Consider the following 144,179-nt stretch of genomic DNA (forward strand, 5'->3'; position numbering starts at 1 on the left):
TAGGTGAATATGGATTGGGGGTAAGAAACGAAAGAGGAAGCCGCCTGGTAGAATTTTGCATAGCTAACAGTTGAATCATGAAAGACGGTTGTGGAAGAAGCCTGGAGCTACTAGATGGTATCAGATAGCTTACATAATGGTAAGACAGAGATTTAGGGACCAGGTTTTAAATTGTAAGACATTTCCAGGGGCAGATGTGGACTCTGACCACAATCTATTGGATATGAACTGTAAGTTAAAACTGAAGAACCTGCAAAAAGATGGGAATTTAAGGAGATGGGACCTGGATGAACCGACAGAATCAGAAGTTCTAGAATGTTTCAGGGAGAGCATTAGGGAACGATTGACAAAAATGGGGGACAGAAATACAGTAGAAGAACAATGGGTAGCTTTGAGAGATGAAATAGTGAGGACAGCAGAAGATCAAGTAGGTAAAAAGACGAGGGCTAGTAGAAATCCTTGTGTAACAGAAGAAATATTGAATTTAATTGATGAAAGGAGAAAATATAAAAATGCATTTAATGAATCAGGCAAAAAGGAATAAAAATGTCTCAAAAATTAGATCGACAGGAAGTGAAAAAGACTAAGCAGAGATGACTAGAGGACAAATTTAAGAATGTAGAGGTAGATATCACTATGGGTAAGATAGATACTGCCTACAGGAAAAGAAAACCACTTGTATCAATATCAAGAGCTGAGATGGAAACCCAGTTCTAAGCAAAGAAGGGAAAGCAGAAGGTGGAAGGAGTATATAGAAGGTCCATACAAGGACGATGTACTTCATGACAATATTATGGAAATGGAAGAGGATGTAATGGGAGATATGATCCTGCTTGAATAGCTAGACAGAGCACTGAAAGACCTAAGTCGAAACAAGGTTCCGGGAGTAGACAACATTCCATTAGCATTGCTAATAGCCTTGAGAGATCCTAAACTTTACCATCTGGTGAGCAAGATGTATGAGACAGGCGAAATACCTTCAGACTTCAAGAAGAATGTAATAATTCCGATCCGAAGAAAATCAGGTGTTGACTGGTGTGAAAATTACCTAATCATCAGTATAATAAGGCACTGTTGAAAAATCCTAACACGAATTCATTACAGACGAATGGAAAAACTGGTAAAAGCCGACCTTGGGGAAGATCAGTTTCGATTCCGCAGAAATGTTGGAAAAAGTGAGGCAATGCTGATCCTACGACTTATCTTAGAAGATACATTAAGGAAAGGAAAATTTAAGTTTCTAGCATTTGTAGACTTAGAGAAAGCTTTTGACAATGCTGACTTGAATACTCGCTTTCAAATTCTGAAGGTGGCAGGCCTAAAATACAGGGAGCGAAAGGCTATTTACAATTTGTACAGAAACCAGATGGGAGGTATAAGAGTTGAGGGCATGAAAGGGAAGCAGTGGTTGGGAAGGGATTGAGACGTGGTTGTTGCCTATCCCCAATGTTATTTAGTCTGTATATTGAGCAAGCAGTAAAGGAAACAAAAGACCAATTTGGAGTAGGAATTAAAATCCATGGAGAAGAAATAAAAAATTTGAGGTTCGCCGATGACATCGTAATTCTGTCAGAGACTGCAAAGGACATGGAAGAGCAGTTGAAAGGATCGGATAGTGTCTTGAAAGGAGGATATAAGATTAACATCGAAAAAGCAAAACGAGGAGAATGGAATGTACTCGAATTAAATCGGGTGATGCTGAGCGAATTAGATTAGGAAATGAGACACTTACAGCAGTAGATGTGTTTTGTTATTTGGCAAGCAATATAACTGATGATGGTCGAAGTAGGGAGGATATAAAATGTAGACTGGCAACGGCAAGGAAAGCGTTTCTGAAGAAGAGAAATTTGGTAACATGGAGTATAGATTTAAGTGTCAGAAACTGGTTTTTGAAAGCATTTGTATGGAGTGTAACCATGTATGAAAGTGAAACATGGACGATAAATAGTTTAGACAAGAAGAGAATAGAAGCTTTCGAATTGTGGTGTTACAGAAGAATGCTGAAGATTAGATGGGTAGATCACGTAACTAATGAGGAGGTATTGAATAGAATTGGTGTGAGGATAAATTTGTGGCACAACTTGACAAGAAGAAGGAATCGGTTGGGGGGACATATTCTGAGGCATCAAGGGATCACCAATTTAGTACTTGAGTGCAGCGTGGAGGGTAAAAATCGTAGAGGGAGACCAAGAGATGAATACACTAAGCAGATTTAGAAGTATGTAGGTTGCAGTAGGTACTGGGACGTGAAGAAGTTTGTACAGGACAGAGTAGCATGGAGAGCTGCATCAAACCAGTCTCAGGACTAAAGACCACAACAAAACAAGTAAAGTTTACCTTGACCCCTTTCATAAGTTGGCGGTCAATAGTTGCCGATAGGGGTATCCCTAACGTACGTACCCAGCTTGCTCACTCGCTCGTAAATTACAATTGCGAGAACATGTCGAAAACTTCATTTTTCATTAGGAAGAGAATTTCTGAACAATTAGCGGTGCATAAGCCGTAAAGGGCGTACGCATTCTCATTGCGCCACTTGCCTGATCTCAATGTGTGTCACTTTTTGTTGCACACGGGAGGGGGGGAGGGAGGGCGTGAAAGACTCTGGACTCTGTGCGTCTCCCCTTCTAAGCAGAAAGCAAGTTCTTGTAATATGGGTCCACAAAGTGTCTGCTGACATGCAGACGTAGTTCATAATTGTATGAGTATATGGTGACGAATTGAGAAGAAATGAAACACACGTCACAGCAAAGGGAGTCCAAACAGTGGCATCAGTACCTAGTGTACCCCCACTGTGGCGGCCACGCAGGTCATGCACGTCTTAAGCATGTTGCACCTTTCGTTGCAATTCGGCAGTGTTTCCCCACTTCGTCATGTCTCATACACGTTCAGCTGGCGAGAGATGGTGTTGTTTCTACACAGGAAAGTGGCTGTACACCACGAAGAGCACGTTGCTTCCCATATGTGGACGTGCATAATACTACTGAAAAAGCATACGACCCGCCTGTCGAAGAAATGGCAGTAGCGTGGGATAACAGTCTGTGCAATGTAGAGAGCAGTGTTTTCTTTATCCTGTACAAACACCAAATTTCACAGCGAGTTGCGGCAGATATCCTCCCCCTCCCGTCCCAAACACACACGCATACACACCATGAAGCATGGTGATGTGCCCTTTGTGCCGTGGTCGAATGCACTCTAGAATAGGCAGCTCACCAGCTCTATTCTATACACGCGTACGTCCATCATTCGCGTACAGACAGAATCTGTTCTCAACACTTGAGATAAGAGAGCGCCAAGCTATTCTCCATTCGGCTTTATCACGACACCACCTAATAGTGTTGCTGGTCAAAGGCACACGTAATCTTAATCCTGCTGCACGCAGATGGTTTCCAGCGGGCCCTAAGGACACAGCAGGTCGAACTGTGCCCGGATTTCGTCCCTGGATGACGTGTGTCGGCCATCGCTGCTGGTACGGTATGTCATTCTTGACGTGTAACTGCACTGCGTGGGCGTCCAGAACTAGTTCACAGGTGTGGGAATGTTCCACACACTGTCGAAAGCGGTGACACACCAACGGTACATTGTGCCCAACATGTGCAGCAATACATCGACATACCCATCCAGCTATCCATAGGCCCGTTGTTCGATCCCGTTCAAACAGCTGGATCTGTTACGCAGGAGTATGTACTCGTTGGTAGGGCATGGTTGTAGCCTAGAATGAATATCGCTATCACTGTTCATCTCTAAACTCGTCCCAGATACTGCCTGCAGAGAAAAGACAGCATACACAGACTGTCTTACTGATCGTCATCTCATTGCCGATGACCATGACAAATCAATCCTCGTTAAGCACATATTATACCTTGGTTCCGCTGAAGGTGTCGCATTTTCTTCCGGTGAGGTATTTTCCAGATACGTTATATTATTTGTTTGTAGATGCTTGGCAGTGGTGGAAAGCCGACATGGCAACAGCAGAATGGAAACGCCTACAGCCATAAGCGGAAAATGACGTTATTTAAGCTTTGGGTGAATTGTGATGGCGCCTAGCAATGGCAGTGACTGCAGTAACTACAGACAGGTTTGCAAAAGTATTATATGATTTAGTCTATCGTCAGGAAGTTCTACGTGCTTCTGAGGGACAGCGCATTCAGCATTAGTGAAACTAAAATTGAGACGCTCATCCGAAGAGCAACAGAAAAGTTTACCTCAACGTCGGATGAGCAAACGTGTAAAATATATGCCCTTGTAAAATGGGATGGTTCTTTTGAAAGTACGAGGGACATTCAGTTAGTAATGCAATACATTTTTTCTCGATCCATTTCAGATGAAAAAATGCAGCACTGATTGTGGACATCATGGAATGTTCCCGTTTCAAGCCCTTATAGTTTCATGAAGTTCCGATAGGTGGTGGCGCAGGGTACCAAACCACCGCTCGACGTCGGAATCTATGTCAGTACCCTCCCCATCATCGAAGTACTGCTTCCCACGGACTGCACCCTTCATTGGGCCAAACAGGTGGTCCTTTGTTGCTCTCTGTAGTGTTCTGTTAGGCAGCGAGGAACTCACGGGCATACATCTTTGAGTATGCTAACTGGTAGACGAGTGTGTAAGAACCACCAACAAGGACGTCCAGTTGTGTAGCGAGGTTTGATCCACGATCTCCTGAATGAGAGTAGCCGGCCATTGTGACCGAGCGGTTCTAGGCGCTTCAGTCCGGAACCGCGATGTGGCTACGGTCGAAGGTTCGAATACTGCCTGGGGCATGGACGTGTGTGAATGTCCTTAGATTAGTTAGGTTTATGTTGTTCTAAGTCTAGGGGACTGACGACCTCAGATGTTAAGTCCTTTAGTGCTTAGAGCCATTTGAACTGAATGAGAGTGTTCGCACGCTCTAACATAGTAGGAGTCACAGTTGTGCGGCCGGCTGGCGTGTGTGAGATCGGACGAGTTTGTGCGACCTCGTTGCGATGATGCGTTGATGCACTCTGCAGGCACCTATGAATCTCAGCAATGCTCTGGTTTTCTCATATACATATCTATTGAGTGAGCTTTCGGATGTGCAGAACGAGAAATCTGTCCGCAACATCTCCTGCTACTCAAGTATAGCGCTGCCTATTTTGTCTGTTATTGCTTCGCTAGAACCTTCAGAAGTATCCTCAAACTTTGTATACGTGTTTTATAGACATATTAAAAATTTTATACCTGGAACTGAAATAGTTTTAAAGCTGTGAAGAGCTAGGGTATTGTCCCTTTTCGCCACAGTATTATAGCTCACTTCCACTTAACTTACGTTTTTTCGGGTGCGGGAAAAGAAGTGACAGCCAACAATATCTTTTTAGGTTTTCTATTGCACTTACTCAAGTTGTCGAATCTGCTTTTCAATTAAGTAATTCACAGTGACACTGTGTTGGGCGCCGATGCCTCACAGGAGGGACTGGGGGGAGGAGGGACCCATTTGCAGTGATGATGAAATTGTGACTGTAAGTAAGCAATTTACATCACGTGTTTTATTTATTTTCTTTCGGGAAACAAGAGTACAAAAATTATATAATGTAGGAAACTGTCTCATGTATAAGTACTTAGATACACACAAGGGTTTGAGGACCTGAATAAACTGGAGGAAATTAATCACACTGTCTTATACCAATTTTATCTGCAGATTAACATAGCACGAATACATAATCACTGATTGGCAGCTTAAACGCGCTAGCAAATTTATCTAGCATTTCTCTCGTAAATACATGGAGAAAAAAGCTTAGCAATTTGCTCTACAATTCAAGACATTATAAGACCGAGTCCCGATGTTTTTAAACATATAAAGCGCCTCACATCAATATGATAATCACTATTAGAGGTTTGTTGTACTTACCTATGAAAAGTAACTGGTCTTCCTTTCACGTACTTCTTACAACATTACTGCACCATGGCTGTTATTACTACTAAAACGTGTAGAACGTATGTAAAAACATGTGAATACATGTAACATTAAAGTTTCGCTGTTACCACAAATTGTAGACAAGCAGCGACGTCCCATTGCCACGTGACTAGCCCGGTTTGATGTTGAGAACATGCGCAGTAGGCTATGCTCACTCCATAGATATTTATACTCTATGGGTTTTCCGCAAGAAGAAACTCAAAGATAGCACTCTGCTTGGGACGCACCTCCGTTACTTATTTTTACAAGGTCTTTGTCCGTTACAGACGCCATTTTGAAGGCTACGTATAACGCCACCACCTGTCGGAACTTCATGAAATTATAGGACCTGAAGAGGGAGTAATCCACGATGTCAAGCAACAAATTTCGCAGTTTTTCAACTTAAAGTTGCCTACGAAAAAAGTGTGTTGCATTCCTTATTGAATGACCCTCGTGCTATGTATGTGACATATGCAAAGTTTATATAAACTTATAAAACAAATATATAAATTTATTGTAGTTTTTTGTTTCCTTAGCAATGGAAACTGTTCTACGGTGTCATTGTATTTAGTGTCCTCAGAGAAACGTGTTTGAAAGTCTCAAGTGTCAAGAAGTTTTTTTATGATAACAATAGCAGAGATACACTCTCGGCAGCTCCAGAATTGTATTCGTATAGACGCGGCTTGAAATACTACAATATTTTATTTGAATTATCGGTTTGAATCGGCAGTAAATCACTGTGCAGTAACTAATGTTACAAGAAAGATCAATGCAGAGGTGCAGCTGATGTACCTGGCTACGTATTATGTAACATTACAACTAATATTTTAAATGCTAAAATACTGTTTCATATTGCGTAAGATCGTGTGCATGGTGATAATATTTGGTAAATTCCTTATTGTATAAATTTCAGTGTTGTAGTAGCTGGTTACTCTTACAATAAATAAAACGCAAATGTGCACTAACTACACGTAGTTTAAGTAAAATACAAAACGAATACACTCGAGAATAAATTCAAGTTGCATTAGAAAGGGAGTACCAAAACTCAAACACCTGACTCATGAAACGATTTTTAAAAGTGTAATTAACATAAGCAACATGAGGGAGAAAACGTAAGCGCTAATTTTTTAGAGTCGTTATAGATTTTCTGAAGATAGTTTCATTCGGATCTTTCAGCGATCGAGCATTGAAACGTGCCTGTGCTACTTCGTATCGAGAACATCACTCGTTTCTCGCGTTGGCCTAGTTTTTATTATTATTATTTTTCTTTTTTGCGCAAGTCACACTACAAAATCCGTTCTTACCATCCAGTTTGCCATAAAATACGAGGACGTGAAAATTGTGCGTTCCAGGAGAGATGCCGGAGTGGTAAAACAGCCATATAGTTTTGATTTTCCGCAGTTTCTCCAAACCAGTGAAGGCATATACCTGTCGATTTGCTAACCCGACTTCAGCATTGACAGGGGTAAGGTTGATACTGCCTACAGGAAAATTAAAGAGACCTTTGGAGATAAGAGAACACTTGTATGAACATCAAGAGCTCTGATGGAAACCCAGTTCTAAGCAAAGAAGGGAAAGCAGAAAGGTGGAAGGAGTATATAGAGGGTCTATACAAGGGCGATGTACTTGAGGACAATAGTATGGAAATGGAAGAGGATGTAGATGAAGATGAAATGGGAGATACGATACTGCGTGAAGAGTTTGACAGAGCACTGGAAGACCTGAGTCGAAACAAGGCCCCCGGAGTAGACAACATTCCATTGGAACTACTGACGGCCTTGGGAGAGCCTGTTCTGACAAAACTCTACCATCTGGTGAGCAAGATGTACGAGACAGGCGAAATACCCTCAGACTTCAAGAAGAATATAATAACTCCAATCCCAAAGAAAGCAGGTGTTGACAGATGTGAAAATTACCGAACTATCAGTTTAATAAGTCACAGCTGCAAAATACTAACGCGAATTCTTTACAGACGAATGGAAAAACTAGTAGAAGCCGACCTCGGGGAAGATCAGATTGGATTACGCAGAAATGTTGGAACACGTGAGGCAATACTGTCCCTACGACTTACCTTAGAAGCTAGATTAAGGAAGGGCAAACCTATGTTTCTAGCATTTGTAGACTTAGAGAAAGCTTTTGACAATGTTGATTGGAATACTCTCTTTCAAATTCTGAAGGTAGCAGGGGTAAAATACAGGGAGCGAAAGGCTATTTACAATTTGTACAGAAACCAGATGGCAGTTATAAGTGTCGAGGGACATCAGAGGGAAGCAGTGGTTGGGAAGGGAGTGAGACAGGGTTGTAGTCTCTCCCCGATGTTATTCAATCTGTATATTGAGCAAGCGGTAAAAGAAACAAAAGAAAAATTCGGAGTAGGTATTAAAATCCATGGAGAAGAAATAAAAATGTTGAGGTTCGCCGATGACATCGTAATTCTGTCAGACACAGCAAAGGACTTGGAAGAGCAGAGGAACGGAATGGATAGTGTCTTGAAAGGAGGATATAAGATGAACATCAACAAAAGCAAAACGAGGATAATGGAATTTAGTCGAATTAAATCGGGTGATGCTGAGCGAATTAGATTAGGAAATGAGACACTTAAAGTAGTCAAGGAGTTTTGCTATTTGGGGAGCAAAAAAACTGATGATGGTCGAAGTAGAGAGGATATAAAATATAGACTGGCAATGGCAAGGAAAGCGTTTCTGAAGAAGAGAAATTTGTTAACATCGAGTATAGATTTAAGTGTCAGGAAATCATTTCTGAAAGTATTTGTATGGAGTGTAGCCATGTATGGAAGTGAAACATGGGCAATAAATAGTTTGGACAAGAAGAGAATAGAAGCTTTCGAAATGTGGTGCTACAGAAGAATGCTGAAGATTAGGTGGGTAGATCACATAACTAATGAGGAAGTATTGAATAGGATTGGGGAGAAGAGAAGTTTGTGGCACAACTTTACCAAAAGAAGGGATCGGTTGGTAGGACATGTTCTGAGGCATCAAGGGATCACCAGTTTAGTATTGGAGGGCAGTGTGGAGGGTAAAAATCGTAGAGGGAGACCAAGACATGACTACACCAAGCAGATTCAGAAGGATGTAGGTTGTAGTAGGTACTGGGAGATGAAGAAGCTTGCACAAGATAGAGTAGCATGGGGAGCTGCATGAAACCAGTCTCAGGACTGAAGACCACAACAACAACAACAAATCTTTACCTCCCTTCCTAAACTACAGATGTGCACAATACATTCTAATGTGTACCAGTAAATGTTATGACATCATCAACGCACGAGTATATGTCACAAAAATACTTAAATGTCTGAAATGGTTTACATCGTTGAGTTCCTCCTAAATGCTATTGTCGTTCTTACGATCTATTTGTTCAGTAATTTATACGTTGTCCGCCAACAGTAGCACTGTAACTTTAATGAACTGTCCGATAAGCATAGGCAAAATGTACACTGCCCAATGCAAATGCGAGTTTGTAAAATCCATTTCAACAGAAGAGGGGTTCTGCTTTAGATGAAACACTCTAAGTAAAAGGGTTTCTTGCTGCAAATAGATGGTGTAGCGTCTGATGATGTAGTTTACTACAGTTTCTTTTTGTCGACTGACATTGTTATTTAGTGTAGTAAGTGGACATGTTGCTTATTGCTGTTTATTGTGTCGGAGAAGATGCGACATGAAGACATTATTCATAGAGAGTGGGTAATGATAATGACGCTCTTATCGACGGACACTGGAGCTTGTCTGTTGAGCAAGGTCGAGTGGAGAGCTTCGTCGTTCTTCTTCAGTTCTTTGCCACACTGTGAATCAAGGTATCCCCACGGGCGGTGATGTTAACTGCGTAAAATACCGTGATCCAGGAAACATGGATGCGATCATTAGACTGAAAGAGAATAAACACGTATCAAACCAGACTTTTTCCTCGACATTTCTATTATATATCGCCAATTGCCTTGTATTTTATCTTAATGTGTATGATAACAGGAGAAGAAAATCGACAGTGGGTACCAACAATTGACAAATGCGTGAAATTTGGTAAGCACAAGTACAACGAAATAAATTTGATGCGCTAGTAACAAAGAAAGAGAATGAATCTTTCTGTGTACTATAGTCTGGGTTGTTGCGAAACATACTCGCAGATTTAAACAGTCTTGCTACCATATCCTTCCTAGCAGCTGTATTATTTCTGTAACATATGCAGGAGAGTCTCGTTAAATTTCGATAGGGGGAGACTGGTCTCGCCAGACTGATAGTGCGACGTACGCCTTGAGTTGCATCTGGATAGTCCGAAGACTGGTTTGATGCATTTCTTCACGCTAGTCTGTCCTGTGCAGGCTTCTGATCCTCTGCATAACTGCTCCAACCCACGTTCATCTGAACTTGCTTTCTACATTCAAGCCTTAGTCTACCTCTACAATTTTTATCCCCCAAATGTCCTATTATGACATAATGACTATTACTTGATGCCTCTGATGTGTACTACGCATTGTTTACGAGTTGTGGACAATCTTTCGCTTCCTGTATTTTATCCCTGCTACAGTCCGAATTTCAGTGTATACGAGTCAACATTGTCAAAGCTTTCCCACGTCAAAAAGTTGTAACTTTACTTTTCTTCATTCTACCTTCTACGATACGTCATAAGGTCAGCATTGCCTCTTTCATTCGTACATTTCTCGGGAATGCAAACTGATCATCATGGGCAGCTTCTGCTGGTCATTCCATTCTTCTGTAAATAGACCGTGTCAGTCTTTTGCAACCATGACTTATTAAAGTGATAGTTGGATAATATTTATGCCTGATGGCTCCTGCATTCTTTGGAATTGCCATTATTACATTTTTCTTGAATTTTGTCGGTATTTCATCTACCTCATATATCTTGTCTAGCAGTGGAACTCTGTATGCATCAGACTATGGCAGAAACCTCAGAACTTATAGTGCACATTGAATAAAAACACTAAATACACAAAGATAGTTTTGATATCGAATAAAAGGGTCAGCGTTGGTAAAAAAAAAAAAAAAAATTGAAAAAAATAAATGTCAAATTTTGGTGAAATCAGTTTTCTAAATTTAAGAAATTAGACGGATTACAGAAACATTTGACGCCTCTTCAAACGATGCTCGAAATCATACGTCGAATGTTCTTTGGTACTCTTTAACATTAACATTCTAAGGTTCTAAGTTGAACATTGGACGCTAAATTCTCAATCGGAGCCTCACTTGTTGTACATGATCTCGAACATCAGTCAAAAAAGCGTCAAATGTTTCTATAATCTATTTTATTTCTTTCTTTTAGACAAACGATTGCACAAAACATTTGACTATTTTTAAATCTCTTTTTAATTTTCAATTTTTTGCCAGAAAGTGTGATCTTTATAACAGCTCATTTGCTTTCGTAGTGTCTGTTGCTCAGGAAATATCCCGAATTTAATATTTAATTCGAAGGAGGCCAGTTAAATATCACATTGATTTTTTATGGGCAAAACTGTTATGCCTTGAAGGTATGAAATTTTTAACACTTCAGCTATTCGTGAAGTATTTCAATTTTCCCTCAAATCACTAATTAAGCTTTTCTTAGTTGCCCTGATATCTTCCAAGGAATTAAATCCTTACTTACAAACTACACTTCATGTCGGTGTATTTCATAGTCCATTTGTCCATTTCTCACTCATGAAAACTCGGAAAAGTATTAATAATGTAATTATCCCTCAAATTTCACTTTAAGTGTTTTTAATTGTCCAGGTTACTCTCCGTCAACTATATATATTTTTTGCAAAACTGTACCTCATGCTGGTCAATTTAATACTTCATTTGTCCTTCCCAGTCTTCGTTTGGTAACGAAAATTTGGACAAAAATGTTACCTCAACTCACAAATTAAATTTTTCTTAATTATTTTGGTTACTTTAAAGCAAATAAATATTTTTCTGCAAACATATATATCACGCTGGTTAATTTTGTAACCCGTTACACTTTTTAAAAAATGGTTCAAATGGCTCACTATGCAACTTAACTTCTGAGGGCATCAGTCGCCTAGAACTTAGAACCAATTAAACCTAACTAACCTAAGGACATCACACACATCCATGCCCGAGGCAGAATTCGAACCTGCGACCGTAGCGGTTGCTCGGTTCCAGACTGTAGCGCCTAGAATCGCACGGCCACTCCGGCCGGCCCGTTACACTTAAACATTCGACCAAAAAAGAGTATTGATTAAATAAATAATTTTATTACAGACGTAGGTGTTACAGCTTCACATTACCAGTCTCACCATGCTTCATGTTGAACAGATGTGGATTATTACAGTTCAGCAGATTAGGGAAGACAGGACACTACATCACCGAAGCCGTTCGTAATATGGTAAGTGTCTAAGTACTTATAGGGTTCAGAATTAGAAAAGGCAATGCACAGTATCACGCTTGCTGTGTACTGAATACGTTTTTACGGTGGCCGTTAGTACATTTCGCACATGGACTGTACGGTCTCCGCAGAATTTAATCAGGAAGGGATTTATTTGTGATCAACTTCCAAATGTACGAAGTTTAGGGGCTGAATCAGTACCGAAAAAACAGAAAGATCTGGATTAGTCATCAATCACTATCTATACCAGTAAAAATTGTAACACAAAGTAAAATTTAATCCTTTATAGGAAGTAACACCCCATTGTAAAATCTAAAGTTACCTGTTCGCATTTTACGAAGAACGAATCACCAAGTACGTAATTTGTGAACTGTGGCGCTGGGTAGTTATTTCCTGGTATAAGGTTTACAGAGAGGCATAAGTGTGACTACTGGTGAGTTATTTCCTGCAGGGTTACGTAACTCCGGGAGTGAGATGGGCGTGTGGAACTCTGTATCTGAATCAGCTGGCGTCTCCAGGGCAGTTAACGCCTCATTTGTTTCGGGTCCAGTACAGCTCCGTTTTATGTTCTCAATAAAACCGTTTTCTCGCCATTAATGTGTCACTGCTTTATCTATGGGCTGCTGCTGTTCTCGAATATGTTCCTTTCCGTGTGTGAATGTATATGCAGTTTGGTTTAAAAGGCTATTCACTTCTTTCTGTTTTAACTATCAATTTTTCATAAGTGCGGCCTTTTGATTGTTTCAGTATTTCATCCTTGAACGTGGTACACTCTGGATTTTGACACCGTCTCTTCTACTGCCCCCAACATTTTCCTATCTATCAAGGAGAACGCTTTTCAAAAATAGCCAATAAGTTTTAATTATCCTGATATTCTACTGCTTGGTGACCATTAGATTTCCTCATTTCCACAATAGTGGATGCGTTGAAACGATTATCTGCATGGACATAGTGATAGGGATCTCTAGCAAGCTGTGTGTGCCACTTTATTAGGGAGAACCTGCTTCAAGCAAGTAGCTCCCGACACATTAAACAGTAATAAACACCACGTGCTCATTAGCCTTGTGAATTCAGTTTGGCATACGTCACTTGAGTAAGGGAATTTTATCAAAATATATACATTGTGTGTAAAACATTATTGGTTTTTCTGACGCTTTAAGAACTGGGAGTTTTATACAAAAACGTCGCAAGAAACTTCGTGCTCGTGTCCATGCACAGTCATTTGTTCAAAATGGTTATCATGTGTGCCTAGCTTGCACAAGATCCTCTAGACAGACAGCAAAACCAGCAGCTCAAGAAAGGACTATCTCCTATTGTAGGCTGTGATGATACTTCTGTGTTGAACTATTTGTTTGTATAGAGAACGCTGAAACTTACAAGCACATTTTAAGACGTCGCCTACTAATCATCACCAAAGAACTCACTCAAGACGAAACTAAATTTGTTACAAACTGTCTATGATGAAGGTTCAAAGTTTAAATGCGTTACAGTGTATATTTATGAATGAGTTTCTTTTTGACATTGAGATATGACTACGTAAATTATTTATTTGAATGTAAGGCAGAAAAAGACGGGCAGCTGTATTCGAGTGCCGCGGAAGCTGTCCAGCAGGCACGAAATATGAGTGCACGTCTCAACTCCGGAAAGTAACATCCCCAATACTCCGGCACAGGCAGATTCGTGTTTGACAGGTGATTCAGCGATCCACGTTTCAGCGACAACCGTGCAGGACGATCGCACAGCTTCGAACAGTGCGTTCGAATACTGGGCTATGCGTTTCACTTTTCACCATCGCAGCGACAGATTAGTATCTTACTGAATGTCTTAATAGAGAGACATGACAGGGACTCTCGTAATTAACCCAACATCTGGTGGAGATGTATCACTGATTTTTCCGTTGACTACTGGGCTTTGCTTTCATGGAAGCGAATGACTGTACCAAAAGAACTGCCCTCGCATGTTCATAAGTTTTACGGCCCGAGTCAGTTTCCAAAAAATTCGCCCGAATTGTATAGCACATAAAAACTGTTGTAAAATGAATCAAAGTTTAGGCCACTGCAAAAATAAATTATAATCAATAAAGAACTTCAGTTTTCTTCTTTCAACTCGCGACATCCAGTAATACGAAATTTATTAATGGATTATGGGAAGATAAGTGACATTTAATTAGCAATATTACATAACCTGCTGATCACTTGCAATAGTGGCCGAAACGATCGGAGCTTTCGAAGTACGATCCAGAGGAATCAGAAGAATTTTCTTCTCTGTCATGCCACAGGAGGATGAGTTTGTTTGCGAGTAGATAGCCCTGCATAATCGTCCTCGGCGACAAAGGAAATCCCTCCCGTGGCCTGAAAATCGTCTTGAGGTTGTAACGACACAAAATTCTTACAGGAAGTGTGCATGGCATCATGAGTATTGTCTCAAACAGATGATTACTGCACCCTCATGTTGGTGGTGGGCATGTATCTTACTGACCTGTTAGTATACGAGCATATGATTGTCCTCTAATGACACTGCTTCCTCTTGTGCTCGTCGATGACGGACAGATGATGTATATATGCAAAGGGAAATTTTGTGCTTTATTGACTGATAGAGGAAATAGGAGCACGGAGTTTCTCAAGTCCTTAGTGTTTTTTTCCATCATCTAAAAGGTAAAAAATATCAAGTCTGTGGTGCAAAAAAGGGAAGCCACTATGGGCTGCTCACATGATTCGAGTTCCAATAGCATCAGAATCTGATGCTACCATAGCTCGACACATGTGAGCAGCCCATAGTGACTTGCCATTTATGTATTCAGTTTTACAAATTTGGTGACTAAAGCTTTATCGCTTGATTTTTACTTTCATACGTGACAGATCAATCTGAGAGTTTTATTTCTGATGAAGGCACTCATAACAATGTCGAGACATGGTTCAAAAGACTCCTTTTGTTTCTACTAAGGAATGCTACTGCTGTTAATTTTACTTTTTTAAACGGTCGCTGAGCACTCTGCCCTGTTCAAAACTCTAATTTTGTGATTTCCATGTCGTGGGAACGTGAGGAGAAGTGATATGTAGCGTGACGCTCACCGAATTTCACCACTAAACCTCTTCGTGACGCACAACCCTTGTGCAGTAGCGCCTGCCATGTATGTTGTGGTTGTTCCCTTTCATAAAAGAGGAGGATTTTATTTAAACGTTATTTGATATCCCCAATACGAAGAGGTACAATGAGCTAAAATGGAAGTCAGTTGTTATAATTTGGCTCTCATGAACCACCGCAATAAGGGACCTAAATAAGAATCCTCTGAGAAAGTTGTGTTACGATTAGGAAAGTCATATCTGGAGTCCTACTGACTGCAGTAAAAGCGTTCCGCGGCCACGGGCGCCTCTCAGAAAACAATTTAACACAAAACCGTAATCCAGAAAATAAATGATAGTAGCTCAGAGTACTATTCAGAAACTGCAAATTAAGAAACGTGATACAGGAAGAAACAAAGTACAGTTTCACTTCATTTTGTAAAAGAATCGGCTGACTATTGATTTAAAACTTCCACATTCATGCAATAAAGTTGCAGGCACTGTATCTCGTAGAACTAAACCTCCTACAGCTTTAAAAATGATAACTGCAATAGTTCTGGACCGCGAAAATATCTAAGACCTCAGTGCTTCACAGACTAAGTCTTGTTCATGTGCATTTTGCATCTATTCCTAATTTTTTACAAAATCCTTTTACTCGGCGCACCAAAAGTCAAAAAAATATATCTGTGAGTACCACCGAAATCGCCATTTAGAAGTCCTGCGTGATGGTACGCTTGTAGATGATGTACCGCATGATCAGTACTGAGTCGTTAACGTAGTGCTCGCTCAGACGGCGGAATCTATGACCATCGCAGGAACGCTGGCTGGCTATAGAAAGGGTCACAAGTTCTCTCGAGGCGATGGAGGGCCACGCCGTGCCACGTCTCACCAAGCACACGGATATCCAGCCTCTTTTGTGCTATTGGCAGAATAACTGCAGCTCGTAGGACTGTAATAAGTTAACAAAAACATTAAAAGGGGAAGCAAAGGTCAAATCTATCATTAGAAAGCGCCTAACAGTCCAGACTACTTGTACGTTACTCTGACCAACAGTGAACATGTAATTCGGACGAAATAAACGTTTGTTAACTATATCGATCACGCTGATAACGAAAAAGACAAGGAAAATCTCGAATTGGTTCTCGTTTCCAAGTTAAAGTGAGTGCATTTAATTATAATTATATTTTACACTGAAGAGCCTAATGTGGTGTAGGGCCCCCACGAGCATGCAGAAGTGCCGCAACACGGCATGGATTCGACTAATGTCTGAAGTAGTGCTGGAGGTAACTGACACCATGAATCCTGCAGGGTTGTCCACAAATCTGTAAGAGTACTAGGGGTTGCAATGCATACCAGACATGCTCAATAACGTTCATGTCTGGGGAGTTTTATGGTCAACGGAAGTGTCTAAGTTCAGAAGAGTGTTCCTGAACCCACTCTGTAGCAATTCAGAACGTAGTGATTCCTGCTGGAATTTCCCAAGTCCATCGGAATGCACAATGGACATGAATGGATATACCTGATCAGACCGGTTGGTTACTTGCGTGTCACCTGTCAGGGTTGTATCTAGAGGTATCAGGGCTCCCATATCACTCCATCTCCACACGCCCCACACCAGTGCAGAGTCTCCACCATCTTGAATATTCTCTTGCTGACATCCAGTGTTCATGGATTCTTGAGCTCGTCTCCACATCCGTACACGTCCATCCGCTCTATAAAATTTCAAACGAGACTCGTCCGACCAAGCAGTATGTTTCCAGTCTTCAAAAGTCCAACGTCGGTGTTGATGGGCCCAGGCGAGGCGTAAAGCTTTGTGTCGCGCAGTCATCAAGGGTACACGAATGGCCTTCGGCTCCGAAAGCCCATACCGATGATGTTTCGTTGAATGGTTCGCGCGCTGACTCTTGTTGATGGCCCAGCACTGAAATCTGCAGCAATTTGCGGAAGGGTTGCATTTCTGTCACGTTGAACCATTCTCTTTAGTCGTCGTTGGTCTCATTCTTGCGGGATCTTTTTCCGGCCACAGCGATGTCGGAGATTAGATGCTGTACCGTATTCCCGTTATTCACGGTACACTCGTGAAACGGTCGTGTCGGAAAATCCCCACTTCATCACTACCTCGGAGATGCTACGTCCCATCACCCATGCGCCGAATATAGCGCCACGTCCTGTCTCAGTTAAATCTTGATAACTTGCCATTGTAGCAGCAGTAACCGATCTAACAACAGCGCCAGACACTTGTCTTATATAGGCGTTGCCGACCGCAGCACCTTATGCCGTCTGTTTACATATATCTGCATGCCTATACGAATTTCTTTGGTGCTTCATCGTATTATCGTTCATTGCCAATCCCTTCCGATATAGGCTTTGAAATCCCGCTGAAAGTAGAGTGATGGAGTTCAGGCAACAATAGCTGTGTGTATATTATCGCTATTTTTAGCACGGAATCGTAGTAAAAGGGGAAGTGAAAGGGGAAGCAGAGGGGGAAACGGGGAGCGGATCATTTTCCATTAAGCTTAGTTTTAGTCTGTTACAAGCTGTGTTCTGTTCATGAGCTGGAGGATCGTGTTACTGAGGTGTAGTTGGTGTGTGTGGTCATTGTAATTCCTGTGGTTCAATATGTCTAGCAAGTGCATAAACAGTGCCGACAATTTTGCTGCATTTGCGGACAGGCTGCACTGAAAGCGCAAAGGAGCCCAATAACACCATATATTAGGAAAACGTACAGACTATGGCTGTGAAATTGGGGACCAGGAAAAACCAAGGCTGCTCGTGTTTGTTGCATACCTTGTGTCTCGAGTCTTCTTTCGCGGCTGAATCGTAGATCTTCCATAGGCTTTGCTATACCCATGATCTGGCGAGACGATTAAATAATGTGAATGAGTGCTATTTTTGTATGATAGCTCAATGGCATTTCCAAGAAGAAAGAGTCTTCCTTGACAGACGGACTGCCCGTTCCTGTCCCACCTTACCGTGATAGTGACGAAGGCGGTAGTGAAACTAGAGCTCCACCATCACCTTCAAGACGCAGCTCCTCGAAGAATCCTGTTCTATGTGGAACGATGAGTGTACAGAGAGTAACAAAATAACACTGTGTGAAATTAATGACGTAGTGAGATATCTGGAATTGCTGAAAGGCAAAGCTGAACTGATGGTATCAAGACCACAACAACGGAATTGTCTTGACATGACGGTAAATGTGATTGCGTTTCGTAACCGCCATATTCCATTCCTTCCACTTTTCGAGAGTGAAAACAAAATTTTGTATCTCTTAGTGATGTACAAGGACTAACAGCAGCTTTCAACATTGACTATAAAGTGATCAGAGGAGGTTGTTCATCGACTCCTCCAAAGTAAGTCTCAAGTTTGTGCTGCTGCATATTGGTAACGTGTTACCACTGATTCCGACTGGGTATGCACCTTACACGAAACAAGCATACGGCAACCCAAGACCGTTGTTTTTGCGACTGAACTACAAGTTTAAATGGCAGATTTTTGGGAATGCGCATGTCACATGAATAATACTTGGGTAATTGGTGGCTATACCAAATTCTGTAGCTTTCTGTGCCTGTAGGATATTCGCGATGAAGCCCTCGATTATAAAAAGGAAGATTCGTCTAAACATCAGTCACTTGAACCAGGAATTCACAACCTTCTGCAAGAAGCACTTGCCGAATCCAAGAACATAATTCTCCTAGCCCTTCTTACAAAATTGGACTAAACGAAAAACACGAGAAGCATTTCTGACGTCTTAGTGAGGTGAAAATAAAAGAGAGGATTTCCGTGTGTTCCCAGATACGCAAACAGTACAAAAATGAGCATTTCAACACGATCCTGACTAGTGACGAAAAGTTAGCTTGGGATGCCTTTGTTAAAGCGTTATCAAACTTTCTATGAAATAGAAGGGCAGAAAACAATAAGGATCTTGGCGTAAATCTTCTGCTCTGATACGGTAGACTGGGGTGCAACATGTCCTTAAAGTTACGTTTCTAGATTCCCATTTGGACTTTTCTCGAAGCAACTGTGATGCTGTAATAGGTGAGCACAGAGAACGCTTCCACCAGCAATTTTCGGACTTGGAAATGAGATGCCAGGGAAAGTGGAGTGCATCAGTGTTAGCCGATTACTGCTGGATACTAATCAGGGAATCACCAGTAGGAAACTACAAACGCCAGGAAAAGCGGTTGCTCCTTCAGTGAATTTCCTGGAAGAAAACGCAAAGGTAAATACATGCAATACTGTAGTGAAGGCATGGTCGCACTTTCTCTCTCTACTGACTATTCCTTGAGTCCTATGTAAGTATTCTATCACTTATACAGAACTAACTTTTCTTAAACGCTTTAATTTATCCGCATAGACATGGGTAAGTAAGTCAGATACCGGCAGTTAATTTTGAATAAGGCTTTCATCAAGACCTCTATGACAACTTTCTGTCTTTCATTGTGTGTTCTATCAAGAGGCAACTTCTCTTTTCCCACCTACACATCTGATTCTTTATTACGTATCATGTAATGTTGTTGCTTTAATCTGATCTGAACGCGGTGCTGATATTCAAGACCATAAAAATGTGTTAAAAACTGTGAGCTGTCTGGGGAAGTTAACCTTGCATTGCTGAGCAACTGTTTCACCAGGTATCCAGTCTAGCTTACCAAATTCCCAACCAGACTAACATTAATTAGCTGGCCGGAGTGGACGAGCGATTCTAAGTGCTACAGTCTGGAACCGCGCGACCGCTACGACCGCAGGTTCGAATCCTGCCTCGGGCATGGGTGTGTGTGATGTCCTTAGGTTAGTTAGGTTTAAGTAGTTCTCAGTTCTAGGGGACTGATGACCTCAGATGTTAAGTCCCATAGTGCTCAGAGCCATTAACATTAATTATAATCTTTCAATAGTCATACGACAACCGGTGATAAGAGAATTTAAATAAAAAGAAATAAATCAGTTTATATTTGGAAATTTATTTTAACATTGATCATTGCTCCGTTAAAATTTCAACATATTAAACTTGATTCATAACTAAACTGGTGCCATATTTAGGATCGTGAAAATGTGAGTTTGTAATCTTACAGAACACATCAAATATGGAGCCGAGATTAGGAGACTGCATTCATAAAATAACACACGAAGAACGTTGAAACATATGCAAGAGGAAATTAACCACCACCAACCGATTCAATTTTCATCCAAAGAAGTTACGTTCGTAGCACAATCCTGTCCGTCATGTAATTACCACACACTGGTATACTAAATTCATACTAACTCTCTGTGAAATCTTCCCGAAAAGAATAGCTGAGGGCTACTTTGATGATTACACTACATGCTTCACGTGGTCAACTTGGTTTACACAAAGAGTGTAACTCCACAATAATTTTGATAATTAAAGTAAATTAGATCGAAAAGCAATTTACAAAAGAAAAACCTCGAACTGGTTACTAACGTCTTACTATTAACCTGATGGGTCAAACAATTGTATAAGCACGTGGTACTGGTCTCACAAAGTACACCCTACGTGGGTTGAACATAAAGAAAAGTTGCTATATTGAAAAATATTGTCAAGACGAGACGTTATAATCTCACGCACATTCGCATTTAAGACTGATGATCTTAGTTAGAGTTACTGATCGACACGTGGTTCCACTTTACTCACAAAGTAGTGACAAAGCAACTACTGGAAGATATTCTGAACTTCACACTCGAATTATACTGCGTTGCAATTTAGGATGACATTAGATATTTTAGTTCTAAACCTGAAATAAAGGTGATTAAGTTTTCAGTTAGGCTGAACTTAAGAAATCCATTGTCCTACGGACTTAGCAGACACGCGCTTAGCCGGAGATCTTACCACTTCAGACGCTCGCCGCGGACAGACTGCTGTGGGTCGCTACCGTTGGTGCTTCCAGATACAAAACGGAAGTGACCAGAGAGGCAGCTTTCTATACCAACATGACAAGGGACGGACAGGACCATACTAAGAATAGAAACCTCTTTGCTTTTAGAAAGCGTAGCTATCTGTTCCGACGTTGGTCCTACTGTTCTCTAGCAGACAGGGCTGTCTGCTACCCTCAAGCATGCAACTAGAAATACATTTGCTCATTCATCCTCTCACACAGAAGGGAAGGAGGATGACAGTATCTTATCATATACAGTATATAAAAGAAAGCGAATGTAGGTTCTGTATGAGACTGTGTGACATGAATTACATATAAACTGTGTTTTAAAGTGTAGTAGTGTGACAGATCGTTCTTGTTTATGTGTAAAAGTAACACGTTCCAATGATCAGTCTCCTCCCAGAGAGTCGGAAACGCCACAGTAAATTTAGAAGAGGAACTTATGCCGTAAATGACAACAGATTTAAGAAATTAACATGAAAGGAATCCAACAGAGATCTTTCAATCATGTTTCAAAAGCTCTTCTCTGTACTGCTCATCGTTCTTGTTTAACTACTGTACAATGCAAGACAACAGACAAATATTTAAAAAAAAAAGATTTCCAAACACTTCAATTTATGTTAGATGTGCCTCTTTTCCAAAAACGCTTTTCTCCCTGTTGCAAGTCTAAATTTCATATTCCCCATTCTTTGACCATCGTCAGTTATTTTTTCATACAAATTGTAAAAATCATCAGCTACTTTCAGTGTCTCATCTAATCTAACCGCATCAGTGTCACCTGATTTAATACGACTAAATTTCAATATAGAGGGTGGAGAAAAATTGGGTCACGAAATTTTAACCCTGGATAGCTGATGCCAATAGGAACGAAAATCACTAATGTTGTGTAGGTCGACAAGGTACCATTTTTAAACAACGGAAACTTGGCACCACTGTCTCCCATTGGCTGTGGGATTGCCCTGTTGCCGTTCGTCGGTTGAAGGGGCAGCGCTTTGGTTGTCGGTTCACACATACAAACGTCCTTCTCCCCGTCACTGCCCAGTGTCATACGCAGACGTGTCGAATAGGTCTTTGTCTTCACCTCACGTCAGAGGTCTTCACCACACGTAAGCTTCGCTTCGGAGCACACACATGTCACCTGTGATTTAGTCATACAGTAAGCATAGCGGCAGAGTATCCGTTTGAAGAACAACGAGATATGGTTTTTGTTCAAGGATTAGCCGACGGTAATGCGCATGAAGCTCGACGGTTGTATGAGGAACGGTACCCAGCAAGACGCTACCCACAACCGCAAACATTTAAAGCAGTTCACCGGCGACTTGAAGAAACAGCCTCGTTAGCGGGATATCATGGGGATACTGGAAGACCTCGGACACGACGAGATGCTGCATATGAAGAGAGGGTTCCTGAGCGCTTCGAGGAAGTACCTACGACAAGTACACGAGCCACTGGACACGACATGGGAGGCACTCATCGCTTAGTCTGGGAGGTTTCGAGGGATGACGGCCAGCATCCATTTAGTTTCCACCCTGTCCAAGACCTAAATCCTGTGACTGACTATGAACACAGGCTAGGGATTTGCCGATGGTTTCTGCGACATGTTGCACGAGACCCCGACTTCCCCCCCCCCTCCCCCCATTGTGTTGCTCATCTTCCATCGGGACGGCCTTTACAACATTCGCAATATTGATTACTGGGCAAGGGGAAATCTTCGCGTCACGTACGTCCACGGACACCAGGAACGACTTTCGCTCAACATTTGGGCAGGCATTGTGGGTGACCGTCTGATTGGGCCAATCCGTCTACATCCTCGACTTACCAGGACTAATTACCCTCACTTTTTGCAAGAAACTCTACCCTGGCGTGCTGAAAGATGTTCCCTTGGACATACGGCAACGCATGTGATTGCAGCATGATGGGGCGCCCGCACTTAACAGTCATGCTGTGCACGGATATTTAAATGAACTCTTCGACGGCCGAGTAATTGGCAGATGTACTCGTAGGACGTGGCCCCGTGATCACCAGATCTCACGCCACCGGAGTTTTGCGTTTTTCCTGTGGGGATTCTTCAAGATTCTAGTCCACCCACTGGGACGCGAAGCACCTACAAACGAAGGGAAATTAATGTGTCGCATTCAACAGGCCGTCAATCACATTAGGGCAATGCCAGGAACCTTTGAAAGAGTTCGTTAAAACAACATTAGATGTTACTAAGCTTGTGTCACGTCAGAAGGTCGCCAGTTTGAGCACCTGCTGTAGGTAAACAATATGGTAGCTACAAAAAAGGCCCTTTTCAGGGCTGACACAGTTTGCAAAAGACTTTCTGTACGCGAACTAACAGCTGTTGACGGTTTTTATCGCGGTAAGTCTTATCATGAAACTACAATGGATGTATCCGGGCCCCGGTGTATTCACCCCCAGGCCTTGAGAGTGGAAGGCTGGCACGGTACCAGCGAGCGTGCGGGCCGCCTTGGATACATCGCGGTCTCCGGCAGGCAAACCATTCGCGTTATTGCGTTATCCAGAGCATCCGGCAACAGGGAAATCCTGCGGACAATCGGAGCGCGTGACACCAAGTTTCTGTACTTTAAAAATTGTGCATTGTCGACCTACACAACATAAGTTATTTTCTTTCCTTACGGCATCAGCTACCCAGGCTTAAAATTTCGTGACGCAATTTTTCTCCACCCTGTATACTCCTGTTTTACTGTGGTTAATCTTCAGCTTGTAGCATCATTTCAAGGCACTGTCATTACCATTCTACTTATTTTGGAAGTCCTTTACCATCTCTGACAGAATTGAAGTGTCATCAGAAATCTTCTTATTTACTTCTCCATGAGCTACCATTCCCTTTCTAAATTTATCGTTGGTTTACTTTACTGCTTGATCAGTGTGTGGATTGAATAAAATAGGGGATAGTCTACAATGCTGTCTCACCCCTACCTACACAATTACTGCTTCTCTTTCACGTACTCCTGCTCTTATAATTGATGTCTGGATTCTGAATGAGTTTGCAGATAACCATTCGTATCCAGTATTTAACCCCTATTCAGAAATTTGAAAGATAAACTCCAATCAAAATTGTCGGAAGCTTTCTACAAACGTAGACATGCTATAAATAATGCATGCCTCTTTTCAGTATATCTTCTAACATAGTTTGTAGTATCAATGTGGGCCATTTGTGTTCCTGCTGTTCTGTAGAATTCAAAATGCTCTTCCCTTAGGTTGGTTTCAATCAGTCTCCAATTCTTCTGTAAATGATTTGTGTCGGTGTTTTGTAACCATGACAACTGTAACTGGCAGTCTGTCAGCATGTGCATTATTTTTAACTGGAGTTATTACACCCTCCTTAAAATATGAAAGTATTTCAGTTGCCTCATACTGGGTGACAATTATTGAACTATACGAAGAAAACGTAAATTAATTACAAAATACGCCGTGCATACACTTTATTCAGCATGTAAACGTCACTACAGATATTCTGATTTAGGATATAACATGTTCGACAGGACTGCCATCATTGGCGATGATGTGGTGCAGACGGATAGCGAAATCCTGCATGACCCGATGAAGTGTCAGAACATAGATGCTGTCGATGACCATCTGAATGGCTGTATTCATCTCAGCAGTGGTTTTGACGTTATTGCTAAACACCTTGTCTTTAATGTAGCCCCACAAAAAGAAGTCACATCCTTTCAGATCCGGAGAATACGGCGGCCAATTGAAGCCAATGCCAGTGGCCTCTGGGCATCTCAGAGCTAGAATGCGCCCCCCAAAGTGCTCCTCCAGGACATCAGTTTCCTGCTTCAATGGGGTCGAGCTCTGTCTTGCATGAGCAACATCTTACCGAAATCAGGGTCACTTTGGACAATGGGGATGTAATCATCTTCCAAAACCTTCACGTACCGTTCGGTAGTCAGCGTGTCATCAAGGAATATCGCACAGATTATTTCGTGACTGGACATTGTACATCACACAGGCAACCGGTGGGGGGGCAAGCGACGTCTCGATCTCAGTCCCTCAAATGCGCCAATCTTGCTTATTGACGAACCCATCCAAAAGAAAGTGGGCTTTGGCGCTAGACCAGACCACTCATACACATACTAATTCTCAACCTGCCCCGCGGCCAGTCGTGCAGGTTGAACGGCTTAACACAGACCTTCCAGAAGTTACGACGACTTTATTTCATATAGGTCGATTATTGTCACCCTGTATATTCTGCCTACAAAGTGGTATAGTTTCGAAATTCCTGGTCCTCCAAAGGATCTTAACTGTTCCGCAATGATGTCCGATATTCCACGTACCTTGTTCCGACTTACGTCTACAAGTGCGAAGTCCAATTCTCTTTGAAGTATCACATCTCCATCTAATCTTGATCCGCTTACTCCTCCCGTTCCGTAATATTGTCTTCAGATTTGTTTCTTTTGTACAGCTTTCCTATATAACCCTGCCTTTTACCGTTCCCTTCTTTGCTTAGTACGGGCTCGCCATCTGAGACCTTATATTTATACAGCTGCTTCTCTTTCTCCAAAGAATTCTTTCTTTTCCTACAGGTGGCATCAATTTTTCCATATTCGCAATACATGCTTCTACAGCTTTTCATTTCTCCTTTATCAATTCCTGATTAAACATTTTGCAGTTATGGTCAGTCTCGTTTTTATACGTCTGCATTCTTTTCATTCGTCTGCATTTCCTTAAATCTGATTCACTTGCTCCATTTATATCTCACATGTTTTACAATAATTTCCACGTTCCGTAGTCTCATTGGATAGTTGTTCGTATTCTGCTACTGTTTTTCGTTTTGTACACTACTGGCCATTAAAATTCCTACACCACGAAGATGACGTGCTACAGACACGAAATTTAACCGACAGGAAGAAGATGCTGTGATTTGCAAATGACTGACGTTTCAGAGCATTCACACAAGGTTGGCGCCGGTGGCGAAACCTACAACGTGCTGACATGAGGAAAGTTTCAAACCGATTTCTCATACACAAACAGCAGTTGACCGGCGTTGCCTGGTGAAACGTCGTGGTGATACCTCGTGTAAGGAAGTAGAAATGCGTACCATCACGTTTCCGAATTTTATAAAGGTCGGATTGAAGTCTATCGCGACTGCGATTTATCGTATCGCGACATTGCTACTCGCGTTGGTCGAGATCCAATGACTGTTAGCAGAATACGGACTCGTTGGGTTCAGGACGGTAATACGGAACACCGTGCTGGATCACTAGCAGTCGAGATGACAGGCATCTTATCCGTAGGGCAGTATTGGATCGTGCAGCCACGTATCGAACCCTGAGTCAACAGATGGGGACGTTTGCAAGACAACAACCATCTGCACGAACAGTTCGACGACGTTTGCAGCAGCATGGACTATCAGCTCGGAGTCCCTGTCTACGGTTACCCTTGACGCTACATCACAGACAGGAGCCCCTGCGATAGTGTACTCAACGACGAACCTGGGTGCACGAATGGCAAAACGTCATTTTTTCCGATAAATCCAGGTTCTGTTAACAACATCATGATGGTCACATCCGTGTTTGGCCTGTATTCGTCATCGCCATACTGGCGTATCACCCGGCGTGATGGTATGGGATGCCATTGGTTACACATCTCGGTCACCTCTTGTTCGCATTGATGACAGTTTGAACAGTGGACGTTACATTTCAGATATGTTACGACCCGTGGCCCTACCGTTCATTCGATCACAGCGACACCCTACATTTCAGCAGGATAATGCACGACCGCATGTTGCAGGTCCTGTACGTGCCTTTCTGGATACAGAAAATTTGCGACTGCTGCCCTGGCCACACATTATACAGCTCTCACCAATTGAAAAGGTCTGGTCAACGGTGGCCGAGCAACTGGCTCGTTACAATACGCAGGCACTACTCTTGATGAACTGTGGTATCGTGTTGAAGGTACATGGTCAGCTGTACCTGCACACGCCATCCAAGCTCTGTTTGACTCAATGCCCAGGCGGATGGATGCCGTTATTACGGCCAGAGGTGGTTGCTCAGGGTACTGATTTCTCAGGATCTATGTGCCCAAATTGCGTGAAAATGTAATCACATGACAGTTCTAGTATTATATATTTGTCCAATGAATACCCGTTTATCATCTGCATTTCTTCTTGGTGTAGCAATTTTAATGGCCAGTAGGGTATTATATCAATTTTGCTTTTTTCAGGTTGCGTAATGCACCCTCTGATCTTCTCAACACACCTGTTCTTTCAACTTATCTCATCTTCGTAATTGCGTATGTATTTTGCAAGATTTTTAGTTTTAATTTGTAGTTAATGACTAATGAATTATGGTGGGAGTATCTGCCCCTTAATATGCTTTGGTCTCACCATCATATAATCTATGTGAAACCATCCGGTGGCTCCAGGTCTCTACCCCATATATTCTCCTTCATGATTCGTAAAGCAAGTGTTAGTAATGATTAAGCTGCGCTCTGTGCGAAATTCTACCAGGCGGTTTTCTTTTCATTCCTTTTCCTCAGGCAATGTCGTCTTACCAGGTCTCCCAACACAATTTCTTTACATCTTATAACTTTACTCATGCCGTCTGCATGCCCCAAGGGGCCCATCAGCACCATCTGGCCGCCGTGTCATCCTCAGGCTAGGATGCGGATTAGAGGGTCGTGTGGTCAGCACACCGCTCTTCCAGCCGGTTGGGTGGTTTTCGTTGACCGGAGCCGCTACGATTCGGTCGAGTAGCTCCTCAATTGGCATCACGAGGCTAAGTGAACCCCGAAAAATGGCAACGGCGTGTGGCGGCTCGGATGGTCCCCCATCCAAGTGCCGGCCACGCCCGACAACACTTAACTTCGGTGATCTGACGATAACCGATGTATCCACTGCGGCAAGGCCGTTGCCCTATATGCTGTAACAAAATGAATAATTTATTTTATCTCCTCATAATTTTTTCAGTGTCATTCATCATCAATCGAGTTAGTGAGTAATGGATTTGTATCAGTCTTGATTACTATAATGCATTCACTATGCCACTCATAGTAGTTCTCTTACATTAATATTTTCTTGTCCATTATTTCTCCTAGTCCAGTTCCATGTTGTTCTGATACCCCTGAACTCACCTGACCGGAAGTCTAGTTCTTCCTACCATTGAATTTCATTTGATCCCAGTATAAAGGGTGTCCCAGGAGGTGGCGCTGGTGGTGGTGGTTAGTGTTTAACGTCCCGTTGACAACGAGGTCATTAGAGACGGAGCGCAAGCTCGGGTTAGGGAAGGATTGGGAAGGAAATCGGCCGTGCCCTTTCAAAGGAACCATCCCGGCGGTGTCCCAGGAGGAATGGTCAGTATTCAGTGATATGATATGACCAAACCATTCAAAGCAAGAAAGTCCGATAACAGTGCGCTCTAAAGCCCGTTCCTTAAGAGCACTTCTTTGTTCTGGCGTAACCACAAGCGTTGGAACGAAGATGCTGTACGCAAGACCAGAGAAGGCGGTGAGGAAACGTCGGCCAATGTTGCGCGGAATTAGACCGCACCGCGCCTGGAAGAAGTGAATACAAGAGCCGCTCCTGCTAGCCTCGTCTGCTCAGATCGCTCCAGTCTGCAACGGACATTAGTGCTAGGCTATCAGATTGTTCTGATCCGTATCAACTGCTTACTAGGACTTTGTGCATAGCAAGAACTTTGCTGTTTTCATGTCGCCTCTCGCTAGCGACATTTGCTGTAATCAAAATTAAGTATTGTCATTTTGTTTGAATTGTCGTGTAGCATCCGAGAACGAACCATTCTTTAGACACCCTGTAAGCGACGAGTGGACAAGACCCCACATTCTTCATCTTCGATACTGTGAAACGCATCACTTCTACTACAGTCTCTTTGCTTTCCATAATATGAGAGGTGATACCATGGAGCGAAACAAAACAAAAAAAAAGTCCAGTAAACACGGACTCTATAATGCATCCCCTAAGAGTTATGAGCAGTTGTTCATCTTCGGTACTGTGAAACTCATCTGTTCTAATGAACAAGTGATCACAGGTTAAGATGTGCATTTTAGAGACCGTGGTTCAAATGGCTCTGAGCACTATGGGACTTAACAGCTGAGGTCATCAGTCCCCTAGAACTTAGAACTACTTAAACCTAACTAACCTAAGGACATCACACACATCCATGCCCGAGGCAGGCTTAGAACCTGCGACCGTAGCTGTCGCGCGGTTCCAGACTGAAGGGCCTAGAACCGCTCGGCCACCCCGGCCGGTGTTAGAGACCTCAAATTATCGCTTCTTTCACGTCCCTGAACACTGACAATTTTTACTGGGACTATATATATACAAGGTGAGGCAGCCAAGTCACAACACTCGTTGCATCTTTCCAACCGTGACAGATACAAAGATGCCGTTTGGATAGTGAATTGCAGGGACAGGGGCTACTTCAATACATCACATTTCATGTTTGTGCTATTTTTTATTACACAGATATGAGGCCATCTTTGGTTTTTTTTAAATGGAACCCTATGTTATATTTTAATATAAAGTATTGGTCTTAAGAAGACGGTTTCAAATAAGTGTCTATCACAATATTTAGGCGAATGCTTTTTGAGATGTGAAATATGTTCTCGTATCGTGTTCTTCCTTCGAAGTGGCGTTGTCCAATGCAATCTTTCCTGTTGTGTAGAGTACATGGTAAACACACCCATTTACCGTGACGATGTCGCGCAAATATTATTCAGTTATTTGACAAATGTGATACCAAAATAGTAGACAACATACAGTATTAAAGTACTATAAGATGTTAATACATTTTAAGTAACAGAAATACAAATGTAAATGAGGAGGCCCTTATTGGTCACAATTATTTCGTACATATTTGTTTTTTATTTGAAAAATTTACTATTGACCACAATACGAAGCTAATACACACAAAGATGAAAAATACATACTGTACTTGATTCAAAACTTTACTGAGGCATGTGCTCAAAAAGCTTCCCCTCTGCTGCAATGCACATTTTTAGTCGCCGTTCGAATGATTTGTGAACGGCTGCGAGGGTGTCACGTGAGATATCAGCGCACGCTTCGATGATACGTTGCTTCATATCGTCTGGCGTGGTTGGTGTTTGAGCGTATACTTCATGTTTGATTGCTCCCCACAGAAAAAAATCAAGAGGGTTCAAATCAGGAGCCCGGGCTGGCCACTTCACTTCAGTACGTCGTCCTATCCAATAATCCGGAACTTTTCATTTAACAGCTCTGTAGCCACTCGGGACGAGTGAGCAGGATAGCCGTCATGTTGGAACCACATGCACTGACGCGTAGTTAGTGGTAGATGTAACAGCTTAATTTCCCTTCACTTTCAGTCGTTTGCGTTACCAACATAAGAACAACATGTTGGCGAGTGTTAAAGGCCGATTCAGCCATCATTCATATTTTTGCGCTGAAACTACGGAAAACGCTGCTTCCTCTCTTCAGGAACCATATGTTTATCTGGCATCTCCACAGATACCCCTTCATTGTGGTTGTAAATACGTTGCTGACAACTGTAATATTGAGGAACACAAGTCGCCCCACCGTGGCAAGTTCCACGGCTAGTAGGAGGTACTTTCAGGTGGACGTTGTCTGAACAACGAAATACGCATAATACTTATCTATCATATGCAAGGTGTAACTGTTGGGTTACAGCCTAGGTTCATAGCGTTTTTCCATTAGTTTCACAACAGATGCTCATAACAGAGCCTTTAGTCATTAGTAATATATCCTCCCTCACTAATTACAACGATCTACCAACGCTGGGGTAACTTTTCGATTCCGCGACTGTAGGTATCACGTGGTTTTGAGACGAAGAACTCGCCGAGCTATGTTCGGAGCGTACTTTCATCCGGGAAGGGCGTTTCTTGAAGGTTGTTAGATAGAGAGCGGAGAAATGTGAAAATTTGAGGGAGAAAGATCAGGTAAATAAGGTGGTTGCAGGATGACTCCCCAATCTAACTCCTGTAGAGTTATTTGTGACTCTAACGGGGTGCCGGCTGGCGTTATCGTGGAGTAGCAATATTGCCGGCCGCGGTGGTCTCGCGGTTCTAGGCGCGCAGTACGGAAACGTGCCACTGCTGCGGTCGCAGGTTCGAATCCTGCCTCGGGCATGGATGTGTGTGATGTCCTTAGGTTAGTTAGGTTTAAGTAGTTCTAAGTTCTAGGGGAATGATGACCACAGCAATTGAGTCCCATAGCGCTCAGAGCCATTTGAACCATTTGAACGAATATTCCTGGTCGTTGTGCTTGGATTGTGTCTTCGAGGCATCTGTGTAATTGACGATAAACGTCAGCAGTGATTGTTACACATACTGTCGCTGTTCCACCAGATACATAACATTATGTTTTGTGGATGTGAACAGATCTTTGTGCGGAGAGTTGCTGCTTCGTTTGGGTTCGACCATCTTCTCATTTCATGAACTGTTCATTAACGATTTTATGGATAGAAAGAAGAGATACTCATAGGGCCTCCCGATGATTTTTATGATTTTGCCTTAGAGCATGCGGTACCCATACACCCCACTTTCAAACCATCCCAATTGCAAGCAAAAGTCACGCAGTGGTGGAATGATTACAATTCATCACCTTTGCCATTTCTCGAATAGACTGATCATTGAAGATTAATACATTTAAACGATCTTGATCGAAGCACGAAGGTCTTCCTGAATGTGGAGATTCGCTAATGTCAAAACGATCATCTTACCATGCTCTGTCCAATGGCTTCAACCCCATACACGGCGCAAATATTTCTGGCCGTCTCCGCTGCCGTTACCCTTCTACTGAACCCAGACAGAAGAAAATTTCGGAAATGTTCCTATTTCTCCACTCGGCACTCCATTTTCTAGCGTGCGCAGCACCACCCACTGTTTACAATGACAAAATGACAATATTTAAACTCGAATAGCAACAGTGAACTACAAACAGAAAATGACAAAAAGTAAAGCCATAGTAACTGAAATACCAATATCGAAACGAAAACGCTACGAACTTATGTATCAACCTAACACAAACCGTTCTGATGAAAAGACCACTTACCCGGAACGAAAATACGTGCCTGCTCCTGGTGTGTCAGTTGGTAGTGATGCAGAAAGTAACATGCGCAGGGAAGTGATGCCTGTGGCTGAGGATCGGCGAGGAGGCGGAGTCTGGAGAGGCTGGAGCCGCTAGCTGCTGTGGGGACGGCAGCGCACTTGCGTAAGCGCTGCGTTACGTAAGGCGCCGCTCTGCGCACAGACAGCGGCTGCGGCCTCTGGAACTCACCAGCTCAGCACGTACACGGCGGGGCTTTGGGAATTACGCGTGGGATGAAGGCTGCTGGGTGGAGAAGAACTGCCGAGGTACCCCGCTCAGACGTAGAGCGTAGCTAAGGAGCTAGTGACGTCTTGTGCAACGCAACAAAGCATCCAAAGCGTTCAAATGGAATGGTTCTAAGCACTATGCGACTTAACATCTGAGGTCATCAGTCTCCTAGATTTAGAACTACTTAAACCTAACTAACCTAAGGACATCACACACATCCATGTCCGAGGCAGGATTCGAACCTGCGACCATAGCAGCAGCGCGGTTCCGGACTGAAGCGCCTAGAACCGCTCGGCCACGTCGCAAAGCGTTCATCTCAATTTCTGTAATCTGAGATAACGTACATAGTTATTATTAAATACATAGTGGAAGGAACAATATTATTTTCATTTCAAAACATACGGGCAACGTAAGAGTGGCCAAGTAAGTGGTCCCGACAGTCGGGGTACCAGTTACTTTGCAATAAGGCTGGGCATCTCGGACATATTCTGAGGCGTGGCCACCTTTGTGCTCATACGGTAAAGACTACCAAATCCACCGGTTAGTTCCTCAATCGTTTGGGGTAATACCCAATGGGACTCAGGGCAAGTAAGGTTAGCAACCTGCTTCCCTGGTACTTTAAATATGATGCTGGCACCAATCAGAGCAAAATGCCTCCGACCTTTGGAGGTGACGGAGTCCCACCTCTAACTGACAAACCAGGGACTCCTAAGATACGACTTGGCAAACAAATGGTAATGAGATGAGGAGCTATTAATATCAATGGGGGCTACTCTGGGAAGAAGGTAGAGCTGGCAGAGGCTGCGAGTAAGATGGCGCTGGACGTTTAATCTGTTAGTGACATTCGGGTAAGGGGTGAGAAAGAAGAGGAAGTGGGAGAATACAAGGTCTACCTGTCAGGAGTCAAAGCAGGAATAGCACAATGGGGTGTAGGACTTTACATCAGGAATGAAATGGAACCCAGCGTAGTTGCAATAAAGTATGTAAACGAACGACTGATGTGGATACATTTGACAGTGCCTAGCAAGAAAATTAGGATTGTGTCAGTATATTCGCATTGTGAAGGGACAGATCAAGATAAGATGGGTAGTTTTTATGAGACACTCAGTGATGTAGTTGTTAGAGTAAAGGAAAAGGACAGTGTTCTGCTCATGGGTGATTTTAACGCTAGGATTGGAAATCGAACAGAAGGGTATGAACAAGTTATGGGTAAATTTGGAGAGGATATGGAGGCCATCAGGAACGGGAAACAACTCTTGGATTTCTGTGCCAGTATGGGCTTAGTAATCACAAACTCCTTTTTTTTAAAACATAAGAACATTCACCGGTATACTTGGGAAGGCAGGGGAACCAGATCTGTCATTGACTATACAATAACAGATCAAGAATTCAGGAAGGCTGTGAGGGACTCACATGTATTCAGGGGATTCTTTGATGACACTGATCATTATTTAATCTGCAGTGAAATTGGGATTCTGAGGTTGAGGCCGAAAGTGCAGGTGGTCAGGTCCATATGTAGGAGGATAAGAGTGGAGAAACTTCCGAATAAGGAAATCAGGCACAAGTACATAACAGCGATCTCAGAAAGGTACCAGTTAGTTGAATGTAGTCAATTACAGTCATTGGAAAAGGAATGGACAACGTACAGGGACACAGTACTAGAAGTGGCTAAAGAATGTCTTGGGACAGTAGTGTGTAAAAGTAGGATGAAGCAAACAACTTGCTGGAATGACACAGTCAAGGCAGCCTGTAAAAGGAAAAAGAAGGCGTATCAAAAATGGCTACATACTAGAACTCAGGTAGACAGAGAAAGTTATGTTGAAGAAAGAAACAATGCCAAACAGATAACTGCAGCATCCAAGAAGAAATCTTGGGAAGACTTTGGAAACAGGTTGGAGACTATGGGTCAAGCTGCTGGAAAACCATTCTGGAGTGTAATTAGCAGTCTTCGAAAGGGAAGTAAGAAGGAAATAACAAGTATTTTGGACAGGTCAGGAAAACTGCTAGTGAATCCTGTGGATGCCTTGGGCAGATGGAGGGAATATTTTGAAGAGTTGCTCAATGTAGGTGAATATACGATCAGTAATGTTTCAGATTTCGAGGTAGAATGGGATAGGAATGATAATGGAAATAGCATCACATTTCAGGAAGTGGAGAAAATGGTTAAGAGATTGCATTGCAATAAAGCAGCTGGGGTGGATGAAATTAAGACGCAACTCATCAAATACAGTGAAATGTCAGGTCTTAAATGGCTACACAGGATAATTGAAATGGCCTGGGAGTCGGGACAGGTTCCATCAGACTGGACAAAAGCAGTAATCAGACCAATCTTTAAACATGGAAACAGAAAAGATTGTAATAACTACAGAGGTATCTCTTTAATCAGCGTTGTGGGTAAAATCTTCTCAAGTATTGTTGAAAGGAAAGTGCGAGTATTAGTTGAGGAGCAATTGGATGAAAATCAGTGTAGGTTTAGGCCTCTTAGAGGTTGTCAGGACCAGATCTTTAGCTTAAGGTAAATAAAGGAGAAGTTTTATGGATGGAACAGGGAATTGTATCTGTGCTTTATAGACCTAGAAAAGCCATATGACCAGGTTCCTAGGAGGAAGTTATTGTCTGTTCTACGAGATTATGGAATAGGAGGCAAACTTTTACAAGCAATTAAAGGTCTTTACATGGATAGTCAGGCGGCAGTTAGAGTTGACGGTAAATTGAGTTCATGGTTCAGAGTAGTTTCAGGGGTAAGACAAGTCTGCAACCTGTCTCCACTGTTGTTCATATTATTTATGGATCATATGTTGAAAACAATAGACTGGCTGGGTGATATCAAGATATGTGAACACAAAATAAGCAGTCTTGCATATGCGGATGACTTAGTTGTGATGGCAGATTCGATTGAAAGTTTGCAAACTAATATTTCAGAGCTAGATCAGAAATGTAAGGACTATGGTTTGAAGATTAGCATCTCCTAAACGAAAGTAATGTCAGTGGGAAAGAAATATAAACGGATCGAGTGCCAAATAGGAGGAACAAAGTTAGAACAGGTGGACGGTTTCAAGTACTTAGGATGCATATTCTCTGAGGATGGCAACATAGTGAAAGAACTGGAAGCGACGTGTAGCAAAGCTAATGCAATGAGCGCTCAGCTACGATCTACTCTCTTCTGCAAGAAGGAAGTCAGTACCAAGACTAAGTTACCTGTGCACTGTTCAATCTTTCGACCAACTTTGTTGTATGGGAGCGAAAGCTGCGTGGATTCAGGTTACCTTATCAACAGGGTTGAGGTTACGGATATGAAAGTAGCTAGGATGATTGCAGGTACTAGTAGATGGGAACAATGGCAGGAGGGTGTCCACAATGAGGAAATCAAAGAAAAACTGGGAATGAACTCTATAGATGTAGCAGTCAGGTTGAACAGGCTTAGATGGTGGGGTCTTGTTACACACATGGGAGAAGCAAGGTTACCCAAGAGACTCATGGGTTCAGCAGTAGAGGGTAGGAGGAGTCGGGGCAGACCAAGGAGAAGGTACCTGGATTCGGTTAAGAATGATTTTGAAGTAATAAGTTTAACATCAGAAGAGGCACCAATGTTAGCACTGAATAGGGGATCGTGGAGGAATTTTATAAGTGGGCTATGCTCCAGACTGAACGCTGAAAGGCATAATCAGTTTTAAATGACGATGATGATGATGATGAACATACACGTTCAACGCTCTTTCGCGTATTGTAACGTTAATTATGTGCTTTTTTGTGTCCAGCCGAGTTGCTGATTCCGTTTACGTGTATAATACTTCGGCGAACGACGCAGAAGTCTTCTTCAGCTGCTGCGACCTGGTCGCATTTTGATAGGCGTACATGCTTCCTGAACTTCTACCAGAAGGTGAATTAAGAGGTGTTTGAGAAAAGTAATGAGATTGTTATTTTATCTCCCAAAGCTTTTATTAATTTTTTTTCAGATAACAATATCGTTACCTTCAAGGTACTTCCCTTTGGTAGCTGCACACCGACAGAGCCGTTGTTCCAAGTCTAGGTAGCATCACCGTAAGGCTTCAACTCGCAGGGCGTTTAACATGTCTGAGATGTTCTTTTGAATGTTCTCCAGAGTCCCAAAATAACGGCCTTTTAAGACTTTTTCTATTTATGGAAAAGAAAAATGTCACAGGGATTCAGATCAGGTGAATATAGGGGGTCTCGCGGTAGCGTTCTCGCTTCCCGAGCACGGGGTCCCCGGTTCGATTCCCGGCAGGGTCACGGATTTTCCCTGTCTCGACATGACTGGGTGTTGTGTCGTCTTCATCATCATCTTCTTTCATCCCCATTACGGTCGGAGGAAGGCAATGACAAACCACCTCCAATAGGACCTTGCCTAGTACGGCGGTGCGGTCTCCCGCATCGTTCCACTACGCTCTGTCATGGAGTATGGGACTTCTTCATCATCATGAAACAGCAGGAATGTCTTTGAGGCCAGAAATTCGGTGACGGAAGTGGCCGTGTGAAATGGACATTGTTATGATGCCGCATCAGCTTGTCTTAAATGTCTGGTCTCACTCGATTCATCCTATCCTGAGCCTTTGAAGGCCCTTTTTGTAAACACTTGGTTAACAGTTTGTTCTGGAGGGCCAAATCGTCTACGCGCGGTACCCCTACTGTCAATAAAGGAAATCCGCATTATTTTTAACTTTCATTTGCTCATTCGAGCTTTTTTCAATGAGGAAATTTCTCAGTGTGCTACTTCTCACTTTGCCTCTTCCTCTCAAGAGCGTATTCAAATATCCAAGACTCATCACCTGTGATCACCCGACTGAACCATTGTGGTAATTGACAGTCCTCTCAAAAATATCAACACACACGGTTCTTTGATTGTCATGCTGCTCGCTTATGCGGTTTTCCGGCAACATTTTTGCGTAAACCTTTCACCTGTACAAAACTACGGTAAATTTGATGTATGGTCATAGTATTTAACAGGTCACCCATCACCCTTAATGTCAAACATCGGTCTGAGTTCACAAGAGAGTGCACACGTTCGACGTTTTCATCGGTTTTTAAGTTGGAGGTCTCCCTGAGTGAGGTTCATCTTCAACATGTCTCAGCCTCCGAAAAGATCTATGCCAGAAAAATCTCTTGATAAGGACTTTGCCCACAGGCCTGTTCCAACTTTTCAAAGGTCAAACTCATTGACTCCACAAGTTTAACACAAAACGTGATGGCATAATGTTACTCTAAATTCCACCATTCCATTTCTGTAACATACAACAGTACTAATTGGGTACATTGAGTACACTTGGCACTTTTTTAATACATAACCTTTTTCCTAATTAGTTAAAATAATTATAAGATATTATACAAACTTTTCATAACGTAATAAAATCGAAGATTATATTATATTTATAAATATTTTTGGGAACCCAGGGTATAATATTAAATAAAATAATTAATTTAATTAACTCATAAAAATTATGCATTAAAAACGTTGCCACATACATAAAAATCGAAGCCAGTTTTGAGAGCAGCGGAATTAATTAAAAAATTAGAGTTTTTCATTAATAATTAAAATCTATATAGAATGGAACAAAATTTTAGTTGAAAATAGTGTTTTGTCTGCACTATAATTAATTTTAAAAAATAATTTTGATGTATCAAATTCAGTTGGGAATGGTCATTCCCCATGAGATTACCATGAAAAAGTTAGAGAAATTAAAGAAAGAATTCTAGATCACGTATCTACAAAATACTCCAGGAATTCAGATAAGTAAGTAAATCATATCACTATGCTTTCAGCTACCCGGTTTTGGCTATGTTTTAAAACAAATGAACTCTATGTCAGTTAAAGTTTTTTTGCATAAATGATAGCTGAAAATAAAATATTCTATAACGGAACCAATTGAAAATAAAAAATACACCAAATGAAAGATTTGTATTATGGTTACTTACAGAAAATTGAAACAAAAATAATCTTATTACACATGTTGCAGATATTAGTTACCTACATAAAAGGAGGAAAATATCAGAAAAATTTACACTAATTACAGAACTATTTAGTGATAATAATTTCATGTTTGAAATAACAGATTTTTAGAGTGTGATATAGAAATTGAAAACAATAAATTTCCTGTTAAAAATTGGTAGGCAGTAGTTTAAATAGTTTTAATGGTATTAAACAAATTATTAATAAAGATATAAAAATAATTAAGCAAAAATATAAAATCCCTATTGCTATTCCTTATAAAATAGATTCAGCTGAAGCTATTGTAGATCTGTTATTAAAAGAATTACTTGATATTTCAAAAGAACTTCTGAAAGAACATTATTATTTGTTGAGTTTAGATATAACACAAGATTTTTCAGGTATTTTTAATAAAGAAGAAATGTGCAAATATTTAAAAAATAATTTTAGTTTTCTTATGGTGGGAGAGTATAAAGAAGAATGTAGTGTGATAGAAACACTGTTAAGCTTGGATAAATTCTGACTCTATAGTAAAAATATATTAAAAATATAATTGTCAATTAACAAATGCAAGAATAAATAAACACATTAATAAACATTAAATAGATTGTGAAATTTAAAATTTTCCCAGCGAGTTAAATGTTTGAAGAAATTGTGGGACTGCAGAAGGTTGCAGTAAGCTTCATTATATGATTTACAGCTTATAGTGAGTAATATTGATGCCCACACACATGATTTAGCTAAACATCTTGCTTTCTTGCTAAGACCATTGGTTGGCAAATTTTCACATCATATACGGAACTCTGTCAATTTTATCAACAGACTAGGGGCTCTCCATCTAAGTAGTTCGGATCTCCTGGTAGGTTTTGATGTAGTATCTCTTGCTGATTCCTTGGAGCTAACTGTTAAACAGTTTCAGTGGGACATCACTGCTTTGCTTCGACACTCTCTTTCCTCAACCCATTTAAGCTTAACCAAGAATGTTTTGACCAGACTGATGGCTTCGCCATGGGCGGCCCCTTCTCTCTACTAAGGGCTAACTTTTTTATGAGGGAGTTTGAGGAAATATCACTTGAATCAGCGGTTTCTAAACCAAATGTTTTTTTTTTAATACACACAGATGATATTTTCGTAGTGTGGCCCTACAGAAAAGATAAGTTAATGGGGTTTGTACATCATCTTAACTCCATTCATGAGGACATTCAATGTACTATGGAATTAGAGAAAGATGGTTGTCTCCCATTCCTGGATATTTTGGTTAGACGGAAGAGTGATGGCTCTTTGGGACATTCCCTTTACCGTAAGTCCACTCACATTGATTTGTACATGCACTTCTCAAGCTGCCATCACCCATCCCAAACCATGAGTATTCTTAAAAACCTTGTATACAGGGCCCATACAGTGTCGGATCCAGATAGTTTACCTAAAGAGCAGGCACATTTAAGGCAGTGTTCAGAGACAATGGGTACTCGGTGCAGCAGATTAACAGGGCATTCTCAGCTAAAACCAGGAACTGGGAAGTGGATAAAGAGGAGAATGAGCCACCAATGTTCCTAGCTTTTCTTCTCTTCGTTGGAAGTATTTCTTTCCACATAGCAAGAATCCTTAATAATTTTCAGGTGAAATCGATTTACCGTCCACCATCTAAGATTTCGGACCTGCTGGGATCAGTGAAGGATAATTTGCTATTGCGGAAGGCGGGAATTTACAAAATACCTTGCTGGTGTGGATGGCCTATATAGGACAAATAAGATGCACAGTGGAAGAAAGTTGCACAGAACGTAAACGCAACGTTAGGCGCGTCTTGGGGCCCCTTAGGGACATGGCTGCCAAGAAGGGAGAGAAAACCAATGTGCACTCCATGTGCATACCGGTGAGGTCATTCCAGATGTGGAACGTGCCCTCCCGGTTGCCATGAAGGACACAGGGTGCAACCAGCTGCAGTTGGTTGCTCACGTCGTTCCCAATGATGTGTGTCACTCTGCATCACAAGAGATTCTCTCTGGTTTCGAGCGGCTAACAGAAATGGTAAAAGCTGCCAGTCTTGCTTGCAAGATGAAAGCAGAGCTGACCATTTGCAGCATAGTCGATAGGACCGATAGCGGACCTCTGGTACAGAGCCGAGTGGAGGGTCTGAATCATATGCTCAGACGGTTCTGCGACCGGGCAAGCTGCAGATTCTTCGACTTGCGCCAAAGGGTGGTTGGGTTTCGGGTTCTGTTCAATAGATCAGGTATCCACTCTACGCTGGTGGTGGCTACACGGGCAGCAGGGGCTGTGTTGCGTGGACTGGGCCTTTTTCTGGGTTAAAGAGTCTCGGGAAAACACAAGAAGGGCTTCAGCCACAAAGGGTGTAGACGGAACACAGGAAGAACGCAGATACAGGAACCATCGGAATAACAGTTGTAAATTGTCGTAACTGTGTTGGGAAAGTACCATGGCTCCAAGCGCTAATAGAAAGCGCTGATACTCAAATCGTTATAGGCACTGAAGCTGGCTAAAGTCAGAGATAAGCTCAAGTTTTTGCCAAGAACCTAGTGGTGTTTCGAAAGGATAGGCTAAACACGGTTGGCGGTGGCGTGTTTGTTGCTGTTAGAAGTAGTTTATCTTATCGCGAAATTGAAGTAGATAATTCCTCTGAGTTAGTTAGGGCAGAGGTCATTGTTGGCAACCGGAATAAAATAATAATTGGATCCTTTTACCGACCTCCCAATTCAAATGATACAGATGCTGAAAAGAGGCAAAGTGAGAACACGATTCCGACTCACACGATTATAGTTGGTGGTGACTTTAAATTACCCCCGATATGTTGGCGAAACTACATGTTTAATTCCGGAGGTATAATAAAACATCATCCGAAACTGTGTTAACTGCATTCTCTGAAAATTATTTCGAGCAGTTAGTTCATGAGCCCACGCGAATAGTGAACGGTTGTGAAAATACACTTGACCTCTTAGCAACAAATAATCCTGAGTTAATAACGAGCATCAAAACGGATACAGATATTAGTGAACACAGGGATGTTGTAGCGAGATTGAATATTGTAACACCCCAAATCCTCCAAAAATAAACGAAAAATATACCTATTCAAGAAAACAGATAAAAATTCAAGCCTTCCTGAGAGACGATATCTACTCCTTTCAAATTAATGATACAAGTGTAGAGCATATGTGGCTTGAAATAAGAGAAATAGTATCAGGAGCAACTGAGATATTTATACCAAATAAATTAACAAACGACGGAGCTGATCCTCCTTGGTACACAGATCGGGTCGGAACCTTGTTGCAGAAACAACGAAACAAACCTGCCAAGTTTAAACAGACGCAAAATCCCCAAGATTGGCGATCTATTACAGAAGCTCGAAATATAGCGCGGAATTCAATGGGAGATGCTTATAACAGTTTCCACAAGGAAACTTTGTCTCAAAACCTGGCAGAAAATCCATAGAGATTCTGGTCGTATGTGAAGTGTGTTAGCGGCAAGAAACAATCAGCGCGCTCTCTGCACGGTAGCAATGGAGATACTATCGAAGACAGTGCTGCCAAAGCAGAGTTACTAAACACAGCCTTCCGAAATGCCTTCACAAAGTAAGACGAAGTAAATATTCCAGAATTAGAATCAAGAACAGATGACAACATGAGTAACGTAGAAGTAAATATCCTCAGAGTAATGAAGCAACGTAAATCGCTTAATAAAAGTAAGTCTTCTGGTCCAGACTGTATACCAATTAGGTTCCTTTCAGGTACGCTGATGCATTAGATCCATACTTTACAATCATATACAAACGTTCCCTCGACGGAAGTTCCGTGCCCAAAGACTGGAAAGGTGTACAGGTCACACCAATATTCAAGAAAGGTAGTAGAAGTAATCCACTTAATTACAGGTCCATATTGTTAACATCGATATGCAGCAGGATTCTGGAACATAAGAGTATATTCTGTTCGGACGTTATGAATTACCTTGAAGAAAACAGTCTATTGACACACTGTCAACATGGGCTCGGAAAACATCGTTCTTGTGACACACAAGTAGCTTGAAGTGTTGAATGCTATTGGCAAGGAATTTCAGATCGATTCTGTGTTTCTGGATTTCCAAAGGCTTTTGATACTGTACCACACAAGCGACTTGTAGTGAAATTACGTGCTTTGGAATATAGACTCAGTTATGTGACTGGATTTGTGACTTCTTGTCAGAGAGGTCACAGTTCTTAGAAATTGAGGGAAAGACATCGAGTAAAACAGAAGTCATTTCTGGCTTTCCCCAAGGTAGTGTTATAGGCCGTTTGCTGTTCCTTACCTTTATAAACGATTTGGGAGGCTTAGGTTTTTTGCAGATGACGCTGTCGTTTGTCGACTTGTAAAGTCATCAGAAGGTCAAAACAAACTGCAAAACGGTTTAGAAGAAATATCCGAATGGTGCGAATATTGGTACTTAACCCTAAATAACAAAAAGTGCGACGTCATCCACATGAGTGCTAAAAGGAATCCGTTAAACTTCGGTTACACGATAAATCAGTCTAATCTAAAGGCCGTAAACTCAACTAAATACCAAGGAACTGTAATTGCGAAAAACTTAAATGGAAGGAACACATGGAAAATGTTGTGGGAAACGCTAGCCAAAGACTGTGTTTAATTGGCAAGACACTTAGAAAATGTAGCAGATCTACTAAGGAGACTACCTGCACTACGCTTGTCCGTCCTCTTTTAGAATACTGCTGCGCGGTGTGGGATCCTTACCAGATAGGACTGACGGAGTACATCGAAAAAGTTCAAAGAAGGGCAGCACGTTTTGTATTATCACGAAATATGATGGGGAGTGTCACTGAAATTATACAGGATTTTTGCTTGACATCATTAAAAGAAAGGCGTTTACCGCTGCGACGGAATCTTCTCACGAAATCCCAATCACCAACTTTCTCCTCCGAATGCGAAAATATTTTGTTAACGCCGACGTACAAAGGGAGAAACGATCACCACGACAAAATAATGGAAATCAGAGCTCGTACGGAAAGATATAGCTGTTCGTTCTTTCCACGCGCTATACGAGATTGGAATAACAGAGAAATGTGAAGGTGCTTCGATGAACCCTCTGCCAGACACTTAAATGTGATGTGCAGAGTATCCATGTAGATGTAGCTGTAGATGTAGATAAACGTTGCACACGCCTTCTGCAACCCTGCAAGTCTGCACTTGAGGAACATTGTATCTCCAACGGATATTTAATGGAGTATGACAAAACATTAATTTTGGACACAGCAACATCTTTTTCAGACTCCGTTATAAAAGAATTCGTTGAAATACGTATCGAGGAAAATCAAATGAACCGCGACAGCGGTTACAAGCTGGACAATGCGTGGAATCCCGTCATCTCCGAGATTTGTTCCAGATGAAGACGCCAGAATAGTCAGATAACTGCGGCGGGCGGCAACGTCGAAGACAGCTGATCCTTGCAGTTCCACCGGCGAGGGCGCAGCCGCCAGGCGGTGTGGTCCCTCTGTCACCATGAGTCTCATGCATGCGCCGCAGCACTTTCAGCGGGCTATATAAGGCGGACCAGAGAATTTCTCCCTAAGTCTTCGATGGGTCGCCTGAAGACGACTTGCAGGTATCCAGTTGAAACATCTTGGAATGAAGTTCACGATGACTGGCGCAACATGAACAGATTTTTAAAACTGTCCAGATAAAAGATTAAATGAGATATTTCTTCTAAATTAGTTAAAGAAAAAGGAATAACTATATGTGAAGCAACAGTTTATAATCATCCAGTTTTCCAAAAAGAACAGGAATTTGATCCATTAACTGGTTGTTTAGAATCAATAAAAATTGAGAAATATTAATTTCATTGTGTTCTATTATTTAAAAATGGCAGAAATTAACAGATACTCTACCAAATAGTTGGTGTCTTATTTAAAACATTCTCCTGCAATATGTTTACTGGGGGGGGGGGGGATGTGAAAAATAACTGCAATACAAATAACAATTAAAACGAATAATAAAGAAGAAAGAGAAAAGTTAGTTAAATTCGTTTTATCTGCTTTTAGTTTGAACTGCTTGCCTACTAACTGTATAGAAATTTGTGAAGATACAAAGAACATAATTTCTCCAAAACAAACATGTTTTGTAAAATGTGGGACAACATATTTTTCTAAATCTAATAGTTTATTTCCTACAATGCCAAAAGATATAAATATCAGAGGATTAGAAATAACAAAAATATTATTTTTTATTAAAGTCTAGAATAAGAGCATACCTGTACATTAGCAGCAAATTTTAACCATGTCCCATTAAAGAAATAAAAACAATTGATCTTGCATATTTAGTATCTACTAAAGAAAGAGGACAAGAATTGGAAAATTTAAGCACACAAGAAAGGAAACTAGATTATTAGGATAGTAATATAGCTTTTAAAGATGAACACAACAATATTTTAGATAGCAAAGAAAAGAGAAATGGAAGGAATAAAAATCATTTAAAATAAGATGAATAGATTATGCAACAAGTGAAGTTTAAAAAATGTATGCTGTGTTGTAACTGATAAAATAAGTTTACGAATGTTGCCATTTTGGGTGAACAAAATGGAAAAATGTTGAGTATATCGTTAACAGTCCCAATAGAAATAGACTCACAGAACATAAGAAAAACAAAAATATTTTTAAAAATGAAGTATTTGTTTGTCACCGATATAGTAGTCTTTGAGTGGAATTAAATTTTTTTATTATCCTGAAGAAAAACCATTTTTACAAATAAAAATTTTAGTGGACACTCATTTCCCAGAACACTTTATTTAACATTACTATCTATTTTCGAAAACAAAGACAATTTATTCTATAAAGAAGAAGATAAAGAAATAATTGAAAGTATAGGAATTGGAACAAAAATTGGGAAATATAAAAATAATAGCCTGTAAATGATGGGAAGTTATACAACAAGGATTGGATATCATTTTTTCCAATAATTAGACTGAAAATTAATGTGTAAATATATAGGTACATTTTTAAATTCGAGATTATACAAGACTGTTATTATTCTAATTAGTTGTTAGTAAAACATTTTCAAATCAAAAAAATTAATCTCATATACAAGGTTAAAGTTAAATTCAACAAAATTTAAACAGTACTCAATAAATATATAGAAATGCTTATATGTATCTATTTCAATTGTTTCGATGTTTTCTGGAATAACTATATTATTCTCCTTAAATCTGGCATTAATTTTCGATGTTCTTCATTAACTCCAATTAAACTTGCTGTATATTTACAAACATAATAATCTCCAAAAATATAACAATACTATTAGTTTAATTAGTTTTGGATGATGTCCTAGATCACTTAGAATGTTTAATACTGAAAGACTATAGACACAACCATAAGCCTTCTTGAAGTCTACAAATCTACTGCCAGAGATTTGCTCCATTTTCTGTAGTATGCCAGAATTAATTTTAAACTAGTGATATGCTCTGCAGAGCTTCACCATGGCCCGAAAACCCCCTGTTGATCTCCTAATTCGTGTTCTAATTTTTTATTGATTCTTTCCTTGTTGAGTCTAGGAGAGAGAGTCCTCAGTAGTTGTCTGGATTCCCCTTTCCCCCTTCTCGTATAGTGGGGGTATGATGATCACGGGCCAGTGTTCTAAATATTGTTCAGTTATGCAAGTTTTTGTTACGGTCATATGTTAGGAGGTTTTGACTGTGTCAGTTGAGTATTTCCACACTTTGACAGTAACGTGACCTTCTCCACAGCCTTGAATTTTTTTATCATTTGAGTGCTTTCTGACTTGTTGGGAATCTGGGGAGGCAAAGTAAGGCAAAATAATTTTCTGTTAACTGAAATGTTATCTCCATTGGGAAGTCTGTTGTTCATTATTAATGGAATGGTTAAATGCCATTGAGGAAAATAAATGTTGTAAAGATTTTTTTCTTTCTGTTTATGGTGAATTCACCACCTTGGCACTCTCACCTCATGCTGTATTCTATACATTTGGTAACCGAGTGTGGTTTTGCTAGTGTGTAACATTCTTGTGCAGAAACTGGTTGGAAAACAGCTTTCTTTCTGCAAAGTGTACTGCATGTAATTTCAGGTGTAATTAACTGTAACACGATATTGGCCATGGACATTAGAACTGTACTGGCTATATAATAACTGAAGCAAAACCAACCCTAGTGTCAACTAAGTATATGTGGATCACCTGTAGAAGGTAGTATCATGGTGTGAATCGAGAGCTTGTGAGGTGCATTGGACTGCCAGCTCTGTATCTTAAAAAATGGTTCAAATGGCTCTGAGCACTATGGGACTTAACATCTGAAGTCATCAGTCCCCTAGAACTCTCAAGATCCAATATCCAATAACTAGTTTTATCATTAAATTAAATTAAAATTAGTTTATACTAATTCTTGTGGTAATAAATGGAGGCAGATAAAAATTCTAAAATTTAGATTTACATGAACAAAAACATTAGCAGGATACAAGAAAAAAGTTGAGTAGTTTACTGGATGAAGAATACCAAATAGAATGTTTGAGTGTAATTTTACTTAAAATGGCTGTGGAACAATTATTGTTTATAAGAATGCAAAAATTGCATTTATAGAATTAAAACATTTAAATAACCATAATAAAGAGAAATATATAAAAAAGATTCTTAAGATAATTAATAAATGTCACTTGGAAGAAAATTATTCAAATTCTAGCAATGAAAACGAAATAGATAGTGATAAATATTATAAAGAAGAATTTGGTGGTTAAATTTCTAAAAGATTGATTGAAATTCGCTTATTAAAATTTTACAAAATTTAAGAGAGACCAATTTGGCTAGTGTAACATATAATTAAAAATATACTATTTTCATCAATGAATCTGGTCTATATTCTTTAGTTTAGGACAGGTATCCTCTATTAAAACCAGCCAACTACAGATTTGATCAACGGGTATCTCAGAGACAAATGATGGCTAATGAGTCATATGATGGTCAAATGTATTTTTATCTTTTCAATGTTTGAACCCATGTTTCTTAACCTTGGGTTCCTGAGAAATATAATATAATCCTTGATATTTTTATCTTATAAATGTTTATGTAATATAATATAATAAAGTTAATTTGTAAAGATTTTATGCATTAAAAATATCGTAAGTGTGCTCAGTGTACCACTTTTTACTGCTCACAACAAAAATGCAACTTCACTGATGGTGCTCTGAAAATTCACATGATAACTGTACTTTGCTGGAACATCTGGGAGGGAAGAACACACTGGTCTACATAAGTAGAACAATTCACCTTCATCATATGCTTGCAGTGTTGTCAGACAAAATTACTTTTCTCACACACTTCACATTGTTGGAGTCGATTTGTCATTTATAGCTGTCTTCGGCTCCCTGGACTCGCTGGCCGTTTGATGCTCATTTGTTTTCCAGAGCCCACATGTTTTTTTCATGAAACGTTATTCTCTTAGCACTTTCCACCTTTGGTGGGTAAAATTATCAGCAAGATCTAAAAAATGTGAGTGCTGGACACAGAGTACTTTTAAATCGAAATCACCATTCCAGGTTGCAGATTTATGTTTTTGCCCTTCATTCGTCCATTCTATCAAACAAAAGTATGTACAATGTGTTATTATTATTGAATAAAAGATTCAGTTTAATAACAGTCCAATAAAAATAAAAATTCAATGATTCAGTCTGATGAAGCAATGGTTAGTCAAGGAATTATTATAATTTATTATTATATTTACTCATCTACCTGCCCAACATTTCTTCATTCTTTCAGATATTTTTCTGTCTCTTCCTTTGATCTCTTCCTTTGAGATTACCCCTCCTGCAGTCCTTTTATTGATCTTTGTTCATAGTCTGGTTTTTGTGTTTTGCAGTATTTTGATTTTTCTATTTTCTTAGGTCATCTACTATAATTTGGTGTTCTCTTATATCTTCCATAATTTCTGTAATCCACTTAATTTTGCTCTTACGATTCCACATTTTTTCCATTATTCTTTTACTGATTCTGTTTCTACTGTTCTGGTCAGATGTGTGAAGAATGAGATAAATTTATTATTGATTTTATTCATTGGTGGTTCTATTTTCTTGCATACTACTTCATTTGAAGCTATTCTCCAGCGCCCATTTACTAGATATTGTTTATTTATGCATATTCTGATCATTCTTCATCCTATCTTGAGTATAAGGTCAATTTCTGCTGTGTTAGTTGTTCTGAGGCTGATTTCAGCTGCAAATGTTATTTCTATTGTTTGATTATTTTTATATTATTTATAATATTTTAATTTTGCAGCTATCAATAGGTTTTCTTTATTTTATATGTTTTTAGTAACATACTTTGTTTTGTTCAGTTTTTAAATTTTATTTGGCCATGTTGGGTTCTTATTTCGGTTTTATGTAATAATTTCTTCTAAATATTTACTTTTAATAATAGTTTTTATTTCCAGTTTTCTGCTGTAATTCTGTTTGCAAGTGGTGCATGATTTAGTACAATCTGTTGTTGTTTTTAACTATATTCTAAGACTGATCTTCTGTGCTAATTGCTGTAGCAATGTAACTTGTTGTCTAACTAACCTAAGGACATCACACAGCGGTCGTGTGGTTCCAGACTGAAGCGCCTAGAACCGCTCGGCCACACGGGCCGGCGCTCTGTATCTTAGCTAATAACATTGATGAGGTAGAAGCTGTCAGCATTGTATATGCAGTGATATACTTTATGAGGTACATTCGACGCTCGGGAAACATCCCTAATTGCCATGCGGAACAGAAAGTAAAAAAATCTCCAGCAGAGAGTGTGCGTGCGGTTCAGTCTACTTGGCGAGCAAGTACGCTGCCTCTGGCGATATGCCAGTGGTCCTGTCGCTGCGATACGAAGTACAGATAAGTCTAATGGGCTGAATGTACCGACGCACGCATGGGTCAGGTGCACCGTCTAGACAGAAAGACTGGCCATTATTGAGTTAAGTTTCTTCGCTGGACCAAATATTTCTGCTTCTCTTTACTCACGTTGACAGTTCTTCTTTATTCAAATACTGAACTCTTCCTTCTGTGGTGAAGGACTTTCGGATAACTGTGTTTAGCAACTCTGCTGTAGCAGCACTCTCGTTGGTTGCTACTGCACAGTGAAGGATTGATTATGTCTTCCCCAACATCCCTTTTTCTCGCCACAAAATAATCGTACAGGGATGAATGAGATATCGTTAGAAAGTTTCTTTTAACCGGCTTCTGACATTGCATACCAGTTTTGCGCCTAAGCTTACTACACTCCTGGAAATTGAAATAAGAACACCGTGAATTCATTGTCCCAGGAAGGGGAAACTTTATTGACACATTCCTGGGGTCAGATACATCACATGATCACACTGACAGAACCACAGGCACATAGACACAGGCAACAGAGCATGCACAATGTCGGCACTAGTACAGTGTATATCCACCTTTCGCAGCAGTGCAGGCTGCTATTCTCCCATGGAGACGATCGTAGAGATGCTGGATGTAGTCCTGTGGAACGGCTTGCCATGCCATTTCCACCTGGCGCCTCAGTTGGACCAGCGTTCGTGCTGGACGTGCAGACCGCGTGAGACGACGCTTCATCCAGTCCCAAACATGCTCAATGGAGACAGATCCGGAGATCTTGCTGGCCAGGGTAGTTGACTTACACCTTCTAGAGCACGTTTGGTGGCACGGGATACATGCGGAAGTGCGTTGTCCTGTTGGAACAGCAAGTTCCCTTGCCGGTCTAGGAATGGTAGAACGATGGGTTCGATGACGGTTTGGATGTACCGTGCACTATTCAGTGAACCCTCGACGATCACCAGAGGTGTACGGCCAGTGTAGGAGATCGCTCCCCACACCATGATGCCAGGTGTTGGCCCTGTGTGCCTCGGTCGTATGCAGTCCTGATTGTGGCGCTCACCTGCACGGCGCCAAACACGCATACGACCACCATTGGCACCAAGGCAGAAGCGACTCTCATCGCTGAAGACGACACGTCTCCATTCGTCCCTCCATTCACGCTTGTCGCGACACCACTGGAGGCGGGCTGCACGATGTTGGGGCGTGAGCGGAAGACGGCCTAACGGTGTGCGGGACCGTAGCCCAGCTTCATGGAGACGGTTGCGAATGGTCCTAGCCGATACCCCAGGAGCAACAGTGTCCCTAATTTGCTGGGAAGTGGCGGTGCGGTCCCCTACGGCACTGCGTAGGATCCTACGGTCTTGGCGTGCATCCGTGCGTCGCTGCGGTCCGGTCCCAGGTCGACGGGCACGTGCACCTTCCGCCGACCACTGGCGACAACATCGATATACTGTGGAGACCACACGCCCAACGTATTGAGCAATTCGGCGGTACGTCCACCCAGCCTCCCGCATGCCCACTATACGCCCTCGCTCAAAGTCTGTCAACTGCACATACGGTTCACGTCCACGCTGTGGCGGCTTGCTACCAGTGTTAAATACTGCGATGGAGCTCCGTATGCCACGGCAAAGTGGCTGACACTGACGGCGGCGGTACACAAATGCTGCGCAGCTAGCGCCATTCGACGGCCAACACCGCGGTTCCTGGTGTGTCCGCTGTGGCGTGCGTGTGATCATTGCTTGTACAGCCCTCTCGCAGTGTCCGGAGCAAGTATGGTGGGTCTGCCACACCGGTGTCAATGTGTTCTTTTTACCATTTCCAGGAGTGTATTTCAGGAAAACTTTACCATAAACAGGCTTTTGACGATCATAGGCAAAAGGACGTCTTCGATGCCCAGCTTCCTACGTATATTTTACGAAGCTAACTTATTAACCAAGAATAAGAGACCTCATTTCCGTAGTATCATATTAAAAATACCATTATATTCGTTTGAAAGCAATTATTAAGTGAATAATTTGTCTACAGCATTGTCACAGAAAATAATCGTGACGACTACGGTAGTCCATTAGCTCTGCCCGTCGTACAGGTTGACTTTTCTAAACGAATATACTCTCTGTAACGACAAACATATTTGTCGTTGTCGCCTTTAATTGTTATTTACCTATCGCTACTACGTAGTAGCGTTCTTTCATAAAGTGCGAAGTGAAATTAAAATCTCAAAATACAGTTATAGATTACTGTGCCATTAGTGATTTAACTGGAAAGAAACAAACATTTACATCTTTGTATTTTATATTCTTAATTCTCATTAAACATATTTTCAACAACAGGTAAATGTAAATATTGCAGTCCACAGTTTAGAAAGTACAAGCGGTATAGCATGGAAAGGTATATACAGGGATATATCATAATTTAAGGATTATTGTCTCACGTCGTTTGGTTGATTTTTAAAAATGTTTTCTTTCTCGTTCGCACAACTACCCTTATCCCAACGACTACACTTATTCCAAATACAGTCATATTTAAAACTACAAAGGAGGCAATGTTCTGTACGCTTTCAAGATATTTGTTTCCATACGACTAAGAATCTCTTTGGATTTTCTGGCGGATTTCAAGATAGAATTTCATTGTAGGAACTACTAAAATCTCCAGACAATCCTGTTGGAAGAAAATCCGCAACTGACCATTGTAGCAGAGGTTGAAAGTAAGGCTTCAGTTGTAAATTACTTTATTTTCATCAGACCGGTTTCGGACTGTTATATGCCCATCCTCAGGTGTCATAGCTGTGCTGTGGTCCCCGAGCGTCGCGTGTACCAGACGCGGTGTGCTGCCTATGAGCGCAGAACAGGGAGTCCCTCTGTCTGTCTTCGACGTGAAGTAAACAAAACGTGTTTGCAAGGAATGACGTACGACAAATTCGACGATGGTGGCAGAAGGTGACAGAGGCAGAGAAGGAACAGACCAGAGTCTTGTTTCCCGTGGTATTAAGTGGTGAGGAGGGGAGCTGCTGGCTTGCGAACACGCGATCAACAAGTTTACGAGAAACGCAATTATTCGCGTCCCCAGTCCCATTTATATCCCATCAGGCCCTTAACGCGTGTCGGACATCTGTGGCCGTGATAAATAGATTAAGGGGGCAAGAAGCGGGCTGAGTGGTTGGAGGTGGGGTTGGGCGTCGGGTGAGGGGGTGAGGGAGGGGGCCCTGGCTCTTTATGGTGGCGTCATAAGGCGCGCCAGGACCAAGGGCTCATCAATCACGGGACGCCGTCTGCCAAGTGCGCAGGCCGGGCTCCGCTGGGACCGATCACAGATTGCTTGCTCTCCCAGCACGGTGGCGCGCTTGTCTTAGAGCAGGAGGTGCCTATTAAATCCGGACGTGGGCCTGTAGGACATACTTGGAAAAAATAACGCTCTCGTTCCTTAAAATCGTAGTACCACGAGTACATTTGCATGAAATGTGCTATGTGCTTGGATATAGCAATGGTGTGCAGTCAACTGGAGTAACGTCATCTACTTTCTGTGTATAAAGAACGACTAACAGCAGGTTTCTGTTTCAGGATACGCGTCTGCACGTTGAATTTTTGTTTGAAGCTCATGTTGTACCACATTTAAAAATGAGAAACGTCTATCAATACGTGTCGGATTTTGGCAGTGGAAGGAGTGTGGCCCTTAGAAACTTCACTTCATTATATCATGATATTAGTGTATGGATTCGTCGTGTGAATATGCGAATATGTAATTGCTGAGTTCAGGAGGATCAACACTCAACGCCATTCAGGATATCAACAGCCCCCCAACGAGGTGCGCCTGATGATTATGATGTTTGGTTTGTTGGGTACTCAACTGCGTGGTCATCAGCGCCCGTATAAAAGTCCCATTTTCTTCACAGTTCAATTTTTTACCCAGTCCAATCTCGCCACTGTCACGAATAATGATATAAAGGATGATGATGAAATGATGAAGGCAACACAAACACCCAGTCCCCGGGCAGAGAAAATCCCCAACCGGGCCGGGAATCGAACCCAGATCCCCATGATCCAGAGATAGCAACGCTAGCCAGTAGACCACGAGCTGCGGATAGGTGCGCCTGAGAGAATAAATGCAAGGGGCATTCAATAAGTAACACAACAAATCCATTCTCCGCCAGTTTTGCTTGAAAAAATATGGGACTTGTTGTGGAACGTCTTAAAATATTCTAGCATCAGCCCCTAGAGTTTCATGAAGTTCTGATAGGTGGTGGCGTTACACGAAGCCTTCAAAATGGTGTCTGAAACGGAGATGCGTTCCATGCAGAGAGCTACCTCTGAGCTTTTCTTGGTGGAAAATCAGGGTATCGCTTATATTCATAGGCCGGCCGGAGTGGCCGTGCGGTTCTAGGCGCTACAGTCTGGAACCGCGTGAGTGCTTCGGTCGCAGGTTTGAATCCTGCCTCGGGCACGGATGTGTGTTATGTCTTTAGGTTAGTTAGGTTTAAGTAGTTCTAAGTTCTAGGGGACTGATGACCATAGCAGTTAAGTCCCATAGTGCTCAGAGCCATTTGAACCATGTCTACAGAGACATGATAGTGAACGAAATCACTGTAAGTCGTTGGCCGAGGCGTCTGTGATCATCGCAACAAGGTCGCGCAAACCTTTCCGATCTCCCGCTTGCCGGCTGGCCGCACACGGTTGTGATGCTCCAATGTTGGAAAGTGTGGACACTATCATTCAAGGTGATTAACGGATCGCAGTCAAGCACTTCGCTGCAAAACTGGACCTTCCTGTTGGTAGTGCTGACACACTCGTCCACGAGTTGCGGTACGCAGAGGTGTACACCTTTTGTTCCTCACCGCTTACCAGACGACCATAAAGAGCAACGAAGGATGACCTGTGTGGAGTTGCTTGCGTGTTACAGGGCTGATCATGACAAATTTTTGTTCAACATCATCACAGTCAATGAAACATGGTTCAACACTTCGTACCGGAAGCAAAACGTCCGTCTATGGAGTGGCACCACACCAACCACCCTCCGAAGAAAAAGTTCAGTGCTACACCCTCAGCCAGCAGAGTCATGGTGAAGATCTTCTGGGACTCAGAAGAGGTTATTCTGTTTGATGTCCTCCCTTACAGCGCAACGATCAACTCTGAAGTGTATTGTGCTACCGTCAGCAAACTGAAGAAACGATTTCAGAGTGTTCGTAGTCACACTAATGCAGAAGAACCTTTCCTTCTCCATGAAAACGCAAGCCTCACACAAGTCTACGCACTCGAGAAGAGCTCACAAAACTTCATTGGACAGTTGTTCCTCATCCACGCTACAGCCCGGACTCGGACCTTCCGATTTCCATCTGTTTGGTCCAATGCATTCCACGAGAAGTAGTACGTGGATGATGGGAAGGTTATTGATGAGCAAGACGTCGACCAGTAGAGTGGTACCATGTGGGCATACAGGCCATCCTAGTAAGGTAGCGTAAGGTCGTCTAGTTGAAAGGGATTATGTTGAAAAATAGAATTTTGTAGCCAAAAGGGTGGGAAATAATATGGTTTGCAAACGTGAATAAAACCGACTTGCTTTCAGAAAAGATAATGTGTTGCATTACTTATTGAATACTCCTCGTGCGTTGTTCACTCGGCCCTGTATGATCGCCTAGCCGGGTCACATACCTTGAATGAATAAATCTACTTGTTCGTAGCAATAAAGGTACTCACACTCCACATAGACAGTGCGACGATTTCTGGAGCACCATCCATCTCTAATGAACTCGTTGTGGTCGGTATGTTAAACCCTGATCTTCGGTCGGTCCTTCCTTGCAGCACCACAGGCAGTCAATACCGCGACCACTGTTGCAGCTTCCATTTACGCAGCAGCGCAGAGAGTTGTTCTGAGAGTCTAGAGCCCAACAACGATACCTGGCGCGGAAGCGTCACGATGTCGTCTTTACAGATTAGCCCCAGTTCTGTGTTAAGCATCGCGACGGAGTTATTTGTCTGTGGAGGCTTCGAATACAACGAATGTTGCCAGATTCCATTCGTCATCGTCATACGGGTCAACTTCTTGTTTTGTTGGTATGAGCCGGTATTGGGTACAAAATAGCATCACCTATGGGCACCAGGCCTAGTATTTCTTACTTGATAAGTCCGGTGTCTGTGATGCACATTCGAGGTCCCTGTGCCGGCCTGGGTGGCCGAGCGGTTCTAGGCGCTACATTCTGGAACCGCGCGACCGTTACGGTCGCAGGTTCGAATCCTGCCTCGGGCATGGATGTGTGTGATGACCTTAGGTTAGTTAGGTTTAAGAAGTTCTAAGTTCTAGGGGACTGATGACCTCAGAAGTTAAGTCTCATAGTGCTCAGAGCCATTTGAACCATTTGAGATCCTTGTGACATTAACGTCCAAATAATATAACCTACAACTGCGTGGTAGTCTATGTCTGCTTGTGTCCTTGGTCAGATATCTCACTCAAAGAAGTTGGTCTTCGGTCGCCGGAGGCTGGCAAGCTACCACTCACTAGCTATTATGATTGATGGAACCTGGCATAGAGTTGATGCAGCATAGAATGACCCCGTATTTGTCACTTCAACATCGGTTCCACTCAATCTCTAGTCGGGTTAGAGTTAATGTAGCTTTCAGAGATGGCTGCGATGTGCACTAAATCTCTCACTAAGTATACCTCCAAATTACAAATAAATTAACCTCCAACTGCAGGGCATTAGAACAAGAAGTTAAATTTCGTTATTTCCTATCGCTATTGGTATTGCAATAGTTATGGATAGTAGTGTAGTGAGGTCTGTTCTTTTGGTTCTCTATCTCCATTTTTTGTGGTGTAGTGCTTGGTTGTAGTAAACGTTGACTTGGCCACCCATTGGGTCCTTTATCATTTAGTTTCAACGAAAACTCACGTTTCGCTCTTGTATCATGGGCTGTACGAAGTACGTGTTCTTACCACTGTTGATGGCTTTCCCTCTTCTTCTCAGCTCTATAGATACATTTCGGCGTCACCTGAGTATTTCGCTACTGGTCATGTGATCATGAAGCATCAGGCCAGGAAACCGTCGAAGCCTTTTGGTTTCATTACTGTAATCGTTGCTCTGTTTCTTATGTTGGGGGACAACATTCTGTATCGGACATGACTACTGCGCGGATTGCGAAGCGAGCTTACAGTAAGCGCACGGTAAAAAGCCACCAACGAGGAAGGCCATACGTGGTTCTAAACATCCGTTGAACAGCTTTAGCACACTTGTTTTTGTCGATCTCCAACACGCAGAAAGCTCGCTCCCCACCTGAACTCGCCATGTTTGCGACTAGCGCTGACTATCGGTATACAGGGTGTACATAAAGTCCAGGAACACTTTCAATTATTTATTGCACAAGAACCAAACATTGTACACATATCATTATCATACATACGACATTTTGAAGAGAAACAATGAAAGTTTTTTTTTTCATGTATACCGCCACAGCGTAGTTTGGTAATTTGCCGATAGTCAGCGCTAGTCGCAAACATGGCGAGTTCAGGTGGGGAGCGAGCTTTCTGCGTGTTGGAGATCGACAAAAACAAGTGTGCTACAGCTGTTCAACGGATGTTTAGAACCACATATGGCCTTCCTCGTTGGTGGCTTCTCACCGTACGCTTCCTGTAAGCTCGCTCCGCATCTGAACTCGCATTGTTTGCGACTAGCGCCGACTTACAAGGACTCATCTACATACTTTGCCGTGATTTACAATCGGAATTAGGTATCATTTGATAGGTTGTACATCGTGTATATGAATATTTAAAGAAGACTGACATTGTCCCATACAACTTGAAAATAGTTGTTAATGCTTATTGCATGAAAGGTGATGGATTGAGTTTATTATGAAAACGGAAATGAATGATAACTTATACTAACAGAGGTTGGAACGCCAGTGGAAATGAAACGGCAGGCGTAACTCTGGCCCTGGGTGGAAAAGTCCGCACAGGTGTGTTGGTCCTGCTTCACATAGGAAGTAGCCCAAGACGGACGGTCGGGGCACCTGAGCTCTGAAGCACAATAGAACCGCGGCCGGCCGGTGTTGTAGCGAGGATGGAAGCATAACCGGATAATACTTTGGAAACTCTGAAAATCTATGACGCGACAGAGAAGATCGAGGAAGGGTTACCTCGGAAATCACGCACGCTGGGTCATTTCCGAGGATTTTTACTCTGAGAAGCATACCATTGCATGAATTCCTTATTAATGGGAATAGGTATTTCCTTGCAGACTTTTCGCACTAGACGACAAAAGACTCAAATATGGTTGTTCGGCGTTTTGAAGAATCTGTAGAGAGGGAGAATATTCTGTGGTTTCAAGAATATGATTCTTCTTCTGCACTTACGACGGAAGGGAGCCGATCTTTGCTGGGAAGCCAGTGATGGATAGAAAGAGGTCTTCTGTTTTGAGCACCCGTGTTTGACGGTCGCTCAGTATCGGGCTTTTGATTGTGTGAATCATGAGATTCTTCTAGATAAGCTTAAGTATTGTAGTGGAAATGGAAATGCCGTGTGGCTAGGGCCTCCCGTAGTATTGTAGTATGAGTGGGACAGTGTACAAATGGTTTAATTTATAGTTAAATGGAAGAATGCAGAAGGTTGAAATTAACAGTCCAAAAAGTCTACAAAAACCAGCAGACTCCTCTATCTGGGGAGGTATCAAGAATGGTGTCCCACAGGGTTCAGTCTTGGGTCCCTTATTGTTCTAAATACGCTCCTGGAAATTGAAATAAGAACACCGTGAATTCATTGTCCCAGGAAGGGGAAACTTTATTGACACATTCCTGGGGTCAGATACATCACATGATCACACTGACAGAACCACAGGCACATAGACACAGGCAACAGAGCATGCACAATGTCGGCACTAGTACAGTGTATATCCACCTTTCGCAGCAATGCAGGCTGCTATTCTCCCATGGAGACGATCGTAGAGATGCTGGATGTAGTCCTGTGGAACGGCTTGCCATGCCATTTCCACCTGGCACCTGAGTTGGACCAGCGTTCGTGCTGGACGTGCAGACCGCGTGAGACGACGCTTCATCCAGTCCCAAACATGCTCAATGGGGGACAGATGCGAAGATCTTGCTGGCCAGGGTAGTTGACTTACAGCTTCTAGAGCACGTTGGGTGGCACGGGATACATGTGGATGTGCATTGTCCTTTTGGAACAGCAAGTTCCCTTGCCGGTCTAGGAATGGTAGAACGATGGGTTCGATGACGGTTTGGATGTACCGTGCACTACTCAGTGTCCCCTCGACGATCACCAGAGGTGTACGGCCAGTGTAGGAGATCGCTCCCCACACCATGATGCCGGGTGTTGGCCCTGTGTGCCTCGGTCGTATGCAGTCCTGATTGTGGCGCTCACCTGCACGGCGCCAAACACGCATACGACCATCATTGGCACCAAGGCAGAAGCGACTCTCATCGCTGAAGACGACACGTCTCCATTCGTCCCTCCATTCACGCCTGTCGCGACGCCACTGGACGCGAGCTGCACGATGTTGGGGCGTGAGCGGAAGACGGCCTAACGGTGTGCGGGACCGTAGCCCAGCTTCATGGAGACGGTTGCGAATGGTCCTCGTCGATACCCCAGGAGCAACAGTGTCCCTACTTTGCTGGGAAGTGGCTGTGCGGTCCCCTACGGCACTGCGTAGGATCCTACGGTCTTGGCGTGCATCCGTGCGTCGCTGCGGTCCGGTCCCAGGTCGACGGGCACGTGCACCTTCCGCCGACCACTGTCGACAACATCGATGTACTGTGGAGACCTCACGCCCCACGTGTTGAGCAATTCGGCGGTACGTCCACCCGGCCTCCCGCATGCCCACTATACGCCCTCGCTCAAAGTCCGTCAACTGCACATACGGTTCACGTCCACGCTGTCGCGGCATGCTACCAGTGTTAAAGACTGCGATGGAGCTCCGTATGCCACGGCAAAGTGGCTGACACTGACGGCGGCGGTGCACAAATGCTGCGCAGCTAGCGCCATTCGACGGCCAACACCGCGGTTCCTGGTGTGTCCGCTGTGCCGTGCGTGTGATCATTGCTTGTACAGCCCTCTCGCAGTGTCCGGAGCAAGTATGGTGGGTCTGACACACCGGTGTCAATGTGTTCTTTTTTCCATTTCCAGGAGTGTATATATTAACGACTTACCACACTATATTCATGAAGATGCAAAGTTATCTCTTTTTGATGATGATACCAGTGCAGTAATCACACCCAAGAAGCAAGAATCAACTGAGGAAATTGCTAATAATGTCTTTCAGAAAATTATTAAGTGGTTCTCTGCAAATGGACTCTCATTAATTTTGAGGAAACACAGTTTATACAATTCTGTACAGTAAATGGCATAACACTATTGATAAATATAGACTATGAACGGAAGTCTTTTGCTAAGGTAGAATACTCAATATTTCTAGGTGTGTGCATTGATAAGAAATTGAATTGGAAGAAACACATCGATGATTTGCTGAAACGGTTAGATTCAGCTACTTATGCTATTAGAGTTATTACAAATTTTGGTGATAAACATATCAGTAAATTAGCCTACTATGCCTATTTTCAATCACTACTTTCATATGGCATCATATTTTAGAGTAATTCGTCATTAAGAGAGAAAGTATTCATTGCACAAAAGCGTGTAATCAGAATAATAGCTGGATCCCACCCACGACCATCTTGCAGACATTTATTTGAGGAACTCGGGATATTCATAGTACCTTCACAATACATATATTCACTTATGAAATTTGTCAATAACAACCCATCCCAATTCAAAAATAACAACGAAGTGCATAGCTACAACACTGGAAGAAAGGATGAAATTCATTACTCTGGATTAAATCTCACTTTGGCGCAGAAAGGGGTGAATTATGCTGCCACAAAAGTCTTTGGTCATTTGCCAGATCGTATTAAAAGTCTGACAGATAGCCAACCAACATTTAAAAACAAATTAAAAGAATTACTGAATGACAACTCCTTCTATTCAGTAGATGAATTCTTAGATATGAAGTAGTAACAGTAAGAAAATTAATTAATTATTTATTTTGTGTAAATAAAACTTACGTTAAAGTGACACGTTCCACATCATTTCGAAATGTCGTATTCTTGATCTATGGAACAAGGATTAATGTATGTATGTATGTTCAGGTTTTGTTGGTACAGACGGTCTTGCTGTCTTTGCTCTCAGGAGATTTTATAGTTAGTGAACGGTTAGGCGCTGAACTGATGCGAACTTGTACGATTCTGGACTGTAGGGAGTCGTCGTTGGGTACGCATTGAGACGTCATTAGAATTCCATCCTTGTGGGTGGGAGTTCACGTTTCTCGTCTGTAGAACACAGAGAGGAGAAGACAGTATTAGATTACACTAGTCAGAGCCGCCGTCCTAGTGTTTTAATGGGGTTTTTCTTTTTATATTTTGTGGCGGGAGTTCTTCCGTCGTCATAAACATTTACGAGAACCATCACTCCAACGCACCAGACGCAGTACATACGGTGTTATTGTTAATCGCTTCAGCTTATTTGGGCTATAAAGTTAAATACCTGTAATCACGTAGCTTTATTTCCACTGAGGTTGCACACCACCGTAGATCATCATTCAAAGTAGCGTCTTCTAGTATTTGGTACCTAGATGATGTCAGTTATCTCACGTTATTTTTATTAGATCGCGTATCCATAAAAAGGAGAGATTTGGGCAATTGACCAGTAATATTGGATAGGAAATTCATTTGTATCTTTTTATGTCCATTGGACCTTGATATATAAATGTTTGTGATATATAAAGGGGTTTTAATCTACAGTAAATGTATAAGCAGAAACAACATTTAGTATTTTGTAATTACTAGTTCCCTTAGTCATTCATTTATATTCTTTTTTGTCAAAGATCGAGGAGGAGGAAATAATATCACCATAAAGAGATCCTAAGATCTGTTTCAGGGGATAGTCAGACAGGGCCAATTCTTCATTTTCGCTTTCAGTATTTTCCGTTGCGCACATTAAAAAAATGGTTAAAATAGCACTGAGCACTATGAGACTTAACTTCTGAGGTCATCAGTCTCCTAGAACTTAGAACTTCTTAAACCTAACTAACCTAAGGACATCACACACATCCATGCCCGAGGCAGCATTCGAACTTGCGACCGTAGCGGTCGCGCAGTTCCAGACTGTAGCGCCTAAAACCGCTCGGCCACTCCGGTCGGCCGCATATTCATTTTTACACCCGCCTGGAGTAGCATCTTGCAGCTTTTTAAGTATCAAGGTAATCTACCTCCAAAATTATTTAGTTGAAACTGTCAGTCGTTTGACATGCACGACGTTTTGTCTTCTGTCTGTCAGGTGTAGTTCCAGGGTACAGAACGTTCTCAGAGTCATCTAATCAGTCATATAAAAAATGGCAATTTGAGAACCTTTCCCCTCTTAGATAAATTTCCGAGGGCGCCAATGAATGTACGTAGTCGGCTCTTGAAATTTCTCCGGGTGCTGTCTGACTGCTACAGGGTGGGGATCCGTAGGGCTGTGATTGTTTAACCTTCTCTCCTGGATCCCAGTAATGCCGCCAGTCCTCACATCAAACTAGATATTTCAATTTACAGAATGAAGTTTTCACTCTGCAGCAGAGTGTGCCCTGGTTTTCAAACTTCCTAGCAGATTAAAACTGTGTGCCATACCGAGACTCGAACTCGGAACCTTTGCCTTTCACGGGCAAGTTTCAATAGGTATTTCAGTAATGTAGCAGTGGATATGTTTGGTCTGGGTCCCCTGATTGTCAGTTTATTGGCCTGAAATTGCACGGCTACCTTGCATAGTGAAACCGACCGCGTTGCAAAGATCTGGAGTATCTGTATGCGACACAGGAGTGCTTTCTAGCCAGGATGAAAAACTTGTCGTTATATATGGTTTGATATTTTTCCGCGATCCACACACCAGAACGCTGTTGCTGAAAGAAAGTACTACCCAAGCACTATCTAGCACTCTTCTTAAATAAGTTGTTCCCACTACGAGAAATGCGAATATTATCAAGATTAAAAGTGGGATAGCAATAAATAAGTAAAAAAAGGCGAAGCTCATTGAATATTCGGAAAAAGCATTTTTCGTTTATAGACAGTTGCGGAGAAGACATGTGAATTTATATTTTATGCTCATGTTTGAGTTCCAATAAAATGTCGAAAGTTTTTTTGGAAAATAAAACTAGGCGGTCGAGACACAAGATGCAATACAGACTTTGAAACGTGGCTTTCTTGTATATTGGGATATTTCAATGAAATACGTCTCAATAAACGACGATACAAAATATTACGAGTGATATAAGACTTCACTTAAGTTAATTATTGCGACAAGAAAGCACATTCCAATGACGAATGGAAAATTCCTTTTTCGTGGAAGCACTGTGAAGTACAAGTAAATTGATAATTCTGAAAAATGGAAGTTATTATTAAAAAATGGACCCCTTCAGGGCAGTGAGTATGTTCGGCGACGTTACTGTTCGATGATGTGTGACCCACTAGTTCAGAACAAATCTTACACAGAAAGTTACCTAAGATAAAGAAACGATCGGCCAATGAATCTCGGTGGTGGGTGGGGGAGGGGAAGGGGGCTTCTGTCTTAAATTGAAGAAGAATTAACGATAGAACACTACTAGTGTTCGGTCGTTTCATCATAGAACAATCCGCTTACAACTACACCCATTCAAGTGACATAAACCATAAACATACAATGAAAATAATGTTCATGAGAAGGAAAATGAGGAAGGTAGCTGATTTGGGAATATTCACACACGACTAAGTATAATAAATAGGTGAATTATCACCAGCAAAAAGGAATACTTTACACTTACATCCGTGCCAACACAGGAAAAAGGTACAGAATCATTTTCAAGACAAACTACCTTTCACAGTCGTTTGTGCAAACAACATAAAATAGTAATTCTACAGAATTCGAGAAGATTGTGATCCTTGACATATGTTTATTTGGATTACGACTAGACAAATTAACTGTTTGGTTTTCTTTATAATTTGCTCATAGCGAGTAGTCTAGATACTATTTAGAAACATAGTTCTTGAACTTACGAACAAATCGAGTACTCTATATCTTTAACAAGGAAATTAAAAATAAATAAAAATGATCGTCAATTTCACGGATCCCCTCACAATGGCATTCGACAAAATGTATGGACCACTATCCGAGAACATGCCACACAGTGGGCTACTGCAGGTAATCGATCGTCTAACGCTCGGCAGAGGTCGTATTTCGGCGAATGTCCTAGTTATCCCAGCCCTTGCTCCCGTAACGCACATCTGAATAGCTTCCATTTTGGTGGCCCTTCTGCTGACTTTATAGTATAACACTGTGGATGTGTATGGCGCCCGCTACCCATTTGCAACAAGTGGACACTTTTCTGAGCTTGGAGAATACCGTAGTGCCCCTTAAATGCCAACTGTATGCGGGGGAGCTGGTTTAGTAGTTGCACGGGAGCATAAAAACGACTGATAGTCAATCACCAACGTTATGGATTGACAGTGATACAGAAACCAGGCGCTGTGTACGGTTTTTCTTTTCTGCTTGGCACGCAATTGTTGAAGTGAATTTCTTGGTAAGCGGAAACATTCGAAGCCCAGCGAAGGCGCCAAGAAGCGAGTTCGTGAAATCTTTGGATATCAGAGAGAATATAAAATTTCTTTTGGTTAAGATTTATGCATTTTTCAACCATTTCAACGCGAACGCTTCATTCTCGCCAGGTTTTAAGCAAATCCTCAGTCATTGTGCTGATTGCAGAACATTAATTTGTTACAGAAAAATATCATTAAACGTCTTTTTCTGTGTTAGAGGATCAACGGTAATTTGCTAGGGATGCAGGTTCGAATCCTGCCTCGGGCATGGATGTGTGTGATGTCCTTAGGTTAGTTAGGTTTAAGTAGTTCTAAGTTCTAGGGGTTTGATGACCACAGATGTTAAGTCCCATAGAGCTCAGAGCCATTTGAACCATTAACGGTAATACGTCCGTTTGTAACAAATGAGACTGATGGTTAGAGTAAAAGTGCTGATGAGGGAAGCAATGAGAACTATGAACCCAAACACAGTTTTCAGCCGTGGGGTACAAGAAGATGAGCAACAGTTTTGAGTTCCGCATGAATCAAGACCTTACAGGCAACAATAGCCTCTAACCTACGTTATTATGTTTGGTAGGAGAAGCACTGGAGAGCTTTTACATGCGACATCCAGGAAACATTCAGTCCTAGGAATAACGCCTTGTAATGCACTCATCTTGCAGGACTGAAGGCTCCAATTCCACTTGAAAAATTAGCGACGTTCAAACGAGTAAGGTCGGATGCGTGTCAATGTAGGAAGATGATGAGCGTGTCTCCAACGTGACTTCTCTGTGGCCGCTGACATGTAATCGATGGGACGTGTGTATAGACTTGACAAAGGCGTAACTGATTTAAACAAGTTCTTAAGTACAGCAATGGACTGGCAGCCCGTAAACATCCTCAAGCCCAGCTGCTCTCGTGTTGCTGTGATGTCACAGCACTGTGGTAAGAAGCAACAGCATTCACGTACTCGTTTCGTGACAAGATGTAATAAAGTTAAGTACCAATTCGGTCAAAAGCTGCTAACATAGAGATGTCCATTAAATGGGAGAAATTACGGAAAATAGATGAGAACAAAAATAAGGTACACATGCTGGGCTGTGGGGCGATCGGTATGATTTGAAATGAGAACACTTTCATTGTTCCAGGATGACCGGTCTCAACAGGCTTATGCTGCCATCATCTGATCTTATGGCACTTGTTATAAAATTTCCATTTTATATTACATAAAGTCAGAGCGCAAAAGCCACTCCCTACGTATACACGTCTTGATAAAAATCCGGTTGATAAAATCCACACTGTTATTAACTGTGAGCATTTTATCAACTGTGTGAAGTTTATCAACTGGATTTGTATCGAGACGTGTATACGCGGGGAGTGCTTTTTCTGCTTTGACTCCATGTAACATAAAATCGGAAATTTTATAACAAGTGACGTAAGATCAGATGATGTCAGCATAAGCCTGTTGAAACCAGTCACTTTGGAACAATAGAAGTGTCAAGACTGCGATCGCGGCATACGAAGTATGTTCATTTATGAACAAAAGTCATTTGCTCTACCCAATATTAACGATGCGACCAAAAACCAAGCAGAATGCAAGAAACTTATTTACAATGCAATTCAAAGTGTACAACACGCACAAGAAGCTGCAATGGGGAACACAATGCGATGAAGCCAGCTTCTGTGTCATTTCATGTCAAACGATTCTTAGCTTTTCACGTGACAAAAAGCGCTGTTATCTCCACTTGTTAATGGCCATGTTGCTAAAACTGTAATGTTGGGTTCTACAAATAAATAACTTTACAGTCAAAAAGGCAACCACGATATCATTTACAAAAATTTACGTCACTGTGAATCCCAGCTACAAGACGTTAATCTTGGTTTTTGATTAAGATTTCTGAAATATATTACTTTGTAAGATCACAAAAAGCTTAGTTTCCGGCGCGCAATTTAATGCTGGAATCTGAGACCCCCCCCCCCCCCCCCAACAAAGAACAAGTGAAAAATGTTGTTATCTAAATCGCGTGCAAAATACAGGTTTTCGCGCAATATTTGTCGTATTGAAAGCTCACTGTCAGGGCACTTGGAACACTGCTGTCGTTATTAGTTTCCGTATCTTAATACGGGCTTTGCATTTCTTATATTTTGGTGTTCTGTGGCGCACCAGCTGGAAGGTGCAGCCAACGCCTGGGAAGACGATGGACGGCTGCTGGCTGACAGTGAAGAAGAGCAATTTATGATGAACTAAAGGCAAACCATGAGATGTTGTCTTGCTTTTAAGATGGTACGTTCCTGGAGAACTGCTATGAGCAGCGGAACTCTCGAGCTGGGAACCGGGTCCGTTGGCCGTTGCAGGCTGACAACAAACGGAAAGATGCGCCGAGAGCATTGGGCGATGAGGCATTTGGTATTGTCCCGATTCCGAGAAGTCAGCCTTGAGTGTGTTGGGGAGTGGTGGAACAGCCTGGAGTTGAAGGGTGCACCTGCGGAGCCGAGTGGCGGTTCGTGGCTGACAGCTCGAGAGAGCTTTTGAAGGGCCACCTCGTATAGTCTCGGAGTTACTAGCTGCTCGGAGAGAGCACGGGCAGAGGCAGCGGCGTGTGATGTATGGGTGTCTGGCCTACACGACTTCCCAAGTCTGTCCGCTCTGCGGTTGATGACCGTGCATCAATACTGCCTTAACTGGATCTCCATTTCTGTTAATTCTTTGGTCTGGCGTATTATATAAATGATTTTCTGTTAAGTTTCTATCATTACTGTCCACATTTTATATAGAAGATTTTGTCACGTATTTAGAATTGTCTTGGTGGTCGCTTTGTCAATAAATTGTGTGTTCTGACAAGATACATATAGGCCCCAACAATCACCAGTCGCTTCCATTCCTCAGCCGTACCACTGGAAGTCGTTTCCTGTTCCGCATCATTGCTATCTGCACTTTATCAGAACGGCTGTAATCAGCAGATTTTTCCATTTTCTGGAAAGCGAGTGGCTAGAAACATTTATCTGTGTCATTACCACCTCACATATATTCTCCCTGCCATGTGGTGTGTATGATCATTATCAAGTAGTCGTATTTTTTTTTTTTTTTTCAAATAATTTCCGGGTATGCAGCCGGATCCCGTCGACATTCTGCCACGATATTTCGGCCCAGAGACGTCCGGCCATCGTCAGGTGAGTACACAACTACTGAAGAGCCCAGGTGCAGTCGCGGTATTTCGGCATAAATACCGCGACTGCACCTGGGCTCTTCAGTAGTTGTGTACTCACCTGATGATGGCCGGACGTCTCTGGGCCGAAATATCGTGGCAGAATGTCGACGGGATCCGGCTGCATACTCGGAAATTATTAGAAGAACAAATACGCCGGTAAAATTTCAGAAGTCACAAGTAGTCGTATGTCACGAATTTTAGTACTGTCCTCCAGTTCCGAGTTTCAGTTGCGAAATTACTTCCTGATGACAACAGCGTTCTGCTCCGAAGCAGTACCTGTCAAGTTTTTACTGAAATGAAATCCAAAACGAAAATGCAGTGAGAATAACATAGCATGTAGAATTCATATGCGCATGACAACAAAAATGTACTACATGGCTCAAGTACCTCCGCTCCTTAAACGTTTGGCGACGAATACTCAGTGAGCCTTCAGCGGACTTCTTCTTCGTGATAACGTCTTTAAAGTACAGTTCAGAGCACTCATCCTGCCTTCCTCGCCGCTCAGACTTTCTTGCCTTCTGCGTAGTCTTATAATCAGCATGAGACAAAGAGCCTTGCGCCACCAATACACCTAGCGACGATTCCTCCTATATACCAGCACATCCAGAAACAGTTTCTTGAATTTAGTTATGTACGCAACAGCATGTCAAACACCTCACAGCTTCTTCACAAGACGATATACGAACTCATGACAAAGACCTCACATGGGAACCCCGCTGAAGAAAGGGAACCACCGGTGAATTGCACAATGCTGCGGCGAAATATTCACCAGACGTTCCTACCCTCATGGATTCACTCACGATGGTGGCTGATTGGCGATGACAAAATCTCTAAAACGACAAAATGCACAGAATCCACGTCAGTGCAACAGCCGCCTACCACAAATGGAAAACGTTGATGCGGTTACCCATATTTGTGTCTGTGGAACAGCGCGTAACATGTGGAATCTTCTAAGGCACTTCATTGAAAGGATGAACACATTCTATCTGAACGGTCAGGAACTTATGTAGCCAGACGGTACCCAATTACTAAGCAAACTATAGCTTTATGGATGACCAGATTACAGCCACGTTACTGAGAGCCGATACAATACATTCTCAGAGCACTTGTCATATATTAAAGGAGAACAATAACGAACAGTACAGGATGCCAATCACAGAAAAACATTTGGTAACCTGCTGCACGTTATGATCAAGGAACTCCCACAAGTGCTCTCCATCACACCTGTCCCATGGTAATCAACACAACGAGGAAGCAAAGACCACAGAGGATTCTCTTAAATTATTAAAGCTACTTCATGCAAGTGATACAGATATGTGCGCAGAACCAGAAAAAGCCAAGCAATGAAAAATTGTTAAGGGGACAACACACCTCTGCAAACATGAAATAGCTTGTCAAAAAAACGGTTCAAATGGCTCTGAGCACTATGGGACTTAACTTCTGAGGTCATCAGTCCCCTAGAACTTAGAACTACTTAAACCTAACTAACCTAAGGACATCACACAATCCATGCCCGAGGCAGGATTCGAACCTGCGACCGTAGCAGTCGCGCGGTTCCAGACTGTAGCGCCTAGAACCGCTAGGCCACATCGGCCGGCCAATAGCTATTCCTTCTGCTCTGTGTTCTGGAATTGTAAACTACAGATGTCTGCACATATGACTTACGTTTTCCTTGTGTTAACATGGTAGATCCTTGTAAAATGCTACTTGGACAAATAAATTACCGATAGTATAATGTTTCTTTTTTAAAAAAATCAGTTGCGTTGTCGTATCCAATAGCTTCTCACATCAGGGTTACAGAGGTATGGGTCTCAAATATCGCTATCGCTGCTTCCTGTGATCTTTCACAAGGTTGTCTACGGACGTAATGGCGTTGATCTGACCGCAATAAACAGAAGCAACGCTCATCTATTGAACTCAAGAGAATGGGACTCAGATTTCCATTTGACACTGGCTCTACGCCACGCAAGGCTGTTGTCTATTGCATGACACCAGTGGGTACCAATGCATGGCACCTCTAAATCTCAACCCAGCTTCTAGTAATCTGTTCTCGACAGTTTTCTGTGACACTCTTCCTGCAACCTCTGTCCAGATTTCAACTGATGTTAGTAAGTAGACTGAAAGTGTTTTGGTGCAGCAAACGACTCTGCTGCCCCCCTTCCCCTCTATTGTTTTACTGTTCCTTCCTGTAATAAAGGGTTATCTTAATCTAATTCCCCTATTGCTCTTTTAAGTAGTTTTCCATGTCTTCCCCTCTCCTCAAGCAACCTGAGTTAAAACGGAACATAAATTTTCAAATGAAAGCATCACGCATATGCTTTAATAGATATTGAAAAATGGAGAAATTCAGAATTCAAATAGATTTAAAATGATGTTGCTGATAGAGGAAACACAAAGTCCGGAAACAATTCTCCTTGCTCAGTTTGACATTTTTGCTGTATTGCATCGGGTGCACTGTGCAGTGGCGGTGGTTCGATGACCGAAGCATACTTTGGATATATTGAAAACTTAAAGTCTGGAAACAATTCTGTATCCTGCTCTGATATATTAGACGCTGCATCATGGTGTCTGTCTGCCTGCTAACATGATTTTAGCTACTGCTAAGATGTATCAGGCACTGCATTAGTTGTGTTGGGGGGCTGTTGTGTTGGTAAGTTCTATGGGACCAAACTTCTGTGGTCATCGGTCTCTAGGCTTGCACACTACTTACTCTAACTTAAACTAACTTACGTTAAAGAAAACACACACACCCCTGCACGAGGGAGGTCTCGAACCTCCGACGGACTCAATGAATAGTAATAGTAATAATAATAATAAAAATTGCGAGAGAGGCATGATTTAATACTTACAATCAATTGTGTGAGTCCGTTTTTTTTTTCAGTCTGGAGGTGGCAGATCACAGATGATGCTTTATGTTGAACAATCTTTCAGTGTGGTGTACAGAGCACAAGTGGAGGGTGCACTTGACAAGCTTCCAAGCCTGAACACAGAGGACGAGTGGTGGGGGTAGACGAGCACACCGTTACAGGAATTGGAACAACTATTGTGGATTGGTAGCATAGTAGGCTCTCACCATGTGCCCCGATCTGCCATCTTGAATTTTGACATCACTGATGATGTCATGGCTTACCATCTTGTATCGCCAGCTTGGACTGCCACCTAGGATTCTAGACTTGGAACCAAGCAGACCGTGCCAGTACCCTTAGAATGGTTATTTTGGATTTTCACCATACAGACTGCATTAAGGACGATCAGTCATGTTTAAAGTTTGCCGACCATGGTGGCCGAGTGGTTCTAGGCGCTTCAGTCCGGAACCGCGCTACTGCTACTGTCGCAGATTCGAATCCGCCTCGGGCATGGATGTGTGTGATATCCTTAGGTTAGTTAGGTTTAAGTAGTTCTAAGTTCTAAGAGAGTGATGACCTCAGATGTTAAGTCCCACATTGCTCAGAGACATTTGAACCATTTTGTTTAAAGTTTTGGGGCAATTTGTTAAAGTTTGGAAGGTAATTTGTTACAGTTTTCCTATAAAATTGGAGCATTTTGTTACAATGTTTCTGAAATATAGGGTGTTTGGCTTTAACATTGGAGTTTGAGCCTGTTTTTAAGAGGTGTCTACGTAAACCTATACTACACCATTGCAGTGACATATGGATGGTAATAAAATACGTCACATGTATGTATTGATTAATTGAATACATCATTGTGTCTGTGGCACAAGTCCTGAATCATGCTACATTAATTCGAGGGTGTATGTAGTTCAAGTAATGGTATAGATGTATGATGAATTATGGGAAATGCACTAGTGTGAAAATCTCTATAAAACTTCTAAAGGAATTTTCTCTATAGCATTAGGTATACCTGCAACCAGCTTGGACCTAAACTGAGTTGTTTCGTTTTATAACGTAGTGATTCTGAGCTATTAACAGGAATTAGTGGGATTCTGCACTGTGCGTACTTTCTTTCATCCGCCGAAAAAGTGTGTGGTCGATGTGGTACGGGTAGTTGAGAATCTTCTTCTACAGCTACCACTACTACTCCTACTACTACTACAGTTAGTTACGAACTTATTTCAACCTATAGTAAGAAATTTCGAAGGAAAGACAGAACCAATTGGAATCAGGGATCAGAATAATTCACTGGTGAAAGTATACCAGACGTGGAAAGAATCGTTGTGGCGGGTGGGACAGTTACAACTAAAATGTTGGTGAATGCATGACGAGAAGTGGAATATTGTCTCGACTTGTGTAGCGCAACAGATGGATCCCACGTTGACGTCTACTAATATTAAGCAGAACTAGAATGAATTCTCTTTCTTGATATGTACTCATTGATGTTATTTTTCATTAATTTCCCCATTAAATTTATACTTAAAACTATGGAGTTCTTTTTCAAACACCCTGTATATTCCACAACTGGAGACTTCTGTTGCCCTGTAACAATACATTGATCATAGAATGAGCTGGGAGGTGTTCCTGTGACAACTCGGTCTGTACAGTTATCTCTAAGACAACACAACGGTGACTCGGAGCACTATATCTTCCGCAAATGTGCCAACAGCAAGAGCCATATCAGCCATTACGTTAACTATAACTGTTTACAGTGTGAAACATTTGCTACGAACTCCTTGTAAATGCGGTACATTGTTAAACGAAATAATGACCGTCTGTCTGGAACTCGTTCCGCAAACCTTCGACGAACTTCTGTCGCCGACTGTACAGTTTCCATTAGGCTTGCAACCTCTCTTTTCTACTCCAGTGTGAGTCTGTCAGCGACGGCTACTAACAACCTGGAATAGAAAACGAAACAAAATTAATGTTGTTCACATAATTTTGACTCATCCTGTAGTACATGCGGAGTAGTGGACAAATCCGGCCGCAAACTTCATCGCGTTTCTTGTGGTTCTACCCGGGCGAAACGTCAAATGCCACTCGTTCACGCCATATAGCATTCGTCGTCACCAAAGTCAGTCACCAAGCAAATTTTTCAAAAAATTTCCTAATGCTTCCAACAGACAGATGGAATGATATTATTTTGCTTCCATAGGGTCTTAGCCTATCCATTTTACTTAGAATGAGCACCTCGGCAACGTTCCACAGGGCGGGAATCTACTTGCACAGTGACAATTGTAGTGCCTCTACCACCTGAATCAGAATAACAGAGCGACTGGTACTAGCTAGCCTACAGGACTGGTACTAGCTAGCCTACAGGACAGTTACCATAGCAACAAGCAAGCAGAGCACGAGTTGAAATGCACCATCTGTCCTGTGCACAATTGTCATATCGCTCTGCTACCTCAACTGACGTATAAGTCAGTCGCGAATGATAATTACCTACGTTAAGATAATTATTTTCATTTGTTCTTGTGCATATTGCTTCACAGTTGTGTATTTTTCTTCTAGTGAATGTGTGAAGCTGATAAATTGCTTAGCAAAGTGATAACACCATCAAGCTGATGCAAAGACCACTCAGTGCTCCACGTTAACGGTGAACGCATGGACGTACTCAGTACTTAACTTCACTACTGCTGCAACAGGATTCGTACTGCATTTGAGCAAGATGGCGAACCGACAACGTCTCCGTCTTCCATTGTCAGCCACCAATCACTTTGTTATTCTGACGAAGTTGACACTGTAGCTGTCTTGACTGTTAATTTCTACACCAGCGTCAATGGATTCCCCGCCCGCGCCAGCTCCTATCCGCCAGTTTCACATTTTTATGACATATGTCGTATCCGGAGGGGAAGATTATTAGACTTGAATATCGTTTTAGGGTTCAAGCAGTTGTAGCAATGTGCTGGGAAGATCTCAGACGGACTGGAAAGAAACAACTCGAGTCCGAAATCGGTGAGGACCTAGCAGTTTCGAAGATTAACGAAAAGAATAAACGACAAGTGTCCTTGGCGAGACGTTCACGATGACAACACGTCACGAACAAGTGAACGACAAGCAAACAGGTTGCAAAGAGCGACCAAACGAGAAACCAACACGGTGCGATAACGTAGTAGGAACAGTCTGGAACCAGGTGTGTTGACAATTGTACACAACAGAAGCGAACACCAGATTGACGGATCACCGACTGTGCGGCCATATTTACCGCGGTCGCATCTAAAGCTGTTGGCAGGATTATTCGCGTGAGGAATTAATAGGTGGCGCTAGACCAGTGACTGCGTCGCTTCACAGCTACTACCTCATCGTTCCCCTGTGATTCTATTGTTGTACCCGTCTCGTAACTGCCCACATCCAGAAGCACTGAATTGTCTTTCATCAGGCACAATTGCGTATTGAAGCTACCTACGTGCTCTGCAAACAGGCTGAAAAGACCAGTTAGCTGTGGAGTCCTTGATGCGAGGCAGGCACCAGCGACTCTCGTTCTCAGCGGTGAAGAGCAACCATAAGCGCTTTCTTACGGCTTTCTTTACGGATTCGAAAATCGCTTCAACAGCTATGTCTACGTGGGAGCACCACACATTCCCCATGTTTGCTGTTGTACTGATATACAGTTAAGCAGAAAGTGCCAACGAAAGGATGTCCAAAGGATTTAATTTTGGGATTCATATTTTGGGATCCAGGCACAGGGCCCGTGCTACAAAAAATAAGAATAGCGCCAGAAATAATTGTTTGTGTGGCTTACGCAGACGATTTTCTTCTAAAACTGACTTGGCGATCTAGATCACGGAAGACACTGTAAAGATTGCAACGTAAATACTATACCAAATGTAACAAAAAGTAAATTTAAAGTTGTTGCTCATAAAACGAACCATATACTACCAAAATAATGACTACCTGTGATGAGAAACACTATGATTAGGATCAGATGAAAGTTGTTGTGGTAGTTGCCTTTCCCGGAAGAACATATCCTTGCCATACAGGGAGATTAACAACCAATTTTGACGGAGTGTCCTAGGGGTTCTACATTCTGGATCCGCGCGACCGCTACGGTCACAGGTTCGAATCCTGCCTCGGGCATGGACGTGTGTGTTGTCCTTAGGTTAGTTAGGTTTAAGTAGTTCTGAATTCTAGCGGACTGATGACCTGAGCAGTTAAGTCTCATAGTGCTCAGAGCCATTTTTGAACAATCAATATCCTCTCTAGCAGCGTACGACAGTGTTTATAGATTTATATACACTCCTGGAAATTGAAATAAGAACACCGTGAATTCATTGTCCCAGGAAGGGGAAACTTTATTGACACATTCCTGGGGTCAGATACATCACATGATCACACTGACAGAACCACAGGCACATAGACACAGGCAACAGAGCATGCACAATGTCGGCACTAGTACAGTGTATATCCACCTTTCGCAGCAATGCAGGCTGCTATTCTCCCATGGAGACGATCGTAGAGATGCTGGATGTAGTCCTGTGGAACGGCTTGCCATGCCATTTCCACCTGGCGCCTCAGTTGGACCAGCGTTCGTGCTGGACGTGCAGACCGCGTGAGACGACGCTTCATCCAGTCCCAAACATGCTCAATGGGGGACAGATCCGGAGATCTTGCTGGCCAGGGTAGTTGACTTACACCTTCTAGAGAACGTTGGGTGGCACGGGATATATGCGGACGTGCATTGTCCTGATGGAACAGCAAGTTCCCTTGCCGGTCTAGGAATGGTACAACGATGGGTTCGATGACGGTTTGGATGTACCGTGCACTACTCAGTGTCCCCTCGACGATCACCAGAGGTGTACGGCCAGTGTAGGAGATCGCTCCCCACACCATGATGCCGGGTGTTGGCCCTGTGTGCTTCGTTCGTATGCAGTCCCGATTGTGGCGCTCACCTGCATGGCGCCAAACACGCATACGACCATTATTGGCACCAAGGCAGAAGCGACTCTCATCGCTGAAGACGACACGTCTCCATTCGTCCCTTCATTCACGCCTGTCGCGACACCACTGGAGGCGGGCTGCACGATGTTGGGGCGTGAGCGGAAGACGGCCTAACTGTGTGCGGGACCGTAGCCCAGCTTCATGGAGACGGTTGCGAATGGTCCTCGCCGATACCGCAGGAGCAACAGTGTCCCTAATTTGCTGGGAAGTGGCGGTGCGGTCCCCTACGGCACTGCGTAGGATCCTACGGTCTTGGCGTGCATCCGTGCGTCGCTGCGGTCCGGTCCCAGGTTGACGGGCACGTGCACCTTCCGCCGACCACTGGCGACAACATCGATGTACTGTGGAGACCTCACGCCCCACGTGTTGAGCAATTCGGCGCATGCCCACTATACGCCCTCGCTCAAAGTCTGTCAACTGCACATACGGTTCACGTCCACGCTGTCGCGGCATGCTACCAGTGTTAAAGACTGCGATGGAGCTTCGTATGCCACGGCAAACTGGGTGACACTGACGGCGGCGGTGCACAAATGCTGCGCAGCTAGCGCCATTCGACGGCCAACACCGCGGTTCGTGGTGTGTCCGCTGTGCCGTGCGTGTGGTCATTGCTTGTACAGCCCTCTCGCAGTGTCCGGAGCAAGTATGGTGGGTCTGACACACCGGTGTCAATGTGTTCTTTTTTCCATTTCCAGGAGTGTAGATTCTGTCCATGTGCGTTTATTGCTCCAGTGTTATTAGTAACTCATATCTGTGTTCCATATGGCGTTAACGTACTTTATGGAAAATAAACACCACCTCGGGCATGTCTGTACAATGCGCCGCCAGTGATTCATAAGGTAGGCTGCAGAAGAGTTGGTATAGCTTTGTGAAACACCCTGTAGTTGCTTCTTGTGACGTCGTACGGCAGGGAGAAGGGGAATCACCATCTTAATCTTCAGTTTGCGCACCTGTGAAAGAGAGAATTGTATGAACACATTCTGACAACTTGTCTTCCCTCAAGCATTTGCCCTCCATCCCACTACCTCAATCCCCTCATCCCCGCTCCAGCTGTCACACCCTCAGAACACAACACAATTTAAACCTTATTACGTCTCTAATGAACATAGATGTGGTACATAAATTTATTATCTCTTCTTACTCAACTTCATGTATCAACAAACAATTTTATACCATTAAAACACTGTTTTAAATAATTTGCTAGTTTTCCGTCCCCTACAAACACAGAAACTATTAGCCCTAGAGATTAATTGAAAAGGGCCCTTTTTTGGTAAATTGTTTTTAATTTAATTTTGTGCTGAAGAACAGTGTCGCTAGAATTTCGCTTAAATTATGCGAGAAAAACATAAAAAAGCGATCTTTAAACGCTCCCCCAACCCATCACACCCCACAGGTCAACATTTTTAATTTGTTGTTCATGGCAGTACCTCCTACCTTTGTACAAAAATTCGCTGTTATACGAATTTTTTCCCTGTTTCTTCCTTTTATGGTCTTCGTTGACAGGACTACACGGCCAGCTGACTATGCAGAGAAACGGTATATTGGCAGAGAGATGGTTTGTAACGATGCTTGCGATTATTCTGACAGCAGATTGTAAATTAGAAGTAAGTTAATGAGAGCATGACAGGAAGCATGGGATACCAGTGATACTGGAAGATGCGTTGATAATACATTTCCAACGATGTAGGGGTGATAGTGGACAGCTTGGATCGCCACAGTGTATTATCACGACCTATGCGACACACGATAGCTAACAGAGGAAGAATGGTGTATGTTGGTGGACAGATACATGAAGGAGGAATAGAATATAGTGTGATGTGTTGAAGAAGGTAAGTCAGAAGGCGTCATCACACGAGCTAGAATTGTGTCTGTCACGGAAACACGGGAATTTAAGAGCAAGAAACCAGAGGACGTCGCAGGAAGAGCGGCGAGAAGAAAGAAGATAGGATGCGGAAGGAAGGGGACAGATTAGAGAAAAATATCATGGAAAAGAGAGGAGACCACACAAGCTGACAGAATACTAACAAGAGATTTTGTGGGTGTATATAGAATGTCACACGAATAGGACAGATGAAAGACTGTAGCATGTCCTGCAGAACAGTTCTCGGAAAGTAACTGGAACACCTCAGAAGGTCAAAGGTACATTAAATTACTAAAAAGTTTCATGGTTTATAGACATCTATTGAGTCATGTCAGTGACGTGGATCTCTGGTATGATATTCTATGCAATATCAAAAAAATAAGCATCGTGCAAAATTCTTTTATTCTGAAAATCGTCAAAATTGCCTGCACGATAATTTAAGGTAGTATCACATCAAAGATGCATCTGCTCTTTGTTTACACGTGTCATGCGCTGATCCAATGAACTGATACTAACTGATGAAAAATTTCTATCTTAACGATCAGGATACGAAAGTGATTTACCATTGCAGTGCCACATTTACAAACGGGATGCAAAATGGAGGGCTGAGATAATGAAACAAATTTTGTGATGATTATTGGATTATTGAAAATTAGATGTTACTATTAGTTATTGTATATCATTATACGATGCAGATCAGGATGTTCTGCGTGGCAGGTAACCAGTGATGGACATTGCTGTTAACTGGAGCAATTCAGCGGTAACTGCTCTGGATGCCTTACTATTCTGGCACCAGGGCACCAAAGATATAAGAAGAGTTCAGAATGGTTCAAATGGCTCTTAGCACTATGGGACTTAACATCTGAGGTCATCCGTCCCCTAGAACTCACATCTACTTAAATCTAACTCACCTAAGGACATCACACACATTCATGCACCAGGCAGGATTCGAACATGCGATCGTAGCGGTCACGTGCTTCCAGACTGAAGAGCCTAGAACCGCTCGGTCACAGCGGCCGGCATAAGAAGTGTAATTCGAAATTAGATGTAAGTGTGACTTAATTTCATGTAAATAGCTTTTTATAGTATCTTGAAGTACATCAGTAATATATTGTGCTGATAATTATGAAAAGAAGAGACTCTATTATGAAATTATCGTACATTTCTATTTTTTTTTTTTTTTTTGTAAAAGTTAGGACGGCAAACACCACATGCGTAGGGAAGAAAACACCATATACTGATATGACCACTCCTGTGGCACGTATGCCGTCCAGACGGTTGTATGAAATCAGTAACAGTATGATGACTGGAGTTGTTAGCTGCTTTTAAGCTTGCAAGAAAATCAGTTCCCATTGCGACTCATCCATCATACATAGATACCAAGTTCAGTTGATTCAGTTCTTTCAGATTTACAATTAGTTGTATGATTAGATCTTCCACAGTACCACATTTTTCGTTCTGACCTTTGTAGTGCCACAGAAATGATTTAGCATTTGCATCTATGGCGAGTAGCACTTGTTTCCCGTCAATGCTTTACATATCAATTTTATTTGTTCGAGGTTGATGTCAACGTTAACGTGGTATTAACAGTACACACTTGCAATGCATCGCACATTATTGAGAACGCAAATTTCCGTAACTGCAATATGTTCGTCGCAAAACTGCGACGATCTGAACCTGTGTATGCCATAATGGAGGGGTGAGATAATGAAACAAATTTTGTGATGTTTGTTGGATTATTGAGAATTAGATATTAATATTAGTTATTGTATATTATTATGCTATTTACAACTAATTGTAAATCTGAAAGAACTGAATCAACTGAACTTGGTATCTACGTATGATGACTGAGTCGCAATGGGAACTGATATTCTTGCAAGCTTAAAAGCAGCTAACAACTCCAGGCACCTCACTGTTACTGATTTCATACATATCAGTATATGGTGTTTTTTTCCCAACACATGTATCGTTTGCCGTCCGAACTTCTACGGAAAAAATATTTATTTTTAACACAGACTGTTTGAATTACCCATAGCCGATTTTGTTTCATTTTTTCCTTGAGAATTTCCGTGAAACTAACATACTGAGTAATTTAATCAAATAATGTCGATTTTTTTTCTCTTAATCTTAGCTTCGTCCGCGATAGAGTTAAACTGTGATACCTTCAATCGCGTGTAAGTTTTGTGTTGGTCTCTCGGAAGTATCTGGTACAAATACTCAGCATCGGTACTTGCTCGTATGTACACAACAGCATCGCCGGCTAGCAATGCAGTTCTCGGCAGAATGCTACAGGGGCAATGAGGATGCTCCTGCAGCGTTTCCGATGGAAAGATCTTGTTCACTCACCATACATCCCGAAATTGGCTCCCTCTGACTTTTCATCTCTGCTCAAATGAACTGCTGACTATGAAGACAACATTTTGCCACAGACAACGAGCTGCAATCCAGCGTAGAAAAGCGTCGGAAAGCGCAAGAGGCTGCCTACTATGACGAGGGTATTGGGAAGTTAGTACAGCTCTACGACAGATGTCTAAGCCGGAGCAGCAACTATGTAGAGAGGCAGTTGGAAGGTGTAGCTAACTGTTGAAAATAAATTGGTTTTCACTGTGGTTTCCATTTCGGACGATCGTTCCTTACATTCCGAATAGCCCTCGTACTTCGTGTCTCCGTTCCTGTACCATAAAGACGTGTGCAATACACACTTAGCAGCAAAACTTTATGATCGTTGCCAACCAAGAGATTACATGCCTCCCGGTGGCGTTGGGATACAGAATATATGTAAGTGCAGCGACACTGGCAGCAAATGGGAAATCCACTAACATAAGCAGGCTCTAACTGCCAGGCACCTGGTAACGATCGTCTCGGAAACGACGCAGCTGGTCACCTGTTTGCGTCCAGCTATTGTGAGAATGTGTGGGAACTGGTTGAAGAACGGCGAAACCAGCAGTAAGTAGCTTCCAAGATGCTACTCCAGGCGGGTGTAAAAATGAATGTGCGCAACGGGAAATAATAAACTCAAAAATGATGATTTGGCCCTGTCTGACTACCCTCCTGAAGCGGATCGTAGGATCTCTTTATTCTATAAATTACAATCTAAACATAGATGAATAGTGAAGGAAACTAATCCTACTAAATGACAAACGTTGTGCCTGCTTATATATGTATTGAACATTTAAAATCTTTAGATTACGAAGTTTACATTTTCTAAGTAAAATTACTAATCAGTTGCCCAACTCTGCCCCTTATTATGACTGCGCAGTCTAGTATAACTAACGCGAAATGACTGACATCTTCGTACCAAACACTAGAAGACACTACTTTCAAAGATGATCTACGTTGGTGTGGAAACAAACTAACGTCATCACAGCTGTTTTGCTTTATAGCCCTAGTAAGCCGAAGCAATTTGTGATATCACTGTATGTACTGCGTCCGGTGCGTCGAAGTGATGGTTCTCGTACTCGTCTGCGACGATGGAAGAACTACAGCCACAAACTCTTATAAACAGTAGGACTGCAGAAGGCAGTCCTCTGAGTAGTATAATCTAATACTGTCTTCTCCTCTCTGTATCCTACAGACGAAAAACGCAAACTCCCAGCCACAAGGACGGAGCTCAGATAGCGTCTCAACGTAAGTATAGGCAGAAGGAGTACTCCCAACTACTGCACGCTGCGTACTGAAGGACCACTTCCAACCCAGAAGTGAAGTCCAGAATTGTATAGGTTCGCAACAGTACAGTGCCTAACTGTTCTAACTATAAATTCTCCTGAGAGCAAAGACAGCAAGTCCGTCTGTACCACCAAGGCTGATACCGAGCGACCGTCACACACGGGAGCTCACAACGGAAGACGTCGTCTCTCCACCGCTGGCTTTCCAGTAAGGCTCGGCTCCCCACCCTCGTAATTCCGAAAACGAATCACATTCCCGAAACCACGGAATATTCTCCCTCTCTGCAAATTCTTCGAAACCGCGACCAATCATATTTTAGTCTTTTGTCGTCCAGCGGGGAAAGTTTGAGAGGAAAAACCTATACTCGTGCAATGGTACGCTTCTGAGTAAACATCCTTGCAAATAAACCAGGCTGTGTGGTTTCCGAAGTGCCGCTTCTCCTTTCCTCTCACCTGCGTCCAAGATCTGCAGAGTTCCCGGTTATCCTTCCGGTTCTGCTGCAATAGCGGCCGGCCGTCACCCTATTGTGCTCCAGAGCACAGGTGGCACGACGTCCATCTAGCTTCTTCCTGTTTTTAAGGAGGACCAACATCTGTGTAGGCCTTCCACCCAGAGTTTGAGTTGTGCCTGCTGTTTCATCTCCACTGGCGTTCCAACCTCTATTAGTATAGGTCGTTCTGTTAATGAAGACACTCCATCACATTTCATGCAAAAAACGTAAGCAATTATTTACAAGGCGTATGTGACAATGTCAGTCTCCTTTAAATATTCATATGTACGATGTACAACCGATCAAATGATACCTAATTGTGGTTGTAGTTCACAGCAAAGTATGTGGATGAGTGCTTGTAAGGTGCGAAATTACAGCCACCTTACAAGCTGAAGTTGCTCGACGTCGACGCCTTATCTCAGGACGTGGAGATCGGAACCTTGTCCACTCTGTACAGTACGATAGGGAAGATCTGACTACAGAATACAGTGCTGGTTGAGGCACATTTTCGAGCACACTATTTAACACACGTTGCTAAACACGGAACTTGCAATTGTTGCCTTATTGACCCTTTGGCATCGTCAGTTACGATTGCAGTGGATGTAGGATCATCGACTTTGGACTGTAGATCAATGTTAACACGTCGCCTGGTCGTTAATTGTTATACCAGGTCGATGATACTGTCGAGATACGTCTCCATCCGGGCGAACGTCTACTGAAAACGCCCACGACGCAGGCCGTTGAGGGCGTATTATATGGGGGAGTTCCACCTGGGTGTCCATGGGACCTGCGGTAGCAGTCAAAGGCACCATGACCATGACAGCTGTGGACCTCGTGGTTACTGAGGCTCACCTGGATCGCCTGATGCTCGATGTCTTCCCCGATAGCGATGGCTTCTTACAGCAGTATAAGTGTAAGTTTCATAAATGGTTCAAATGGCTCTGAGCACTATGCGACTTAACTTCTGAGGTCATCAGTCGCCTAGAACTTAGAACTAATTAAACCTAACTAACCTAAGGACATCACACACATCCATGCCCGAGGCAGGATTCGATCCTGCGACCGTAGCGGTCGCGCGGTTCCACACTGTAGCGCCTAGAACTGCTTGGCGACTCCGGCCGGCACTTGAGTATTAGTTTGAACGAAAATCATTTAAACTATACTGTTAGGTCCCATTCTACTCATTGCCGCTGAAATGACTATATACTCCTAAACTGAGGCGGGTATCACGTAATAACATTTCACTGCAAATCAAAGTTATTTCAATTTTTAAGGAAATAATGTCCAAAAAATCAAATTTAATTGACATATTTTCAGCGAGAGGTATTACCATCTACGACTATTGTAAACTAGCTGAAAGATAGTCCGAAAGAGAGGCTACCGCAGTCTTACTTATCATCGTCAACCTTCCTGAAGTTAAGCCGATCAGGGAAAATAATCTGCATGATTGACGTTATTGAGCGTTGATTCTAAAATGTTAGTATGGAGAATATACGTATCTGCCAATGATACCGCTGGTGAAGAGAGGGACCTGTGTTTCATAAGAAAGATCCCTCGTAGGCCAGTGGTGATTTAAGGAAAGGATCTTTTCTCCCGTTCGTCAGACGGTACGTCATTACACAGAGAGTGCGGCCGGCTTTGTCGCTGTGTGTACGCGCGCTGCGCTGCGCAGAGCCCCCGCCGCTAATGCCGTTACGTAAGGCGGCGGGAGCGGGCCTTGGTGCCGGCCGTATAAGTGCTACGTCACTGTTTGCGCAGCTCCTCCTGCTTGCAGCCAGTCGCCGGCGCTTGCGACACGCGCTGCCCGCTGCGAGAAAGACCGCGCCGAACCCTGCTCTGCGACGCGGGGACCGCCTTTCTAGATCTCCTGCCCGCGCCCTCCTACTGCACCCCTCCGGTCACCTCCGTTAAAAGCAGTAAGACGGTGGCATTACTTCACATACAATACCTAGTTTCGTGGGAAATTACTCCATTCAGCGAGAAAAGTGACAGCTAGCACGTCAACATTCAACTGCGAAATGTCAAAGGCTGCCACACACTGACTAGGAAACATAGTCGCCTAGAATTGTGGCAACAATGACACGTTCTCATAGGAACGCAAATAAAATCGCGTTTCTTGGTAGAGACTGATGCGAGAGGCAGCCGTGCCTGACCCACTTCAACGACCACGGATCTTCTTCCTGGTTTGACAGCGTTCCTTATTTTTTTCATATCTTCTGGTAATGTTTCATCTCTGTGCATCACAACTCAAGGGGAAAATACCAGGTGGTTATACACACATCAAAAAAAGTTTTGCGTCACCCCCATTCCCAAAACTCCTGAAGATAGACGTTGACTGTGGATATGATGTAAACAACCATGCATGAGCTGCGCCTGTTAGATGGAGGGGGTCCGAGAGCCGATCAGTTCCAGTCATTCCACCAGGAACGAGGTACACGGCTCGTGTTGTCTGTAGTTCAACCATGTCTAGACGGTCAGTACCGCGGTTCGATCCCGGCCGCATCATTACTTTTGTGCCAGGAAGGTCTCTCAACAAGGGAAGTGTCCAGGCGTCTCGCAGTGAACCTAAACGATGTTGTTCAGAAATGGAGGAGATACAGAGAGACAGGAACTGTCGATGAAACTGTCGGTGACATGCCTCGTACAGGCCGCCTGAGGGCAACTACTTCAGTGGATGACCGCTACCTACGGATTATGGCTCGGAGGAACCCTGACAGCAACGCCACCATGTTGAATGATGCTTTTAGTGTAGCCACAGGAGGTCGCGTTACGACTCAAACTGTGCGCAATAGGCTGCATGATGCGCTACTTCACATCCGTCGTCCATGGCGAGGTCCATCTTTGCAACCACGTCACAATGCAGCGTGGTACAGATGGGCCCAACGACATGCCAAATGGACCGCTCAGAATTGGCATCATGTTCTCTTCACCGGTGAGCGTCGCATATGCCTTCAACCAGACAACTGTCGCAGACTTGTTTGGAGGCAACCCGGTCAGGCTGAACCACTTAGACACACTGTCCAGCGGTGGTGTCTTGTTTGGATTCGGTTAAATGCTCCACATGTAACCTGTTGTTGTTGTTGTTGTTGTTGTTGTTGTCGTCTCCAGTTATGAGACTGGTTCGATGCAGCTCTCAACGCAACTCTATCCTGTGCAAGCCTCTTTATCTCCGAATAACCGTTGAATCTGATTACTGTATTGATCTCTTGGCCGCCACTACAGTTTTTTCCCTCCACACTTCATTTCAGTACAAAACTGACGACGCCGTGATATCTCAGAATGCGTTCAGATCCCTTTATTTCGTCAAGTTGCGCCAAGCATTTCTTTCTTGTCCAATTCCATCAAATATCTCTATATTATTTACGCGATTTGCCCATGTAATCTTCAATCTGAACCACTTAGACACACTGTCCAGCGAGTGCATAAGGAAAAGTTAAGGTTGTCTTTAGCAAAAAATAGTCCCCACAATGCTCCAACAAAAATTTTTGATCATTTACCTAGTGACAAACAGAAAGGTAAAATCTGAAAACAATCTGAAAAAGTTTCTCGTGGACAACTCCTTCTATTTGTAGAAGAATTTCTATTGTAATGTTGGAAGGTGGCGGGTCGGAATTACTAACGCACATCGGTATTAAAAAAAAAAAAAATCTTTAATATGTAGCCATGTTTCCAAATTAATTTCCGACATGAGTGTAAAATGACGCGTTGCGCATCATTACGGTTTGTCGTACAAAATGATCTACGGAACTTGAAACTAAATGATAAATTTGTTAGAGACGGAGCACAGGCCTGTACTGAGGCATGGACGGCTCAGGAAATCAGATGCGATCCTGCCTGGCGCGGGCCTGCATTGAGTTAGGCAAACCGCACAGGACCTAAATCGCCGTGGACAATAGGGATTTCATGCCCGTTCCCCGTGTACATGTGCTCACTGTCGTAATCCCTGCGCCTCTTCACTCGGTGGTGTCTTGTTTGGATTCGGTTATTTGCTTCACATGTAACCTGTTGTTGTTGTTGTTGCGGTCTCCAGTCCTGAGACTGGTTCGATGCAGCTCTCAACGCAACTCTATCCTGTGCAAGCCTCTTTATCTCCGAATAACCGTTGAATCTGATTACTGTATTGATCTCTTTGCCTCCACTACAGTTTTTTCCCTCCACACTTCATTTCAGTACAAAACTGACGACACCGTGATATCTCAGAATGCGTTCAGATCCCTTCATTTCGTCAAGTTGCGCCAAGCATTTCTTTCTTGTCCAATTCCATCAAGTATCTCTATATTATTTACGCGATTTGCCCATGTAATCTTCAACATTCTTTTGTAGCACCACATTTCAAAAGCTTCTATTCTGTTCTTGCCTGAACGGTTATTATACGTGTTTCACTTCCATATTCCAGGCACTTCCAGAAAAGACTTCCTAACACTTAAATTAATATTCGATGTAGACAAGTTTCTCTTCTACAGAAAAGGTTTTCTTGCAACTGCCAGTTTGCATTTTATATAATCACTACTTCGGCAACCTCAGTTATTTTGCTACTCAAATAACAAGACTCGTAATCTAATTCCCTCAACGCCACCTGACTTAATTCGGCTAAATACCATTACCCTTGTTTTGCTTATGCTGATATTCATTTCCTCCTTTTAAGAAACTGTCCATTCCGTTCAGATGCTCTTCCAAGTCCTTTACTGTCTCTGACAGAATTACAGTGTCATGGGAAAACTTTCAAGTTTTTATTCTTCTCCGTAAGCTTTAGTTCCTCCTTCAAATGTGTCTTTCAATTTCTGTACTGCTTCTTCAACGTACAGATTGAATAACATCGGGACAAGCTGCTACTGTCGCAGGTTCGAATCCTTCCTCGGGCATGGATGTGTGTGATGTCCTTAGGTTACTAAGGTTTAAGTAGTTCCAAGTTCTAGCGGACTGAAGACCTCAGATGTTAAGTCCCATAGTCCTCAGAGCCATTTGAACCAATGACGTCTCGGCCAATGGTTTGTGAGCTCAGCACCCCACACCCTGAGTAATTTTAATTTTTATGAGTCGACTGCGTGCGTGTCATCATTAGATATCTACACCTTGTTATGAGATGTGAATATGAAGCGCTCGGAACGGGCAGCTGTTCAGATGGAGACTACAGTAAGTATTTGTCCTGCCTTTTCTCTGTATAGCGAGAAATAATATAATTTTTTTTTGTTGTAACGACATAGTAGCCTCAGGGTTATTATTAACAAACTTTATGTGCTGTCCATTTCAGGTGTGTGCATCACAGTAGTCCTCTAACTGCTTCCATGAAAGACTCATTAGCTTATGAGCACTATTTTCAAAGTGGGTGGCGTCATGGTGTCCCATACGCATTTCAGATAGGTAAGAACTTAGAACTACTTAAACCTAACTAACGTAAGGACATCACACCCATCAATGCCCGAGGCAGGATTTGAACTTGCGGCCGTAGCGGTCGCACGGTTCCGGACTGAAGCGCCTAGAACCGCTCGTCCACAGCGGCCAGCGAGACGTCAATACCCTGGGACCCCTTAGCGATTAGCAGACAGCACGATGCCATGGATGAAACGCCATGGGTCACAGAGGAGAGGGGAGGGGAGGAGGAAGAGGGAGGGAGAGGGAATTTCAGGAAAAAATACTGGTGAAATCGTGATTCCAGAAAAGCTGAGGCCGAAAAGTAGTGATGTCAGCGATTTTCTAAACAGAACCCACACCGGTAAACTACTACTGCAGGTTTGCAATACATTAACCTGTCTTCTAAGGTAAGTCGTTCGTTCAGTTAGTATTTTTCTACCACGACTTACTAAACTGATAGTTCGGTAACCTTCACACGTGCCAGCCCCTGCTTTCACTGGAATTAGAATTAATACCATGAGGTTATTTCGCCTGTTCATACATCATGCACACCAGATGGAATAGTTTTTACATGGATGGTTCTCCCGGAGATATGAGTAGCTCAGGTGGAATTACGTCTATTCCATGGGCCTTGTTTCGACTTTGGTCTCTTAGATATCCCATCTATCCTCATTTACATCCTCTTCTTCTTCTGTAATATTGTCTTCAAATTCATTTTCCTTGTATTCCTTATACACTCCCTCCACTCTTTAACTTTCCCTTCTTTGCTTAGCACTGGTTCCGAACTCAGTTCTTGATATTCACACAATTGCTTCTCTTTTTCTAAAAGCCTCTTTAATCGTCCTGTAGGTAATATATATCTTTCCCAAAATTGTATGTGCTTCTGTAGCCCTGCATTTGTCCTCTAGCCATTCCTGCTTAGCCTTTTTGCATTTAGAGTCAATTTTTTTATTTTTAGACGTTTATATTCCTCTTTTCCTGCTTCACTAGCTGCAGTCTTATATTTTCTTCTGTCCTGAATTACATTCTCAGTCTCCCTTGATGTCCAAAGATTTATGCTAGACTTTTACCTGTTTTATCCTCGGCTGCCTTCATTATTTCATCTCTCAAAGCTGCGCATTCGTTTTCTAATTTATTGCTTTCCGCTTTTTCAGTCAATCACTGGCTAATGCTCCCACTGAAACTCTAACAGCCTCTGGTTCCCTCGACTTATCCATGTCCCATCTCTTTAATTTACTACCTTCGTCCCAGTTTCTTCAGTTCATAACATATGAACTGTGGTCAAAGGCGACGGATTTTAAAATCTGTTTCGAACTCTGTGTCTTACCGTTACGTAATCAGTCCGATCCCTTCCTGTGTCTCCACTTCTCTTCCAGTCTACAACCTTCTTTTATGATTCTTAAACATAGTGTCAGCGATCATTAAATTACCGTCAGAGCAAAATTATAGCACAATTTTTCTCCTATTATTTTTCCTTCTCTTTCTTTCACTATTACCAAGTTCCAGCCCTCAATCACAATTAAATTTTCCTGTTCCTTAACTATAAGAGTAATTTCGATTATCTCATCATACATTCTTTCAGTCTCTTCATCATCAGCGGTGCTCTTTGGTATATAAACTTTGTAAGTAGGCTGTTTAGGTTTTTATATTGGTAACGTCACGTAGCGCTCTGTATGAAAATCACGGGCTGCGCTGTGTGCAGTCTGTGCTTGGTTAGCATTGTTGTAACATTCGCTATTGTAGTGTTGGGCAGTTGGCTGGTAACAGCGCGTAGCGTTGCGCAGTTGGAGGTGAGCCGCCAGCAGTGGTGGATGTGGGGAGTGAGTTGGCAGGGTTTTGAAAGAGGATGATCTGGACAGAGACAGTAAATTTGTAAGACTGGATGTCATGAACTGATATATATATTATGACTTTTGAACACTATTAAGGTAAATACATTGTTTGTTCTCTATCAAAATCTTTCATTTGCTAACTATGCCTATCAGTAGTTAGTGCCTTCAGTAGTTAGAATCTTTTATTTAGCTGGCAATAGTGGAGCTCGCTGTATTGCAGTAGTTCGAGTAACGAAGATTTTTGTGAGTTAAGTGATTTCTGAAAGGTATAGGTTAATATTAGTCAGGAGCATTCTTTTGTAGGGATTATTGAAAGTCAGATTGCGTTGCGCTAAAAAAAATATTGTGTCAGTTTAGTGTTGATCAGAATAGGTAAAGAGCGGAATGTCTGAGTACGCTCAGTTTTGCTCAGCTGTTTGAAAATCAAATAATGTAAGAGGTTTACCAGTACAGTAATTCACTATTTTTTCTAAGGGGACGTTTCATATGTTGACCCTTAGCCGAGGATACCTCATTGGAGTCTTCTGATTTTTTCTTTTAGTTTGTGTAATTAGTGTAGCTATTCTTAAGTTTCTCCCGGCGTATTTGATAATCAAAATATCCACGGTTGTACTGCCGGTCTATAGTGTCCAACGGGCATAAGATTACGGCGATCAAACATGTCGCCATCATCAGGTGAACTGACGGACTGAGCTCCTGTGAACGTGCCGGCACGGAGATCCGTACGCTATGGCTGCTCAGGGGGAACTGGGTTCGGTCGCGGCGGCGGCCGATTTAAATACCCTCCGCCCGCGGCGCGCTCCCTCCGCCGTCCGCGCCCCGCGTACGGATCTCCGTGCTGGCGCGTTCACAGGAGCTCAGTCCGTCAGTTCACTTGATGATGGCGACATGTTTGATCGCCGAAATATTGTGCCCGTTGGACACTATAGACCGGCAGTACACCTGTGGATATTTTGATTAGTGTAGCTATTGTTTGTTGCTAGCGTGTAATTATAGAGAGAATTTCCTTTGTAGCTGTAGTTTTTCATTGTTGTACAGCAAAACAGTTGTGGCATGCATGTAGATTTGCACCAAGTGTTTCGCAGCTGCGCTAGATATTATTTTCAATGCTATGATAATGTGTTTTCTTATTTTGCTCTTCAATTTGTGCTTTTCCGTGTTATCGTGTGAAATAATGTGACAATAATGGTGTGTGAAAAACGTAACACTAGGCTCCAAAGTGGTAATTTGGGAATTGTGCATAGGGAAATGGAGCGGGTGGCAAATAATGGCGTAGACAGTGAGACAATTAGTGAACAGGGAAGCATTATCGATCGATTTGTCGGTAACAGCTCTCCTCAGGAATCCGAAATGACAGGACTCAATCTCGCAAATACTGTAGATTCAGATTTTGGGTCCTCGCCGTTTTCTCAAATAAGTCAAGACACATTTTCTGCTTTTCAAAATGCGAATATTGCCGGTTCAAATGCACTGCCGAATAGCACTAAGGGACTTGTTTCAGATACCAGTGCATTGTTATTACAGTTAATGCAACAAATGGGACAAAGGCTACAAAAGTTAGACACGACGCTTGAACAAAATCAGAAACAAATGGGACAAAATCTTCAAAAGTTAGACACAATGGAACAAAATCTTCAAAAGTTAGACAAGATGGAACAAAATCAGAGACAAATACAGCCACAGCTTCAAAAGGTAGACACAATGGAACAAAATCTTCAAAAGTTAGACACCACACTTGAACAAACACGTGAAAATTTAACTACTGAGTTACATAAAATCGAATGGAAATGTCAAAAAGTCTGTAATGATTTAAAAACACAAATTTGTGAGCATTTCCAACCTATTTTTTCGCGTCATGAAAATGATTACAGAATCACGAAGCAGCCATAAAAGAACTGCGAACTATTGTTCGTGAAAATCACGACACCTTGCAAGCTAAAATGGACTCAGTTGCATCTACCGATTCGCTTACGCAACTTGCAAAAACTCAGGAAAACTTAAAGGACACACAATAGATACGATTTCAACACGAATGGACACTCTGAACTTGGTTCAGAAAAACACACAGAGGAAATAATTTTACTATCGGATAAAGTAGCCGAAGTTTCGGATCAGTTCACTAACTTATCTACAAAGGTAGTTGTTGATCTGAATGACACAAGACCTGTAGCCTTCACTGACACAGAAAAGTATGAACAAATTAGAAAATTCAAACAAAATCAAAATCAAATCACTACGCAGTACAAAAGAGGAATCCGGGAAGTACAAGATCAGTTGGCACAAGTAATACAAGAATTATATATTTCAGAGGACACTCACGCCCCAATGCGGTAAGAGGGACATAGAAATACGGAACAGCCACAAAATAATAACAAAGGCATTTCGAAAATTATGAAAGAAATTCGCAAGGTGCATCGAATTTTGAGATGGAATCGCCGAAACTAAGTAACAATGACCGATATGTGACTCGCCGACACGATGATTTTGACTATAAGCTGTTCATTACTACACGTACATTCAAAACATTTAAGAATTCTGGCAACGACATTCATCCACAAGCATCGCTTCATCAATTCTCTCATTGTTTTCCTCCCAACTGGTCATTGGAGCACAGATTAGAATTTATGTGTGGCTACTTAGAGAATGAACCGGTTGTAAGAATGCGATCGGTAATTCACGATTGTTACAGTGAAGGAGAATTTTATCATGCCTTCCTCTCAGCGTATTGGTCTCAAACTACACAAGACCGAGTATAACATAGTATCATAATGATGAAACATTTGGAACAATCTGAATTTCGAGTCTTGTGAAATATTCTGAAGACATGTTGCACAAGAATCAGTATCTTTCAAACCCATACAGCCCCCCAGAACTCATCCGCATTTGCTTAATCAAATTGCCTGAACATTTACGACACATTATTTTAGCAGGACGTTGCAAAGACGATATTGAAGCTTTTCAGGGATTCTTACAAGAATTGGAAATTGACACTAACAATCGCGAGCCGCGGAAACAGGAACACAACAATTACAGGTCACATGCGTCACAATTCTGCGATGACAGAAATATTAACTGGACACGACAAGGCTATTCTTACAACGCAAATCTTGACCAAAACAGACACCACCCTTATGACAACCACTGGCAGAGTAATAGCTATAGAGAAAGATCGCATTTTCGTAGTAATGAATATGACAGACGCAACGGTCCACCGTGCAGTGGTAATTCAGGGAGAAATTCTCCACCACTTAACCGACAAGAAAGAAACTACAGGAACTACCGACAAGACGACAGATGAAATAATCATAACGACAGACCTGAATTTCATCAGAACTAGCGAGATTCAAACAGGGCTGGGCTCTCTCGAGGAAGTGAATTTGTAGAAGTTAGGTCTCCTAACCCCAAAACGACGCGCGCCAACAAAGTGACAGACAATGACTCGCACCGCAGGCAGCCACGTGCGCCGGCAGTCTCAGAGAAAAATAACATACACGCTAACCTTGAGAAAAATTTTAGCATTTCTTACCGACGTATACAACATGATAATTGCTTTGAAGTCGAAACTCTGCGCACTAGAAAGAGTAAAAGATTGCACAACATTTCACACGTAAAACCGTTTATTGAAAGATAATCTGCTTTTTAACTTAGTCTTTGCTATAAAATTTTTCACTTCACGTTACTGGTACTCTTTGTCACACTTACAAACTGTTAACAAGCAACTATGTTTTAAAGTTAACTATCCCATCAAGAACCTAGGGAACTTAATAAGTAATTACGAATGCATTGTTATAGTGAACAGACGACACAGTGTTGTTATTTGTACATTCTTCCTTGTTAGTTGCACGATTACGTAACGAATATATGGCTTACATACTTAGAACATATACTGTTAATGAGATTTTAATGCAACATTTTGGTTTACTTGAAAAGCATTCTTTATTTGAAGTACTTTATGTGAGATTACCCATGACTTAGTATTTGATTTCTTTGACAGCTACACGATTACATCACGACGCTATTAATATGTGACACAATTTACATTGTTGCTTTTGCGGTGTATCTGTTTTATATCTGCACAGTTTTTCTGTATTATTCTGGAAAGTGAAACATGTTTTAGTAGTAACTTTTGTGATAAGGCTACAATGAGACCGCCTTTTCGGTAGCACAACAGTACGTTACAGTGTAGTACTTTCTTGACCACGGTACTGTACGTAATAACTACGATATCTATACGCGTAGCATTTCGCTTTTGTTTGTTACGAGGAAAGTACATTGACTTCAGCAGAACTTTGCTTTCGGACGACGGTAATTACGACACTTGGCACATTTTATACCCCCAAGTAATGACAGAGATTATGTTACAACAAGACGCACAATTTAGCGCGGCAGTACACGGATTTGAGTGATTAATTTTGTACTTAAAACATGTATTTTTAAAGATTTTTGAACTAGAAAGAAAGTTTTCCGTGATACATTTCACTCCATTTCTGTAATCTGTAACACCTGAGGGTATAATTACATTAATCCTCAGGGGGGTACATGCTTACTTTGTGTACCATGTGTTTGGCAAGCACAAGGAGCCCTAGCTAATATGGTATATGCTTATACAACTTCACACATCGGTACCATATTTGCCTAACACATAAATTACACAGCTATCTGATAATGTAACTGAGAGCGACAAAAAAATTTTTTACTGCATCAGTGACACATGTTTACGCAATTACACATTTGGATAACTTCATACTTATGAAATTGTATTTTGTCTGTACTTAGTGAACTGTTCATTTTTTTCGGAACCATTGTGATACTATAAGAGCTCTAAATGATGTATTTGGTATGGGATCATTATTTTAAAGTACGTTTGAGGTAGATGACACTACTGAAATCAACGGAGAATTTTTTTTAGGTTTTGAAATTATTGCAGAAAACTACGACGTTTTTGAGATTTGACTGAGGTGTTATGAGTTATTATTACGACGACGATATGTATTATGCTGTTGAACGTTTATTATGATATGTATTTATTATGATATGTATTTCTTATGATGAAATACTGAAGAAGTGCCGACGAATATGTATATGTGTAATAAGGTAAGAAATAATGAGTAGTGGTTAGCGACTCTGGTTTGTGAAAAAGGATGTTGGAAAACCAAGAATCGTACTTTATGAGTTATGAAATGTGTGTATATGCGTAATGTATCACAATGCCGACGAAAATTTTTTGGACACTGTTATATTTAAGGGATTTTGTTTCTACACATTTGTAACGCAAATTCCCAACCTGTGAAATTTTTTAATATGAGACTGCCACTGTAGCGGAAACTACTGTCGTAAATATTTCGGTAAGAAAGGTACGTGACCTTGACGTAATGTGTTTTGGGCGCCCAGCTGAGAGATAGTCGTCTGACAAAAGAAAGCCATTAGGTGGAGAAAAAAAGAGGCCATTATCCTCGCTATTGACATTTCTTTGTAGAAAGCATCGAAAATACGACACGCTCATTACTTGGAAAGATACTTACATCTGCACACCTGATTATGACAAGCGTCTTTTTACGAGAGTTGAGAGAATTTCTACTAACTTATGAAATCTCACATGACTATTGAATGATATTTTTATGCTTCGCTTTAGATAGTTGCTTATTTCATTTGATATCTGGTTTCCAGCTGTGTTGCAGCACTGGTTTTATAAAATAAAATTAAATGCATTTGCTAATGTGTACACTTTCTGTCAACAGATCTGTTAAATAATAATTTTTTGATCCACATTCTTCAAAAAAAAAAAAAAAAAAAAAAAAAGGAGCACTTGGAAAGGAGAGAACAATAAGAAGGGAATAGTAAAAGTAACTGCATACATAATTTTCTTTTCAAGTACTTGCTGCTGCTGTTTGCCAGGCATAGTGTTACTGAGTTTGACTTTGTATTACTCTGTTAAGCCAGTTTTACTAATGATTTATTTTTCTTGTTGCTGCGTATTGGCTCATATTAGTTGTAATGTTGCATTTTCTCTGCTAATTTATATTTATTGCTGCTTGCTGTGCCAATTTGCGTTTTTTTGTCATAGCTGTTTGTGTTACTTGTTTTGCGCTGCTGCGTTGCCTCGTCCCTTAGTTTAGCATCTGAGCTCAGTAGATTTAAGTTAGCTTAAGATGGGGTAGGCTATATATAAGAACGAGTTGTGATGAATTGGAAGAAATGCATTGAGAAGCTATAAGAAAATGGTTTGGCGAAAAAAGTATTTTGAAAGAGGATGTGAAGAAAAAAGTAGGGTTTAGGGACAACAGGTTTAGGTAGTATTTTCTTGGAAGTAAATGATGAGGTAAGATAATGGAAAATAAATAATGAGGTAAGAAATATGTGAACATGTAAATACAGAAAGCATGCTTGGATAGGATTTTTTTGGTGGAAACAAATGTTGAAATAAGAGAAAAGATCTGAAGTTTTGGGTTGGACTGCAGTACCAAATACACTGAAAACGAACCCTGTCTTTCCTTTTGTATTATTCCACTATGTGTTTGTGTACCCTTGTGTATTTGTCTTTTTCCTGTCTTTATGTGTTTAGATAATAAGATTTATGTTGTAGAATTTTTCAGATACTATGTTATTTTCTTTGTAAGGATGTTTAGTCATTATTTATTCTGTTTTGTTTTAATGCTCATGTGTGAAGTTGATGTTTCGAAAGTTATTCTGATCTTTAATGTATGTACTTATGTCATAATTCCTGTAACACTGATGTATATGTTATTTCGATTCTTTTGTAAAGCCTGTACTAGAAATGTTATCTGTATTTTTATGTTCTTTAATGGTGTATTTTGTACCTTTGTTATTGTATTCTTATGTTATAAAATTGTAATTGACACCAGTTCATCAAATTAAGTAACTTGTACGTTACATTTCACTGCACACGTTTCTGTTGGTCATAGTATATGGACAATAAGTGAGAAGTAGGGACTGATAGTGTTTGCACGTGTGTTAATAATTCAGCAAGGGACTGGTTAACAGCATTGCTGCTTCTAAGGACAATTAAAAAAAACTTTGTGAGTGTTAATAATTCAGCATGGGACTGGTTAACAGCATTGCTGGTTCTAAGGACAATTACAAAAAAATTGTGAGTGCACAAGTGGTGGTTTATGGACTTGCTATATTCTCCGCAAGACTATTCGATGGTGATTGTGCACCTGCGCAGTCGCAACAGATGGCTGCTAGGCATCTCTACAAGGACTACAGTGGGTCTACACCTTTGATGACTCACCAGTACCATTATTTCTACAAGTAATGCAGTGGGTCTGCAACTCTGGTGGCCCACCAATACCATACTCTCTACCAGGACCACAGTGGGTCCGCTCTGTGATGACCTACCTACCAATATTCTTCAAAACTTCGACTGACTCTGCTGTGGATTTGCTCTGTTGTGGCCCATTACCTGTCTGCATGCCAAGAGTCAGCACTGTCTTTCCGTTGGAAGGACAACAATACTTATTCAAGGCTGCTTGGAAATCCATTACTTCCGTGTGCATTCTCTTTTACTGCTGAGACTATGAGAAAAAACACCACTGCAATTTTACTATGATGAATGATCAGGACTGTCTTTATGGACTGCGAGAAAATTTTAGCTTTTGACCAACATTGTATCAATAAGTGTGTGCATTTGATATCTTTTGTTATTGTAATTATGAAAAATTTTATCAAATCATTATTGGCCACTGCCCAAAACAATTTGTAAAATTTTTTGTGGGGAGCATAGGGGCTATGTAAGGCTGCTTAGGTTTTTATATTGGTAACGTCACGTAGTGCTCTGTATGAAAATCACTGGCTGTGCGGTGTGCAGTCTGTGCTTGATTAGCATTTTTGTAACATTCACTATTGTAGTGTTGGGCATTTGGCTGTTAACAGCGCGTAGCGTTGCGCAGTTGGAGGTGCGCCGCCAGCAGTAGTGGATGTGGGGAATGAGATGGCGGAGTTTTGAGAACGGCTGATCTGGACAGAGACAGTAAATTTGTAAGACTGGATGTCATGAACTGATATATACACTCCTGGAAATTGAAATAAGAACACCATGAATTCATTGTCCCAGGAAGGGGAAAATTTATTGACACATTCCTGGGGTCAGATACATCACATGATCACACTGACAGAACCACAGGCACATACACACAGGCAACAGAGAATGCACAATGTCGGCACTAGTACAGTGTATATCCACCTTTCGCAGCAATGCAGGCTGCTATTCTCCCATGGAGACGATCGTAGAGATGTAGTCCTGTGGAATGGCTTGCCATGCCATTTCCACCTGGCGCCTCAGTTGGACCAGCGTTCGTGCTGGACGTGCAGACCGCGTGAGACGACGCTTCATCCAGTCCCAAACATGTTCAATGGGGGACAGATCCGGAGATCTTGCTGGCCAGGGTAGTTGACTTACACCTTCTAGAGCACGTTGGGTGGCACGGGATACATGCGGACGTGCATTGTCCTGTTGGAACAGCAAGTTCCCTTGCCGGTCTAGGAATGGTCGAACGATGGGTTCGATGACGGTTTGGATGTACCGTGCACTATTCAGTCTCCCCTCGACGATCACCAGAGGTGTACTGCCGTGTAGGAGATCGCTCCCCACACCATGATGCCGGGTGTTGGCCCTGTGTGCCTCGGTCGTATGTAGTCCTGATTGTGGCGCTCACCTGCACGGCGTCAAACACGCATACGACCATCATTGGCACCAAGGCAGAAGCGACTCTCATCGCTGAAGACGACACGTCTCCATTCGTCCCTCCATTCACGCCTGTCGCGACACCTACTGGAGGCGGGCTGCACGATGTTGGGGTGTGAGCGGAAGACGGCCTAACGGTGTGCGGGACCGTAGCCCAGCTTCATGGAGACGGTTGCGAATGGTCCTCGCCGATACCCCAGGAGCAACAGTGTCCCTAATTTGCTGGGAAGTGGCGGTGCGGTCCCGTACGGCACTGCGTAGGATCCTACGGTCTTGGCGTGCATCCGTGTGTCGCTGCGGTCCGGTCCCAGGGCGACGGGCACGTGCACCTTCCGCCGACCACTGGCGACAACATCGATGTACTGTGGAGACCTCACGCCCCACGTGTTGAGCAATTCGGCGGTACGTCCACCCGGCCTCCCGCATGCCCACTATACGCCCTCGCTCAAAGTCCGTCAACTGCACATACGGTTCACGTCCACGCTGTCACGGCATGCTACCAGTGTTAAAGACTGCGATGGAGCTCCGTATGCCACGGCAAACTGGCTGACACTGACGACGGCGGTGCACAAATGCTGCGCAGCTAGCGCCATTCGACGGCCAACACCGCGGTTCCTGGTGTGTCCGCTGTGCCGTGCGTGTGATCATTGCTTGTACAGCCCTCTCGCAGTGTCCGGAGCAAGTATGGTGGGTCTGACACACCGGTGTCAATGTGTTCTTTTTTCCATTTCCAGGAGTGTATATTATGACTTTTGAACACTATTAAGGTAAATACGTTGTTTGTTCTCTATCAAAGTCTTTCATTTGCTAACTATGCGTATCAGTAGTTAGTGACTTCAGTAGTTAGAATCTTTTATTTAGCTGGCAATAGTGGAGCTCGCTGTATTGCAGTAGTTCGAGTAACGAAGATTTTTGTCAGTTAAGTGATTTGTGAAAGGTATAGGTTAATATTAGTCAGGACCATTCTTTTGTAGGGATTATTGAAAGTAAGATTGCGTTGCACTAAAAAAAAATATTGTGTCAGTTTAGTGTTGATCAGAATAGGTAAAGAGCGGAATGTCTGAGTACGCTCAGTTTTGCTCAGCTGTTTGAAAATCAAATAATGTAAGAGGTTTACCAACACAGTAATTCACTAGTTTTTCTAAGGGGACGTTTCAACTTATACTATTATGGTGGATGCTGGCTTCATATATACCTCAGATCCTCAGATGCAATAACGCGTTCACTACGCTGTTAATATTAGTTTACCCACTTTCCTATTTTCTTATTCATTATCAGAACTTCTCTTAAATTACTCGAATTTGATTTTGAATTTTTAACCCTGTACTCACCTGTCCAGATGTCCTCTTCCTCCTACCACAGGACTTCACTAATTCCCACTATAACTAACTTCAACTTACCCTCTTCCTTTTTTAAATTTTCTAACCTAACTGCCCCATTAAGGGATCCAACATTTCCCACTCCGACACGTAGAATGCCAATTTGTTTTTCCTGAAGACAACATTCTCCCGATTACTCCTCGCCTGAAGATCTCAATGGGGGACTATTTTACGCAAGAGAATGCCATCGTCATTTAACCATAAAGTCGAGCCGCATCCCTTAGTTCACAGTACAGCAGAGCAAAGTAATGTCTGCTGATGTTACGAGCCCACATCAGTGAATTATCCAGACTGTTGCCCCTGGAACTACTGAAAAGTCTGCTGCCCCTCGTCAGGAACCACATGTTTGTGTGATCTCTCCACAGATACAGCTCCGTTGTGGTTGTATCCATGGTACAGCTATCACTATCGTTTAGGCAGGCAAGCCACGCAACCTCGGCAAGGTCCATGGTCCATGGGGGCTTACAGTATGTATTTCTGTACTTAGCAACAATTTTCTTATTTTTTTTACGGAATTGTGTGTAGTAAATGTTGTGCCTGAAATTTATCAAATTGGTTAAATATACCTGGAAACCGAAAGTTACTGTAGCAACTTTTGGTTGTTTCGTCAATATATCACTCTCCCTCCCATTTTAGATTAGGTGCAGTGAACTTTAATTCTATCCTCGTTTGTTGCTGACTCTGTTTTTATCTATCCCTGTTGGTATCTAAATTTTAGCAGAGCTTTCGACTAAAAATTTGTCAGGGTAATTTGTTTGTAGCCCACGGTTCCCCATTAAAGAACGAAGTTGTTATCTTTTGTGAACAGTAGAAAGCTTTAATAACGCCGAGGAACTACAAACTGCAGCAAGTTGATGTGCCAGACCAACCAGATATGGGCACCTAAAATTCTCGGAGTTCAGTCGTCCAGGATACATAGCATCTTCCCAGAAATGAGTGTCTCACAGTGTACCCAGCCATTGCAGTGGGAACTACGTGTGGCTCTCAGAAACTTGTGCCGTGCCAGGAGACATAGACCTGCCAGTGGCACGCAGTTGTCAATTTTAGGGAAGGATCTCATCCTGATTATCAAGAAAGATGCCCGTTTGCAACTCAGAGGAAGTCATACTTGAAGCATTGAACTCTTTAATTCAGACATTTTGCAGAATTACTGGTATGTTTACCCTCGATAGCTCGGACAAATGTGACAAATAATGTGATGACAAGGTATGGACAGCATCATAACGGACATACATTATCTTTGGAAGACTCATTCAATATCATAAAGAGGCCATGTCAAAATATGCTCAGGGCAACGGTTCACTGGATACACCAAGTCTCAAACATGCGTCCAGCAACGATACCTGTCACAGAGATAAGAGTTGATTCGTTTTAATGATTCGCACAGTATGTTAAAATAACTAGCCTCGCTGTCACTGTTCCCACAAAAATTAGAATCTGCAAATTTGTTCCCGGAACGGAGAGTATACGTCTAGTTTCAAGCTCTATCGAAGGCTTTAGCTAAATGTTTACACGACAAGATATGACTTCTTAGAGTTCCTCATTGGATTAAACAGGAAGGGTCTCTCTAAACGGATGAGGAGTGAGTCTCAAAATCGCACACGATTGTCTTTCATTCGAAATATATACATTAATGCTTTGTGAGTCACTGCAAAGAATGAAAAATAACTCACTCTAAGACAAAAAAAGAAAAGACGCACAACTGCGGAATCATCTTAATGGGATGGCATTCCGTGCTGTGACGTACATGTACAGACAAACAAATTATCTCAGAAAAATTGAATGATTTATTCAAGAGAAAGAGGTGCAAAATCTGAGCAATCAGTAACGCCGTTGGTCCCACCTCTGGCTCTTCTGCTAGCAGTTATTAAGAGTGACATTGATTAAGAGAGATGTTGAATGTCCTCGTGACGGATACTGTGTCAAATTCTGTCCAATTGGCGCGTTAGTTTGTCAACATCTGGATCCGGTTGGAGGGCTCGATCCGGTTTTTCTGTAGGATTGACACCATCCTTTGAAAGAAGGTGGCCCAAATATTCTGTTTTTATTTGATAGAACTTTGATTTCTGCAGATTACACTTAAAGCATGCATCTTGCAGTTAACAGAATCCAAAGGTTAGTGAGATTTTTCTGCCAATACCTGTGGCAATATCATCAAGGTAGTTTGCACAGCACAGGACACCTTGCATTAACTGTTCTAAGACTCTCTGGAAATGAGATGGAATCCAGATGAAGCTGCAGAAATGCCTATCTCAAATCAATTTTCGAAAAACAGTCACTGCCTTCCAACTTTGTAAGTATTTATTTGGGGTAGGAACAGTGTAGCAACCTACCAATGGTTTGGGTAATGGTGTACTTAAAATCCTAGCACAAACAAAGTGTCCCTGTGGGCTTACGAACAACAACCAGAGGCATAGCCCATTGGCTGGAAGAAACGGTTTAAATGATATCCCTGCAGTCATCCAGACCATCCTTGATAGCTGGCCACAGCGCAAAAGGAATAGGCTGGGGATGACAAAATTTAGGAACAGGGGATGGTTTAAGGGTGACATGAGCCTCGTAGTCTGTTGCAGCAGCCCATAATGCTCTCAACTGGCGAGAGATCCGGCGATCTTGCTGGCTGAGGTGTGGTTTGGCAAGCATGAAGACAAGCAGCAGAAACTCTCGCCATGTGCGGGCGGGCACTATCTTGCTGAAATTTTAAGCACAGAATTGCTTGCCATGAAGAACAGCACAACCTGGCGTAAGTGTACCCAGGATACTGAAAGCGACAGCTACGGTCACAGGTTCGAATCCTGCCTCGGACATGGATGTGTGTGATGTCCTTAGGTTAGTTAGGTTTAAGTAGTTCTAAGTTCTAGGGGACTGATGGCCACAGATGTTAAGTCCCACAGTGCTCAGAGCCATTTGAACCATTTGATACTGAAAGCATACTGCGGATGACAATTTGTAAAGGGGTCCTGCTACTGGCACCCCACACCACCACTCCTGGTTGCAGGGCCATAAGACGGGCGACAGTCAGGTTGGTATCCCCTCATTGTCCGGGGCGTCCCCAGACACGTCTTTGCCCTCGAATCTCATTGATTGGCGTGGAATTGTCTTCAGTGATGAGTCCCGCTTCGAACTGAGCCCCAAAGACAAATGGAGACGTAATTTACAAGTTGCGTTTTTCAGTTACGATGGCCTGAGTGGCCGAAACCGAAAGAGATTATAGGTTTACTTACACAGATGATGGTTAAAAATGCAGTTCTTTGTCAGACGGCTATAGAAATGTCAATAAGAAAGAGTGAAAAGTTAAAGTTTATGTGAAAGAAACAAGATGATGTATTTGTGAGAATGTATTCACAAGGAGACGGTGACGTCACAAGAACTTTTAAAACATGAAGGCTCCTGGGATGGGAGGGTGTAAAGCAGAAGTACACTTACATACGAAAAAGCAAAGTGCGAGTATAGTATGTGTAAATCGAGTAATTCTGGTATATACGGTGAAATAATTTCCGCTTCGTCCTGGTTGAGAGATCACTGAAGCAAGTCTCCTGTACACACGTGCGCTCTTTCCGACCCAGCTATAGTGATTGCTCTCCTTTGTACTGCATTAGTGTATGTGTGATTCAAATGGATTCCTTCAATCCTCTTTCTGACCACTGTTCTGTCTTTTCATAGCTAAAATCTACGTACTCTGAAACAAACATCAATATTAACTCTTCGCATGTGCAGACGCTGGAAAGCTAATGGCAGTACTCTCTAAGAGTCGCTGCTGTTAGCTTTCAGCGGGTGGGATACAGGGTGCGACTTTCGGATTTTATATCGAAGTTTAACGCCTTTATGTTTGATCCGAGTAAAGTAGGGATAACAGTAGAAACTTGTGATTCTTTTTAATTTGCGAAGCAGAGATAAATGCATTGTTGAAGCGAACTCTGACACACTCCTTTCTCTTGGAAGGGCTACAGAGTTAAATGTATGTGTAAGGTACATCATGATATTAGAATAATAATCTGAAAGTGCTTTTATTGTTTTAAATTATGAAGTACTTTATACAAGGTGTTCATCAGTGTAATGCCCAAATTGACAGATATGGTGACGAAGATAACAACGGAAACTGTTACACTAAGTGATGAGCTTCGGCTCAGAGAATCGGCGTGTCATGGCTTAGCTTGCGGCGTGTTGTGCACGTGTGTGTCTACAGTAAGATTTGTTGCAACTAATTCCCCCTCTGTGAACGCACTTTTCATGTAGCCCCGTCTGCAGCTCGTGGTCGTGCGGTAGCGTTCTCGCTTCTCGCGCCCGGGTTCCCGGGTTCGATTCCCGGCGGGGTCAGGGATTTTCTCTGCCTCGTGATGACTGGGTGTTGTGTGATGTCCTTAGGTTAGTTAAGTTTAAATAGTTCTAAGTTCTAGGGGACTGATGACCATAGATGTTAAGTCCCATAGTGCTCAGAGCCATCTGAACCATTTTTTCATGTAGCCCCAGAATAAGAAGTCTGAACAGGTGAAGTCCGTGGATCCTGCAGAATAATGTGCAGGTTATCCCCAAGCTATACGCCAGATGCCGAAAGTATGGGTAATGCTGCACGAATTGGTTCTGCAAATTGTGCAGGGTCCCACTATGTTGGAACCATATCCTCCTTCTGGTACGCGGGGGTACCCTCTCCAACAACGACGACAAGCGCTTTCGCAAGATCTGCACCGGGCCCCTGAGTCGAGAAGTTAACACGTAGCGCCCAAGCAGGTAGTCATCCACGACACCGGTCCACACATTTACTGCGATCTGTCTCGCATGACCTTGCATTGCTATTTTGTGTGGATCTTTATCCGCTCATACATGCTAGGTGTAATTACACATGCCTTCCCGAGTAAACTGATCTTAATCTGTAAATAGAACAACTTCTGAAAACTCAGGAGATCTTACACTGAAGAGCCAAAGAAACCGGTAGACCTCTCTAATATCGTGCAGGGCCCCAGCGAGAACTCATAAATGCCGCAGCACGACGTGGCATGTCTGAAGGTGTGCCGGAGGGAACTGACACCAAGAGTCCTGCAGGGCTGTCCGTAAATTCGTAAGAGTACGAGGGGATGGAGATCTGCAAAGTAAGTTGCAAGGCATTCCAGATATGCTCACTAACGTTCATTTCTGGGGACTTTGGTGGCCAGCCACTCAGTAGAGATTCTGGACGTGTGGGCTGACGCATTGTCCTGTTCGAATTGCCCAAGTCCGCCGGAATGCACAATGGACATGAGTGGATTCAGGTGATCAGACAGGATGCCTACGTATGTGACAACTGTCAGACGTATCAGTTATCCTATATCACTCCAACTGCACACGCCCCACACCATTACAGAGCGTCCACCAGGTCGAACAGATCCCTACTGACATGGAGGGTCCATGGATTCATGAGATTGTATCCATACCCATACACGTCCACCTGCTTGATGCAATTTGAAACGAAGCTCCTCCGATAAGGCAACATTTTTCCAGTCATCAAAAGTCCAATGTCGGTGTGGATGGGTCCAGCACCCGTACTCGGTAGGATGAAAAAGATGAGGCAGGTGTTGATGCAGCACTTTCATACTAAACTAAAATGATCATGGAATTCAGTGGCTGTTGCTCATGTAGTTACCTGGGGCTTGTTCTCAAAACGTAACAGTATGTCTTGCTCAAAGGAAAGTATACCCATCGTCTGCAGTTTGCCTACAATGGACCTGCATACCAACAGTGTGCCAATATTTTCCAGTCGAAGCTGGATTGCGGTACATGAACGATAATGGGAACATCTTCATGCAACAAACCTTTCGCGGTACATTCACTGATCTCCTTGACCCAATGGCACCGTAATCAAAGTGCCTGTCTCAGAGTTCTCTCCACGTGTAGGTTGAGTTTCAAAACTGCCTTAGACTATCAGAAATAAGCACAGTCTACGGTCGAATAAAATGTTCTCGGGTTTCCAGAAGATCAAATCAATCTTGAGGCCTCCAACGAAAGTCCGTCAATTACTGAGACCAGTTCAAGCCGCAGTAGGTTCTCAGAACACCTGGAGTCTACGAAATACCTTGTGAGTGTGGCCAGAAGAACATCGGACAAACAGTGCGCACCGTGGAACAACGCAGGAAAGAACATGAGAGGTATTATCGCCTACGCTATCCAGTGAAATATGCGTTAGCTCAGCCTGAATTAGAAAACAGTCACCACATAAAAACTGAGGAAACCTCTGTCCTGGCTCACACTAACGGCTTCTGGGACAGTTAAATAAAGGAATCTATTAAAATAAAAATTACCGCAAACACCCTGAATAGAGACGGTGGCTTGCAGCTCAGCGCTGCGTGGGATCCAGCGATCGCGCGGTTGAAGAGGGCACATCGAACGCCGACTCAAAACACTCCCATATATGGCAACGTCATGGGCACCAGTGACGTCACAGCCAGCAGCAAGCGTATATAAAGGCGCACCAACAGCCCACTGGCAGTCATCGCCAAGGAGTGCTTGGCCGAAAGCTCGTGTAGTTTTAAGCAATTGACGCTGTTGCAAACCCGAGAACATTTTATTCAATGTTATAGCCGCGATACTCAGCATTCATGCATAGTCTACGGTAGTTTTCCTAGCAGCTTTGGTCATTTGCGATCATAACCGCGTTAGTTGTACGTTTGCTGAGTTGCACACCTATCGGGCGTAACCTCATTTCGATTGCTTTGCGTATCCGTTGAGTGTTTTTGTAAATTCCACCGGAAATCGGAAGCGGTGAACCGTCAAGAAATTCAGTGACGATGTACACTCCTGGAAATTGAAATAAGAACACCGTGAATTCATTGTCCCAGGAAGGGGAAACTTTATTGACACATTCCTGGGGTCAGATACATCACATGATCACACTGACAGAACCACAGGCACATAGACACAGGCAACAGAGCATGCACAATGTCGGCACTAGTACAGTGTATATCCACCTTTCGCAGCAATGCAGGCTGCTATTCTCCCATGGAGACGATCGTAGAGATGCAGGATGTAGTCCTCTGGAACGGCTTGCCATGCCATTTCCACCTGGCGCCTCAGTTGAACCAGCGTTCGTGCTGGACGTGCAGACCGCGTGAGACGACGCTTCATCCAGTCTCAAACATGCTCAATGGGGGACAGATCCGGAGATCTAGCTGGCCAGGGTAGTTGACTTACACCTTCTAGAGCACGTTGGGTGGCACGGGATACATGCGGACGTGCATTGTCCTGTTGGAACAGCAAGTTCCCTTGCCGGTCTAGGAATGGTAGAACGATGGGTTCGATGACGGTTTGGATGTACCGTGCACTATTCAGTGTCGCCTCGACGATCACCAGAGGTGTACGGCCAGTGTAGGAGATCGCTCCCCACACCATGATGCTGGGCGTTGGCCCTGTGTGCCTCGGTCATATGCAGTCCTGATTGTGACGCTCACCTGCACGGCGCCAAACACGCTTACGACCATCATTGGCACCAAGGCAGAAGCGACTCTCATCGCTGAAGACGACACGTCTCCATTCGTCCCTCCATTCACGCCTGTCGCGACACCACTGGAGGCGGGCTGCAAGATGTTGGGGCGTGAGCGGAAGACGGCCTAACAGTGTGCGGGACCGTAGCCCAGCTTCATGGAGACGGTTGCGAATGGTCCTCGCCGATACCCCAGGAGCAACAGTGTCCCTAATTTGCTGGGAAGTGGCGGTGCGGTCCCCTACGGCACTGCGTAGGATCCTACGGTCTTGGCGTGCATCCGTGCGACGCTGTGGTCCGGTCCCAGGTCGACGGGCACGTGCACCTTCCGCCGACCACTAGCGACAACATCGATGTACTGTGGAGACCTCACGCCCCACGTGTTGAGCAATTCGGCGGTACATCCACCCGGCCTCCCGCATGTCCACTATACGCCCTCGCTCAAAGTCCGTCAACTGCACATACGGTTCACGTCCACGCTGTCACGGCATGCTATCAGTGTTAAAGACTGCGATGGAGCTCCGTATGCCACGGCAAACTGGCTGACACTGACGGCGGCGGTGCACAAATGCTGCGCAGCTAGCGCCATTCGACGGCCAACACCGCGGTTCCTGGTGTGTCCGCTGTGCCGTGCGTGTGATCATTGCTTGTACAGCCCTCTCGCAGTGTCCGGAGCAAGTATGGTGGGTCTGACACACCGGTGTCAATGTGTTCTTTTTTCCATTTCCAGGAGTGTATAAAAGGCCGCTTAACCTATGGAACATTTTTGTTCTACATGTTTACCTCCTGTTGGTTACTTAAAAGTAAACAGTATTTACGGGAAAATTGAAACTATAATTGTTTAATTCACGTTTTATTCTAAAATTGTTGATTTTTAACGTGAAATAGAGGGATTGTGTAGGAAAAAATAAAAAAAAATACAGCTTGATCATTTAGCGCTAGAAAAAGCATTTTCATTAAAAATTTAAAAAAATTAAAGACCGCAAATCAAAAACATATAAAACATTGCTTCAATACTTCGGCGAGCTTTATAAAACATGTTCCTGTTATTCATAAAGAATTTTCGAATTTATAAATAATAATAAGAAATTCTTTCACTCTTTCATGATGAAGAACGTTCCATCCAGTACAAAATAAACAAAATAACAATCATTAGAAAGATTTTTTTATTTTTGTGCATATAAACAATACTTTCATAAAAAGGAACTGCTTTGACTACATAAAAGCACAGAAGTTATGCGATCACCTAATTTTTATTACTCATAAAATGAAATTTATATTTTGTAAGGATACAAAATACACATTGGACTAACACAGAGTGACGTGCGATTCCAACTGTGTGAAAAGCAAACAAGAGAAGTCGTCAACTCCCAGTTTCTCTCGCATACACTCGTTTATGTTTCTTCTCCTAACAGTACTACCAGTAATCCTACCATCTGCTACGTCATTTATGCACTGTACCCTCACAACTCTCCACGCTGTGCGCAGCGACCGCGAAGCACCGACTACAGCGCCACGTACTGTTTGCTGGCTTTATGTGAACGACAGGACTTCACCATTCCACAGACCTGAAACAAACTTCAGTGTAACGATATCTGAAGAGCCCCCGGAGTAGACAACATTCCATTGGAACTACTGACGGCCTCGGGAGAGCCAGTCCTGACAAAACTCTACCATCTGGTGAGCAAGATGTATGAAACAGGCGAAATACCCTCAGACTTCAAGAAGAATATAATAATTCCAATCCCAAAGAAAGCAGGCGTTGACAGATGTGAAAATTACCGAACTATCAGTTTAATAAGCCACAGCTGCAAAAAACTAACACGAATTCTTTACAGACGAATGGAAAAACTGGAAGAAGCCGACATCGGGGAAGATCAGTTTGGATTCCGTAGAACTACTGGAACACGTGAGGCAATACTGACGTTACTACTTATCTTAGAAGAAAGATTAAGAAAAGGCAAAACTACGTTTCTAGCATTTGTAGACTTAGAGAAAGCTTTTGACAATGTTGACTGGAATACTCTCTTTGAAATTCTAAAAGTGGCAGCCCTAAAATACAGGAAGCGAAAGGCTATTTACAATTTGTACACAAACCAGATGGCAGTTATAAGAGTCGAGGGACATGAAAGGGAAGCAGTGGTTGGGAAGGGAGTAAGACAGGGTTGTAGCCTCTCCCCGATGTTATTCAATCTGTATATTGAGCAAGCAGTAAAGGAAGCAAAAGAAAAATTCAGAGGAAGTATTAAAATTCATGCAGAAGAAATAAAAACTTTGAGGTTCGCCGATGACATTGTAATTCTGTCAGAGACAGCAAAGGACTTGGAAGAGCAGTTGAATGGAATGTCTTGAAAGGAGGATATAAGATGAACATCAACAAAAGCAAAACGAGGATAATGGAATGTAGTCGAATTAAGTCGGGTGATGCTGAGGGAAGTAGATTAGGAAACGAGAAACTTGTAGTAGTAAAGGAGTTTTGCTATTTGGGGAGCAAAATAACTGATGATGGTCGAAGTAGAGAGGATATAAAATGTAGACTGGCAATGGCAAGGAAAGCGTTTCTGAAGAAGAGAAATTCATTAACATCGAGTATAGATTTAAGTGTCAGGAAATCATTTCTGAAAGTATTTGTATGGAGTGTAGCCATGTATGGAAGTGAAACATGGACGATAAATAGTTTGGACAAGAAGAGAAGAGAAGCTTTCGAAATGTGGTGCTACAGAAGAATGCTGAAGATTAGATGGGTAGATCACATAACTAATGAGGAAGTATTGAATAGGATTGGGGTGAAGAGAAGTTTGTGGCACAACTTGACCAGAAGAAGGGGATCGGTTGGTAGGACATGTTCTGAGGCATCAAGGGATCACCAATTTAGTATTTGAGGGCAGCGTGGAGGGTTAAAATCGTAGGGGGAGACCAAGAGATGAATACACTAAGCAGATTCAGAAGGATGTAGGTTGCAGTAGGTACTGGGAGATGAAGAAGCTTGCACAGGATAGAGTCGCATGGAGAGCTGCATCAAACCAGTCTCAGGACTGAATACCACAGCAACAACAAACATCTGAAGAAGGTACATTTTTTTATCTTCACAGGCGTGTTCGCGCATGCTTAGCGGTCACTCAATATGCGTTTCAGACACCTGGTTGCTTAACGAAACACGTTTCTTGTTAGTTATGTCGTAATATCTGCATTTTTAGGTACTGAATTTTCGAACATGAGCGGTTCTCGATATCGACTGTGTTAATGCAGCGTCTGCCATAAATTGGGTATCAACTTAAACCTCTTAAAAAAAAAGGTCAAGAAAGGAGTACACTTGCTGAAGACAGATGGTAAGGTAACACATAAATATTGACACATGCAGACAACAATACAGATAAACGTATGAGTTAAGAAATGCAGATTGTAGAGCATTGGTATCTTATAACAAAAACATCTTTTTTAATTGTGTGTGTAACAAAGCAAAGTAACTGCTGTCAAACAAATTATAGCGTAATAATTTGTATGATATTTGAGCCATACTGACATAGAGGTTACAAAGGTTACTCTATTTTCTAATGAAGCATCTACGGTAATGAAGTAAATTGCTAAATGGCCTGCAATGTGACTACTTTAAAAGTCTATGTTACATTTTAGAACACTACAGCTATGGTTTATAAAAAAATAGCAAAGTTCTTGATTCAATTTTAGTAAAAGTGAGCTAGAGTAATGTCACGATCTTATGAAGCGAAGTATTGACAAGAATCATTTTGAGGAAGTTAGTAATAGTTTTCCAAATAGTAAATTTTAAAAAGAAAAAATGCTTTCTGATAACTTCCCAATTATTTACTTAAGTTATAGGAGGATGGTAGAGTATAGAATGTGTTTTGTGCTCCTTTGGATTCCCTTGGATATAAGTTGAGAACATAAACTTACGTTATGTTATCTGTTTCTCAGGGATATGGAGGCTTGATGAAAGACAGCCTACAAGCTCTACGGAGAAGGAAGTAAGAAGGATACCTACCGCAGTGACTCCTTCTTTCCCCATTTTGTAATAGCGTGTCGAGAAGGACATCGATTATAGAGACATTCCACCCTCTACCTTACATGTATTAGTGAAAATGTCTCACAAGGACACAACCCACAGTGCCTAGAGTTGTGATTAAATGAATATAAAAGAGTGAAATGATTTTGTGTGTTTCTCTTTCAGACAATGACTGAAAATACTAAATTACAAGGAAAATTTTTGTAGTAATCGAAAATTTTATTTTATGTTTCTATGTCATTTCATGTTCACGACCTACAAAAATCCACTATATACGGTTAATTTTGTGGGCACAGTGTTATGTAAAATCTAGCTAAAATCAATTTAATTTAAAAGAAGTCAGCAACAGTTACATCACTTCTGTATAATTTTTAATTTTATTTAGAAATAATTTTTTCACAAGAGTAAATAGAGGGTGATTAGTCGAAAGAGATTCAAAGGCGAGCGAGTGTGCCGGGACTTACCCCAAGTGAAATTAAAAATTAAAATACCTTTTGCAAACTTCGGCATTGTCTGCTTAAATATGTTACTCTTAACATTGTAAATGCACAAAATTATTAAATGAATATATTAGCAAAATACACGATCTTAAGAAAAAATATGTGGCGCTGAGTAATAAAAATATAAAGCTAAAATCTGTTCAAAATATGGAAATGTACGTTACAATTAAAAGTTACAAGTCTCAACTTCATCAAAGAAATGTTTTGGTTAAAATCGGAGTTTATGCGAAAAATTGAAAACGATAAATATTAGACTAGAAACCGGAAAATTCGTATGTAGCCTCAGTTTCACGTAAAAACATAAAATGTGTGACAGCCAAAAGCTGCCTGTATAAGTTTTCAATCTATTTATTAAAAAACAAATTTGGAACCAAAATTTCCTTAATCATGGCAGATTAAGTACCATTTGTATTTCCAATAGAATGTTCTAATTACAGCACTCGATAACGTTCATGAAATATTACAGCAGTGTCAAGATCCCAGACTGTATTGTAAATAACAGTGATTACAACGAATCTTAAAGAAGCAGTCCAGAGTTTATGTTATACTGTCGGTTCCGTTCTAAAAACTAAAGCTGACAAAGATCAATGCAGTCCAGCTACAATTTTTTCAGTAACTACAGCAAACTTAATTCTATTCGTATAAAAATTAAGAAAATTGGAAATTGTTAAACGACTGAGCTATTAACTAATACACGTCAGAAGAAGCCGCCATTTAGATACTGCTACCTGTGTAGAGCGATTGGTAGCAGATTTTCCGTTTGACGGATCTTTGCGCTACTACATAAATACGACCAGAGAGGCAGTGGGAGAGAGCATTCCCACTGAGATAGCAGTCTTTTCGAGTCAGTCAAATGCCTGAGTGCCGTTATGCCTCGCGTGACGTCAGAGCTGGCAAGACTTGAATGCGTTTTCGATAAAAGTAGTAAATGAACTCGCGAGAACTGTATACCGTCCTGGATCACTCATATTTCACAGAAGTTACTGTCTCTGTGCCACCAGTAATGTTGACAAACTGCGTGGCAAGTGGTGGGATTATTTTCCACTTTTAAGACGAGCAATTAAGTTTTGGTGTTTAGAAGTCAGGGCGATAGACCATTTTACTTGGAACTTCCCCTAGGGGTCGCCTCTGAAATGTTAATAGTCTGTTTCCGATAGGGGTATCACTGTTGCTATTATTGTTATTATTATTATTAGAGGTAGTACTATATTTCGTGCATGTCCGCTTTGTCAGAATATACTCTGCTGAGCCGAAACAGAATTACCATCTGCTTCGTAGCCTGTATGTCCAAATTTGGAACGAAATACATTCTGCGTATCAGAAATCCGATTGTTTTTCGGTAGATTTGTGAAGGTATGTGGCAGTAGATGTCTATGCATAGGTCATGTAATTGGCGTAAATAACAGGCCACTCATTTGCTTAAGCGGAGATGGTGCTCTACACCGATCCAGATGGATTCCAGAAGATTTACGTCAGGCGAATTTGGTCGCAGAGACATCAATGTGAGTTCACTCAAGCTCGAGACATGGGCAATTATGCTGCCTAAGTATAACAGAGCCGTCAGGAAAGACATGAAGCATGAAGGGATGCAGATGTTTCGAACCTGTCGGTGTATCTTCGATTACTACCACAGGTCCCAGGAGAATGTCTCCCACAGCATAGTACTGACCATCCTCCCTGCGTCCGTGGCGCGCTGCACGTTTCGCGCCAAGGTTCACCTCAGTGACGGCGTTTGTGGAGACGACCATCGACCTAGCGTAGCAAAAATGTGATTCACCCTAAGAGCCGGAACGTTTCCATCGATCGACGGTCGAATCCTGATGGTCCCGTGCCCACTGAAATAATCACTGACGATGTCGTTGGGCCAACATGTGAATACGTAGGTGTGGTCTGCTGTGGAGCTCCATGTTTAACAATATACGGTGAACGGTGTACTCCGAAACATTTGTGCGTGAACGAGCATTGTGCTATTTCAGCAGGAATGTCACAGAGCAGACAAGCCTCCGAACTTCACATTCTGTGAAAAGTCTTGGACGTCTAGTGTCCTTCTACCTCTCTCTGTAGATTATCACGACAGTAGCACGTGAACATTCGACCAGCTTCGCCGTTTTCGAGATATTCGTTCACAAGCTCTGCGTAATAATAACCTGCCCTATGTTAATGTCACTTTTCTGAATGGATTTCCCCATTTGCAGCCCATATCTTTGCTAGAGAGATACCCTGTCCCTGTCTGCTGCGCTTACAACTTTTGTTACAGCGTCACATGCCCAGAAGACCAACAGGCGGCATGCAACGTCTCGATGGGCAGTAGACGTAATGCATTGTTTTATCAGTGTTTTAATCGGTTATAACTTAAATCTTTTATTTATAGTCATGGTTCCAAATCCCGCTGAGAAAATAGCAAGTAGGAAAAATTTCTTTCAGTGAACACAAAGAGTAATGTGAACATGCAGAATGGAAATTATGGTCGGTATGTTCTCTATTGCTTTCTGACTGATGCAAAAATAGTTTTCAGGCTCTTGTAAACGGCGATGGAAGATGCAAAGCACGCACAGGCAATTTAAATGTTTTTCAGCTTTTCCATTACAACGACCATTTGATTATTACCCGTCGGCCCACAAAGTTTATTCGAAATACTGACACTTCTTGTGTGACAACACTTTTGATTGTTTTAGACTACTTCAGTTGTGATCGATCTCGATCATGACGCTACGTTATTGTGCACTGTTTCTTTCCTCTTGGATGACTCCTATTTATGGAGCTAGAATATCCTCATCAGCATGGATCTCATGATTAACACTGCTGGCACACAATTCAGTAGTTCTGTGTCCGATCACGGAAGACCACAGCTTTCTATAATGGAGAACTCCATGAAGTTGTCTGAGACGCTACTTGTCTAGAACGACATGGACTCCGAAGACGCTGAATTGGCGTGAAGTCGAACTGCTTCCACCATAATGTGAGCCACCCGATATTTATTTGCTACTGATTGTAACTGTTTGGTTTGTGGGAGAAATGAGCGGACGAATACGAAATACATGTCCTAGTGTCATATTACTGTAGCAACCGAATCAGAAGCGAGTGAATGACGAAAGTTAATGTCTCGAAGAGGTGCTGCATAGTGAACACGCATGTTGCCACTACATTTGTGTAGATCACTTATGGAAAAACTGTAACCATTCACACTTTTTGACGAATGCTGTATTTATTAGTTTCGGGCCTGAGCTCATCGTCAGACAACAGCAATGTTTTCTTGTGGAAACTTCACATTATTTTGGTCCTATAATGTGCATGATCTTCTTCTTTAGCTTTTACATTATACACACAGTGCAGTCATTTAATGTGACTGAGAATTCTTCCGGGTTGTATGGCCGTGATCCATGGGACTCTTCTATCCCTGACGTTTCTTCCGAGGCTGCGTTGGACATCTTCGGAGGTACTCCTGGCTGTGCTGAGTCTTGCCGACAGTCGGCAAGAGTCAGCACAACCAGGAGTACCTTCGAAGATGTCCAACGCAGCCTTGGACGAAACGTCACGGATAGAAGAGTTCCATAGACCACGGCCAAACAACCCGGAAGAATTCTGAGCAGCTGAACCATCCGGCCGTGAAAGCCTTCATTGTATGATTTAATGTGACTACTGCCTGTGTTCGATGTCAACGTGGAGTAACCATTCACAGACGGCGGGTTGCAGCAGTAGCAGTGGAGGGTACATTAAGTGTATCAGGTGGTGGTTGGGGGGGGGGGGGGGGGGGAGGATGCGGAAACGGAGCCATTTACCTTCGCGTCCAAAAGGGCATGATCATTGGCTTTAGGACCAAGCGAGGAAGCGTTTCCGAAACGGCTAAGTTTGTAAATTGTTCGCCTGCAGCTGTCGGTAAAGTATACCGTGCACGGCAAAATGGTACTATCCAAAACTATTGCCGACGGAACTGTGGAGTCCCACAACCAAAGGATGACAGAAGGATGACAGGGATGAACGACGGTTGTGGAGATGTATACGGCCATAGATGCACAACTGTTGAGTAACTGACCGCTCAAATGAACCAAGGAGCTACCAACAGTGTCTCCTCAACGACCGTTCAGCGAACGTTGCTGCGTATTGGACACTGTACCAGGCTCCTGGTTCTTGTAGCCATGCTGACTGCCGGTATTTGCAGGTCAATATCGCAGCTGGAAGTCGAATGAGTAGCGACAGCGTGCTTTCCAGATGAATCACGTTTTATGCTCCAACAGCCAGAGGGTCGTCGGCGAGTGCGGCGTGGAACACCTGAAAGCCAATAAGGAGGGAGCGTTATGATCTGGGGATATTTTCGTGGCATTCCCTGGGAGATCTCGTCATTCGACAAAGTAATGGATCAACACAAATAAGCATCTATCCTTGGGGACTATGTCCACCCCCGCATACAGTTAGTTTTCCTTCGGCACTATGGCATCTACCTGCAGCAGAATGCAACGTGTTACAAAGCTCGCAATGTACGTGCGTGATTCGAAGAGCACCAGGATGAGTTTACTGACTCCCCTGGCCACCAGACTCCCCGGATTTAAACCCAATCGAGATTCTGTGGGATTCCCTCGATCGGGCTGTTCGATCCGTGGATCCTCAAACGAGAAACGTAGCGCAGCTGGCCACGGCGTTGGAGTCGGCATGGCTCCAGATCCCTGTCGGTACGTTCCAGAACTGTGACTCTCTTCCTGCTCCTGTCTCAGTGGTCCGCGCTGCAAAAGGTGGGTATTCAGGTTCAAAATGGTTCAAATGACTCTGAGCACTATGGCACTTAACATCTGAGGTCATTAGTCCCCTAGAACTACTTAAACCTAAGCTAAGGACATCACACACATCCATGCCCGAGGCAGGACTCGAACCTGCGACCGTAGCAGCAGTGCGCTTCCGGACTGAAACGCCTACAACCGCTCGGTCACAGCGTCCGGCAAGGTTTTTCAGCCCTTTGACTGGCGTTCACATTGCTGTGACTGGACAGTGTATCGAGCCTTTACATTTTACTTACATGAGAAAAAGATTTTCTTTGTGCATTAGAGCATAGCGGTCCGCATCCATGACACAAAGCATGTTGAACATGGGGTTGACTGAAGACAAGACTCAAGTGTTTACATCTGACGTCACGTCAGCTAGTGATTTGATTGGCTACACAAAAAGAGAAATAAGAAAAAAAGATGCAGTAATGGGATACTGCGACAGCTATGACGCATATTACTGTAAAGATTATTTCTCTTTGCAGCCTAGATCGTCCTGGTTGCTACACATTTAACTGTTACATAAAAGTGGCAACGCAAACTGAAAGTTTTCAGTAAATGGAGTATACAGCCAATTGTATGCATAAAGGTTATTGTAATACGCCTTCATAAGCTTTCAATACAACTGGGAGTACCTTCTCCAGAAGGAATGAAAGTCATGTAACTTACATTACATTAAAAATATACGCATGCAATATGAGCTAGAACGCTTAAATCAAGGATAATTACAATGAACAGGCAGTGTGTTTAATACGAATTGTTTTTACTCGTTTAACTACCCGCAGGATACATATTCGCGTTGGAGTCACGAACAGTGGCGGCGGAGTTTACGCTTGTTCTGCTCATCCACGTCACGCATTCTCCGAGAGCAAATAAGCGTTCAGTAATTGCCTGAGCGCTCTGATACGAATGTCGTAGCCAGTGCGAACGTTAAACGTGATCGTGGCAAGCTATTTAGTGACTTTTTATTTCTATTGTTGTTAGTTGTCATCGTTGATGGAGGTGGTAAGCCATAAATTCTGCGTAACCAAGCGAGAGAATAATTCGCAGATACACGCTTTCTTCAAGCGTAAAGCACGTGCATGACAGTATCGCAACTGTCGCTGGGAATCGGCAACAATTCGGTGGCCACATACAGTTTTATTTCGTCAGTGACATTTACGGAAACAACCACTCTGTCCTCAGCCAGTCAGGGATAATAAAATCCAGTCTAACAGATAATTTATTGTAGGGATGACGTTTTGACTGATACCTTCAGTTGGTAATTAAATACATTTGTTCACTGCCCGTTTCAGTCTATATGATTATCTTCGTAAAGGTTGAAATACATATATGTGTTCAGTAGAACACCATTATCACAGACTGGTTACAATCCATTAGTAAGCTTCTATGTATTAAATCCAAAAATACTGATTGTAGTGCACGTATTCACATGGTATTTCTTTAACCGTCATATACTTGTACTGTTCTGACTGTAACGAAACCAGCCGGCCTTTGACTATGATATACTGCTGACAACATATACGGGTTGGACAAAAATAAGGAAACACGGCGAGAAACGGGTACTTAAACGTACATACAGATCACAGCCAGGCCTTTAGGTTGCACTGTCGCATATGACCACGAATGGAACGAGCGCAGTGTCCTTAATACGTTGGAAGTGTCAGCTATGATTAGAACAGAGTTCTGTACAGTTATGAACTCATCATGCTGAAGCTCAGTGCATTCGGGCGTGGGGAAATGGTTGGCTATCGTGTGATGGGTGCTTCCGTAACCACGGGAGTCGAAGTGTTCGGTGTTTCACGAGACACCATAGCGAAGACTTAGAGCGTTTCTTGGGAAACTGGGAAAACATCATCCGATAAGTGTCTGTTCAATGGTGATCGTGACAGGTGGTCACGAAAAGGATCGTGACGAAAAGTAAGAGGACGACAGCCGCAAAAGTCACTATAGATCTGAAAGTCTCACTTCCGAAATTTGTCATCACCAAAACAACGTGAAGGGTATTGAGAGGCGACTTGGTATTCCAAAACGACATAGCAGTGATGGGAATCTCAGTAACACGAAAGCGTGGATGTAAGTTATAAAACCTAGATTATGGAGCAATTCCACTCTGTTTCCAACTTGTGGCCGAGTTTACGTCCCAAGAGTGAATCACGGCAGTGTACGGTGATGATATGGAGAACCATACCATGGTGTTCAAAAATGGATCAAATGGCTCTGAGTACTATGCGACTTAACTTCTGAGGTCATCAGTCGCCTACAACTTAGAACTAATTAAACCTAACTAACCTAAGGACATCACACACATCCATGCCCGAGGCAGGGTTCGAACCTGCGACCGTAGCGGTCGCTCGGCTCCAGACTGTAGCGCCTACAACCGTACGGCCACTCCGGCCGGCACCATGGTGTTCTATGGGCCCCATATTTACAATGCAAGATGGTGTTACTTCCAAGGATTATGTAATCGTTTGGCTGATCAGGTCTTTCGCATCGTAGAATGTTTGTTCCCTAACGGCGCTGTTGTGATTTAAATCGACAGCGCCCCTGTTCAAACAGCTCGCATCGTTCAGGACTGGTTTCGTGGGCACGAAGATGACCACAGTTATCAGAACTCAGTATTATTGAGCCTTCTGGCATACTTTGGTGAGAAGTGTGATTGATCGCAATCCGCCTCCATCATCATTACCTGAACTTGCCACTATTTTGCGGTTAGAATGCTGTGAGATTCCCTTGTACAGGACTGGTATTTCTCCACTTCAACACGACTGGAAACTATTTTGAATGCCAACAAGCTTTCTACACCGTGCTAAACGTGATCATGTGTTGTGTTTTTGGTGTTTTGCTTTTTACCCAATCCGTGTATGAATTTCAACATTTGTACTCAAAGATGGTCCTCTAGACTGAAACGAATAGAGAACAAACATGTTGATTTCAGAATACAGACACAGTATCATTACTGCAATACACTGAAGTAACAAAAGTCATATGGTCGCAGGTTCGAATTCTGTCTCGGGCATGGATGCGTGATGTCGTAAGGTTGGTTAGGTTTAAGTAGTTCTAAATTCTAGGGGACTGATGACCTCAGATGTTAAGTCCCATAGTGCTCAGAGCCATTTGAACCACAACAAAAGTCGTGGGATAGCGATATGCACGTACACAGATGGAGGACGTATCACCTACGCAAGGTATAAAAGGACAGTGCATTGCCGGAGCTGTAATTTGTTCTCAGGTGATTCATGTGAAAGGGTTTCTGACATGAGTATGGCGGCACGACGGGAAGTAACAGATTTTGAATGCGGAATGGTAGTTGGAGCATGGGACATTCCATTTCGTAAATCGTCAGGGATTTCAATATTATGAAATCCACCGTGTCAAGAATGTGCCGTGAATACCAAATTTCAGGCATTACCTCTCATCACGGACAATGCAATGGCCGACGGCCTTCACTTAAGTACCGATATCAGCGATGTTTTCGTAGAGTTGTCAGTGTTAACAGACAAGCAACACAGCGAAAATAGCCGCAGGAATCAATGTGAGACCTAAGACGAATGTACCAGTTGGGACAGTGCGGGGAAATTTGGCGTTAACTGGGTATGGGAGCAGACGATCGATGCGTGTGCCTTTGCATAGCTTGGAGCACCTCTCAGGAGTTTGTGACCATATCGGTTGGATCCTAGACGACTGGAAAACCGTGACCTGGTCACGTGAGTCCTGATTTCAATTGGTAAGAGTTAATGGTACGGTTAGAGTGTGGCGAAGACCCCACAAAGCCTTGGAATCAAGTTGTCGATGAGGCGCTGTGCAAGCTGGTGGTGGCCGCATAGTAGTGTGGACAAGGAAATAGCTATTTTCGGCTGCGTGGAAACCTTTTGCAGCCATTCATAGACTTCATGTTATCAAAAAGAGATGGAATTTTTGTAGACGAAAATGAAAATGTCAACGAGCCACAATTATTCGCGACTAGTTTGAAGACATTCCGGAAAGCTTGAGCGAATGATTTTTCCGTCAGATCGCCAACCATGAATCACATCGAACATTTGTGGGACGCAATCAAGAGGTCAGTTTGTACAAAAAATAGTGTACCGGCAAAGCTGTGGAGGCAGCATGGCTCAGTATTTTCGCAGGGAACTTCCAACGACTTGTCGGTTCCATGCCACGTCGAGTTGTACTACACCGTGCAAAAGCAAATCCGACACATTATTACACGATTAGGATATATCCCATGACTTTTGTCACCTGAGTGCACATTCGTAGGTAAATATCCGACAATGATCGACTGCCGGCCGGTGTGGCCGAGCGGTTCTAGACGCTGCAGTCTGGAACTGCGCGACCGCTACGCTCGCAGGTTCGAATCCTGCCTCGGGCATGGATGTGTGTAATGTCCTTAGGTTAGTTAGGTTTAAGTAGTTCTAAGTTCTAGGGGACTGATGACCTCAGATGTTAATTCCCATAGTGCTCGTAGCCATTTGAACCATTTTTTGAGTGATCGACTAAGTCAATACTATTTCCGAAGGTGATGGAATGACTATCAGATAAAAGTCTGCTGCACAAGCTGATAGCAGCAACGCCAGTGATTCGTAGAGGGCAGTGTACAAGGCTACTGAACTATTGAGTTGGATTCTCTTAATTGTTTAAATTTCGTCTTGAAGAAGACATTTGGCACCACCGCCTCTCGCGGGCTGGTTGAATTTTGGCGTGCGACAACCTGATTGGCTAACTTCAGTGCTAAATAGTCAGAAATGGCGCAAGGTTTCGAATTTTTTCCTTGATAATTATTTCCAACCACACTGTATACTCAACTCTAATATAGTGATTGCAATGCACACATCAACATAGCATTTCTTCAAGCGTTATTTGCCTGCGCTATTGTAACAGTGACGTAGACAACTGGCATTTAGACGGCCGCTGTGGCAGAGCGATTATAGGCGCTTCAGTCCGAAACCGCGCAGCTGCTACAGTCGCAGGTTCGAATGCTGCCTCGGGCATGGATGTGTGTGATGTCCTTCGGTTAGTTAGGTTTAAGTAGTTCTCAGTCTATGGGACTGATTACCTCAGATGTTAAGTCCCATAGTGCTTAGAGCCATTTGAACTGGAGTTTGAAAATGATGTGCTACTGGTACACAGGTACAAGGGTTAGACAAAAACATGAAAACAACGTGAGAACTGCATGTTTCAAGATAAATGCATATTGTAGCCAGGCCTGGATGTTGCGCTGTTATATTTGGCCATGAAATCAACCTTTGCAACCTCCTCAAAACATTTTAAGCGCCAGTACTCATCAGAAAACACTTCAGTGCAGTTTCAGATGTGTAGTTATGTAGGAACTAAGTGAATTATAACATGCACAAATTGTTGATGCTCGTATGGGGGTTGCTTCCGTAACCGAGGAAGCCAAAGTGTTTGGTATTTCACGAGGCACTGTATCGAAGACTTATACTGTCTATAGCGAAAGCTGGAAAACATCACCCGCTAAGTTACAATGTGGAGGAAACTGTTTGTTGAATAATCTTTTGAAAGGGGATTGTTACAAAAAGAAAAGAGGACGATAGCTACAGGAGCCACTGCAGAACTGAACGTCGCACTCATGTAACCTCTCAGCACCACAACACAAGGGAGCTCCATAAGTAGGGGACTGCAGACCGGGCTGCAACTCCAAAACCACTCGTTAGTGTTGTAAATGTCCTTAACAAGCCATAAAACCTGGACTATGGAGCAATGGAAGAAGGCATTTGGATGCACGGGTCTTTTATCACACTGGTTCCAAATTCTGACCGAGTTTACGTCCCAAGAGTGAAACTTAGCGGGGTTTGGTGATGGTTGGGTGAGCTAGTTCGTGGTATTCAATGGGCTCCATGTTTACTAGGCAAGGCCGCCGCTTTACAGCCAACTACTGTGACCATTTTGGTTGATCAGGTCCATCCTATGGTACAGTGTTTGTTTCCCAATGGTGACGCTGTGTTCCAGCACGGTAGGGGCCCTGTTCAAACATCTCGCATCGTCCAGGACGTTCTGTTGGCACGAGGATTGAATTGTCGCATAGCCCGTGGCCTCCACAGTTATCAGATCTCAATATTGTTAGCCCTTGTGGTCTACTTTGGCCAGAAGGGTGGGTGATTGTTGTCCGTCTCCATCGTCGTTACCTGAACTTGCCACTATTTTGCGGATACAATGGTCTAAGTTTACCTTGCAAACCATACGAGACCTGTGTTTGTCAGTACCACGACGGCTGGAAGGTGTTTTGGATGCCAACGGGTTTTCTACACCGTACTAAGCATGGTAATGTGTTGTGTTTTTATTGTTTCCATATATTGTCGAACCTCTGTAAGAATTTCAACTTTTGTAAAAAAATGGTTCAAATGGCTCTGAGCACTATGGGACTTAACTCCTGTGGTCATCAGTCCCCTAGAACTTAGAATTACTTAAACCTACCTAACCTAAGGACATCACACACATCCGTGCCCGAGGCAGGATTCGAACCTGCGACCGTAGCAGTCGCGCGGTTCCAGACTGTAGCGCCTAGAACCGCTCGGCCACTCCGGCCTGCTCAACTTTTGTACTCGAAGATGTTCGTCTAAACTGAAAAAATGAACAAAGCTGTTGATTTAAGCAGTTGAAGATAGAAACAATAACATTACATATCACAGCTGAAGGGCAATGCACATGAAACATCTCCAGGAACTCAGGAACGAAATTTGTGTCCGAGTTACGAATGTGGAAATGATAGACTCGTATACACCGGAGCTCCCGGAAGGAGGAAGCATACAGTAGCACTTCTCTCGCCGCGATATGACGACATGCGCCAGCAATGCGTCACGCGAATTGTGAGCCTTTAGCAGTGCAGAATGAATGGCGAGGGCGACGGTAGGAAATGAGTTAAAATAAGGGCAGGCGGGCGGTGCGGGGGTGTGTGGGTGAGCTGGCGCCGCCGGCGCACGGCATCGATCGGCGACCCGCCCACCAGCGCAGCCCGCAGCCCGGTCTGCCGCAGCACCGCCGCAGCACGGCGCACGGCACTACACAACACAGCGGAACCGAACACAGGAGGACGTGACACTCGTGTGCAGCCGACACGCCTGCGGCCGAGCCCCGGGCTCTGCGTTTCCAGATGGCAAAAAAACCAAACTCGCGCTTTAGTGTCGCGTCAGCGTCGAAGCCGTTGGAAGCTACAGAAAGCGTTCGACGCCGTCTACACTGTAGACTGCTGGCAAAGGCAGTGAACTGGTTGATGTGTGCGTTGTACGAAGAAGTTACAAGTACACGGGCTGTACCATTTATTTTCAACGCTCCAGCTTACTTTCTGTCTAGAAGCAAAATAAAAAAATGCACCAATAAAATGTTGTTTACCTATCAAGGGGAAACCAACCAGCATGGCTACTTTTCTTGCAACTTTTTTCGTTAACAATATTTAAGCAACAGTAAGTCTTCTGTAAATAACACCCTACATTTTTTATTCAGCAGTCAACTTCTTCTCTTCATAAAACCTTTAGAAACCTGATCACAACGTGCCAATCACATAAATATTACTTTATTAAAAACGTAGCACAAAATTCACTTCATTATTACGCTGCTGTACCAGTGCACAGTGCAAGCACCCGGAGTAACGTAACTCGTCCAATATGTTGTCAACAAGCAAATGGAACCACAAGGAAACTGCACATACGTCATGCAAACAACCGTCAAACATGTTCACATACGCATCACATATTTACGGAAGTACAACGTTGAACTTAATGGAAAACAGAAACGCGGATTTTTAAGGGGGGTAGGACGTCAAACGGGCCGACTTGGAGCAGGAGAGGCATCACAGGACATTTTAATTCCCACTGTCTATACTTTTACAAATAAATTCATAAAACTTTGTCAGCACCATGAGGAAGGATTCAGGATTCACACTCATTGCAGTGGAAGTTCGAGAACATAACAAAATATTTTTTTTTACGTGTGAAATTTCGTCATTTTTCACTTGTTGCTATAGGTACACTTTTCTTCAAAAGTTAGACAGATTCTTAGATCAATTTTGCACAGCATACATACCATACTTACATGTGTATGAAACTCTAGAATTTATTTAATTTATGAAAAAACGAATGAGCTGTTATGTTTTAAACTTCACGTTTGGAAAAAAAACACAATTTTATAGTTAATTACCTCAATTTTTACCACAGTTTTAATAGATGTGGAAAATTCTAGAATTTCATACAACTGTAAGTATGGTTTGTATGCTTTGCAAAATTCATCGAAGGATCTCGCGTACTTATGAAGAAAAGTGTGCCTATAGCAGCAAATACTGCCATTAGTAAGTGAAAAAAATGATGAAATTTCAGAAGTAAAGAAAATTATTTCATTATGTTTTCAAACTTCCACTGCTATGAGTGTGAATTCTGAATCCCTCCTGGTCATGCTGACAAAGTTTTATGAATGTATTTGTAAAAGTATAGACAATGTAAATTAAAATGTCCTGTGGTGCCTCTCCCGCTCCAAGTCGGCCCGTTTGACGTCCTACCCCCGTTAATACTATTTTAGAAAACTGTAATTTGTTGTGGGCACAAAAAGGGGCAGAACATTTAAAAGTGCTCAAAATGGTGACTGTGGACATTCATACACTGATTCAAGTGTTGGATGAAAGAATTCATCCCTGCTTCCAGGTCTGCCTGTCGAGGCCAATTAATTATAAGCAAACACGAAACGTTCCTGCAGGTTCTATGGAGTAGTTGCAAAATCGCGATAGATGACGTCTTTTGTGCATAGGAAGAGAAAAAAGTCCAGAGGAGTTAAGTCAATAGACCGAGCAGTCCAACCCATCTGGAAGGATACCTTCGTTTCAGAACACGACGTGCACACAATGAATTGCGTGCTAGACATCTATCGTATTGGCGCTATATAAAATTTCTAATTCTTAGCGACACATTGTCCACAAGACGAGGAAGCCGGCCGGAGTGGCCGTGTGGTTCTAGGCGCTACAGTCTAGAGCCGGGAGACCGCTATGGTTGCAGGTTCGAATCCTGCCTCGGGCATGGATGTCTGTGACGTCCTGAGGTTAGTTAGGTTTAATTAGTTCTAAGTTCTAGGCGACTGATGACCTCAGAAGTTACGTCGCATAGTGCTCAGAGCCATTTGAAGACGAGGAAGAATTCGTCTGTGATAGGTGGCATATGCCCTGACATTTAGATTACCATTCACGAAGTAAGGGCCAATAACTGTAGTGGCATGCATCCCAAACAGGCATTAATTCTCCACCGACGCTGATGTTCCACCTGTCTAAGCCCTCTTAGGTTCTTGCTGCACCAATAACGCATGTTCTTTGTATTTATGAGTTCTTTGTTTGAGAAGGAATATTTATCAGTAAAAGGAACATCGGAGAAGTTCTGATTGGTCAGGATTTTCTGCTGTGTGCACTGACAGAACTATTTACGGTTCTGGAGATCAATTCGAAGCAATTCTCGTCGTTAGTGTACATGAATAGGATAGAACTAGTGGCCTGTTAATATGCGGCGCGCACTGATTTTAGGCCCGGCAGAGTCCTGTTCAATCTGTTGAGTGCACACATGTACATTCACAGAAGCAGAACCGAGAAAGGTCGCGCGGGATTAGTCAAGCGGTCTTAGGCGCTGCAGTCATGGACTGAGCTGCTGGTCCCGGCGGAGGTTCGAGTCCTCCCGCGAGCATGGGTGTTTGTGTTTGTCCTTAGGATAATGTAGGTTAAGTAGTGTGACTGATGACCTTAGCAGTTAAGTCCCATACGATTTCACACTTATTTGAACATTTTAAGAACTTAGAGGAGTAACACTCGTTTCACAATACTTCCTGCAAACGTGACGGCATTTTCACGTCACACACAGTATCGACCAACCACATGATCGGCTATTGACTTCCGTTAGCGTTCGATTCGGGCCTGTCATAAGACTCCACGCAAGCGTATCAGAGATTTATGTAAACACTTCAGTCTTGGAATGACGTATTATAATTATTACCATAATTGAATGCCACATAATGACTTATCGGCTGCTAATGCCATCGTACAAGAGTGCTCTCTCAGCAGTGAGTTGTTATTGTCAATAGTTTACAAATGAAGTATGAGAAACGTTTGTATTGACGTTTGCCAAACACGTCACCATTTTTATAAAGTCACTTGATAACGCATCAACGATGTAGTCCTTCAAGAGAGACTATGATAACCAAGACAGGAGGCGACTACCGTACGAATTGGTGCTAGCGTAGTGGCTAACATCGTGCATAATGACATCGAAAAGTGTGGGTTCGCATCTCGCCACATGCACATACTTCTTTCATGTTAGCGTTGTTAACACGTTATGGGAATTTATTATGAATGTAATACAAATATGTTTGCAATATTCGATGTTATTTACATTCCGACTAGCGGGATTAGCCGAGCGGTCTTAGGGGCTGCAGTCATGGACTGTGCGGCTGGTCCCGGCGGAGGTTCGAGTCCTCCCTTGGGCATGGGTGTGTGTGTTTGTCCTTAGGATAATTTAGGTTAAGTAGTATGTAAGCTTAGGGACTGATGACCTTAGCAGTTAAGTCCCATAACATTTGACACATATTTGAACATTTACATTCCGTCTGATTTGAAAACGAAAGGGTCGGGCGGAGTTGCCGAGCAGTTCTAGGCGCTACAGTCCGGTGCCACGCGTCCGTTACGGTCACAGGTTCGACTCCTGCCTCGGGCATGGATGTGTGTGATGTCCTTAGGTTAGTTAGATTTAAGTGGTACTAAGTTCTAGGGGACTGGTGACCTCAGGCGTTGAGTCCCATAGTGCTCAGAGCCTTTGAACCATTTTTTTGAAAACGAAGGATAAAATAAACATTTAGAAACTTTCGGGTGTGTGGACAGACAGGAACGTAAGAGGACGGCTTTAATTGCTGCGACTGGAACGAGCAGCAATAGGAATCATATTTTACCTTCTCACAAGTGTTGGATTCTTATTTCCCAAAATGTGGCTTCTTCCTAGTGTGTGGTTAGGTAGGAACCTAAGACGTCAGCTGAAATTGCTGGGAGCGAATCGAAGAGCATAACATTTGCATTCTTCCTTGTCACAAAGTCGGTAGCAGATCATGCGGTCGTCGATATTGCACCTGAGGCCAAAATGACGTCACGTTTCCAGAAAGTGTTGTGAAAGTAGAGTTACAAAACCGAGAACCGTAATTATGGCGGTTCCATCTCTGCAAGTTCTGTGACGATTGCTTCACTTTGGGGGAAACTTCACTTTACCTGAAGTATCAGAAGAAGATGATAAAACATCCGTCGTGTAGTTCCTTCTGAGATTATCGATCGCTGTATAGTTCTTCTGCCTGAGTAGCATTACGCCTACCATCAAAGGAATCAGAGAAAAGTATTGATGGTGCAATTTTTAATGTGCGGAACATATTGCGTAAAAGTATTTTAGTACTGTGCTTCATGTACCCTTACAGCAAATAAGAAAACATGTTGTAAATACTGTTCTGCTGATTAATATTGTCCTTAGATGAGTAACATTTCTATCTGGTCGCCGACCGGGGTGACAGAGCGGTTCTGGGCGCTACAGTCTGGAACCGCACGACCGCTACGGTCGCAGATTCGAATCCTGCCTCGGGCATGGATGCGTGTGATGTTCTTAGGTTAGTTAGGTTTAAGTAGTTCTAAGTTCTAGGGGACTGATGACCTCAGATGTTAAGTCCCATAGCGCTCAGAGCCACTTGAACCATCTATCTGGTCTTTGTCCGTGTATACGTAGTAAGTAACATAAAGCTTCAACTGAAGACTGTGGTTGACCGAATGGCCTATATGCACTTCCCTCGTATTTCAACTTCTTTACTCTCAATACCAGCAAGTGGATGAGTTGTGTTACTCCGGCTACCTGCATTGTGTGTCAAATTCAGTGTTGCACCACGCTTATAATAAACGGTATGTGTACATGAAACGTTTTCGAACATGTCGTTGACAGAGGAAGTGGAATGCCGAATAAAAAATACAGAGTGCTATTAAAAAAAGACATAGACCTATTGTGTTCCTATTTTTGTAACTTTGCAACCATGCTGGTTAATGTCCCCTAGATAGGTAAACAGATTTTGCTTAATAATTTTTTTTAAATCTTACTTCTGGAGAAAAAATTATTTGGGATTGACAAAATAGATGGAGCATAAACACTGAGATAAAGAAAGTCATCGGATGGCTATTTGCACATATACTGACGGCAGTAGTGTCGCGTACACGAGGTATAAAAGGGCAGTGCTTTGGCGGAGCAGTCATTTGTCCTCAGGTGATTCATGTGGAAAGGTTTCTGACCTGGTTATGGCCGCACGACGGGAATTAACAGACTTTGAGGGGGGGAGGGGGGGGGGAGGGGGGGTGGTAGTGTGACCAGAAATACCAAATGTCTGGCATTACGTCTCACTAAGGACAACACAGTGGTCAATGGCCTTCACTTAACGACCGATACCAGCAGCATTTGCATAGAGTTGGCAGTGCTAACAGACAGGTCACATTGCGTAATATGGGATCTTTGACTAACGTATCCATTAGGACAATGTATCGCAATTGTAAAATGTAAACTTTCAAGGCCGGAACTGTCATGATTAATAAAATTCTTTTCCGGGCTATTATGCCGTGGTCTGATGGATTTCGCATTGTAATCCGACGTTTCGTCCCCATCTGCGGAGGACATCTTCAAGGGGGTTCGTGGCTTCTGTTAACTTCCGAAACACACACTGTCTCACTACTGACTGACTGACTGACTACTGTCAGTAGTGAGACAGTGTGTGTTTCGGAAGTTAACAGAAGCCACGAACCCCCTTGAAGATGTCCTCCGCAGATGGGGACGAAACGTCGGATTACAATGCGAAATCCCTCAGACCACGGCATAATAGCCCGGAAAAGAATTTTATTAATCAATGTATCACAATTTAGGGTTGATGGACTATGTCAGCAGACGACCGACCCGAGTGTCTTTGCTAACAGAGCACGACGTCACGTGCAGGGGATCTCCTGGGCTCGTGACCATATCGGGGTCGGACCGTAGATGACCGGATCGTGACTGGCCTGGTCAGATGAGTCTCGATTTCATTGGGTAAGAGCTGATAGCAGGGCTCGAGTGTGGCGCAGACTCCTCGAAGCCATGGAATCAGTTTGCCGACAAACCACTGTGCAAGCTGATGGTGGCCCCACAATGGTGTGGGCTGTGTTTTACCTGGATCACTGACTGGAAATGGTTATGTTCGGGTACTTGGAGACGATTTGTAGCCATTGATGGACTTCATGTACTGGAACGTTTGTGGATGAAAATGTGCCACGTTACTGGGCCACAGTTGTTCGCGATTGGCTTGAAGACATTCTGGACAGTTGGAGTGAATTATTTGGTCATCCAGACCACCCGACATGAATCTCATCGAACATACGGGCAACACTTTCGTAATTATGGACGGCTACAGAGACAGCATTGTTCAATATTTCTGCAGGGAAATTCCAACGACTTGTTGAGTCCATACCACGTAGAGATTCGACACGACATTAAGAGGTGTCTCATGACTTTTGCAGCAACAGTGTACTCTGAGACCAGTCCGCTCACATCTCTTCACACATTCAGCTCCACTCACACAATCATTATGGCCCCTTGCAGGACTCACTTCTATAGCTTGCTGGGTACCTCACTTCACTAAGACGTGATAACATAATTTGTTATTTAGTGTGAATCGGGCCAAAACCTTCCACAGCAATGTTCGTTTTGAAATTTAAACAAGAATATGACGAATTTGCTTGCTGAACTCGATTAGCTTTGAAATTTACGTGTTCTTTTCTAAAAATTTCGCGTACAAATGAGCATAATTAATTTACTGTTTACTGAGAGACCTCGTACCTAAGGAGAACGAAAATACAATGCCTTTGTTTGGGAAGAATGTCATAAAGTCTTTGTATCCTCTCCTGAGACAAGCTTGCCAATAAAAATTGTAACCGGACCTCGACATCCTATCTGTGGCGAAAATGACGTTCGAGCTGGTCCCACACATGTTCTATCGGGGAGGGGGGGGGGGGGGGGGAGGGCGGATCTGGAGATCTTGCTTGCCAGATGAGCAACTCCGCATCACCCAGACAGTTCATTGATACAGTTCCCATGTGTGGACGAGCGTGGTCCTGTTAAAATATGGCACCACGATATTGTGGCGTGAGAGGTCACATATGAGGACGCAGGATGTCCACGACGTACCGTTGCAGCGTCTTGAGTTCTGCCATTCTGTACCAGCCTGATATGATGTCGTATTGGACCATTTATGCCTTTTACTGTGTGTGTTTTAATTTCATTGTTTTTTAATTTGACTCCCCCGTCTGGATCCGTCAACTTTTAGCGTACCCTCTTTCTTCTGTGAGTGTCCTAGGATCCGTCGGACTGATGTCCTCTCCGTTTGGCCCCATAAACCCTCTCAGTTAATCAATCATACTGGATCATTTCCCACAACACGAGGCCAGAAGCAAGACCTTATGCCTCTCAATGGGACTTCTCTCCAAGTCGCCACCTATTCTCTGACATTCGTCGCTGAACACAAACCGAAGCCATCGACATGCAGTTACTGCTTCCTGGCTATTTTACCAACGGAGCCGTTTCTGTTGTGGTGTTAACGGTAGCCCACGCGTTGGACGTTAATTACCGAGTTCGGCTGCTGTTAGTCTTCTATCAGTGGTGGGGGATGGCACAGAATGTTAAAGCCAGTCCATTATTTGGTCCTGGACGGCAGATTCAGGTGGGGAGGAGTTACGACGTACATTACAGTGATCCTCCATTGTGGTGGTCAGGCATGATCGGCCGGACCTCGAAGGCGAGTATGGCCGCTCTCACGCCCCCAAGCAGTCCGACATCTGAATGCCCCAGAAATCTGGATACCGCACGGTTCGATCAGTCCGGAAACGGAGATTCACAATGAGCCCGTTTCAAACTCTGTCAGCCCCGAAAATCCTGTACCACACGGTTACACTGCATCTCCGCGTGTTTCGCAGTTATCACTCAACATCTAACGCTCTTCACGCCCCTTCTATACTCTGCCAGGGCTGGAAACAACACAAAACACGAGCAACGCCATTGCTCAGTAATGGCTGTTTGTCACAGAGAATTGTAACTGTAGTCGTTTACATACCTTTTGATATTGTGTATGTGTACGAAGTTACATTGACATCTTCTTGGCACTTCACTTTTTCTGCCAGGCGCTGTAATACCGAAAACCAAAATTCTCTTAAAGCTAATCTGCTAACTGTGTTGGAGATGGAAAGGCAATCGAAACGTAAAACAGGACAGCAACAAGTTCGAGGAAGTGTTCGCCGTCAGAACTCTGATGCATCTAAAAGCTGATACGACAGTCATGGAATCTGAAGCGGAAATCTACTAAGCTGATCTCGATAACGGAAGTTTAGCGAAATCTTGTGGCTGTGTTTGCCTACAAGATGAGGGCCACATGAGCACGCCCATGTTTGCTGTGGACAGCCGGTCAATAGCGATCCACAGCGAATCAACAGCCCGCGGCAACACTCCACATAACAGTCCGCGGCTAACTGCGTTTGTCTTGGGGCCTAATGAAACGCAAATAAATGCACGCTCTGCCACCTCTCTGTGCGTCCGGCGTCCAGTACCATGAGCAGTCCGCTAGGGCGATCGCTTCAGATATTTAAGCTACAACCGAGTACTGCCTTCAGTGTGGTGGGAAATGGTGCTTTCTTCAACAGACAGAACTATAATCCAACACAACGTCCTATCATTTTAAAGACATAGAACTTAAAATGTTACTTTCTCACATCACAACTGAACAAAGACGTCAACGAAATATAACATCTCGTCGTCATGTCTTTTCTTGGATTGATTTTCAGACGAATCGGAGCAGTATATTTTATTTGTCTGCGTCCAGCATACAGTTGTGATCTGTAGGGTGGGTCAACACCAGAAAATCACTGTAATGTGGAAGAAACAATCTTAGTACGAACCCTTCTCTGTGAAACACATCCAGCTAAATGTGTGCAGTGCGAGAGCTCATGTGCCACTTGGAACTGTGAGAGGAGAAGTACTGTACAGTACGGTACAACTTTTGGTGTCAGCTTCGAATAATATCTTGCTGGCCACGACAAACAACGATACAGGTACAAATTGCAAGTAATATGTGGTTTCAATCTGTTACATAAGTTAACACATGTGGAACTTTCCGTTTGGAATACAGTCCATTTCCAATGTTTAGTTAACCGTATCTTTGTTTCTTCTCCTCGGATTATCTTCAAACACATATGATAAAAATGCCAGTAATATTTTTTGGCACAGATTACCACCTCACTGACTCAGCTGAATCCTGACAACAGTCGCTCAGTATCATTCAGGTTTTTCATATCCCTGTGGACGCATAGCTAGAAATATGCTCATGCTGATAAATTAAGGATAATTGCAGAATGTCGTGCCACACAACGTGGCACTATACGATACTGGCGATAATAGCATAGGCACTTAGGGAACACACGCGACACAGATCTCTAAGCCTACGGTATTGATGATAAGTTGAGAAAACCGTCCCGGAACACTTGCCACTGTTCCCTGCGCATGTACCCCAACATCAATATGGGATATGATCGCCATGCACACGTACATAGGCCGTACAACGTGTTGGCATACTCTGGATCACGTGGTCGAGCAGCTGCTGGGATATAGACTCCCTTTCTTGCACCAGTGCCTGTCGAAGCTCCTGAACTGTCCTAGGGATTTGAAGATGTGCAGCGATACTTCGACGTGCTCGATTGGATTTAGGTCTGGAGAACAGGCAGGCCGCTCTATTCGCCTGATATCTTCTGTTCCACGGCACTCCTCCACGATGGCAGCTCAATGGGGCCGTGCGTTATCATCCATCAAGAGGAAGGTGGGACCCACTGCACCCCTGAAAAGGCGGACATACTGGTGCAAAATGACGTCCCGATACACCTGGCCTGTTACAGTTTCTCTGTAAAAGACATGCAGGGGTGTAGGTGCACCAACCATAATCCCACCTGACACGAAACCATCAAACCAGGACCTCCATATAGATCCCTTTCAAGGACATTAAGGGGTGGATATCTGGTTCCTCGTTCACGCCAGATGAAAACCCGGCGAGAATCACTGTTCAGACTATACCTGGACTCGTCCGTGAACATGACCTGATACCGCTGTTCCAATGACAACGTACTGTGTTCTTGATACCAAGCTTTACGGGCTCTCCTGTGACCAGGGGTCAGTGGATTGCACCTTGCAGGTCTCCTGGCGAATAAATCATGTCTGTTCAGTCGTCTGTAGACTGTGTGTCTGGAGACAACTGTTCCAGTGGCTGCGGTAAGGTCCGGAGCAAGGCTATCTGCAGTACTCCATGGACATCTGTGCGCACTGATGGTGAGATATCGGTCTTCCTGTGGTGTCGTACACTGTGGACATCCCATACTGTAGTGCCTGGACACGTTCCCTGTCCGCTGGAATCGTTGCCATAATCCTGAGAACACACTTTTTGCCATATGGAGGGCACATGCTACGACCTGCTGTGTTTGACCAGCCTCCAGTCACCCTAGCATTCTACCCCTCATTAAATATGTGTTCTTTGAGCCATTTTCAACCCACAGTCACCGTTAGCACGTCTGAAAACGTCTGCACATTTACTCGCTGCACCGTACTCTACACGCACCAACGCACCTCTGTGTATGTGGACTGCTGCCATCGCCACCGTGCGACGACCGCAGATCATATCCACTGCATGGTCATACCACGAGGTGTTTTAAACCCGAAAACCTCCCACCAGACCGTTGTTTCACCATGTATCAGCATTATCCTCAATTTATGAGCAAGAGTGTATATATTTAACTATGCATCTGAGAACGCATAATGGGACTAATGCTAAAATGGCTGTCTTGTGTGACGGTACGAATGGTTTCCGAAGATCTAGTTTGATTATTACGGGAGTGTCTGGAACACCAGTGTGCAGACCGCATTAATCCTTCTGATTTTTAAGGCATTGTCTTAATTTTTCTTTTTGCTGGTTCGGTTAGTGAAGATATGAAAAACAATCCGTTTCCTTTTAATTTTCTGGATGTATCGTATAGCAGACTGGTTTGACTTCTAAAAATGCATTTGGGCACTTTCTTAAAGATAATCTTTATGGTTCTCGAGCGTCTCGTAAACATTAATTTTCTCTCTTTTCTTTTAATAATTTTATCAAGTAGATAATACGTCAAGATAAATAAGTATATTTTTTGAAGAGACAAAAATCAGTTCATTCGTAATGGAAATTCTCTGAATGCAATACCTCTTACCGTATCACCAACACAGATATTCTATACAATGGCACATAATTTCTGTGCGACTTTTCTTACTTAACTAAACAAGAAGTGAAGCATCGCAACATAATACTATCTGGTACATATCAGTTGTTCAGTTTTTAAAATATCTTATACAATGGCATTGTTAAATGTACAGTAAGCTCACAGATCCGCAGTATTGAGCGGAGGAATCTTGTTGTTATCACTGACTGTCGCGTAATCTGTCCCAGTCTCAGTCTGTGACTCTTTGGCTGCTGCACCGATGATTCTGCCGTCGGCACTTTTCCGCGCTCGTCAGCTCGATATGAAACAGAAAAATAATGACACTTATGAAATATATAGTTCATTTAATATTGGAATACAAAGATAAAATTGTTTGGATACATGTAAAATCACTTTAACATATATTACATTATTATTACATAGGTTCATACGTTCGTGGCGTTATTGTTTTGCATATTGGTATTCCGGGAGCTATGGGTTTATTTATCGATTGTAATTTTTTATTTGTAATTCACTGTTGCTATTTGAGTTTACATAGTGTCATTTTGTCATTTGAGATGATGAGTGGAGCTGTGGACGTTAGAAAATGAAGTGCCAAGTCGATAAATCGGAACATTTCCGATGTATTCCTCCGTTTGAGTTCAGTAAACGGAGACAGTAGCGGAGGCATATGCGATTGCAGTCTTTCTCGACCTATTCCACTGATGCACTCTTCTCGGGTAATCAGCCGAGTGGTGGGGTCGTCCTGTCGCAACTTTTCAATGAGTTTCGTACCCATCACCTTCTGGCGAACGCATTTGCAAACCTTTGGAGTCAGAGGCCGCGTACCGACATATATTTAAATTTGTTTTTAATGATTTTCCCGATGTCCGAATCGATACGTTTAACTACCATTTTGTTCACAAAACTCTAGTTATTTATTTTAGACGGAAAAGAATTCGAATTTTTGAGGCAGATTTACTAGCAGGTAACCTTAAAACCACGTGATTTCCACAGTCGCAGAATCGAAAATTTACCTCAGCACATTTCGTAAACCGTGAAAGAGAATATATCATTTATGAATAAAGTCTGTGTTAGGTGTATTTGTTATGTTTATTACGGTAGTGAAAAAACCCTATGAACTTATACACCTAATTAATATTTTAATCCTTCTCACCCAAAAGCGCTAAGGCGTAAGCACTGTAGTGTGGAAGTTCCAGTACCTTGTCACACTATATTTTAGCTATTTACCTCATCTTCTTTAAAGATATTTCATAAGAAGTTTTTGTTATTACGGCATTTACCACATGACTGTACATTCCTGAAACGGCTCAAGAATACATAAGGTTGATTTCGCAAGGTTGATTTCGAACAGTCTATCAGAGCTTCTTTGTATCAGCTATACACAGTTATTGAAACTTATAAATGACAAGTTAGGTAACAATTTCTGATGGTTCCCCAGGTATATCCGCCTTATACTCGGCTTTCAGTGTCGGCAGTCGTTGCAGTGAATTGAGTGATGTAGTATATAGTGCTCAATCAGTGAGTGTGACAGGACACATTTAGCGCTCACGGCAAGTATCTAGCGGACCTCTATCCGCTCTATTTGAGATGCGCGACGTTTATCATTCTCTCTCTCTCTTTCTCTCTCTCTCTCTCTCTCTCACACACTTCTTGTCTCTTTGGGAAGCGATTCTACATGTTACACTTTATGAGCATGCCGCATACGCCACTGTGATACTCAAATACATCTAGTAACAAAATCCCAGTGTTCAACCAATACCGGAAGTTGTTCAAAGAAATTCTGTAAAACTGTGAACTCTTTTTTTCTCTCCTACCGTTTACTCGGCGCATGGTGTCCGCTGTCAGCTTTACCTAGCGAATTTACTACTTTGATTTTGTGACCGAACGCTGTTCTTTACGGTCACAGTGATCACTTAACCTGAGGCAAAGAGGTAAATCGTGAGCACCACCTGTCTGTGAATCGTCTAAACTTTGTTTTATTTTTCAGCAATTTTAATTGTTTGTTTAGAGTGTTCGCTGAGTCCGAGGTGGGGCACAAGCCCAGGATTTGCATAATGAGAGTGGAAAACCGCCTAAAAACTCAGATAAGCATTCCTATCAATCGAATGATCACTGGTCCGCATAGTCTATTTGATTCGGATGGGACTCACGTGAAAGACAGCACGCTGCGAGTTAAGCCACGCATGCAGGTTTCCTCGGAAAACAGTGTATTGGGATGTCCGTTGCTCCTTAGTAGAACAACTACATAATTATAAATTAAATACACAGTATTGTAGATATTCTACGGCATTAACTGATTTCGCTCACTGGTTTTCGGCTTTCAAGGGCTTGAAAGCCGAAATTCAGTTAAAGAAATAAATTAATATTGTAGCACATCCACGATACTGTACTTCACATTTGTAACTATATCTGTTGTATAATGGGAGACACCATGTAATGGGAAACAGTATAGGCACACCGAATTTATTCCACTCTTAACTCTTTTCCGACTTTTTTAAATTCAGCATTTGATGATGAAGAGGGGGAAATACACTCATTGGCAGTGGCATGTGTGTCATTCAAAGAACAAGCAGTTGATTCCTAAATTACAATCTGAGCAATCTTTCTTCGTCATTCTCCGTAAGTATTTTCGTTGTGAAAGTTCTACAGATAGTGAATTGCTATACATGCTGAATAGCCTCAGGGGCGATAGAATTTTTGATTAAGGTGATTGGTAGCGCCACACGATGAATCGTAAGTCTTCCGACAGATTTCATGCCACCAGCCAGGAATCCTCTCCTGTGCCATCATCTTCATGAGTAGCAATTGCACCCTACATTCTCAATTATTTGCTGGATGTATTCCAGTCTCTGTCTTGCTCCACAGTTTTTACCACCATGTAAGTTATTCCTTGATGTCTTAACGAATGTCCTATCATCCTGTCCGTTCTTGTTGACAGTGTTAGCCATATGCTCCTTTTCTCGACGATTCTGCGGAGAATCTCCTTAAGACTTACCTTGCCAGTTCACCTAATTTTCAATATTCTTCTGCAGCACCACATCTCAAACGCTTCGATTCTCTTCTGTTCCGGTTTTCCCACAGTCCACGTCTCATTATCATACAATGCTGAGCTGCACACGTAGGTTGTAAAAAATTTCTTCCTCAAATTAAAACCAATATTCGACAACAGCAGACGTCCCTTGGCCGGGAATGCCCTTTTTGCCAGTGCTAGTCAGCTTCTTATGTCCTCCTTGTTCCGTCCGTCACGTATTATTTTGCTGACTACGTAGCAGAATTCCCTAACTTCATCTACTTCGTGATTACCACTTCTGATTTTAAGTTTCTCGCTGTTCTCATTTTTCCTAGTTCTCATGACTTTCGCCTTTCTTCGATTTACTCTCAATCCATATTCTGTACCCATTAGACTGCTCATTCTATTCAACACATCCTGTAACTCTTCTTCACTTTCACTGAGGACAGCAGTGTCACCAGTGCATCTTATCATTCATATCCTTTCACCCGAATTTCAATCCCAATCTTGGACCTTTGTTTTATTTCCGTCATTGCGTCTTCGAAGAATTGATAGTCGAACGCTATTTCCAGGATGAAAAATCCCACGAACGTGTCCTGATTTTTCATTAGTCTTGCATCCATTATCAACCGCAACATCAGAATTGCCTCTCTCATGCTTTTACTTTTCCTAAATCCAAACTGATCGTCATCTAACAGATCCTCAGTTTTTTATTTCATTCTTCTGTAAATTATTCTTGTCAGTAGGTTGGATTCATAAGCTGTTAAGCTGACTGTGCCATAATTGTCTCAGTTGTCGGCTCTTGCAACACTGAGTATTGTGTGAGTGACGTTTTTCCGAAAGTCAGATGGTATGTCGCCAGTCTCATACATTCTACAAACCAACGAGAATAGTCCTTTTGTTGTGATTTCCCAAAAGGATTTTAGTTATTGTGATGGGCTGTTATCTATCCCTTCTACCTTATTTGATCCTAAGTCGTCCAAAGCTCTTTTAAATTCTGATTCTAATACTGTATCCCCATCTCTTCCTTGCCTATTCCTCTTTCTTCTTCAATCACATTGTCAGACAAGTCTTCCCCCTCGTAGAGGCCTTCCATGTACAGTGATTACAAGAGCACCGACGAGTTGGTTCCGTGACTGACCTAACATTCGACTAGGACCACCTGTGGGATGCGTCGCAGACGCCAAGACCCCAGTTTGCACGAGACCGCGCCACAACACGCTCTGCTCCTCCGTCTCGGAGCACCATTGCAGCCTCCAAGTCGGAGATCCAGGGGTCGAGGCCCAGTTTGGACGTGGTGGTGGAGCCCCAAATACCCTGTTAAGGTTCGCATAACTCCTAAACGCATCACAGGATGTCTCAGTCCTATGGACTCACAGTTATTCAAAAGGACGGGATCCTATATTGATTTTAATGATACAACATAAATATTTCAGGCGAGTTTTGTAAACCGTTTACGTTCCAACGGATAACAGCCTGCTGCTTCGGGCGTTTGTAGCGCTATCTTTAAAAGAATACACAATCGCCTACGATGTCTCCAATCCTGTATTTACCAGAGCTCACAGTCCGTGACTGATTGCCGAAATGGGGCATTATTCGCTACCGGAGATTGCAGACTCGCGCTTTATGTGCGGAGTAACAGAATGAATCTCGAACAAACGTACAGCGGTAATATTCGCATTAAGCGCTATCCTGATTGGAAAAAAATGGTTCGCTGTGGCAGAAAGGTACAAGTAACAGACCGTAGACAGCTGGTCGAGGTTATCGACAAGGGACTGATCGCACAGTTTCACGTGGTGATGGATCGTGTTGGAGAAAATTTATCAACAAGCAACCATCCATAAAAAGTACGCTTCGAAATATACAGTGAGGAGAGTACTGGTGGAGCACCAGTTACGACGTTGTTGTAACACATGTGTGTAAGAAATGGGAGCAAAGAATTTGCAATCCTAAGTGGACGTATGCCAAAGGGTTGTGTTGTAACGCTTCGATTGAGAGTGGCACTCGTTGCTCTGGTTTCTATGATCTGTTCCCTGTTTAATGTATAATTTGTTAATATCAGTAGAAACTACATATTATCTTTCCACATATAGTTTCTGATCTCAGAGTTTTGAATTTAGGAGCGTGTATTATAACGGTAGCCTGGCGATGTAAGTGCTGTTCTGGCACCTTAAGACATTTATAACGATAGTATGTAGGCCACTTACTGGCGATGTAAGTGCTGTTCTGGCACGTTAAGACATATATAACGATAGTATGTAGGCCGCTTACAACATTCACGGTTTCTACTTTTTCACTTACGTTTAGTACTTCAGATGTTTTTCTAGCTTCAGTAATTGAAGCACTTAAACACTACTATCTCCTTAACAACTACTAGTGACCTCAGATGCCGCGTAATGGAATAAGCTCGGTCAAATGTGAAGTTATCGTATAGTTTTGGTTGCAGCTTTTCTTTTTCGTCAAATTACTTCTTGCGAGTGACAATAATACTGAAAAACACGGTCGCCAGCCAAAAATGACGAGTCGTTGACGTTATACAAGAAATTCACCAAATTCGGTATGCACTATATTTTGATTCTTATTACAACTTTTTCTCTTTTAATAATTTCTATCACTGAAGGAAAAAGCTGATACACGTAGATAGCTGAATAATGATTGCTTTCAGAATTGGTCACAGGCACACACTTAGAAAGTTTTGGTCCATGAAAACAACGCCGGAACGACAATAATGACTACTTACGTTTCTCCGTCTCTAATGACCTCGTTGTCGACGGGACGTTAAACACTAATCTCCTCCTCCACTTACGTTTCTCAAGGTAATATCAACAACCTTGCCTCTGAAAATATGGTTTATACGCAAGAAATATTTTTACGATACTTTTGTTAGTATCAAAAGGATTGCAGAAAGGTTTATGCTTGGTTTTTCTCAGTTTTATTGAAATAGTTACTTTATGTAATTTTCTAGACAGAAAGTCCCAATAACCAAGTTCACACACTAGGTAGAATTGTTATTTACTTTGCTTACTTTCAAGGCAATATACAACTCTCCACATTTACTTTCATTGTTGCCCTTGAGTGATAATTTAAATTTTCTTTACAAATTGCGCAATAATGTTTCACACCCATGGATTCTGGGTTTCATTCTCTTTACTATAGGAAAAGAAACCTACTTGGAATACTTTAGGTTAAATGAGTAGATGTGCATAAAAAAACAATTAAATGATTATTGAACCAAACACGCAAAAACTTGTCAACACAGCTCGTATGCAGAACTATGGACGGCTATTTTCAGTAGTGCCGCTGTGAGCACAGTGCTGGAGATTTAGGTGCTCTGAACGTACGTACCGTTTTGCAGCGACGTAGATTATTACGTGCCTTCGTGGCGTCGAATTATGCGACTTATACCATCGCAAATATGAGTTTGGCTTTCCTGGGGATCTGCGTCAGACTCTGTAAAGGTTGCCTTAGACCATTTCACATCCAGGAACCAACACTCGTTGCAGGCGTAATTTTATATCTCCTCTAAAGCGATGCAGGCTTGTACCTTAGCACTTCCCCTTCACTCACATCTATTAAGCAGTTAAACTTTAGCTTTGTTTAACCAATACTTTAGAGTACAGCTGCCTCCACAGTGTCTTGCTCCAGTCTTACCGCTCTCCTTCTCCCCTCTCCTACCTGTTTCCATTAGCCGCAGAAAGTCTCCACCTTTTCCGACCTTCCAGAACGTCGGTAAATCCCTACTGCTGTTATCCTATTTTTAACTTTAGCCCTGAGCTGGTGTTGACTTCACGTCACAAACAATTATACATAGTTAAATAAAATATACTTATTGTTAATTACATAACATTATAAACATTTGTTAATTACATATAAACATTAAACTTCACAATCAAAGAATATTGTCTTCTACAGACCCTCTTATACACTGCGTACTGTACAAATCTCATTATTTGTCTCATTAGTGCAAAGGCTCAAAATTATTCAAATGGCTCTGAGCACTATGGGACTTAACATCTGAGGTCATCAGTCCCTTAGAACTTAGAACTACTTAAACCTAACTGTCCTGAGGACTTCACACACATCCATTCCCGAGGCAGGACTCGAACCTGCGACCGTAGCAGCAGCGGTTCCGGACTGAAGTGCCGAGAACGCTCGGCCACCATTAGTGCAAAGTCTCGACTCTAAAAAGGTCGATAGTGTTACAGTATCTACTGTACACACTTGACCCTAAAGCATTGGAACACCCTTTGGAATGCAGTTCATAGAATACTCTGATGTCAAACTAGGTGAGTTCTTGTCCAAATACACTAGAACATTTTTCCATAAGTTTCAGCATTTTAGGTTAAGGTTGAACGTGACCAATGCAAGTTTCAATTGAAAAGTTAAGCTGCTGTAACCAGTCACATTTATTACATTAAACTTTCCACTACGCATTTTGGAGAATTATACTTTCATCATCAGGTGCAAATTAATAACCTCTGAATGAACAGCATGTTCCAGTTTTTATACCCTATGACACCGTCTAGCAGAAAAACACTAACTTAAAAGTTATTTGGGTATGTTGCTTGCGTGGTGTGCAGTAATTGTGGCGCCCTGAAAACATTCTAAGTTCGGATTTGGTGTGGTCGTATGGGCCACTCCGCCGGCCAGGGCCCAGCAGCAAAAACGTGGTGCCCATGTTAGCCCAGACAAGAGGGTAGCCCCAGCGCATGGTCCAGCCACGTAGCTGGGAATTCCATTCTGACGCTGTGTCGATGAAGGAGGCACGCAAGGAGTGCCAAAGATGGCGGACTTTGCGAAACCTTAATGGCAGACATTTCACAGTTCGTTTAGAAATTAATAGTAGCCAGATGAATCTTGATGCCTCAAAAAGAAACATTTGCATTACCATTATTTTGATGGTCTAATCAGATGTTCAATATATTTATTAGTTTAAGTTTAGTATCTGACGATAAATTATACAAGTAAAACCCAGCAACGAATTTCCAAAATCTAAACGGTTCTTCTGATTTCGTCGATCTACGTATCTTTAGAAAGCTGTTAGTGTAAACCTAAATTGGTATGAATTACAGGCATGTAACTAGAATAGTACATGGGTTACTGGAGGTCAAAGTGGCCGATTACTATCGATCGCGTCAGGCCATAAGTACTCCACAGTTACACGAAAAAGCAGTAGCAGCATGCTTATAAATATATTTATTCATCTATGTCTTTGTTTATATCTGATATATACTATTCATGAAGAAACTGGTTAAATATTTACTGAGTTTTAGAAAGCACACAGACATTAGGCTACTGTCCTACCTTTTGTTGCTATTCCTTTGGTATATGTTTATTTAATTTGTTTATGTATTTAATAATGTGTGTTAGAGCGTGTTTTGTAAGTAGGCTGTTTAGGTAACGCCGCCACCACGTAGCGCTCTGTATGAAAATCACTGGCTGTGCCTTGTGCAGTCTGTGGCTGGTTTCCATTGTTGTCTGCCATTGTAGTGTTGGGCAGCGGCAGCTGGATGCTAACAGCGCGTAGCGTTGCGCAGTTGGAGGTGAGCCGCCAGCAGTGGAGGATGTGGGGAGAGAGATGGAGGAGTTTTGAAATTTGTAAGAATGTATGTCATGAACTGCTATATATATTATGACTATTAAGGTAAATACATTGTTTGTTCTCTACCAAAATCTTTCATTTGCTAACTATGCGTGTCAGTAGTTAGTGCCTTCAGTAGTTTGAATCTTTTATTTAGCTGGCAGTAGTGGCGCTCGCTGTACTGCAGTAGTTCGAGTAACCAAGATTTTTGTGATTTAAGTGATTTGTGAAAGGTGTAGGTTAATGTTAGTCAGGGCCTGTAGGGATTTTTGAAAGTCAGATTGCGTTGCGCTAAAAATATTGTGTGTCAGTTTAAGCACAGTCTTGTATAATTTTTCTAAGGGGACGTTTCAGTTTATGGTCCAGTTGTAGGAATATTTATTTAATCTCAAGTTATTTAAATGTAAAACCAGTATTTTGTATGTGTTTCAATATGTTTTTGAGTGCAAGTTGGCTTGGAGACATGGAGGAAGTGCTCTAGCCAATCACAGCGCATGTTACTAAGAGAGACGTATGGGACGTATGGAGGTTGGGGAGGAGAATCGTTTCCAGAGAGGACATGAGGTAGTCCTGAGCGGTGTGGAGTTGTAGAGAGTACGGCACAGGACACGGGGGTGCTGAGTATGGCGCGAGGGACTTGGTGCGAGAGAGACTTGAAGTGTGGATCGGTTTGCGCGTGGTCGCAAGAGATAGAAATGCTTCAGAGTGCGGACTTGTAAACTTGTGAGATTTCCCAGGTTTCTACATGAGCTATGTTGTCTTTCATAACTAATTACATGCAGTAGGAATCTATATTTTATTTAATTGCGGACCATCGACACTGATAAGGGTTTTGCAGAAATATACCACATTCTCAAAAACACTTCTACTATCGTACTCATCGTTTAAAGTCGTTAAGATAGTACCTGCAAATTTATTTAATTGCAACCTTTCATTTATAAATTTCTGTGCTACATTGATAATTCGCAATTGCTGAGTGATAGAAACCTTTGACTATTCGTTTCATGTGTGTATTCTTATCGTATACTGTAGACTCAACAGTATTTGGCCTGCGGAAACTACTTACCCCAGCCCTTAGACAATGAAACCAGCCAAAACGTTTAATATTTCGGCTCTTAGTTGGAGGCTACGTAGTTGAGGGCCACATCATTTCATTTTATATTTGAAAGCCCACAGTGGGTGAACAATTTGGACCTCCTGTCAGGTTATATGTGTATCTATTTGTTTAGGTGAGGTGGCAAAAGTCATGGGATACCTCCTAATAGTGTCTGGCTTAGACACAACAAGGCATATTATTGAGACATATTGCCTCTAATAGCCATCCACAATTGCGAAATTGTTGCCGGTGCAGCATTTTGTGCACGAACTTCCTCTCTGTTTTGTCCCATAAATGTGCGATGGGAATCATGTCGGGAGATCTGGTTGGCCAAATCATTCGCTCGAACTGTCTAGCAGACTCCTTAAACCAATTGCAAACATTTGGAGCTCGTTGACATCGCGCATTCTCGTCCATAACAATTCCATGGTTGCTTGGGAACATCTAAATCTACATCTACATGAGTACTCTGCAATTTACATTTAAGTGCTTGGCAGAGGGTTCATCGAACCACAATCATACTATCTCTCTACTATTCCACTCGCGAACAGCGAGCGGGAAAAACGAACACCTAAACCTTTCTGTTCGAGCTCTGATTTCTCTTATTTTATTTTGATGATCATTCCTACCTATGTAGGTTGGGCTCAACAAAATATTTTCGCATTCGGAAGAGAAAGTTGGTGACTGAAATTTCGTAAAAAGGTCTCTCCGCGACGAAAAACGTCTATGCTGTAATGACTTCCGTCCCAACTCGTGTATCATATCTGCCACACTCTCTCCCCTATAACGTGATAATACAAAACGAGCTGCCCTTTTTTGCACCCTTTCGATGTCCTCCGTCAATCCCACCTGGTAAGGATCCCACACCGCGCAGCAATATTCTAACAGAGGACGAACGAGTGTAGTGTAAGCTGTCTCTTTAGTGGACTTGTTGCATCTTCTAAGTGTCCTGCCAATGAAACGCAACCTTTGGCTCGCCTTCCCGACCATATTATCTATGTGGCCCTTCCAACTGAAGTTGTTCGTAATTTTAACACCCAGGTACTTAGTTGAATTGACAGCCTTGAGAATTGTACTATTTATCGAGTAATCGTATTCCAACGGATTTCTTTTGGAACTCATGTGGATCATCTCACACTTTTCGTTATTTAGCGTCAACTGCCACCTGACACACCATACAGCAATCTTTTCTAAATCGCTTTGCAACAGATTCTGGTCTTCGGATGACCTTACTAGACGGTAAATTACAGCATCATCTGCGAACAATCTAAGAGAACTGCTCAGA

Source organism: Schistocerca gregaria, chromosome 4 (assembly GCF_023897955.1).
Source record: "Schistocerca gregaria isolate iqSchGreg1 chromosome 4, iqSchGreg1.2, whole genome shotgun sequence".
Classification (NCBI taxonomy): Eukaryota; Metazoa; Arthropoda; class Insecta; order Orthoptera; family Acrididae; genus Schistocerca; species Schistocerca gregaria.